The 144179-nt window shown below is 37.2% G+C and overlaps 8 protein-coding genes, 1 long non-coding RNA gene, 1 other non-coding gene and 1 pseudogene across 10 annotated transcripts in view; 5 read left to right on the forward strand and 6 right to left on the reverse strand.

The window, feature by feature from the left end:
• The first annotated feature begins 7632 nt into the window (after window positions 1–7632).
• Window positions 7633–9885, forward strand: LOC110795613 (cytochrome P450 78A5). Its single transcript, XM_022000632.2, has 2 exons — window positions 7633–8685; window positions 9024–9885. The coding sequence occupies exons 1-2, from the start codon at window positions 7696–7698 to the stop codon at window positions 9630–9632; spliced, it is 1599 nt and encodes a 532-aa protein (XP_021856324.1). The 5' UTR covers window positions 7633–7695; the 3' UTR covers window positions 9633–9885.
• Window positions 9886–16012: 6127 nt separating this feature from the next.
• Window positions 16013–22742, reverse strand: LOC110795611 (psbP-like protein 1, chloroplastic). Its single transcript, XM_022000631.2, has 8 exons — window positions 22569–22742; window positions 22324–22429; window positions 21443–21523; window positions 21156–21238; window positions 20943–21065; window positions 20764–20835; window positions 16993–17089; window positions 16013–16338 (listed from the first exon to the last, which is right to left on the reverse strand). The coding sequence occupies exons 1-8, from the start codon at window positions 22620–22622 to the stop codon at window positions 16223–16225; spliced, it is 732 nt and encodes a 243-aa protein (XP_021856323.1). The 5' UTR covers window positions 22623–22742; the 3' UTR covers window positions 16013–16222.
• A 3353-nt stretch (window positions 22743–26095) lies between these two features.
• On the reverse strand, window positions 26096–34262 carry LOC110795610 (cleavage stimulation factor subunit 50). The gene is made up of 14 exons (XM_022000630.2): window positions 33851–34262; window positions 33414–33497; window positions 32928–33055; window positions 32773–32845; window positions 32618–32701; window positions 32440–32526; window positions 31900–31970; window positions 31653–31704; window positions 31490–31547; window positions 30465–30565; window positions 30206–30357; window positions 29719–29827; window positions 26477–26533; window positions 26096–26391 (listed from the first exon to the last, which is right to left on the reverse strand). The coding sequence occupies exons 1-14, from the start codon at window positions 33953–33955 to the stop codon at window positions 26239–26241; spliced, it is 1314 nt and encodes a 437-aa protein (XP_021856322.1). The 5' UTR covers window positions 33956–34262; the 3' UTR covers window positions 26096–26238.
• A 3511-nt stretch (window positions 34263–37773) lies between these two features.
• Window positions 37774–41214, forward strand: LOC110795609 (protein COBRA). Its single transcript, XM_022000629.2, has 6 exons — window positions 37774–38104; window positions 38602–38681; window positions 39220–39676; window positions 39906–40065; window positions 40151–40431; window positions 40551–41214. Exons 1-6 carry the CDS (start codon window positions 38008–38010, stop codon window positions 40841–40843), a joined length of 1368 nt encoding a protein of 455 aa, XP_021856321.1. The 5' UTR covers window positions 37774–38007; the 3' UTR covers window positions 40844–41214.
• On the reverse strand, window positions 41177–43748 carry LOC110795608 (COBRA-like protein 4). The gene is made up of 6 exons (XM_022000628.2): window positions 43497–43748; window positions 43317–43396; window positions 42764–43220; window positions 42157–42304; window positions 41773–42050; window positions 41177–41681 (listed from the first exon to the last, which is right to left on the reverse strand). Exons 1-6 carry the CDS (start codon window positions 43624–43626, stop codon window positions 41401–41403), a joined length of 1374 nt encoding a protein of 457 aa, XP_021856320.1. The 5' UTR covers window positions 43627–43748; the 3' UTR covers window positions 41177–41400.
• A 24412-nt stretch (window positions 43749–68160) lies between these two features.
• Window positions 68161–69589, forward strand: LOC110776915 (protein DETOXIFICATION 16-like; annotated as a pseudogene).
• A 523-nt stretch (window positions 69590–70112) lies between these two features.
• LOC110776913 (probable serine/threonine-protein kinase WNK5) lies at window positions 70113–71708 on the reverse strand. The gene has a single exon (XM_021981487.1). It carries the CDS (start codon window positions 71706–71708, stop codon window positions 70113–70115), a length of 1596 nt encoding a protein of 531 aa, XP_021837179.1.
• Window positions 71709–98580: 26872 nt separating this feature from the next.
• LOC130461976 (uncharacterized) lies at window positions 98581–99945 on the forward strand. Its single transcript, XR_008922048.1, has 4 exons — window positions 98581–98878; window positions 98952–99054; window positions 99132–99262; window positions 99747–99945. It is a non-coding gene; the product is annotated as an uncharacterized lncRNA (long non-coding RNA).
• Window positions 99946–109348: 9403 nt separating this feature from the next.
• On the forward strand, window positions 109349–112432 carry LOC110777787 (probable UDP-arabinopyranose mutase 2). Its single transcript, XM_021982373.2, has 4 exons — window positions 109349–110024; window positions 111178–111428; window positions 111517–111685; window positions 111834–112432. The coding sequence occupies exons 1-4, from the start codon at window positions 109701–109703 to the stop codon at window positions 112161–112163; spliced, it is 1074 nt and encodes a 357-aa protein (XP_021838065.1). The 5' UTR covers window positions 109349–109700; the 3' UTR covers window positions 112164–112432.
• Window positions 112433–140168: 27736 nt separating this feature from the next.
• On the reverse strand, window positions 140169–140240 carry TRNAD-GUC (transfer RNA aspartic acid (anticodon GUC)). The gene has a single exon. It is a non-coding gene; the product is annotated as a tRNA-Asp (tRNA).
• Window positions 140241–140812: 572 nt separating this feature from the next.
• The window catches only part of LOC110777789 (squamosa promoter-binding-like protein 13A), a 4544-nt gene continuing 1177 nt past the window's right edge, over window positions 140813–144179 (reverse strand). Inside the window, exons 1-4 of the mRNA XM_021982376.2 lie at window positions 144007–144179; window positions 143752–143885; window positions 141552–142340; window positions 140813–141077 (exon numbers count right to left, since the gene is read on the reverse strand). The exon at window positions 144007–144179 is cut by the window's right edge and continues 1177 nt beyond it. Of these exons, the coding sequence (XP_021838068.1) occupies window positions 141568–142340; window positions 143752–143885; window positions 144007–144179 (1080 nt within the window). The 3' untranslated portion in view covers window positions 140813–141077; window positions 141552–141567. The remainder of the gene's footprint in view (window positions 141078–141551; window positions 142341–143751; window positions 143886–144006) is intronic.

Raw genomic sequence — 144179 nt, forward strand, 5'->3', positions numbered from 1 at the left:
AGTGCTTGGGCTCCATGTGCTTGGGGCTTAATCACCAACACTTGCGGATATTTTCACCCATACACTTGAGATTTTTTTCTACTAGTGATAAGTACTTTTATTACGAAAATTACTCTATTTGATCGATTTGTTATTTGTTATTTTTGTAATGTTTGTAGATTTTAATGAAAATGGAATATAATAATTTATCTACATATTTATGTGAGATTTTTTTTTGTTTGTTTCGATATATCGCAATATTATGTTTTTATATTTTTTTTATCATACGTATCTGAAGATATTTATGTTTAAATGTTGCATTCGAATCTCTGCCAAAGTGAAATCAAATAAATAAAAAACAAATAGTATAAAAAGGTAAACTCTTAAATGAACCCGGCCCACGCAAAATTATTGTGGACCGAGGCTAGAAAGGGAAGCTTCCTCACTTTTCTTTCCATTTCACACGTGTGAAACCTCCTAACTCCAATCTGTTTTAGTTCTTTCTTCAAAACTGATGGTCTTCCTAATTTTCACAAAGGCTCTTTGTTTTCTCTCTCCTCACATTTTCTTCTGCAATTTCTCTCTCCCCGATTACAATTTTAAACTTAACTTCTCTCATCTCTTTGCAATGTTGTGGAAAGATAAAGTAGGTACTACGCGTTGTATTTTAAGTGTTTTCAAGGCTAAATGTAGAACAAGAGAATCTTATGGAATTTGTTGTGCCGTGGTAACCAAACCATTGCTTTGAAAACGAGATTCGTTGCAACCGGGGTGCACAATTGTATTCATCGATTCGTTCCCTAAGTCTTACACAACTCTCAACACACAATGATACTCTTGGGTGTGAGATAGAGTTGCTAGAACTTATGCCCAAAAAGAGAGGAAGAAAGTAGGAGAAGAGAGATGTGTGTACATGTACCAACAAATAAGAAAAGTGAGGAGTATTTATAGGATTAGTGGAGGAGATAAAAACAACCAAAGAAATCAAAAGACCCAAAGGAATCCAATGATCTTAATCACCCAATTAAACCCATGATAATGAAGGGATTTTAAACATTAAATCACATTTACAAGGTTGTTTAAGAGAAGGAATCCAAATAGGAACTCAAAAGCCGGACAAACACAAGCCTTTTGGCCTTCACCCGGTCGGGCGCTAGTGCACATCCCAAACACTTCTCAAATTAATTTCCATTTGCACTCGCGCTCGGTGGCACCAGGCAGACTCTTTTTCCAACTTTAATTCCAACAATCCCCCACTAAAGATGAGAAAAGATATCAAATGAAAGAAGAAATATTTTTGGGCATAAGAGGAGATTAATACATAACATCTGGTGTTACATTAAGTAAATTGAAACCAAATGCTTAGTGAAGTGGAACAATGAATTACAAGTTCAAGGGTGGACAAACCTTGAAACCCTTAAACTTTTGATCAAAGAGTGGACTAACCTTGAAACTATAAGATTTAAGTCAAGCCCCCCACAACACATACCTTACTCCAATAATCTAGTAAACTCCGCAAAGTGAACTCGTTTACAAATCCATGCGTTTACCTTAGTTCTCATGGAAGCTCTAGGAAACCGCCCAAGTTTCCATAGAAGATGGCAAGTCTTCACAACCACGAAGGTGAATCCCTTGTACTTCTCAATATCACAAACCATCTAATGGGATTCATTAAGAGTTTAAACAAACTCAACCTCCACATAAGTTACAACGGTAGATTTCTCAAATGCTTAGCTAGAGCACCTACCACGTAAGTATAAATCCATTAAGAATTCCAACGAATTCAACCTACACCAAGCATAACACAAACTTATATAAGGGTGGAAAATTAGTAATGCTAATCATATTCACTTCATGGGCTTAAGCCCCACCCCCCTCGACGATTCAAGGACTTGGTTCCTTGCCAACCCCTTAGTCAAAGGATCCGCCAAATTTCTTTCGGACCTTACACAGTTCAATGAAATAACTCCATTTTTGGGTAGTTGCCACACCGAACTATGTCTAAGGCGTATGTGCCTCTTCTTACCATTATAAGTGCTATTGTTATCCACACCAATCGAATCTTGAGAGTCACAATGCAAGGACACCAGAGAAGTTCTCTCCCCCCCCCCCCCCACAATGGGATATCGACAAGGAGACTCCTTAACAATCCGCTTCTTGACCTGCTAACTCAAGAGCAATGAATTCAGATTCCTTGGTGGATCGAGCTAGACATAGTTGTTTTGCGGAATTCCATGAAATAGCACCTCCGCCCAACATAAATACATAGCCACTAGTAGGAACAACTTCATCATTCGCAGACACCCAATTAGCATCACAATAACCTACCAAAACATTAGGAAAACGATTAAAATGCAAACATACCTCCATGATACCCCTTAGGTACCTAAGAAAACGATGAAGTGTATTCCAATGTTCACTACTAGGATTATGAGTTTATCGACTTAATCTACTTACCGCATAAGCAATGCGGGACGTGTGCAATTCATAAAAAATATCACACTTTCTATTACCTTGGCATATTGCTCTTGAGACACGCTTGGACCCTTATTATTTATAAGCTTTACACTTGCATCATAAGGAGTCTTACATGGCTCCAAATCATAGCAATCGAACTTCTTCAAGATTTTCTCCATATAATGAGATTGACTCATTGAGAACCCATCCTTGGATTTGGTCAACCGGAAACCAAGGATCACATCGGTTTCACCTAAGTCCTTCATTTCAAACTTAGTAGACAAAAAATCTTTAGTGTAATTTACAACCTCAAGGTTAGTACCCATAATAAGCATGTCATCAACATAGAGACAAATAATAACACAAGATGAATAAAACACTTTAGAATACACATGTGTCTGAAGAATTAGTCACAAAGCCATCATGCATAAGGTACTATCAAACTTTTCATACCATTGTTTAGGAGCTTGTTTCAAACCACGATCATAACCCCCCAGCCCTGAATCATACTCTCATTGGCCTCATTCCGAAGATTGATAATCCAAAAAACCCCAACCACTTCAGGCCAACACCATTTATAAAGTCATTGCTAAGCTGTTGGATTACCGCGTAAGGCTTATCCTTCAGACTCATATCAACCACTTCCAAAATGTTTTCAACCCAGAAAGCTCCACTCACGACAATCTTCTAATAGTCCAGGAAGTCATGAATGGGTTTAAAAACTCAAAATCTAAAATTAGGAGATGTGCTTTAAAACTAGATATGGAAAAAGCCCATGATAAAATTGAATGGGATTTCCTTTGGACAGTCCTCTCAAAACTTGGTTTCCTTCATAAATGGATTGATTGGGTTAAAGTCTGTGTAACAACAGTCTCTTGACACGACATACCACTTCAGGCCCTCCAGAGGTCTTCGTCAAGTTGATCCCTAGTCTCCCTACCTTTTCATTATCTGCAAGGACATCTTTATTTACATGCTCTCTAAAGAGAGTATGACGGGCTCCTCTGGGATAGGTTTCAAGATCACTCCCGGTACTAATAAAATAACGAGGCTTATGTTTGTTGATGATAGCCTCTTTTCTGTAAAGCTACCATCTCTTCCTGTCGCAATTTAAAGAATATCATTGATAAATTCTGCACACTATCTGGGCAATAGTTAATTCCTAACCCTAGGAAAGATTCTTTAGCAGGAATCTTCAGTATGACTAAATCTACTTCCCTATGTAGATACCTGGGTGCGCACTTCTCAGGTTATGCGCCAAACAAACAAGAATGTAGCGAAATCATGCGAAAAAATGAACACCGTATCTCGCTATGGCAAGCGAATTTTCTGTCAAAAGTGGGTCGTACAACTCTGATTCAAAGCAACCTGGAGGCTCTACCAACATACTCCCTCTGTCCCTTAATACTCGCACCGTTTTGACTTTTCGCACTATTCACATAATTCACTTTGACCCTATTTTATTTCTATTATATGAAAATAAATGTAAGTATATAATATATTGTTGGCTTCATCTTAATATATATTTTCAAAATATTAATTTTTTACAAGTTTTTATAATATGTAGTTAAAGATATTGGTGGTCAAAGTTGTGCATTGGCAAGCGTGTCAAGTAGAAACGGTGCGAGTATTAAGGGACAGAGGGAGTATATTTGTTCCTCTGCCTAAGAAAACTGCAAAGAATCTTGACGCCGTATACCGCATGTTCTTCTGGAATTATGACCCGGAACATGGTGTCACTCCATTAATTGCTTGGAACAAAGTCTGCCGGCCAAAATCAAAGGGGGGTCTTGGTTTACGCAAAACGGAACCAATGAACATAACCTTTATAGCCAAACTAAGATGGAAAGTGTTGACTAATAACAACAACATATGGGCAAAATTAATGAGAAATAAATATCTTAAGAATACAGACTTCTTTGCCTGTAAAAATATAAAGCAAAAGACTCCATCATATGGAGACACATTTTGAATCAAAGAGATATCCTTCGGAATGGAATTCGCTGGAAATTTAATGGAAAAAACATAAATTTCTGGAATGACAACAAGGCGATGCGTCAGTTCTCAAGAATAGACAAGATATTAACAATATCTATACTAGAGATGATGCTAAAGTGGAAGAGTTTATCCTTTCAAACAAAAGTTGGGATATCGACAAATTAAGAAGTATTCTCCCCGAATACCTAGTTCTTAAAATCAAAGGTATCCCTATTCCGACTCAGGATATACCCATACCCCGATTTGGGGTTGCACAAACGATGGAGAATTATCTGTAAAATCTGCCAACTGGCTAGCCCATAACCTATCTAATGATAATTTTAAATGGGAATATAGATGGATTTGGAAGCTTGATGCTCCTCCGAAACTTAAAATCCCCCTTTGGCAAATCTGCCATGAAAGCCTCCCCTGTAGGGAAACCCTTTTCCGTAGGAAAATTTTTCCCTCTTCTATATGCCCTAGATGTAACTCCAACGCCAAATCTGTGAATCATATTTTCCTTCATTGCAGCTACTCTTCTCAAGTTTGGGAAAACAGACTAACCATTAAGTGGCTAGATTGCACAATCAGATTACCGGACTTGTTTACTGCTCAAAACAAACTATACAGTTACTCCAAGACACTTTTAAAGTTCATCTTTCTTCTCTGGGCTATCTGGAAAGAAAGGAACAATGTAATTTTCACCCAAGCTGAGTTCTCTCATTTGAGGTGTTTTGTCAAAGCTAATCATCTTCAACAAGAATGGGATTATGGACTCCTTCTGGATTCTATTCAATCCCCCTCCCCCTTACTTCTCATCATCCTCCTCTCTTGGTCTCCCAGCCATCTCCCCACCCATCATGGTGAGATGGTTTCCTCCTCCACCAGGAGCCTTCAAATTCAATTTCGATGGGTCGCACATAGGAAATTCGGCAGCAGCATGAATCATCATTCGAGATAACCTTGGAAAAGTAAGAAGGGCATCAACTTTCAATATGGGTACTACGCAAGTCTTCGTGGCTGAGGCGATTGCGCTTCATAAAGGAATTCAGGAAGCAATCAAGCTTAACATCACCAACATTCATATTGAAGGAGATAATCTCCTGGTCATCAACACTGTCAAGAATATCTTGAAAACGCCTTGGAAACTTCAGAATATCATCAATGACATCAAAATTCTCATGCGCAACTTCTCCATAGTAAACATTAATACGTCTACATAGAATAGATCAGAGCGGCATATTGGGTTGCTAACACTGGTCATCTGGTTCAGGATTGTATGTACATTCAAGATAATCGTAGTCAGAATTTTAGTAAGATTGTAGCTGATGATTATTAAAAAGTAACCCTCGACCGGAGGGGCTCCTAATTCTCATTTTTCCTTACCTTGTAATAAAATAAAAATAAAAATAAACTACCACATTAAACAATTAAGTTCATAACAAAATTTTTGCGTGCCCCCCGATCTACGGTATTTTACTATACATCCAACCTAGCACGTAAAAGTGAAAAATAGAACTCACACTACACAAGGTAAAAAGTGACGCAAACCAAAGATAAAAGTGAACCCGACCAAAGATATAAGTGAGCTTATTCGAGGACTAAAGTTACCTTACTTAAGGATAAATGCGACTCTTACAATAAACAATGAAGTGACCATGAACAAGAGTGATATGATTGTTACAAGTTATAACTATGACCAATACAACACTAACAATGAGACTACTTCAATACACAAGTGTAATATAGGTAGTAGGCTATGTGTGGCTTGAACCTACACATGTACAAAATTGTACATTGCTCTACCATTTGAGCTAATATCCTTGAAAAGGTAACTTATAACTACAATAAAGAAAACTAATAACATCAATAAGGGTAACTAATAGAATAGAACAAAATAGGTGCGGATAATATTCCTCTTTTAGACCGCCACACAATATATTATCGTAGATGTTCATAAACCCCCCATCCCCCACCCCTCCAAAATTTAATGGTCCCCACTTATTTACTTGATGTCTCTTAAAATTTGTCCGCTTTCCTTATAAAGTCGTCCCTTAATACTCGTCTCATTTATATAAATGACGTACTTTTACTAATATTATATCATTTTTCTCACTTGACCATGACCCACATGTGTTCTTACTTCCTTAAAAAACATTAAAAAAAAAAAATCAATACACCCCCACCCACCCTTATTTGACATTTTCCCACTAACTATATTAAAAAAATACCCTATTATCAACTACAGTAACACCTAATAAATTAATAAGTCAATTAAATTGTCTAAAATTTTGTCCCGGTCAAATTAAGGAGAGTATTAAGGGACGGAGGGAGTAAAATATTTACCCCAACCCCACTTACATTATTTTATTTCATTAAACTATCATTTCTTAATACCCGTGTCCGGCCAAGTGTATCTTCTATTCAGTATTTAAATACAGGGGAGTATTCTGATATATTGCCTTAACAAATTTTTTTTTTATTTTCATTAAATAAAAGAGTTTTTTTTTTTTTTCAAATTTGTTTCCTTAACAAAAAAAAAAAAAAAAAAACTTTTGTGTGCCCCCAATCTACGGTATTTTACTGTACAATAAGTGGCCTTATTCGAAGACTAAAGTTACCTTACTAAAGGGGATAAATGTGACCCTAACCATTAAAAAAAATGCGACCCTAACAATAAACAATGAAGTGTCTTAGAGTGATATGCTTGTTACAAGTTATAACTATGACCAATACAACACCAACAATAAAAATATACACCGATACACAAGTGTAATATAGGTAGTAGGCTACGTGGAGTTTGACCCCACACCATGTACACTATTATACATTGCTCTATCATTTGAGCTAATAGCTTTGAAAATAAGGTAACTTATAACTACAATAAAGAAAACTTATAACATCAATAAGGGTTACTCGAAGAACAGAACAAGTACGGATAACCTTCCTCTTTTAGACTGTCGCTCAATATATTATCGTAGAGCGGTCTTTCTAAAAAGTTTGTGAAAAAAAAAAGTTTCTCATTTTCATAGTCTCTACAGGTCGATTTCTTTCTTCAACAAAAGATTTTCACATTAAAAAGTGTGTACATTTCATCATTTTTTATTTGTTACCATATCAGTTTTGTATTACACAGTAATAAAACTTAAAGTCATAATTAATTACTTAATCACGCCCCAAATAGTGCACCACAACCCCCTATAAATAACTGCTCGCTCATGCTTCTTCTCCCTCACCAACACTCATCTTCTTGCCACCTAACCACTCTCTACCTCTGCAAAAATGTCTGTAGAAAACTTAGCTTCCGCTTTCTCTCTCCTCCCAACGGCATCTTCCATCCTGTCTGTACCCATTTTCGTGTCCTTGGCTGTTTTCGTCTCCCTTTTCACCATCTTCCTCTACCCAGGTGGTTTAGCATGGGCTCTCTCCCCCTCAAAATCCACCAAGGGCGGCCGGTCTGCCTCAGCAATTCCTGGCCCGACTGGGCTTCCCTTTGTAGGTCTCGGTTACGCTTTTGCCTCTGAAACCACCCACAGGATCTTATCCAAGGTGGCCACTAGTCTTCAGGCGACACCACTCATGGCGTTCTCCGTGGGAATGACTCGCTTCATCATAGCAAGCGAGCCAGAGACAGCAAAGGAAATTCTAAACAGTTCAGAATTCGCCGACCGCCCCGTGAAAGAGTCAGCTTACGAGCTTCTCTTCCATAGGGCAATGGGGTTTGCACCCTTCGGCGATTACTGGAGGAATTTGAGAAGAATCTCCGCCACCCACCTCTTCAGCCCACGAAGAATCGCGTGTTTCGGTGGGTTCAGGGAGGAAATTGGGAGGAAGATGATGGACGAAGTAAACTCAGAAATGAGTAAAAACGGACAAGTTGAGATTAAAAACGTGTTGCATTTTGGATCATTAAACAATGTGATGATGAGTGTTTTCGGTAAAAGTTACGATTTCTTTGGCGGGAAAAAGAACGACGAAGCTGAGAATCTTGAAGGTTTGGTGAAAGAAGGTTATGAATTGCTTGGGATATTCAACTGGGGTGACCATTTTGCCCCTCTAAGATGGTTGGATTTACAAGGTGTTAGGAGGAGGTGCAAGTCCCTAGTTGAGAAGGTCAATGTCTACGTTGGTAATATCATCGAAGAGCACAGAACTTTAAGGAGAGAAAAAGTTGTTGGAGATGAAGACTCTCATGACTTTGTTGATGTTCTTCTCGATTTGGAAGATGGTGAAAACAAACTTTCTGATTCCGACATGATTGCTCTTCTTTGGGTATCATTCTATCTTTGTTTTCTTCATTTTCATGCTAAATTTGTTGGCTCATATCATAACTGCTGTTTTTGGTTTCATTCTGCAAATGGTAAACAATTAAACATGTCTCAATTCTCATTTTGTTGGCTCTTTTGCTTTGTGGAATTGTGGGGTCCTTCTATATCAAGTTACAACTTTATCTATTACCAAAACCAAATAACTTGAAAATGTTGTTAAATGGGTTAAAATTAGGGCATCTAATTAGTGGGTTCTTTAACTAGTATTTTTTTCAATCAATTTGATGCAATAAAAAATATTCACTTTGTTGTGTGCTTAATTTTAATTTTTACTGTTTGTAGGAGATGATCTTCAGAGGAACTGATACAGTAGCAATCCTGTTAGAATGGACACTAGCAAGAATGGTAGTGCACCCAGACATCCAAGCCAAAGCACAAGCTGAAATCGACTCAGTCGTCGGAGCCAACAAGCAAGTCACCGACTCAGACCTCTCAAAACTTCCATACCTGACTGCCATAATCAAAGAAACCCTCAGAGTCCACCCACCCGGCCCACTCCTCTCATGGGCTCGTCTCTCAATCCACGACACCCACGTCGGGCCCCACTTCGTCCCAGCCGGAACCACAGCAATGGTGAACATGTGGGCCATAACCCATGACGAGAAGATCTGGTCTAACCCCAACGAGTTCAACCCCGAGAGGTTCATAGAGGAGGATGTACCCATCATGGGTTCAGACCTCAGACTCGCTCCCTTCGGTGCAGGAAGGCGTGTATGTCCCGGTAAAGCTATGGGGATGGCGACAGTCCAGCTTTGGTTAGCTCAAATGTTACAGAATTTCAAGTGGGTTCCTTCAACTGAGCAAGGTGTGGACTTGACTGAGTGTCTTAAGCTGTCTATGGAGATGAAGAAGTCTCTGGTTTGCAAAGCTGTTCCTAGGATTACTGCTTAATTAATCAAACTTAGTACCAGATTAGTGGGTTGTTATGTCCAGGTTCGAGTCTAATAGTAGTCTTTATAATGAGTCCTTTATAGTAGTTTATAAGTGGTAATTAAGTGATGGTTTCTCCATGATTTTGCAACCTTATATGGGGAAATAGGCATATTAGTTGTCTTAAGAAAGCTGGGACTGTAAGATTGTACTATGTGATCGTCGAAAAAACACTAAAGTAAAAGTAATGAAAATGTTCCTTTGTTAGTAGTAATCTGTATCTCTCTCTTTTTTTTAGGCAAAATGGTCAAAAAGTACCTTCTTTTTGCCTCATTTTGTGAGCTAGTAGTACCTTATATTTTCAATTTTGTCAAATAGTACATTGAATTAAGTGTTGTTGTTCTGCGGTTCTTATAAGAAGTTAACATAGGCGCGTGAGTTTTGGCTAGGTTTGTTACACACACAAATTTTTTTGGAGGGAAGGTTGAATCAATGGCAAGAAATTTTGATTTTGGCCTGAATTTTGCAACAATGTACTGTTTTTAAAACAAATTTTTAATTCAAGGTACTATTTGATAAAACTGAAAATATAAGTTACTAGCTAACAAAGTGAGGCAAAAAAAAGATACTTTTTGACAATTTTGCCTTTTTTTTTATAATTCAAAACGAGTCACTTCCCCATTAAATTATACGGTTGCCAAAGTATACATCATCGATTTCAAAGGATTTAGAGTTGAGCATAATAGTTTCCACTTCATGTGGCACAAAAATACAGCCATTCATTACATCATTACTGCCCAAAAATTACTTTCCACAGCCATACTCCGTATCTTGTTTGGCGTTTAATGTTTTCAGATTTTCAAATCTGCCTCATTTATCGAGGTAATTTTAGATTTTTCCATTCAATTATGAAAGATCATATTTTAATTAGTTTTTAGAATATGGATTGTTTAATATTCGAGATCATACTACTATTAAAGATAGTAAAGTTAATTTGGTGGTTAATTGTCGTGATTACCGGTAGTAAATGTTTATAAGATGCAAACGTCAATGTCATATAATCATATTGCATTATAATCATGCAGAATCACATTCTTTAGGCAATATCTGTCACAAATCTCAAGCATTTGAGTTTTTATCAAGGTAGTAAAGTACTGTCACAAAACATAATCTTTCGCTATAAGTTTTCTTTAAGTAGATAGAAAACATAAATTCGACATTATTTAGTACTGAATATACATGTGTTAGACGACTCTTGTGTTAGGTCTATTCTCAAAAGTATCTTATTCCCAGATATAGAGCAACAAAAAGGTTCATTTTGCATAACCTTTGCTACAAAGTACTTCCTCCATCTCTATTGATTTTTCCTGGTTTGATTATTTTTTTACTCAAAAAAGTAATAATAATAAATCAAAAAACAAAAAGAGACGAAGAGTGTATTTTATAATGGTGAAGGAAAAATATTTTTTTCTTTGGGATGTTTTCGAAATCATGGGAACAAATAGGAGTTTTTGGAATTTTGAAGAAACTACATAGGGACACTTTTAGGTATAACAAAGATCAATTTTGTTATACTTGGAGTTTCTAGTTTAAGCACCTAAATGATCGGATCTTTCTATACATTTAAGCATTATGACACATTCTCTTCACGTTACAAAAATAAGTTTCATGCATGCGTAATAAGTTTAATTTCTTACAATCAGGTACAATAAGTTTCAAGCAAGACTGATTAGGGCTACTAAATTCCATTCAGGCCCAATAAATTCAGTTTAAATAAGTTCAGATAGATTTCAACCGAATAGAACGCAACCAAATCATCTTCGCCATTGGATACCATTCATATAGTGTCACATATTGCATGCTTTGGTGATGCATCTTTATTCCTCATATATTCTGAAAGCACAAGGAGTAAAATAAAAAAATAAAAAAAGATTCCTTAAGTGAGGAAGTGAGCATGATGATGATGATGATGATGATGTATTAAAGATGCAAAAAACCTGCAAATGATTGAAGAATACAGAAAGAAAGAGAGCAATAACACACTCAGATAAAACATATGGTTCACCTCCTTTTAAGGGATCCAAATTCTTTTCAGAGAATATTTGGTTTTTATTATTTCTAGTTTGTGCACTGTTTCTTCTGCAAAAAAGCTACTCTCCTTTTTCCTCCTCCCTTCCAGTAATCAAAAGATGCATTTCAGATTTTCTTTTGTTTTCTTCTTCCTTCACTTCCTCTCTACTTTATTTCTCCATATAATTCACCTTATCTTTCCTGAATCTTCATCTCACAAGAGTACAGTACTTTTGTTTTTCCATTATTAGAGTATAATTCCTTATCTACCCTTTTCTAAGTCCACCAAAACATACTCGTGTTCATGTTCCGTAAACACCCCTTAACGTACATATTACAGACTTACAGGATACAAACTACTTTAAAATGTTACCTCTAAAAGATGTATGTAGTAATGTAGTATGTATCAGTCCGTACTCCACAAGGATCCTAAGAATAGTAGGATGGCATATCCGTACCAGGTTTATGTACATTTAATTCTATGATACATAAACTTTTGCACAACAACTAACATATTACATATATATATGCTTAATATTTTGTAAGGTTCATGTTCATCCATACACGTCGTCTTTCCCTTTCTACATGGTATCGATTCGGGACGTTCTTAATCAGCTTATTATAATCATGGATTTGGATATCGTACATTGATCGAAACATCAAAACTCCATTAACAATAATCTAATGGTTTAGGCAAGCATCTGTTTGTAGGTATCCCAATTAAATAATATTCCCTTGACCACTAATGATATGTTATGAAGGGCCCTAATATAATCTTTAGATGGTCTCCTACAAGTTGTACATTGATAAAAATAATAATAATTCATCAGCTAATGAAAAACTTGCAAACATTATTATTCCAGTTTTAAAGAATTTTCTTTTGGATACAACATGCTCTAGCTTAGGTAGGCTTAGTGATTTTTAATACCGAAAAAACACTTAACAATGTGTTCAAAATATGATTCTAAAGCACCTGGCATGGTGCTTCATCTGAAAGGTCTTAATCTGATGTTAACTGTCTAGATATGCATATCAATTACTGATATTCTTAGTTTTCGAACCAAGGAAATACAATGATTCATATATACACCGTATTTCATTGTCAGAATGTCAGTTCTTGCACTTCCTATTTCAGTATTGATTTTAGCTAGCAGATGAGTATCTGATTTCAGTAACCCTGTGTTCTGTTGCTTATTCTGCTGTATTACACCGCGAAAAATCAAAGTTTTAACTAATTTTACACTCAAATATAGTAATTGATGAACGCGAAAGACCTTTGGGCCTTGTTCTCTTTACTTGATCTGGTTTTATTTGTCTAGTGCCTGAGCTGGTCTGATCTATTCTGGTCTGAACGTTTTTATGTGAGTGATTTTTGCTTTTTCTGGCCTGGTCTGATTTTTCTGGTCTGATCTAATAAGCAATAAGAATAAGGTCAAGAGAAACAAATTCCTAAGAAAGGTAACAAAAGCGAGAAAATTAGTGAAACTGTATAATACTCTACTAGTATAGTTTTAATGATTCCTTTGACCTTAATATGCTAATAAGCAATATGGGTGGTGTAATAATAAGGGAGCCCCTAAACAGCAGGAATAGAAGTTAGAACCCCTGATTTCTTATCTTAATTATTGCTGCAGTAATACAGAACAGATCCTGGCTTGGTTGTCCCAGAAGCAAACAGTATTAGAATAATTAAAAACAATGGTGAATAATTAAGTGCCTAATTAACTATTTAATTAAGTTTTGACAGGTAGATTATCACTTAATACAGGAGTTGTGGGGACCGCCTTTACATACAAACCCTAATGCTTTGCAATTAGGAGGTAATTATATTGGTTTAGATCCCATGTTAGTAAGATCAGAAAATGATTAAAAACAGTCTGTTGCCTTTAAATATTGACACTAGCTCCGTGTTTGAGTGCCCTTGAAAGAACCATATGACCGTATCATCACTTAACTTTTAGTCCATGATTTAGCTACCCATGTAGACTTCCTACTCCCTTGTTGGACTCTTCTCCTACATTTACATTTCCTCCCTGTACCTAATTTTGTAGGCTACGTGTGCCGTTACGAAGTCATCAAGGTTTCATCATGATCCTCCTCCTCGTCCTCATCACTATGTTATCATTATCATCGTATTTGTATGTTGTTTAATTCGAAGAAAAACTTTTAGCGAAATCCCGAGAAGAAAACTTTGATCAACTGACTATTAGCTACCGAACAGTCAGTAGAATGACGATGATTTACCATTATTGTAAGGTGAATAACAGTTAGTCATATAGCCTTTTATGTAAACAGAATCAATCTAGGCGCACCCGTCTAGATTGATTCACACATATAGTATTTAGTACCTAACATGTTAAAGCAAACAATACTCATTCATATATCAGGAGTCCCAAAGAAAGTAGACTGACTTTTCGGCGCAAGGGGTTTTATGCCTTTGCCTTTCAGGGGAAACCTTATATTCTTGCTACCAAAATGATTGTTCCATTCTTGGTTCTCATGATCTAGATGGAATTCACATGCTCAATTATGCATCCATCTCTTCATTTTAATACCAAAGTAGTGCTGCAAATGATGGGGTTAATGATCACTATAATAATAACAGAATGATCGAGATGATGCAGATTTTGGCAATGCAATTATCTGGACAAACCCCATTTGCATTTGTTTTGTTTTTTTTGGATTTTTAATGGCTTAAGGACCACTTAGAAACAACTAATTACTCGACACGTTTTGTAATCTCCATATATTATCATCTAAACTGCTAGATTATGGAAGGATTAGATTTTGGCTGGCTGGCAAAAGCAGATTTTATCGTTGGCAATATTATATGATCTACTTTTTCCAAGATTTACCTAGTTTTGTTATGATTAATACATGAGATCTTGGCCGTTGCAGCTTCAACAGCGCGATTTTGTCAGAGAAATCAGATCATCTGATACTTGTTCTCCTATTTTTGTTTATTAGCAGAATTTTGTGCTAGGAATAAGTGTTTTTTGACTTAAAGATAAAAAGCTCTACGATTGTTGTTTATCAGCAGATTGGCTAGGAATAAGTGTTTTTTGACTTTAAGATAAAAAGCTCTACTATTGTTGTTTATCAGCAGATTGGCTAGGAATAAGTGTTTTTTGGCAGGAAAAGTATCACTGTATCAGTAATCCTTGCTGGTTCAAGGACCATTCATACATATGCTTAAAAAGGATCAGTGTAAAGTTTAGCATGATTCACAGTTCAGTTAAAACTACACGTGTTTCGTGTTTCGTGTTTCTGCAGATAGTGTTCGTACTGTTCTTTGTTATGCAATTTAAGGCCACCTCACTTTAAAAGTACCAATCCATAATAACAATGAAGTTCAGCATATCCCTAACGATCCGTTTGGTAGGCCAATGTTGAATGTCATTTTCTAAGATAAGTTTCATGTCAATTCGACGAACACGTGTTTTTCTTCCTTACTTTTCATTACCATCCATCACTGTTTGCAAACGTGATATTACGTGGTAATGAAAATTTATGAAGAAAAAGAGATAATCGGGGATGAAGAGACATTACCATGGACACGTATATGTATGAGGTATGCATGACCCCATTACAATTACCACTTGTATTACTGCTCTGGTGGGGAACAAAAGAAGTGACTTCCACTTCAAATTTGTCATCTTCAACATAATTTGGTATTTGAACACATTGCAATCCACAGTAAAATACTTGATCTTTTAAACTGTTTAGTTGAAGTCATAGCATTGTTTCACAGTTACAATGCTGATGAACTTCTATTGATTAAGCAAAGCTTTTCTCTCAGCACAAATTTAATACAGAGATTATTGACGTAACCCGTCTCAGACTCTCAGTCAAATTTTGTGAGGATAATATCATGCTAAGGTTCAAAGTAATGCAACCCGATCACTTAATACCGCCTCTAGGATTGCATTATCATGGACATTGGTATGAAAAAAGTTATTGTAAAACTATATGAATCAACTGATGCAGTTATTATTACCGCCGATCAAAGAATCAGATTTGACACATTTTTTAAGTCCTAAGAATCCTACCCCTAAAATGGAAATTGCTATCCTCAAGAAAACAAGCTTACTAAGAGTTTCCATCTTATCGACACAAACTGAAGAGGTAACCGCCTACTTTCAGTCATTAATCCTCCAGTCAGAAATCAGATTAAGAAAACTGCATTTTACTATGCTCAGGAATCAGGGTGCTCAAATTTGAAGGTTAAAATCATGAAATTTCAGTAGACACTAAACTAGACAGAGTTAAATTCTCAGAAACCAGTGAAGTGTTTAGTATAAATGTTCTGTTATGTAAATATGTAATAGCAATGAAGCTAATGCATCAAGAGATTATCATTGAGGAATAATAATTTCATTACTCAGTAGACTTTTACATGAAGTCATTATGAAAAAATGGGTCTAATATACATAAAGAGAGTATTCTCCAACATTCAAGTTTTTGGAGCAATAAACTTTGATTAAGGCTAAAAATTTGTGCAACTCACGCAAGAAATAGTGTAGGGTGTCAATATGAGACGTCTAGTTTACCATAGTAGCATTGAAGACTCTGAAAGAATCAACAACAGTGTTTAATCTGTCTTTCATTTTGTCCCATCTCCTTTCATTTGCGCCTGTTGTCAAAGTGTAGAAGTTACCTGCAACAAGGAGCCACCACAAAACAGTTACATTGACAATCCTTTAGGGAGATAGAAAACGGAGGACATCTTAAACACTAGCCAAAGTTGCAGAATACAGATACGGGGTATGTTCTTTTTCTTGAACCATTTATCATCATTTGGTTACGAAATAAGGTGTCATGTTAATACTATGTGATACACCAATCCAGACACAAGTAAACTACAGTACACCTGAGCGGAACTTAGCAATAATTTAGAGATGTTAAAATTATCACTGAATTGTTCAAGTGAATATAGCACGACTGGTTTCTTAAGAAAATGCAAGTCCTTTTGAGAATTCAATTATGACGGCCAGAACTTTGCTCATGACTTTCATGGCATAACTTTTGTTGCTGAGCTTTAAAAGACACATTATTTTAAGGCGACACAATGAAAACACAATTTACATCTGATTGGTTTATACTCCTTAATACCATTCATGGATAAAATTATATTCTAAACAATTAAGTAAACTTAATTTTTACTTTTCTACTTTGGCTTTGCCAAAAAGAAAACCTGTCCTTGTTCCTAGATATTAGGAGATATGATTTGGAAAATGATGTTTAGTTGGTTGTTAGAGGGAATAATTGGTTCTGAAACAGCATATAGTTATAATGGAAGATGATTTCATACCGTTGTTAATACAGATTACACTTAGAGCATGTCGGGTATAGTTCGGCGCCTTGGCGACGAACTCAAATGTGTAATATGTTCTGCCTTCAATATCTTGCTGCAAGCAGATTAAATTCATAAGCATCTATGCAATGACAACAAGCATACGTCGTTAGATAATAATGCCATTTTGAAATACAACAAAGTAAACAGATACGTGTGAAGAGCAGGAGTTAGAATGGGATTTATGGTAAAGGAGTATGTGCATATGGCCCAATAACACAGACTCTTATTGTGGATGCCAACTAGCTTAGTTAGAATAGTCTCGAGGGTGGTACCAAAGACGCCAAGACTCGTGATAGAATCGCGTATACATCATTTCACTGCCCTTAGTGACTCCCTATAGACCCGCACTCCTCCCAGAAATGGCCACCGAAGATATCACTTCCGATATCTTTTTCAATTCACCAGCAACTTGAATTTATGTGTATACTTTTGCAAATAGAACTTACAGAAAAATGCCATCCTTTACCAACAGTTTTTTTTCCTTTTTCCATCACCCTTTTTGCGGCAATTCAAGTATATTTATTACCAAAAGTATAAAGAGATTTTCACGATTGATAGCAAAAGCTATAACTCAGCAGCACAATCTCACTCACCCTGAAACACTGAAAACTCATGTGTGAATGCAATAAAGCATCACTTCATCAGCATGTCAATACTGCTACCTTCTAGGACCTCTATTCTATAAGGGAACTCATAAGGTCTTTAACTTTTTGGTGTCCTCCTGTGAAATTAAAATCAAAATATTCACATAAAATGTCACACATGCATCGCGTGGATTAACACTAGTACACATACATATTACAGATTGAGAGATTTGGTCACTGCTCACTAGTACTCCATGAAGTTGTTCCACATGAAATCTACTAATCACAGTAATCGTATAACCTTTTCCCAAAGACATACTACTCCAACATAACAAAAGAACAGTAGTAAGCACACTAAAAAAGATGAATATGTCCTCTTATGTGGGTCCCCCAGCACACACAAGGGCACAACGTTGTGCACTTGTGCTGCTTGTGCACTATGCCACTATGCATGACCAAGGGGAATATTGGTTAAGTATTTATTATGATGTAATCAAGGGTATGAAGAACCAATGAATTCATATACCCTTCTAGATATCTATCATAAACTAATGGACCTTTAGCCTTTAGGTGCAAGTTGCACTTTTATTTTGACCAAAGATATTCACAAAATTCTACATTGTAGTTACGGAGTGAGAACAGAAGGTCCATCTTTTTAAAAAGGAAAAAAAGGGGAAAAGTTACCAATCCGGTTCACTAAACAGCAGCCCCAAACCTCAGCTTCATGCGCGCTGAGTGTCATTTCTAGAGATAAAATTAGGAATTTGTCTATATGGTAAATACTTCTCCTATGTTTAAGTAGTATTTTGGAGAAGATCCAAATAAAGAACAAAAATATGAAAAAGGACTTTTGAAAGTTGCTAGCAATGTAGGTCACAAGTGAATACCATTAATCTATCCCAACTTGAAAATAAATAAATCCTGGACTTGAGAATAATTTGGTCAAGAGTCAAGACTACTGTAATAGTGAAGTTGGGATGAATAAATCCCGGACTACATGATGGATTGATGGGGCCACCAGTAAAGGAACAACAATAAGAATAAATTATGAATACATGACAGTTAAAACATAAAAGTGTAGTGCTCATACTCTCAGTAGACCTTGTCATCTCATTACAATATTAATGTGATCTTTATTAAGTGGACAAGGTTGCCAACCTAGTAGTCAAGGCTATCTTTGTATAGGAAATTTTTAAACCCTCAATATTGCAATCTTTTGACATGCGATTAAGAACCATTACCAACAATTGAATCACCGGAGGAACCTTCTATAGACCATTGCCATATCAGAAGAGCTCTGTCTAACTAAGTACGCTGCCTCTAATTAGGCTTCATCACCTTGGTTGAGTGATCTAATTATCTATTTCTTCATTTTCATACTCTAATACAATGGTACTTCTTTTGATCGTGAGTACATAGCTCATCTTAACCCATTAGTCCTGTATTCCGAGAGGGGACAATCACCTTGGCAATTTGGATCCTTTTAACACAATCATTCCCCCACTCCATAAATGAATACAGAAATTTATCAAGACAAAGAAACTTGTACTAGCATTTTCCAGTGATCCCAAGAAGTAGTTTGACATTGCTGTGTAATGAGTATATCCTCTCTAAAATGTGTTTTCTTTATTTCACTTTTTTCTATAACGATTTTCTCTAATCGTGGGCCTCACAAGTGAAATGTCAAGATGTCATGTAACCGAATATTTAGAAGATACTTTTCCTTTTAGCTTTCAAGTTTTCTGGGGTTCTTAAAAGTGGTGTTTGGTAATAGAGCATTAACAAGTGTTTTCCATTCAATGACTAACAAAACTATTGAATTTCCTTTGAGTTGGTTTGAGAATGTAGACTAAGGGCAGAACCACAATAAAATTCCCCTGTCCTTGGAGACTGAGGATTTGAACAACCCCACCCCACAATTTATTTAGGGGTTCCCTAAGGTGGTAATCCAGACAGAAAGATTTTTGGTCCTGGAGCAGAGAGGGCTTCAAGGAGAATCATATTTTCCCTAGGTAGGAAATAATGATTTTGATTGAGTCTTTTCTGTATAGTATTCTTCCTATATATTTCCTCTTTGAAAGTCTTTACATATTGCATGAGAAGCTTACGAAGGACATGAGAAATTTCCTTTACCATTATCATTATCATTACCCCATTGCCTCAAAGAGGCTCCCGCAAGAAGCGGGGTAAGGGGGGTCGGGTGTACGCAACCTTACCCCTGCGATTGCAGAGAGGTTGTCTCCAATTGACCCAAAAGCGATAACGGGACGACAACGGGAAGACCAACTTCTACTTCATGGAAAGGAAGCGAAGAGGTTTTAAGAGCCATTTTGATTTAGTCCATTACATCCCACGGCTAAAAGAACAAATGAATCTTTGGCTCCATCGGGAATGAATCTTTCCTTTACCCTAAAGTTGAAAAGAAGAAGCGACATTGTGTGATGAGTTGAGGTTTGAGCCTTGGGGAAACTGGTTTTACAGAGCAGAGGAGCAAATGCCCTAATTTGGTAACCAATTATGTTTCATTATTCACTCACTGTAGTATAACCCCGTTTTAGTCCTTTCAGTTATTCTATTAGCACTTCAACCTTCAAGTTCTCAGCCTTTAAGGGACTTCTATTAGCAGTTTTCTATTTGATGATAGGTTAGGGCATAATCAAACCATCTGAAGGTTGTGACACAAAATCATCCAGTGCCATGTGCATATCATATCATGAAATCTAAAAGTCGCAAAGGAAAAGGAATTGGATCTGAATATGTTCCTTCAGCATTGCACTTCTACGGTTCTACCTATGAGAGAACCAGATTAATTCTGGACAATAATTGTTACTAAACAAGACAATAAAAAGAAGAAAGGAAGACAGGGTAAGTAGCACTAATACCCCTTAAAAATGGCCTTCCTTTGAAAGGATATAGAATCTTGGCCATTGCATTTCTCCCCTCACTCCCCCCCCCCCCCCCCCCCCCCCCCCCGAAAAAAACTTCAATTGTTATTACACTGACAAATAATCAGTAGCCACTACGAATACACCATCTCAAAGAACAAAAGCTCCAAACTTGAGCCATTTACATCCAGAAATATTTGTAATCACCAAATCATAGCAATTAGTTGAAATAGAACGTGAAAGGAAGAATTACTGACCTCTTTTGCTTGAATTAGCTTTGTTTTCTGGTTAGCAGGAGCCAGAAACTTCTTAATTAAAGTTTCAGCTACCTGGAACAAGCATGTCACAGAAAATGATCTGAGATGAGTGAAGTGAAGACACAACGCATCAAGAAGTTAAAAAAAAAACGCTCCTCGTAATGAAATTATTGGTGAACCTTATCTGGAGGTCCAAACTCTTTAACATCCTCTTTGCCAGTTGCAACCAGATTCACACTGACACTCTCTAATGGTTCAATGACATCTTTGAAGACCTTATCTTCACCCTCAATGGAAACTTCCTGAAAAGGACGTGGCAAAGGCAATATCAATTAATGCAATCAGAAATCAATATAAACTGACATTCAAAATAATTTATTAGCCAGACGCACCTGCCATCCAAATGGATACAGAAATGTGTAGCCGTCCTTCTTATCGATGACTGGGAGGAAACCCTTTTTAGATTCTGCAGCAACTGAACCATATCAAGGGTTTGCTTTTAGGATATTTGCCACCATTATTATGAGATGTAGCAATTCTAAAGTTTACTCAGCATACAAATATCACATAAATAAACATAGATAAAGTTCTGAAGTTTCGTTTAGCTATTTTGGCAACTTAGTAGCATGCTCCAAATGCAACAATAAAAATACTACAATGTGATTCAATCACCACTTACATGAGATAGGGGTGTCCGCAAACAGCAAAATTCCAGGGATACTAGCTCCAAGGGCAATCAGTTTCCTCCTTGCAATCCCATCTGAAAGAGGAAAAGTGTTGTGTTTGTTAGAGAAATACATGGAATGGACGTGGCACACTTATATCACTATTTCCGGAACTCCATAATCATTCACGGTCGTATTGCTACAAATGCACTATCTCATACTTCATGAGATAAGGAAGTCTTACAGAAACTGTTGTGAATTTTTAAAGACTCGAATATTCTTTCATATAAGAAAGACCTCTATAGGAGTAATTTTTTCAATAACCCTCCACTCTTTCAATTCGATTCGACACTTTCAACGTAGCCTGTAATCGGTATGTCCATCCAGGTGAAGCAGAGACCATCATAACTCATAAGGTGGACACGACAAGAACTAAATTTACCCTCAAATCATCCTTTACAAGACACCATTTCCTAAAATTCTTGATGAAAATGCAGACTAGACTCCATAATTAGATAAATTACAACTCATACATGAATTCCTTCTATGATATTTCACCAGCACTGACCCATTTAATCAATCCCAATCTAAAAAACACAATAATCTTGAGTTCTTGACCATTCAATTCCCAAAAAAACAAAAACATGAAACGGGGTTGAAATTTTAATAATTATTAACCCATATCCCTCCTTTTACTTGGTTTTACTAATATTAAAGTCGCAAATTTTCTGATAATTCTAACAATTGACTAATTGAAAACACGAGTTTGAACAAAGTAAATTCTGAAATACAAATTCAGAACTTTGGGTTGTTTAGAAATTATATTATCAACAACAATTTTATAGTAAAATCCCACAAAAAAAAAACAGTATAATATTTTCAATTCTGAAATTACCTTGGAAAGACAGTGAAGAACATGAAGCTGAAGCACAAGCAGCAGATGAAACGCGCTCAGCCCTCACCAAAACAGAAACCCTTTTCCCAGGTGATGCATTATTTACCTGAACACAACGCAATTTAGGTGTTACAAATTACAAAAAAAACAATTATTTATGCAACAACTAGAATGTAAGTAAATTCCAGTGAAAAAACAAGAATGTATTTAGAGAGATAAAACCAGAAAAGAAGGAGAGAGATGACCTGAGAAGAGCTGGAAGGAAGAAATGCTTGTGAAATAGAGGGCAAAGACGCCATTGTTGTGAAGGATGATGTAGATTGAGAGGAGGGGAATTGCAGCAGTTGTATTAGAGGAATGTCATGGGGTCTGTGTCTGTGTGGTTCATGACAAACTCACCTTATCTTTATTCTTTATTTTGATTGAGAAATGTTAAAGAATTCACTTTATATATGAGCAGAATCTACTATATATACTTGTAAAGAAGCATATTTGCTGAAATATTAGAGCGTCATTACTAATAATTTCGGCCAATAAAAAATAAGATTTCTAATTTATTTTTGAATTAAAAAAATCGATTTTTACCGTAGATAATTAATTAGGTGCCACGTAGATATTTTTATTAATTAATTACTAATATATACAACTTTATCCAAAATCAAACACTCTAAAAATTAAAAGATAAATCTAAAATAAATTTCATCCAAAATAAAATAAATAAAATTCAATTTAAAATCAAACATTAATCCAACATTAGAGCGCCACCTAGAAAATCTAATGGTTTCAGCCAATGAAAAATAAGATTTCAAAATTAATTTTGAATGAAAAAAAGTCGAGTGCCACATAGATAAATAATTAAGTGTCACGTAGATATTTTTATTAATTAATTATAAATATTATGAATATACAATTTCATCCAAAATCAAACACTCTCATAACTAAAAAAAAATAAATCTAAAATAAAATTCAATGCAAAATCAAAAGCTAATCTAATCTAATATATAAAATTGGTATATACATAGGAGTTCTATTTAAACATAACAATTTAATAGAATTCGTGCATAGCACGCGATAAAATCTAGTTTATATTTAAAGGAAAATGAAAAATATGAAAACCCTCTAAAATGATACTCCCTCCGTATTTTTTTAAGAGATACACTTGGCCGGGCACGGGTATTAAGAAGAATAATTGAATGAAATAAAATAATAAAGCAAGTGGGGTTGAATAGATATTTTAATAATTAAACATGTGGGGACCATGTCATTTTGGTGGGTGGAGTATGGGGTGAGTTTATGAAATTATTTGTTTAATAGGATGGTGGGTGATAGGTATATTAGATGTATTATTTAATTAGATGGTGGGGTTGATAAGTTACTAAAAATGGCAAGTGTATCTCTTAAATAAATACGGCCGGAAAAGACAAGTGTATCCCTTAAATAAATACGAAGGGAGTAAACACTTAGATAATTAGCACAATGAGAAATACTTCATATAGAACTATAGAAGGAACTATGGAAGGAGTAAGTTGTATAATAAATGTGGATTATATTTTACCAAAACATGTAACGGGTAAACTAGAACCTTCCATCACATAGAGACTAAACTACGAAATACTGGGTACCAATCCAAGTTATGAGATTGAAAGTTATTTTGAAAAGCTAATTTAAGTACCGTATGAAATAGATAACAAAGTTATGGCTTGTTACTATACAAAGTCAATAATTCTTATAATCCTTGTCTTGTTGAAATACCAAAAAGTGTAGATAACTGTAGAAATTAATTTGACATTAAGTGAGTTGTCATTTGCAGGCTTGTCAATTGAATATCGATCTGTTACGAATCGGGTCCAACCAATTTGGATATAATTAGATAATATTTTGTGCGGAATCATAGTACTCTTGCATATTGAATGTATGAACTTTTTGTTTCAGATAACTCCAATTTTTATCTATGTCGATTGGATTGAGTCAATATTCGATAGCCCTAGTCATTTGTCATACGGGTAACTATTTTTTATTTTTTTTTAAATGCTCCATGTTGCATTTGCATCTCAATGCAATGAGCCGTTGCTTTACACAGTTTTTGATGAGAAGGTTGCATGCTCAACTCATATGCGTTAACTTTTTGGGCCAAAATAAAGGATGCTACTTTGCGGCTGCTTTATTGGGCTTTAATCTAGAGCTGTCAAAACAGGTCATCGGGTCGGGTTTGGGTTGGATCATCTCGGGTTTCGGGTCATGATCAGGTCGGGTCGTGTCGGGTCAATATTTCATTCGGGTTGAGTTCGGGTTCGGTCGGGTCGATTTCAGGTCGGGTCATATCGGGTTTTTTCCTATCCCGGGTTCAGGTCGGGTTCGAGTCGGGTCACATTTCGGTCATGTTTGATTTCGGGTTCGGGTCTTATCGGGTCGGGTTTAAGTCGGTTTGTAGCAGATAATTTCGAGTTCGGGTCTTATCGAGTCGGGTTTAAGTCGGTTTGCAATACAGTTATTTTCGGGTTCGGATCTTAGTTTGGATCGGATAATAATCCGATCAAATAGAATTCAGATCGGGTCACTCTCAGGGACCGGTCAAACTCGGGTCTGATAATTAACCTATACATTTTAAGGATTTTATATTCTAAAAAATTTTGTTTAACTTATTTTAGAGTTAAATTTTTCAATATTTAGCAATAAATAATTAAAATAGATATATCAATGAAGTTAATATTTGGTCGTGTCATTGATAACTCGGGTAAATCGAGTAGCGGGTTCTCACAGGTCGGGTCAATAGCAGGTTTCATCGAGTTACAATCGGTTTCGGGTTGACATCGGGTCGGGTATCAAATCGGGTTCGGGTCATTGTTCGGTCGGGTCAGTTCGGTTATCGGTCATTTTCGGGTCGGGTGTCGGGTTCGGGTTCAGGTGTTACAACATCGGGTTAAAATCGGTTATCGGTTTTTTCGGGTCGGGTACAGGTCGGGTTTCGGGTTACCTGTTTTACCGTAATTTCGGGTCATGGTCGGTTACGGGTTCGGTCGGTTCAGGTCGGGTTTTCGGGTCGGGTCAGTTTTTGACAGCTCTACTTTAATCCCCATGTCCAAATATTCCCACTTTATCAAGGAAAATGTTTGGTTGACCATCAGGGTTGGCAACCCCTAAGATACATATAATATAAAATAATATATAAGCATAATTAATTGGAGAGAGAAAGTGTTGTATGTAAAGTTTCAATGCATTTGTAACCAATCAAAATTCAATATTGAAAGGGTTACCAACCCTTAGGGTCACTCTATCATTGTCCCTTTATCCACGCTAATTAGTACGGAGTACTATGGCTTTGGTAATTGCAAAAACTTTACCCTGTAACGAAAAAGTCCGAGTTACAGTGTGTGCCGTCCCAAGGGGAGGTTTTTTGGGAAAAACATAAAAAGAACACGACAAGATACGACAAATCACCCTAATATTTAGGCCCGGCACTTAGCTAGTAGGCTGGGCCAAGGTTATTTAGGCCCGGCACTTAGCTAGTAGGCTGGGCCAAGGTTGGCTCGCCGAGAGATCCAGCCCCGACCATCCCAGAGCCATCTTTACTGCTATCCCTTTCTCCTTTATTATTTAAAGGCTCTTTTGTACTGTACTTGAATTCCGCTTCATATCTGCTGTGCGCCTGTACACATTAGTCTCAGGTACAATATCATTGCTTTAAGGCTGCCATTCAAATGAAGTGCGAGCTTTGAAAAAATAAAAATAAGAAATATGGTTGTCAAGTTTATGCAAAACAATACAGCTTAAATGGTTAGGAAAAAGGCAATACATTTCTATTTCATACAGATACATTATTTGGGATGATACAACATTAAACGAAGAAAAAAGAAAGGATCACACGATGGAAAAATTTCACGATTTCTGTTGCTCCAGATAGTCAGAGAGCTAAATCTAAACCTCCTTCCAAAATCTTACAGACCGATCTGTCCCACAGGAAATGAATGCCGCCTCAATAGGCGAGTGTTCTAACCATCGGGGTGGCCCGATGTGATTTGATCGAAGTCTAGTTACTTCTGCTGCAGTTAGTGCATCCCATACAATAATCTGCAATGCAGCAGGCTGGTTATATTATGGAAACATGTATGAAATAAAATGCAACAATTAACGGGATTTAAGAAGACAAACAGACCTCATTCCTCGGTTCATCTATTGATAAAATGAACTCCTCAGTGTAACTAAAAACAGCCTGCAATAAATGGGTAATGGTTATATTAACAACTCATGTGTAAAAGATTTCATAATGATAGAAGCAAAAATGGAACTTCATCATGTCGTTTCAGGAAAACCCTTCACATGAAAAGATCATACCAGTTCAGTAGTTTACAACTCCTAAACCACATCTAACGGATAAATCTTTCTACTGCCTTCCGTACTTCTTCCCATGGTTCCAACAAGTGGTATCACAGCTCATGAGATTCTTAAGGGACAAAACTAATTGCTAATCATCCAAAACATTATAAAAATAAAAATAAAACAGCTAGAAGCATGAATTCTGGTTGAGTATGGCTTCAACATCAACTACTTCTGTTCCAGAGTTTCAACCATACAGCAGTTCTGAGATTTTCTGTAGTCCTGGAGAAAACTATGATTTCTGTTGTGTTAAAATGAAGCTTTTTTCCGAAAGTTACTGATCTAAGGAAGATTGTCGAGACAGGCTTTGAGCCGAAAAAGATAGAGTAGAATACGCTGAAGCACAGTTGCAGAAACTAAAGGCAGATGAGATGAAGGTGCAACAGCAATATCTCACATCTCTAGTGCTATTTCAGACAAAATTTCACCAAGATCATTACAACTTCGACAGCACAAGAGGCTTGGATCATTCTAGAGGAGACAAAACAAAAGTAATAAACTTGGGAAGAGAGTTTGAATTTATTCAAAGGAAAGAAGGTAAAAGTATGAAGAACTAATCTTAGACTTAATTGAGCTAGTAAACCAGATGAAAACATATTGTGGAAAGAATTGTTCAGAGGGTGTTGACGACCCTTTTACCAAAAGATCATTTCTTGGCTCCTTGGAAGCATATCAAGTGCAGCTCAGCAAGGTGAATGAAGGTTCCACAGACGGTGCTTTTCAAACAAGGAACTCATCAATAATCATATCATGAAGGTAGTGGAGGTGAATACGTGGATAAAACTAAAGGAAAAGACGGCAGATCAAAAGTGTAAATTTTATCAAATGGGAGGAATTTCCTTTGTGCTGCCTGTGACACGAAGAATCACTAAGAGTAAGATTTTGATGGTCCAAAGGGAAGCACAAATGCATAATTTGCAAGAAGTTTGGCCACATCCAGAAGATTTGTAGCGAGTAGAATGCATAGCAACATCAGCAAGAAAATAGCAACCAGCAAGCAACTCAATCGGATTGCAAGTATGTCCAAGATTTCTTGTTTTATGCTGATCAAGATGCAAATTCTGGTCGAATTTATCAAACAAGTTATCTTAGTACTTGATCTTGAAAAGAATCCACTGAGTTTGGCTGAAATCATAAATCATGGTCTTTCACGTATCATTGAGCATGAGAACAGACTTGTAATGGAAACGGCCACTAAATTACATAGTTACATGCTTGCTCATAAGAACAAATTCCAAGAAATTCTTCTCAGAACTATACTTATTTATTTATTATTTTGGTTAAATCAGAAGTATACTTATTTATTTATTTATTTGGTTAATTCAGAAATCAGAAGTATGCTGCTCAATTTGTTGTTGACAAAAGTTGTTCAAGGAAAATTAGCAGACAAGCATCAGCGAGTTGCTTTCAAGAAGGAATGAATGAAAATTTTGAGATGGAAGATCTGGCTCTCATGAATTATTGGCATGGAAGTTCATCCATAAAAGATGAAACCTTTATTTGACAAACAAAGAAATGAAGAATGCAAATGAATTTCTCAAGAATTTAAGATGCAACATAAATTCTTAATTTGAATAAAAAATATCAAGGATGATGGGCATAAGAAAGTTGATGGAAGACTCTACAGAAGCTCAGTGCGCAGTTTGTTCTACATTCCGCAAGGATGTATTGTAAGCTTGCTTTGGAGGTTCATGAATGAGCCTAACAAAGTTCACATACGGACAGTAAAAAGAATTCTATGATACCTGAGGGGAACTTCATATTATGGTGTGGTTATCACTTATCAAAACATGCACAGATATTAATTTCGTAGCTGATATTGACAGAAAATGTAGTAGATGTAGCAAACACAGAAACGAACTATTTGGCTAAGGAAGATAATTGTTGGTACGGGTTACAAGCAAGATCAAGGCACTGAAGTTTGGATCAAAATTCTTTCCGGCATCGTACTGTTTTGAGGACTTACAGAAATACCTCGAATGGTGAAATTTAATTGGAAGACGTTCAGGATTACTTTATTGCCTGAAGAAAAACCAACAGGCAAGCAAAATTGCCATCACAAACTCACAATACAAGCAAGCTAAAAGCTCATTTGTCACAACAAAATCAAATATATAAAAGTGAAATTTCATGCAATCAGGGATGTTGAACATGAGAAGAAATCAGGTTGATTTATTGCCAACTGATAAGTTATAACCAACTTGCAGAGATTATCACAAAGGCACTTCAAAAGGGAAGATCTGAATTTCTGAGACATAAGCTGGGAATGACGAGTAAAAGTCTCAAGGAGGAGTGTTGATAGATGAGGCCTTTTGCATTCATAAATCTGGATATTCGTGCATTAGATGCATCTAATAGGAAAGCATATGTATATATGTGATTTAAGGTCAAATTTTTTGTTATCTTTTTGAGCAAACAAAGCCAATCCTACTGAATTTCTTAATGCTTGGAAATGATGAAACAATGAGAACATTATTTTCAGATGGAGAGTGTGTTTCTTAATGGAGGGACTAAGGCTATGGTATCTTAACTTGAAATAAGGTGATCCAATATGAATTTTCTAAAGTCTGGTTTTCTGATCTCCTCTCCTAATTTGATTGAACTTCAAACGTATTTGTGCACTAATATATAAGAAAATAATTATCAGGTGGGGTATTGTTAGATTCATCTTAATGTGTAATTCCCAAATACCTAATTTTCATAATTTTAATTAATACAGAATGAAAGATATGTAGCAATAAGCAAATGGAAATAGAAGATATGGTCAAGTCTGGTCTGATTCTAAGAAGAAAAACAGTAACAAGTTTTTGTAATAAGGTGAAGAGAGCACAACCTTAGGGAGAATATGTTAATCCTAGTTGTTCAACTTTAAATTTTTTAGGCTTTACTTTTACTTGACCTTTTCCCCTGACTATTACCAACTCATTTTCATATCATTTATTAAGTAGGTATACAGCAGAGTGATAGTGTAGTGTCAGGATAATGTAGGTGAACCCCATACATGCCAAGACATGGACCTACCTGGCAGCGCAACTGTGTGTGTGTAGCTCCTACATACTGCTTTACCAATCTTCCACTGCCAACCTCCCAGAGTTTTACAGTTGAATCCTTGCCACATGAGAGAATAAACCTGAAATAATGGAAGGTTTGTTCAGAAATACATCGTGCAATATCACAGAATTTGAGACCACATCAATTTGCACCGCTTACGGACAAGATTGGCAAGAAAAAATACAACCAACATGCCAATTTTTTTTATAAAAAAATACGTTTACATGTGATTTTTACTAATTAAAAAGATAATTGAATCATCAAGAAAAACTGGTAAGTTATTGCAGGTTTTGTGAACTAGATCCTGAGCCTTGTCATGATGCCTAATTGCCTATCACACTATGGGAGGTGTTCATGCCTAAAATCGTCCTAAAAAGCGAGGGCAGTTTACTAGGATGAAATTGAATTTAATAACCAAACTCAACAAAGTAAGTTAAAATTTATCCCGAATACATACCTGTTATCCTTGGTGAAAATTGCACTAGTGGCCTCAGTTCCATGTGCGCCTATTAGAGGCCGCACACACTTGGCACTGACACCATCCCATATTCGTACAGCACCGTCTTTTGATGCTGTGACATACATGCCACCAGTGGAAGAATACCTTACCTATATCATCAGATAGGGTTGGCAAAATCAACCAACATTAGTACGATCCCCAAACTTCATATACTTGCATAATAAAATAACTATTCTAATATAAGGGACAAACATACCTGATTGATGGCTGCATTGCCAGCAACGTCTTCAGAAGTAACTGACAGGTAACACTTGAACGTATTGATATCATACAAATGTGGAATTTGATGATCAGTCCCTGCAAAATATTGATTTAAACCAAATAGCGGAATCAGCGTGTCAGGACTCAGGAATGTTTTGGACTTTTAAGAAACCAGACATTGACCTCCCCAGATAGATAAACAATGGCCATGCATAACGTCAGAAACACCATAATTTTTTATATTTTTTATATTTTTTTCCTGTTCTTAGATACCAATGATTGAGAAGAAAGATATCAAGTCAAAAATTGAAGCAAATAGCACACTGAGTGATTGAATCTCTAGAACGTCTGACACTCGGCATGTCAAAGTCATGTCATTAGGAGAACTGATAGGCCCTGCTACTACACAATTGCAAGTAAATCTCTGTGATACTGTAATGCAAAGAAACACACAGAGACAATTCTTGCCATCACCTTATCACTTGTACTTTAGCAACAGTGTACGTCTATTTGCAGATGCATAATACTTAATTAATAATTTGTTTCACTTCCAAGTATTTGGGAGCTCTTATCATGCCAGTAGTTAAGCAAGGGACATCATCAGGCTCCTCATAAAGTACCTCAAAGTACTCCCTACAAATTCATGCATAAGCAATATCAAGGTATCTATACGAAAAAGTAACATTTTGTTTCAAAGAAACTCTCTAATATCATCTACATGCAACTAAAGGAAGTTACGTGTCAAAGTTGATTGTCCTAGTTGAACATGCTTACATATTGAGAAATGAAAAGAGTTTGTAATCCTCCTCCAAACTTTAAGACCAACAATAACAAAGAAACTATCACATAGATGTACACTGCAAGAACTAAAAATGAGTATAACAATCAATTTGAAAGGCACTTAAATTGAAACCTTTTACAATGAGATTTACAGTTGTACACAGTTACAATCATACAAAAATAATATAATCTTACCCCCCTAGGACATATCAGATCAAAAGAAAAGAAAAAGAAGAATACCAGCCAAAAGATAATCTCCAGAAGGATGAAATGACACTGAACGCACATTATGAGTATCCTGCAAATTTTCAAGTTTCAAAATTCTCAACGTTAAACCTATAAAAGAGTAGATTCACCCTATTGTAATCAACAGTTTAAAGTCAGATAACAGCAAGTCCCAGACCTGAATGACTCTGAAGGCTCTTTTTGCTGTTGCTTTAGAAAAATCAAAAAACCTGAAAATCATCAATGAAAGAAGCATGTCAATGATGAAAGACAAAAGCGTAAAATCATTCTCACTAACAAAACTGCAGAACGTTGACAAATTTCATGAAATCAGAGAAAACAAACAAATTTCTTCAAGCCACTCAACAGGAACGGAAGGAAGCAATTAAATTTGAACAAAGCTACCAAATTTACCAGGCCCTTACTTTATTGTATGGTCTTTGGCGCCAGAAATCAATATAGTATTCTGTGGATGGAACTCCAGATCATTTACTGGCTGCGATTGAAAATTGGAAAAAGTAAGAACAACGCATTTAATAAATCTTCCTTTGCCCTTAGTAAAAAAGACACCCCAAAGTAAACCTATAACTTGGCCGTATCATCCTCCAAATTCATACAAGTATAACCTGAAGATTAGCCAGTAGATAAAGAGGTATTTACAGATCTAAGAAGACATATATCCCCAGAAGGCTGAAACTTATTACTGTTATTAGTGTTTAAATCCAACTGCAAATTAGTGTTAATCTTTTCTCATCTCAATTTGGTTATCAAGATCAAATCAGGCCGTGATTATCATCCACGAATTCAGTACTTTTAGCCAGTGAAGCTGTAGACTAGACAAATTAATACATATCACCACGTGCAACAACCTACAGTGTGCCGTCACTATTCTTCAAATAGCATCCTTTAAGGATTTTGTGGGATTTATTCTCCTTAACATTTTCTTAATAGTCAAAAGGAATTACTTGTATATGATCATAGAATGTCCGAATGACTGGTCTAACGGGTCCATCTTTGGCCTCTGGTAGCATCATTTGCTTAATTTTTGCAACCTGCGATTGAAAGTTCAATTGTGATCTCAGAACAATAGATAAATGATGGACGCATGATAAGGTACAGATCTATCCTGAATTGAGCAAACACCTCAAAAAGTTTAATAGATGTGTCTGCACTTCCTGTTGCTACATATCTCCCATCAGGGCTAAATCTCGCACACCTTGCAACATTCTGAAATAAACCCAGGTACTCTAAGTTAGAATCCTCTTGCAGTTATTGAAAACATTACAAACTTGCATTACCTTATGCTCCGACACATGCCTCGTGTCATGCTCTGAGAAAGTTTTAGATCCGCCTTTAACATCCGGCGAGGCACTGGTTTTGCAGACAAACACGTTAGCAACTATTTCAGGTTGTCTAGGTTTTAATTTAACGCTGTATAAATAATGCAACTTGCCTGAAATCTATGGCAGCAATTCGAGGAACTGGGATTGACCCATAAGCTGCAGGTACAACAGAACCACAATCAAACAATGCGGATGCAGAAACCCCTCTTACAGGCTCCCCATTCTCTACTGCAAGACCCTGTTTAAATCTTAGTCCAAAAACTAGACAAAATCCATTTTTAAGAATCATGACATGAATAGTATTATGCAAAAATAAGTATTGCTGCTAATACATTCTTCCCTCCAATTCTAGAAAACAATACAAACTTTTATATAAGACGGTCTTACACAAAAGACCACCTTGATCTCATAAAAGTTAAGCAATGAAATCAATTAGTTAAACACTTGAACTAATTAGTTAAGCACCGAAACCAATTAGTTAAACAATGAAAATAATTAGTTAAGCACTAGAACTAATTAGTTAACCAATAGAACCAATTAGTTAAATGGTCTTTCTGGGAAGGCGGTCTTACACAAAAGTTGCCGAGGAAACAAACCTTGGACACTAAATCAAGAAGCCGATTGGGAGGCGCTTCGACATTCAAAGGGGTCATTGTAGCAGAAGCAACTACACTGGCAGCCTATGTTGGGAAAACAACATCATTAATACAAGTATAGGTAACATGACTCAACATACACAAGAAATTTGATCATAAACCAACATTATACTCTTCAAAACACTATTAAATAGAATTAAATAACCTACCCAATCCAATGATGAAATTAACATAAAAAAAACCATCTCTAATCCTACAATGCAAAAATAGCTTCCCAAAATAATAAATACCCATGTTATAAGATGATAAAATACATAAAAATTGGTATCAAAATACTTAAAATTTACAGAAATTCAGCCCCCTATTCAATAAATTCTTGCATTAATCATCAAATAAGTAGTGCACATTAGGGGTTTTAGGAGAATTAGAAGTAATACCTGATTGAGATTATTGTCGCGAAGATGAGCAACAATCAAAGCATTAACATCGCGATAGAGCTTGCCTTCTTGAAGAATTTGCTCGAAATTTCCGTCCATTCCCATAAAAAAGCAATGAATAAATCCCAATTAATTGAAAAAAAATCAACTTTTTGTTATTGTATTGAAATGTATTGTAAAGGAGTAAGTAATCTTGTAAGTGGGAAAATTGAATTTGTATGATAGAATTGTTGGTACAAGTACAATTGAGTATCGAAGTACAAATGATTTGAGTGAAATTGGAGAAAAAAAAATATCAAAGAAGAACGTTGGCGGAGTGGCGGTACTGCCGCCTTTATTTTGTGAGGAAGTGAGTGGCCTTGACCGGAGCTTAATTGATCGGCATGCTCCTAACTCTCGAAGTCTCGATAAAAACATAACTACATTGGAAATGTAGGTGTTCTTTGGGCCCAACCGGGTTTCGGGTTGTGTTATGTGTCTTTGTGGTCGTTTTAAGTAGGATTGTCAAATCGGATATCGTCGGTTACAGGTTTGATTGATTCGGGTATAATCGGATAATATTTTGTACGAGTCATTGTGCTCATGTGTGTTAAATTGTGAATTTTATTTATTGGATGGTTTTGATTTGTTTTTTGACATGTTTTGGGTTGCCAGCTGTCCTAAGGATTTTTTATAAAAAATTTGGCCTAAAATGTAAAAAGAATTCGCTACTTTGATTTGGGGTTCGGTTGGCTAATTTAATAATGACTTGCTTTCATTTTAAATGCAAGCAATTTCAGTTGGTACTAACTATTGTTCCCTTGGTAGTAGGTACTCTGACTTTAATTTTTAGTCAAACAACTAGTGTGTGGCCCGGGCGTTGCCCGGGGTTTTGACTTTTATTTGGATTTATTTGTTGTAAATATGTGTCCATGTAGATGATGGGTCGTCGTAGAATTATGGGGTTACACACAAGATTATTAGCTGCCGATTAACAACCTTCTCAAGCTGAAACTCCACGCTCTATTAGCCCGAGTGCATGTAATATGTTCTATAATTATTCAACCACTTACTCGTTATTACGTTCTATTACCCTGAGTATTTTTTTTTATTTTTTTTGAGGCTTTATCTAGAAAAGTAATAACTTTACATTTATAAATTGAATAATCATTCCCTTTTTTTGCATTCACTTCTATTCAATTTGTTATTTATTGTAAAAGGATCATAAATGTTTATATAGAATATATAACACAAGTTGTAGTTGGTTTAGATGGTTGGATGTTGAACTTTTAACAAAGAGGTCTGGTGTTCGATCCTTGCTTACATGTATTTTGCTTGTCAAGGACATGTCATGATGTTGATTAGTGATGACGTGACGTAATAAGGAGAGGTATACGTGACACGTATACGTTCTTAAGAATACCTTTTAATATATTAGTATAGATACTCCGTGAAATGTAAATAGTGCAAAAGACAAAACTTGTCAACTAAAAAGAAACAAAGAAGTACTCCGTACTACGAATATATTTAGTTAATCGATAACATCTATACATTAATGCTCACTATATTATAAAAAAAAGTAGAGATAATGAGATAATTAGCTTAACCTATAATGGATGGAGAAATATTTCGCAAAGGCTACACATACCCCTGGGGTATGTGGGTCTTTTCATACCCTATTCTTTGATTGGTTTATTATTGATCTCACTCCCAAATAAAATACATCTTCCTCCAAAATGAAATTTCCTTAAGCTGAACTGGACCAATAAAAGACTAGGGTATGTGTATCATCTCCTGAAATATTTGAGACAACTCACAAAAAAAAGTGGCAAGGAATTTGAGAAAAGCCAAGTAATATTTACTCCGTATCAATGTTTTTATTAGGAGCTTTGATTTTTTTTTTTTTTTTAAAGAGCGAGGAACATTAAATATCACGGAATATTTGTATTAAAAAGACCATTTATTTTGTAAAAAGTCACAAATAAAATTCCAAGTTCGCCGACCATTCTAGACGTGACTTTCCGACGATTAATATTTGATTCAATTGAGTTTCTTGATTTCAAGTTATAGGCGTCATGTAAGTTCCAAAATATTTGAATAACCTCTTTGATCTTAGGTCCGGCCCAAACCCTTGTTCGTAAGAAGACCCGACCACCCACTTTTTCCTATCATTAACTGCTGTACCCGGGTACAACCAGCTCTGGCTATACCCCCCAAAAACGACGCGCTCATATTGTTTGTTCATTCTTGTTGACTGTTTGTTCTTTTTTATTGTACTGTTTGTTCTTTTTTATTGTACTGTTTGTTCATTCTTATTGTACTGTTTGTTCTTTCTTGTTGTACTGTTTGTTCTTTCATGTTGTTTTTTAAATTCATCATCAAATTTTCATAATTGTTGTATTTTTTGTTCTTTCTTCTGGAATTTTATGCTCTTTTTTATATTGTTTGTTCTTTCTTGTTTATTTGTTTGTTTATAATAATCATATGGTTAATGTTCATAATTAAACTCTCATTAATCTTTTATTCTTTCTTTTTGTATTGTTTGTTCTTCCTTGTTGTTTTTTAAATTCATTCATCAAACTTATTGTTGTATTGTTTGTTATTTCATATTGCTTTAAAATTCATCATAAAATTGTTCATAATTGTTGTACTGTTTGTTCCTTTTTCTGGAATTTTATGTTCTTTTTTATATTGTTTGTTCTTTTTTGTTGAATTATTTGTTTTTTCTTGTTTATTTGTTTGTTCATAATAATTATCTGCTTTATTGTTTGTTCTTTCTTGTTGTATTGTTTGTTCTTTCATGTTGGCTTTAAAATTCATCATAAAATTGTTCATAATTGTTGTATTGTTTGTTCTTTTTTCTGGAATTTTATGTTCTTTTTTTATATTGTTTGTTCTTTTTTGTTGAATTATTTGTTCTTTTTTGTTTATTTGTTTGTTCACAATAAAATATGGTTAATGTTCATAATGAAATTGTTCACTTCATTGGTCTTTTATGTTTTCACAAGCGCCTATATTGTTTATTTCCAAATAAATAAATAAATGTTCATTTCCAAAATAGTAAATGTTCATTCCAAATAAATAAATAAATGTTCATTTCCGAAATAGTAAATGTTCATTTTTGTAGTTTATTTCCAAATAAATAAATAAATGTTCATTTCCAAAATAGTAAATGTTCATTCCAAATAAATAAATAAATGTTCATTTCCGAAATAGTAAATGTTCATTTTTGTACCAGTATTTGGTCTTTCTTGTTGTATTGTTTGTTATTTCATGCTGGCTTTAAAATTCATCATAAAATTATTCATAATTTTTGTATTGGTTGTTCTTTTTTCTGGAATTTTATGTTCTTTTTTATATTGTTTGTTCTTTTTTGTTGAATTATTTGTTCTTTCTTGTTTATTTGTTTGTTCACAATAAATATATGGTTAATGTTCATAATGAAATTGTTCACTTCATTGGTCTTTTATGTTTTTACAAGCGCCTATGTTGTTTATTTCCAAATAAATAAATAAATGTTCATTTCCAAAATAGTAAATGTTCATTCCAAATAAATAAATAAATGTTCATTTCCGAAATAGTAAATGTTCATTTTTGTAGTTTATTTCCAAATAAATAAATAAATGTTCATTTTCAAAATAGTAAATATTCATTCCAAATAAATAAATAAATGTTCATTTTTGTACCAGTATATTAATGTTCATTTTAAACAAGACAAAACGACATCGTTTTGGATGGGGTACAGCCAACTTTAGTTGTACCCGGGTATAGCCAAAAATTTGCGCACTTTTTCTACTCATAGCCCGTAGATGACTAGTTGGGCTCCAATCCCAACCCGAATCCCGACCCAGTCCATGATCACCTCTTTAGAAAAAAGAAAAGGAAAAAAAAAACACTCCATATTGACCATATATAAAAATCAACATGAGTTGAGATTTTATTTGGATCTGAATCATCTGATGAAGCACATTACAGCCAGGACGGCAGTCGGCTAGACTACTACTGTAATACACACGCACCGACAGTCGGTAGTCAATCATTTATAGTTTTAAAGCGCAGCAAAAAAACAGCAGCAGCAGGAGCAACTTCGTTTAGAGAGCTCTACTCCCTCCCCCAATCAACCTCTCTTTCTCTCTCCTCCATTTTCAGATCTTGTGTTTCAGAAAGGAGTATCAACAATGGAGTCTTGCTGCAGCTGCAGATCCATTTCCAAACTCACCAGCTTCACTCTTTTCATTGCTTTCTTACTTTCTTGCTCCTTTTTTACATCATCAGGTAACTACTTACCTACCCACCTCATTTCTTTCCTCCAATATGGGGTTTTTAATCAATCATGCTTTTACCCATCTATCAATATATATTGAAATTGAATTCAATAGTTAATCTGCTTGTAAATTTTAGTGAAATTGGGTGAATTTAGTATCTGGGTATTGTTAATTTTGATGTTTTATTGAGAGTTTGAGCTGATTATTTTGCCATATTAGTGTTTTAGAATGTTAGGTGTTTTTTGCTAAATTAATACATTGACTGATGAAAGATGATTTAATGTGTTCATCTTAATTTGGGTACTGGAAATTGAAAGCTGTTGTAATTCAGTTGGAATTGCTAATTATAGTACCTTTCTTTTATGAGAAGCAAAGAATAATTAAGGAAATTTTGTTGCTTTAATCTGTTAAACTTGGATCCATTTATTATTATTGTTGTTTATTGAATTTTATTGCGCTTGAGATCTAATCAGAATCTTTGTCTTTGATTGCTGATTTCTTTTGTAGAAGCTTATGATGCACTTGATCCAAATGGAAATATTACTATCAAATGGGATGTTATCAACTGGACCCCTGATGGATATCTTGTAAGTATTAGACCAATTTTTTCGAACCATATATTGTTTTTGTACGTTAAAGCATTACTACTCCGTAGATTAGTTGGTTAAAGTCTCCGGGGTGGTACACGGATACCAAACATCTGTGATCGGATTATGTCCACATCAGACATCACTTACTCCGTATTAATTTGCAACTAAGAATGATAGACATATACTTCAGTTATCTGTAAAACCCTTCAAGTTCATATTACTACCTAGAAGTAGGAAAATTTGGTTTGTTAGTAGTCTTTTGGTTATTGCACAGTTATGCATGTTTTTTTTAGTCATACCTGTTAGAATGCCAACTGTTTATATGGGATTAATTTGTTAGTTATCAGCCACATTACGAATATTCTTTCCGGAGGACATGTAAATGAGATAGAAAATTCTTAAGTTACATTCTGTTGAATTATGCACACACTACAGAAAAGACGGAGTTTATGGAATTTTGTTCTGTGAAAAATAAGTTTGTGTCTCTCTCCCTTTATTATCATTAGTTAAGTCCATTTGCTTTGGTTGTTGGCAGGCTGTGGTTACTATGTTCAACTTCCAGCAGTACCGTCACATTCAGACCCCAGGGTGGACACTTGGATGGACATGGGCCAAAAAGGATGTAATATGGAGCATGGTTGGTGCGCAAACCACCGAGCAAGGAGATTGTTCCAAATTTAAAGGGAACATTCCTCATTGTTGTAAGAAGGATCCTACAGTGGTTGATTTGCTTCCTGGAACACCTTTCAATCAGCAAATTGCTAACTGCTGCCGTGGAGGTGTATTAACTGCCTGGGGCCAGGACACTGCCAATGCTGTTGGCGCTTTTCAAATTAGTGTAGGTCAAGCTGGAACATCAAATAAGACAGTTAAGCTGCCAAGGAATTTCACATTGAAGGCACCAGGGCCTGGATATACTTGTGGGCCGGCAAAGGTTGTGAGACCAACCCAGTTTACAACAGCTGATAAGCGCAGAACCACTCAAGCTTTGAGTAAGTGGCCTTCTTATTATTAAGCTTTGGCATCTGGTTTCTTGGTTCCTTGATTTTATCTTCATAATTTAATTTATGCAACAAACTACATTCTTTCTTAAGTAAAGAGTAAGAAACAAAGTTTTGGTGCAATTGACAACTGATGGTTTTAGATTCAAGGTGCCAGTTTTTGAGTTTAATGTATACAATTTGAAATTTGCTAATAAAAACCGCATTTCCTTCTTGGCAGTGACCTGGAATGTAACTTGCACGTATTCTCAGTTCTTGGCTCAGAAAACTCCTACTTGCTGTGTTTCTCTGTCCTCATTTTACAATGACACTATTGTCCCCTGCCCAACTTGCTCTTGTGGATGTCAGAACAACATAACCCAACCAGGAAGCTGTGTAGAGTAAGTAATCTTATCAATGTGTTGTTGGGAAACCTTTTCACATATGATGTTGCTGTTCTGACAGAGATGATAATTGCTATTGCAGCGGAGACAGTCCATATTTAGCTTCAGCTATTTCAGCAGGTGGACCAAAAGCTAGTAACACACCACTGGTTCAGTGTACCAGTCACATGTGTCCAGTTCGAATCCATTGGCACGTCAAGGTCAATTACAAAGATTATTGGCGTGCTAAGGTTACCATTACTAATTTCAACTACCGAATGAACTACTCGAATTGGAATCTGGTTGTGCAGCATCCCAACTTCGATAATCTCACCCAATCTTTTAGTTTCATGTACAAAGGATTGACCCCTTACGATGGATTGAGTAAGTATTCTCTCTTTGAATTCACTAGATGAATTTCCAGCCACAAGTTGATTAATTGATTGCCATGGTTTCTATTCTAATGCTTCTCTAACGGGTATTTTGATGTTGTTTGTTTACAGATGATACTGCTATGCTATGGGGAGTTAAGTTCTATAATGATTTTCTCAATCAAGCTGGGCCTTTTGGGAACGTGCAATCCGAGCTGCTATTCCAGAAGGAAAAATCATCTTTTAGTTTTGAGAAAGGATTTGCTTTTCCACGGCGGGTGTACTTTAACGGCGATAACTGTGTGATGCCTCCTCCAGATGCTTACCCATGGCTGCCAAATGCTAGTTCGAGACCTATTATCTCTCTGCTACAACCTGTCATGACTATATTGGCTGCCTTAGCTTTCTTACTGGCATATGCTTAGAGAAGTAAGTAAATGTTACTTTCCAGATCTCTCTTAAATCGCTTGTGTGATGCACTTTCACCTCTGCTAACCGGTTGTCTCAGTGCTGCTTGAGCCTTGAGGTGAAACCATTATGACTCTGTTCAGGTACGCCATACATTGCTTCTAAAAAAGCGTCCATTGTCTATTGAAGCGTTGAGAATCAAAATCTGATGCCATTTTGTTTAGGGATAGGCTCTTTTGTACACGTACGTATTTATACATTTCATAATATTCTTTTTTTCAATTATGCTTGTTAGAATATTTATTGAGATATGTATTTCAGTCGTTGTAACTTGTAAAAACTCTGGCTATGGAAATGCAAGTGTTATATATAGAGTTGCTTGTTGTAACCCTTGTGTTGCATTCGAGATTTGTTACCGTCCTCATAGCTCATCCTTACAGAAATACAGCAGTATGATAGAATGTGAAAATAAAAAGATATCTCAATGCACAATTAACTCAAAAACTTCACAAGCAACATTCCTATGATGAACTTGTGATTTTGAAAACTAGTATTCATAGGGAAAAAACATTACCTAATTAAGAAGAAGCAGTAATGCAAAAGTAGCAGGTACCAGTAAGTAAGCAACTGAAATCATAGTGGCGGAATTTGGAAGAGAAGGATATGCATCTGGTGGTGGAAGTTTGCATTCATCTCCATTGAAGTAAACTTTCCTGGGAAATGCCCATCCTTGTTTAAAGGTGAATGTGTTTTCGTCTTTCCTTAGAAGCACTTCAGACTGAACATTCCCATCGGGTCCAGCTTCCATTAAAAGATCATTGTAAAACTTCGTACCATAGAACATACCAGTATCATCTGCCAGAAAAGAAACAGGACAAAATATTAAGGTGATAATAATTTTAGATATGTTAGTTGTTTGAAGATTTTCTTATTTAGAGGCACTTACTGACTGATTGATAAGGTACTATAGGTTTATAGTCGAAGCTGAAAACTTGGGTGACATTGTTAAGATTAGGATGCTGAACCACCAACGTCCATTGAGTATAGTTTAAGCGATAATTGAAATTAGTAACAGATATCTTTGCACGCCAGTATTCCTTGTAGTTGATCTTGACATGCCAGTGGACTCGAATAGGACACATATGATGTGTACATTGTAAAAGAGGCGTGTTATCCTTCGTTGGTGTATTTATTCCTTCCAACTGTGATTTCTTTGAGTTGCTCCTACAATATCAGTCGATCCACAGAATGAAATATACATGCATGCTCCTGAGCTTGATAGATTGTGTAGATATATTCTATACAGTAGAGGGTTATATAGGTCATTTACCTGATACAGCTTCCTTTGTTGTGGCAACCGCAAGAACAAGATGCACAAGGAACGATTGTCTCGTTGTAGAAAGATGAGAAGGATACACAACATGCTGGGTGTTTTGAAGCCAGAAACTGCGAATAAGTGCATGTTACATTCCATGTCACTGCAAGTTGAGAGCAATATCTTTCAGTATACTAACATTATAGTAGAGTTACTTTAAAACGGTCTAGTTCAAGTACTGTTTGTTGGTTCAGGTAAATTTAACTGCATAGATTTTAATAAGCAGATCACACTAAGGGCATTTTGGTGTTATATTAGCCAAACTCTTCTGAACCTAAGCAGAATGAAATTCAAAAGGAAGAACTGGCTCTGAATTTTCGGTTTAGGTTCAGACAGTGCTGATGAATTCAGACCACTAGTAAACCTGTCAATCAAGTCAGGTTGGGCTCCGTTCAGTAATTTTTGAGTTTGCGGTTATAGGTTCAAAGCCCAAAGGTGGTGGTGAATTATCTTACAACAATTCCAACATTTCAAGTGTGTGTGTTGGGGAGGGGAGGGGGAGTTAAGGTGGCAGAAAATAAGACAGAATGGAGAATTGAGTCGATTGACATAAAATTCTTACTGAGAGCCTGAGTTTTCCTTCGGAGATCAGGGGTGAGGAAAACTGTGGAAGGAACTATTTTAGCCGGGCCACAAGTATAGCCAGGTCCAGGTCCAAGCAAGCTGAAATTCCGAGGCAGCTTCACAGTCTTGTTTGACGTGCCAGCCAACCCAACGCTGACCTGGAAGGCAGAGACTGCAGCAGTAGGATCCTGTCCCCATGCAGCGACAACTCCACCCTTGCAACAATTCGCAATCTGCTGGTTGTAGGGTACCCCAGGAAGCAAGTCAACTACTGTTGGGGTCTTCTTACAGCAGTGAGGTACATTACCCTTAAACTTGGAGCAGTCCCCTTGTTCAGTGGTCTGTGCTCCCACCATTGACCATATTACTTCTTTCTTCGACCACATCCATGATAATGTCCACCCAGGGGTCATTATATGCCGGTACATTTGGAAGTTGTTCATTGTGACTACTGCCTGTATGTTGGAAGCGCCAAAACATATAGATGTCTATGTTTCGTACCAACTTTGAGAAGTTACTTTCTGAAAAAAGATGAGAATTTCAGTACTTACCACATAACCATCAGGAGTCCAAGACACTATATCCCATTTGATTGTTATGTTCCCATTTGGATCTAATGGATCATATGCCTCTGAAACGTTTGGGGTAATCAGAACAAGCAAGTATAATATACAGATTCAGTTGGTATGAAGGAGAAGAGAAAGTAAGCTTTATTCGGTCAGAGCATTTACCTGCATAACAGGATAGCATGAGAACAGCAAGTGCTGCATAGAGAATCAACTTCAGTTCTCCTCGGCATTGCAGATTTCTTGCTTTCAGGATATGTTTTTGGTTCAAAGGTATGCATATTTGACACTCCATATTCTTTACTTCACCAACAAATATGAGGAATGTTGGTGAAAAATCCGAAGTGAGAAGCTATTATATGCATTGGTTAACCTAGGGGTTGTTAGGTGACAACCGTGACATGGGATTTTTCATATTCCATCTCCTAATTACTCGTCTTCTGTAGTTCTGTCTTATTGGTCAGTTGGTAAAATTGCTTAATTTTGAAGCAAGATTTTTAGTGAGAGAGTGAACTGAAGAATAATTGAGTATTAAGAGACTGCTTAGCATAAAAAGGTCAGCAATATCTCTCAATACAGTAGGATAGCTAGGGTTCACCAAAGTTAGCTGATATTTATTTGGTATAATTGTTAGCTAAGTATACTTAATTATATTCGCAATTTAGAATGTGAACCATGGTGCATATAGAGCATGGTGCACCTTAAGAACACTGGTATATAATTGAAAGAACATTTGGTTACGAGAAATGTACACAGATTAATCAAAAAAGTCTTGGTGTCTGTTGTGTCTGTAATATACTGTAAGTTTTCTGTGAGGAGTATCTGCTCCCTCTTCCAGGGCAACATCTTCGCGTTGCTTCAGTTCACTTTTGATTTTGCCTCATCATGTATCTCCAACAATTTCTTGTCACAATGAAATCCTAGCTGGTTTGATGAAAAACATAAGTAGCCTCATCTCCATTTAACAACCACTTAACTTTAGCCTTCTGTTGGAGAAAAGAGAAAGAAATGTACCTGCATCATGTATCTGATAGCCATGTTTGCCAAGCGCAATTGGGCCCGTAGTATATTATGATAGCCAACCCATTGGCCTGAGCACTTGATTTATATGGGCAATGGTATACTTCGAGCAAACCAGGTACGAGAATATACTCCCTCCGTTCCTTAATACTCGTCCTATTTTGACCGACACAAAATTTTAGGCAATTTTATTGACTTATTAATTTATTAGGCGGTAGTTAATAATTGAGTATTTTTTTTAATATAGTTAGTGGAAAAAGTGTCAAATAAAGGGGTGGGGATGGGGGTGGGGGTGGGGTGGGTTAACCTTTTTAATATTCCGTCCGTTTCTTTTTGTTTGTTACGTATTTCTTTTAGGGTGTTTCATAATGTTTGTTACGTGGGAGAACATTTCCTTTTATAAACTTATTATTATGACATTTTTTGTGCCAGTTTTAATTTTAATTGGTCCAATTTTTTCAACTCATTAAATTTCTTTACGATTATTGGTTCATTTTGATAAATAAAATTTTTTTATTGTTTCTTTTTGATAAATAAAACAATTTTATTGGTTGTTGTAATGATTTGTGTATTGAGGTTTTACTTGAGTTTATTTTTTAAATAAAAAATGAAAGTTGATTTGCACTATGTTCAAAGAGCCATTAAATGTCAGATTTTGGGAAAATGAAATCAAGAATCTAAAGCATTTAAAATAAAAAATAAAAAAATTATTATACGTTAATAAACGTGCAAAAGTCCAAACGTAACAAACAAAAAGAAAAGGAGGGAGTACTTTTTAAGGAAATAAGAATATATGTGGGTCATGGTAAGTGAGAGAAATTATATTGACATTAGTAAAAGTATTTCATTTATAGAAACAGTGCGAGTATTAAGGGACGACTTTATAAGGAAAGTGGGGCGAGTATTAAGCGACGGAGTTACTCCGTATTAGTTATTACGTCGATACAACATTGGTATAAAAATATGTACAGACTATCTAGGCAAGCAACACCCCAAAGCTATTACATTATACTAAAACAGACACCATGAATGACACACGTCATTTCCTTGTGCCATATTTTCCCGCCTAAAGTCACTTACCTAAAAATAAAAATATCTCATTTATTTTCTTTCCTTTTTGTATAAACTCTTTATGTATGGCATAAAAAGATAGGATATATACTTCGTAGTATAACATATTAGAAAATTTTGATAACATTTTAGTCAAATCGCTATATCAATAATAGAAAATAATATTTATTCAAAATAGGTAGAAGTAACTATTAAGCCTATCGAATATTTTGGTCAACCTATCATATTAAAAATATATAATATATAATACGTACTATGATAGTTTTAAAATAAATTTTAAAAATCATACGTAATTGGAAGGAAATTGCATATTAGATTATTAAATGAATATGTTCATAATTTATTAACGGTAAGGGATATACTCCCTCCGTATTTATTTAAGGAATACACTTGCCTTTTCCGTCGTATTTATTTAAGAGATACACTTGCCATTTTTAGTAACTTATCAACCCCACCATCTAATTAAATAATACATCTAATTTACCCCATGACCCACCATCATATTAAACAAATAATTTCATAAACCCACCCCACCTTTCACCCACCAAAATGACATGATCACTACTTGTTTAATTATTAAAATATCTATCCAACCCCACTTGCTTTATTATTTTATTTCATTCAATTCTTCTCCCTAATACCCGTGCCCGATCAAGTGTATCTCTTACATAAATACGAAGGGAGTATATTTCATTTAAATATTTTATTTAAAAGATGGTCACATAATAATTTCTGAATATCCGTGCATGTACGTGATCTAATTTAGTTCCCAATATATGATTTGGTTGAAGGTCGTCCCTTAGCCGGTGTTATAGGGGCCCATTTGTTTTCTTGGTAATTAACGCTGGAGTTTTAGGGTTAATAAATCAGCTTAATTACTCCGTAAACAACATTAAGCTCTCCAATATTTTTTTTCCTGCTTTAAGCTGAAATTTTATCCTAATAAAATCACCATTAATTACACAACTTTCCAAAAAGCATTTTACCCAAAAATTTATGTCTGACCTTTCCAATCTTCTCCCTCATTTCCTTATAGCTTCTCTAATGGTAAGCTAATTTAATAATTAACTTGTTATGTCACATAAAATTTTAAGCTATTTTATTGTCTAGCTGATTGATTTGTACTCCAATGGCTAGCAATTAGCTTGTTATTTAAATTTGTCCCACTTATCCATTTGTCAAGTAATTATTTGGCAATTTTGAGAGCTAGTTGTCAAACAAATTAGCTTATTTAAGCTAATTTGTTTGACCTTTGCTTGACCAAGCTAATTTATTATTTCTACTCTAATGGTCTAGCTATTAGCTTGAAACTTTTATAAATTCCAAACTAGTCTCTAGCTACAACCATTGGAGATGCTCTTAATGCTATGGTAAGGGTTTTTCGAGTCTGGGGTAAATTAGATTTTAGGTTGAAAAATCTTATTCAAAATTAGGATAACGGGTTGGATTTTCAAATCAGATCAATTTGTATCAGGTCTATTTACAACCAATAACACTTAATTACCCTTTTTCATGGTAACATGATTCACTTTGGTTGTAAAAATAATAAAATTGTCAAAATTTTCCCAAAGAAAGAAACAAATGAAGTTCCGATTTTCAAAATAAATAAAATGTTCAAATTTTTCCCAAAGAAAGAAACAAATAAAGTTCCGATTTTCAAAATAAATAAAATGTTCAAAATTTTCACAAAGAAAGAAACAAATAAAATTCCGTCAGGGAAACGATCTTCTCTCCTAGGAAAGTAGGAAACATAAATACTGATAAAACGTACGCAATTAAGACCTTTCCATTTGAATTATGTACGGGGTGTCCTACTGGCACCACCTGGTACCGGCAGAACTCCCCGTATGTAAACTTAACCTGCAGGTAATCTGGTCATCTTAGGTAAATATCCTCTACCGGCATTATTTGCAAGACAACCTACCGGCATTATCATGAAGACAACCAACCAAGGGTCACTATCAACAGGTCGCTATCTAACCACAAGGGACCTACCAGATCGTACCCTTGGATTGGTCTATATAAGGAGCACCTCATTTATTGCTATGAGGGACACAAACACTTAAACACACTTCTTTCTTACTCTCTAATCATCTCTTAATCATCTCTTAATCTCTCAGTAATCTTACTTAAGCATCGGAGGGGGATCCTCGAACCACCCCCGAGGCTAGTTAATCCATTCTGTTGTGCAGATATCAACCGGCAATCTCGACAGGAATCCAGTATCCCACAGTCAGCTGTTCTCATTCCACACCCGGAACAATTGGCGCTAGAAGGAGGGGACCTTATCCCTTGAAACGGTAGAACAGTCAGCATGGATTTCTCACAGAAAGACGGTAAAAAATCAAAGAAAAGTCAAGAAAAGGCAACAACCTCGCAACCGGCGACAATCTCCAAGTTCCAACCCTCACTTCTAAACCCCGCCCATCCGTCACAAGCACAATCAGTTATAAGCCCAGCAACAAAAAATACCTCGATACCGGCACAAAGGGAATTTACAGTGGAGGACGATGATGAGTTAGAAATAGAAAGCCCTGCCAGGGAGCAACCGAAAACTCCGCTGGAGCAGACGCTGCAGGAGCGCCTGTCTCCCCTGTCGGAAGTATTCACGGGAGAGCAATTGAAAACACTGTCAGCGGTGATGGCCGCTTTGTCAGAGCTACCAGCCTCGCAGCAGCTAGGGTCAGTCGGCAGTCTAAGAAAGACCAGGTCGGCAGTTCCCCAGTTACCTGTTAGGGATCTCCTAACCGCCCTGAATCAAGAAAACACCCCAGAAAAAAGAAAGCGCTCGGATCCGGCGGAAACAGAATGGCCTGAAACAGAGCAAGTCCCCACCGCGGAATATGAACGAAGAGCGCCGGTTCTAGAGATATCTAGACGGCAGACAATCCAGCCAAAGGATTCTCCTCTGTGCCGAGAAATCCTAGAAGAAAGGATGGAAAGGATAAAAATCCCGACAGGGAGATACGATGGGACGACGGATCCGGAGGATCACTGCACCACATTCGAACAACACATGATGCTGTACACTGATTCTGATGCCATGTGGTGCAAAATATTCCCATCTACACTCCTAGGAGATGCAGCGAGCTGGTATAAGGGCATAGAGGCACACTGAAGGAAATAATGCCATTGGTCCAAGTATGCATTCTATGTTAAGTCTAATAAATGCGGTTCAGTATTAATTAACAAGTTAATAATTCAGTGAGATCAAGTGAGCTGAATGCCTAGCTAGAGGCCGCTTCAGTTCAAGTGGAATTAATGATATTAATCCACAGCTTACTCTTGACTGAACCCGTAGGGTCACACAAATAGTACGTAAACGGATCAAGTATTTAATGGCATTAAATACTCCATCTATGAATATTCGGAACCGACGGATCTTGGTTTCAGTGGGAGCTAAGATCGTCACAGGCAAGAAATGAATACTCCGGAAACGATGATATTGCCGGAAACGGAAATATGGATCGTATCGGAAATATGAATATTATCCAAGTCGTAGATGTTGCCGGAAACGGAAACATGGTACGTATCGGAAAATATTATTGGAAATGGAAATATTACCAGAATCGGAAATATTGCCGGAAACGGAAATATTGTCAGAATCGGAAATATTACCGGAATCGGAAAATAATTCCGGAAACGGAAATATTAAATATTTGTTCGAAACGGAAATTAATTCCGGAATCGGAAATATTAAATATTGTTCGTATCGGAAATAAATTCCGGAATCGGAAATATTAAATATTGTTCGTATCGGAAATAAATTCCGGAACTGGAAATTTAATCGGAAGCGTATCGTACGAATTAGCATCGGACGAGGCCTGCCGGACGAAGGCCCAACACGAAGTCGGGCCATCGCCCAGCAAGCACGCGCGCCACAAGCCCAGCCAAGGCAGCGCCCAGGCCTACCGCAAGGCAGGCCCAGCGCGCGCCAAGGCCACGGATGCGTGGGCCGCGCTGCGTGGGCTGCTGCTCGCACGCGCATGGGCAGCCCTTGTGGCTGCCGTGTGTGTGTGAGTTTGTGCTCATGCGTGATTCCTAAATCTACAAGAGTTAGTGTATGATTAAATTCCTATTCCTAATTGGATAAATTAATTAAATAGAATTCATGTAGGATTCTAATTTCAATTAATTCGTATCCTACTAGGATTACGATTCCTTTTCCATAACTCTATAAATAAAGGCCTAGGGGTCATTATTTATACACAAGTTTTAAGTATTCAAAACTAAGATTTTTAAGCAGAAAAATCAGCCAATATTCTTGCCTACCTAACCGAAAATATTAGAACCTTAAGGGCGATTCTAGTTGGTCAATCTTAAGGCGGATCCGGACGTGCTGTGGACTATCTACGGAGGGACGACACTTGGAGTCCTAAAGACTTGTTCTTGTTCGGTTCGGGCGCAGCTAGGGAAGGCACGCAACAAAGAGTATGCATCTAAACTATGCTAAATGATTATGTGTAAATAATATGTTTCCTGGCTTTATGGTTTTTCCGCATGATTTATGAACTGTCATATGAATCATAACCTAACAGTGGTATCACGAGCCCCTTATTATTTTCATAATCTAAATTGCATGAACATGGTTAAATATTACAAATTTGCAAGAATTAAAAGGGGTGATTAATTTTCGTAATTGTTAATTAATTGCAAATTGCGTTTATTTAATTATACGTACGCAGTTTTTCGGCAGTTTCTTCGTTACTCATCCGAATTGAGTGATTTTTGTGTCAATTCCGCATGTAAAAGGCATTCTAAAAATTTTGACAAAAAAAGTATTTTTCTGCCGAACCCAGAATTCTTAAATTCGAAGCCTAACTATGACTTTTCGAAGGTTTTAGTTTTTCGAATGCAAAATTTCGTAAATTTAAGATGTTAAATTAAATATTTGCGATTCTTGTTGATAAATCTTGAATTTTTGATTGACCTACTGCATATGTTTAACAAGTTTGAATGCCTAGTCTTGTTAATTATGCAATCTAATTTGTAATTATGATTAATTTGTTGAAAATTAGAATAATTTAGAATTAATTTGATTTTCATAATTAATTGTAATTTAATTAGAAACCTATGATTAAAAACCACCATAAACATTGTAAATTTACGATAAATTTTAAATTTTTATGACCTAGACTTGAATCCATATCAATCGGAAATCAATTGGATAATAAATTTTCGATTTTTCGCCCTAAAATTATGAAATTAATATTATTTATTAATTTGTCATTAATTTTAAATATAAATTTTAAATTTTATGCGATTCGTTCATAAAACTTGCACGCACGAAGCAATGGACGCTTCGTGTTACCCTTAAGGGGTGTTGTATAATGCGGGCATGCGACGACGAGCAAGGGAGCTCGTCGCCCGTGCGGCACGAATGCAATGAGCAAGGGCGTAGTGCACGAGCACAAGGCAGCAGCCCTGCCTTGTGTCGTGTGCCATGAGCAATGAACGAATGGGCATGGGCGAAGAGCGAGCCAAGGCAGTCGCGTGTGGGCAGCAAGCGAGCTGCGCCACAACGCGCGCTGCCTCGCACAAGAGCGCGCAGCCTCGCGCGCAGCGAGCGCAAGCTCGCGTGCCACGAGCGCTGCGCCCAGCATTACTCGCGCGCACAGCGAGCGATGTCGCGCGCCCAGCGAGCGATGTCGCGCCCCAGCGAGCGATGGCTCGCGCGCACAGCGAGCGATGTCGCGCGCCCAGCGAGCGATGTCGCGCGCCCAGCGAGCGATGGCTCGCGCGCCCAGCGAGCGATGTCGCGCGCCCAGCGAGCGATGGCTCGCGCGCCCAGCGAGCGATGTCGCGCGCCCAGCGAGCGATGTCGCGCGCGCGCACTGCGAGCGATAGCTCGCGTGCGATGAGCGCTGGCGCGCGCAGCGAGCACCAATGCGTGCGGAGGCTTGCGATAGGGAAGCAGCAGCTATGCGACGAGCGCATGGGCTGCGCGCACATGGCCAGCAATGGCTGTGTGCGTACGGCCCATGGGCGTGCAACGCGTAGGGTGTTTGCGTTACGATTAGATCGTTTTGAATGTTTAATTTGAAAATTTCAGTTCACGTAATTTTAATTAATTTTAAAATTAATAATTTGAATTATTTTCTTGGATTTTAATTTTGAATATTATAATTATAATAAATGTTATTTATTCTAATTATTTTACTAAAATTAAAATCATGAATTAATTTAAATACGACTGAAATTAAATTAAATTTTTGGATTCAATTATAAATTGATATGAGCTTTAAATTTTAATTAAATTTGTATGTTTCCGGTTGGACTAGAAATACATTTTTATGTTTAAAATTGGTTAAGCATATGAATTTATTGGTTTAAGTGGGAGCGCTTTTTAGTCATAAACTCTTGATTAGGTCTACAAATCCTTAAGGTTAAATCAACTTGATTAGAATTAATAAGGACTGAATAATTGGTAGATTATTGGTGCCCTTGATTAATTGCTGCAAATGTTTACGTGATGCATAATGTGTTTTACTAACCAGCTATGTGGGCCATTCATGATAATGAATGGGTGAATGGTATATATTGTATATGTACTGTTTTGCAGGTTATGAAGTGACTAGTATGGCCCAAATAGGATAGAAAATATGGTCTGCGTACCATTAATTTGAATGTAATTGGTCTAAAGTACCAAAGTTATTTTTCAATTCAAATATGGTCTGCGTACCATCAAATAGTTGTAATTAGTTATAGCTTATCATATTTGAAGAAAATGGTGCCTCCCACGGAGATTTTCAAGACGGACTTTGAAGTCAAAGCTTCAAGGTGAAGTCGGGCCATACTAGATCACAAATATCTTATGCATGTTTTAAGTTATTTATTGCTTTTAAATATGTCTTAAAATGCATGAGATCAAAAGCTTGATTATGTTGCATGATTAAGGATTTTAGTTCACTTAAAATCTAACCAACATAGTAAGAGCCTTAAGTTCCAAACTTAAAAATTGAGTTAAAAGGTGCCATGCCAAAATATACACTTGCTTGGATATCCTTTACATCAATCTAGTAATAGTTTTCGCTCAGCGAGGTGTTACTTATTGGTCCTAAAGGGGCAAGGTACACAAATAATTGTGAGTACATGTTAGTTTTGGTGAAACTCAACGATATAAGTAAGGAGTCCTTTTATGTCGTGGCAAAATCGATAGGTTTACCTAACAAGTTCTTAGACGTACCTATCAACCAAGAGTAGTTTCTAGACTATTAGCAAAAGGCTTTTGCTTACCTAAGATGTTCTAGGATTAAGTCGACAAACTGTGCTTAGTTCTTCAATGATTTTAGGATCTTGGAATCATTTTATTCACACCTGCCGGAACAATAAAATCGAATAAAATGCTAATAACTTGTTTGAATTGCATGGTTGCTTTAATTTCAAGTTATTATTCATGATAAATGTTTAGACTTTGCATGCTTCAATGTATGTTTTAATTATTCTTTATAATTAAATATCTTGCACTGCAATAAATCCTTTTAGAAAGGTAACAGTAAATTTCCTCGATTGGTAGTGAATCCAAGAACGATTCACGGAAATGAGAGAAAGTGAGCAATTTAAAATGTACGTTTCTTATAGCGACTTTTATGGTTTTTTTTTTTCGAATATCAAAATCGAATGGCAAACCAATTGGTGCTTGTGAATTCAAAATACAATGTAGTTTTGAGATCATAAAGCATTGAGTTTAATACGCTCAGCCTTACCAATGGTTAACAACCTAATATCTTTGTCCATTTAATTCTCGAATGAGTCTAGTCACTAGACATTCGAATAGATCGATACTTAGAGAACTTTAGAAGCTTCTGGTAAGATCATCTAGTTGAAACAAAATATTCAACATAAATTAAAGTGGAAAAGAACCTTGTTGGTGACATTGGACATGTCTAACAAAGTATAAAAGTCAACACTAAAGAATTCAATTCTTAAGACTATAAGAAAGGGTACAAGAAATAGGAAAACAAAGGAACATATGAAAGGAATTTACGATTCCGTTTCTACCTATAAGTTTATGTTTAAAGAGAAGTGACCTAGCAATCAAACTTCCTTGGTATCATATACCGCTTGAGGTTCTTACTTCGGTAATAACTCAAATAATGGAAGCTAGGATACACTAATGACCTACAAGTGGGAAATGAAGCATGGCAATGCTACATTAATTGTAGGGTCATCTAAGTTTGTTTTAAGTCCTTTCAAAGGCTGGAACTTAATGGCTATTTTGTTCCATAATCAGCATACCTAAATTTCTGCTTCAAACACAGAAAGACTCACATTCAAAGAAAAACAAAAACAATGTTTGTTTGTTTATTTGAATGAAATGGTCAATTACAGGTTGAGTCAATATGCTTGATTAAAACAAACAACTCTTTAAAGACTTTACTAGGTTCAAATCAACCCCTTGATTTGAGTTCCACAAATCTTTGGCATTGTTGCTTAGACCATATCAACAAGTTAACATTCATAAGCTCTATTTTGATGGACCTTTTGAAAGTTGGTTGATTTCTAGATCAACTTAAGACAAGCTAGTCTTACTTGTTGAAAGTAACAAAGAATATGAACTATTGTTAGAACGCCTAGACAATAGAGTTCAAAGCTAAAGAAAGATTTTATGACTTTATTATGGATTTGAGTGAATATAGGTTTATTTACTCAAATGTGATATAAGTTGAATCTGTTTGGCTAGTTCAAAGATTCAGAAGTATAAAATCCACTTGGCAAGAAATCATAAAGATCTAGGTTAGATCATGTTGATGATTACTTGAGACCAAATATGATCATCAATGATTGTGTGTTGTAATTTCACAATCTAGGTCCATAAGATATGGCATAATCAAAGTCAATTAGTACTTGATTCGATCAATGATGGATCATAAAGACTTTTCCTATAATTTCTAAAACAAAATGCTCAACTACCACCAAACTAAACCAAATTCGTCAAAGCTATTGAAAAGTAATTTCAGAATAACTTTTCATAAAATATCTAGAGAGTTGCAAAACTCAGTGGGAGCTTAGTGTTTGTCATTCGACAAACTAAGGCCCAAGTATAGATATATGTTTCATTGTGATTTATTCAAATGAGACACAAGGGTATTGTTTCTACCACAAATTTTTGAGAACATAATGTTTGTTTGCTCGAAATAATGTCCTTTTGGAGATTCGTTTCCAAAATGACAAGTGGGAGAAAATAGACCTCGAAAGTTTTCGAGGCGAACAACAAACATAAACGGACATTCCGGAGGCTTTTCGAAGTGCTTCAGAAAATCCGAACTTATTCTTTAAGGACTTGGCTTTAAAGAATAGATATCTCTTAGAAGACTTTACAAGTGCTTCAAGGAGAACAGAATATTCAAAGGACTTTCAAGTGGCTATTGATATTCTATTGTTTGATGTTCTATACCCAAGTAGGCATAGAATTCAAGTCACTGAAACTATGAGATTCTTCTATTAGATAGTAAAGAAACATAGAGATCAGGTCAATGAAACTATGAGATTCTTCTATTAAATAGTGAAGAAACCTACAACTTGCAGTCAAACTATTATCATGTAGATTAATGAGTTTGTGACTTGTAAGAAAGCTATGACGAAACCCAAATTCCCTAAAATGGTTAGAGGCCATATATAGACTCAAATGTTTTAAATGGTTAGAGGCCATAAAACATACTCAATGATTTGATGACAAAATTGAAATTTTGTTGATTTGCAAGAATAGGTTCACACCTATTGGTTGCAAGTTTGTTTTAAGGATAAAAACCATCAAACATGATTTATGGGAGCTAAGATTATCATGAATGGATCGTATCGGAAATAGAATTAATTCATGAATGGATCGTATCCGAATGGATCGTATCCGAATTAATTCCGGAATCGGAAATATTAAATATTGTTCGTATCGGAAATAAATTCCGGAATCGGAAATATTAAATATTGTTCGTATCGGAAATAAATTCCGGAACTGGAAATTTAATCGGAAGCGTATCATACGAATTAGCATCGGACGAGGCCTGCCGGACGAAGGCCCAGCACGAAGCCGGGCCATCGCCCAGCAAGCACGCGCGCCACAAGCCCAGCCAAGGCAGCGCCCAGGCCTACCGCAAGGCAGGCCCAGCGCGCGCCAAGGCCACGGATGCGTGGGCCGCGCTGCGTGGGCTGCTGCTCGCACGCGCATGGGCAGCCCTTGTGGCTGCCGTGTGTGTGTGAGTTTGTGCTCATGCGTGATTCCTAAATCTACAAGAGTTAGTGTATGATTAAATTCCTATTCCTAATTGGATAAATTAATTAAATAGAATTCATGTAGGATTCTAATTTCAATTAATTCGTATCCTACTAGGATTACGATTCCTTTTCCATAACTCTATAAATAAAGGCCTAGGGGTCATTATTTATACACAAGTTTTAAGTATTCAAAACTAAGATTTTTAAGCAGAAAAATCAGCCAATATTCTTGCCTACCTAACCGAAAATATTAGAACCTTAAGGGCGATTCTAGTTGGTCAATCTTAAGGCGGATCCGGACGTGCTGTGGACTATCTACGGAGGGACGACACTTGGAGTCCTAAAGACTTGTTCTTGTTCGGTTCGGGCGCAGCTAGGGAAGGCACGCAACAAAGAGTATGCATCTAAACTATGCTAAATGATTATGTGTAAATAATATGTTTCCTGGCTTTATGGTTTTTCCGCATGATTTATGAACTGTCATATGAATCATAACCTAACAGCACACTCCATATACAGTTTCCGACAGCTGCAGGCGTCGTTTTTGTCACGATTTGTGAGCAAACAGAAGAGAAAGAAATCATCGGGAGAGTTGATGTCGTTCGCTCAAAGAGATAGAGAGCCGTTAAGGGATTATCTCACCCGCTTTAACAACGAGTCAATCACTATCCCCAATTTGCAGCAGGAGGTTGCTGTTCTGGCTCTGATGAGGGGAATGCAAGAGTGCGAATTCAAGAAATATCTCAGCCGGAAGTCATACACCAATCTGGGTGACGTCCTGCACAAGGCCAACGAGTACATCAGGGGGATGAAATGATGAAGATCTCCAATGTGGCAGTGGCAACCGGCGGAAATGTCGGGTACAATCCAGGCTATAACCCACAGACGGGAAAAGGAGGAAACAATTTTCATCAGAGCAATAATCAGCAAGGGGCAGGCCAGAGAAACCAGAATAACAGAAATGCTAATCCACAAGGGCAGAGAAGCCGGCAAGACAGAAGGGAGTCCGGAGGACTCTTTGATAACTACACTCCGCTGAACACACCGCGGACGGCAATTTATAACATAAACAACAAGATGGACGGCTGGAGAAGGCCGCCACCAATGCAGAGTAGGGAAAGGAATGTCAAGAAGTTCTGTGACTTCCATAATGAGGACGGCCACCTAACAGAGGACTGCAGAGACCTCAAAGACAACATTTAGGATATGGTCAGAAAGGGGTATTTCTCACAGTATAGGGCGAGGCAAGGAAATGGTAACAACAACTCGGTGGGGGGAAACCCTACCAATTCATACCGGCCACAACAACAAAATCAACAACAATACCCTAGAATCGAGCAGCCATATCAGCCGCCTAGAATTGAGCAAAAACAGCCGGAAACCAGTGCCAGAGCAGAACAGAGGGATGGCGGGAAAAAACCACCCGTGTATGTAATTTCTGGCGGCCCAGTCCACGGAGGGACAATAAGCGGCGCCAGTAGAAGCTTGGAGGAACACAGGCACATGGTAAACTTTCATAACACAAGAGTGTGGCCTAACCCACCCAGCATACCAGTGATGACATTCTCGGAATCGGATTGCAGAGGCATCATTTTCCCGCATGATGACCCACTAGTTCTTACATTTGATATAGCAAATGCCGATGTGAACAGAGTACTTGTAGACGGCGGCAGCTCAGCAAACATCATCTTCTGGGAAGCCTTCAAACAATTGCACATACCAGAGGACGAGCTTCAAAGGGTGAACTACCCAGTAATCGGTTTCTCAGGATCTACAATGTACCCAGAGGGTAGTATAAGGCTGCCGGTGAAAATCGGAGAAGGATCTGAAATGCGAGATCTCATGGTGGATTTCCTAATCATTAAAGTACCAGCGGCCTACAATGTGATCATCGGTCGCCCATTCATACATGACGTGCAGGCGGTAGTCTCCACCTATCACTTGACAATGATATATATGTCGAACCTGGAAAGGCCGGCAAAGATAAGGGGAAGTCAGTTGGCGGCAAGGTCCTGTTACTTGACTACTTTGAGAACACCGGGAAGAATGGTCCCAGAAGTGAACTTGACTACTGAGCCGGCAAGGCAAGAGGTACACTTGACTACTAAGTCGGCAAGACAGGAACAACTGTCAAAAAGGAAGAGCTGCACAAAAAGGGGTCGAACCGACCTGAACATGGAACACTTTGATGAGAGGCCGGTATCAGCACCAAGACCAATGCCAGATGGTCTGACAGAAAATATCGAGCTGGAGGTTGGAAACATGGATAGAACAGTCGTGATCGGTACAGAAATGGGGAGTGACATGAAGGTTAACCTCATAAGCTTGCTGAGAGAGCACGCGGACATCTTCGCATTCTCGGCGGATGAGATGCCTGGTATCGATCCGGAGATAATGGTTCACCGATTAAACGCCGATAGAAATGTTAGGCCTATACGGCAGAAAAAACGTAATTTCTCCACGGAAAAAATGACAGCAATACAAGAAGAGGTGGATAAACTGCTGGCGGCAGGTTTCATTGAGCCATGTGACTACCCTGAATGGTTGGCAAACGTAGTAATGGTAAAAAAGTCAAGTGGGTCATGGAGAATGTGCGTAGATTTCACCAACCTTAACAGAGCATGTCCGAAAGATTTCTACCCACTACCACGGATTGATAGGCTGGTAGACTCCACTAGCGGCCATGCAATGCTTAGTTTCCTAGATGCTTTCTCAGGGTATCATCAGGTCAGCCTGCATAAATCAGACAGGAAGAAGGCGGCCTTTATCACGGATGCAGGAGTTTTCTGTTATAAGGCGATGCCATTCGGGTTGAAGAATGCAGGGGCAACGTATCAAAGGCTGGTCGACAAGGTGTTTGCCGACCAAAAAGGCAGAAACGTGGAGGTCTATGTAGATGACTCTATCGTAAAAAGCCGGAAGGAGGAGGATCATGTTAGCGACCTCCGAGAAACTTTCGAAACTTTGAGAAAATACAGGATGAAATTGAACCCAAAAAAGTGCGTCTTCGGAGTAAGGTCGGGAAAATTCCTGGGTTTCTTGGTCAGCGAGCGTGGCATAGACGCTAACCCCGAAAAAGTAGAAGCAATCATCAGTCTGCCGCAACCCAAAAGCGTAAAAGACATACAGCGGCTGACAGGAAAAATGGCCGCCTTAAACAGATTCGTGAGCAAGTCGGCAGATAAGCAAATGCCCTTCTTCACAACCTTGAGGCAAAACAAGAAGTTCAAATGGGGGCCGGCAGAGGAAGAGGCTTTTGAAGCTCTAAAAAGTCACTTAAAGAACCTGCCAACAATAGCAAGGGCAAAAGAGGGCGGCAAATTACAATTGTACATATCGGCGTCGCCGAAAACAGTTGCAGCAGTACTGGTAGCCGAAACAGAAAACAAAGGGCAGCAGCCGGTATATTTTGTGAGCCATGTGCTAAACGGCCCAGAAACAAGGTACACGTTGGTGGAAAAAATGGCATATGCAGTCCTCATCGCGGCTAGAAAGTTAAGACCATACTTTGATGCGCATACAATCGAAGTGCTAACAAACTTTCCTCTCGAAAAGGCCATCAGCAAGCTAGATACATCAGGCCGGTTGCTAAAATGGGCAATAGAGTTGTCCGAGTTTGACTTGGAATTCCGGCCAAGAACTGCAATCAAATCCCAGGCATTGGCGGACTTCATAGTTGAAGCGTCATACCAAGAAGATGAAGTACAAGCTGAAGTATGGGATGTGTCAGTGGATGGTTCAGCTGCACAGACATGCAGTGGGGCTGGAATAATCATGAAATCGCCAACAAGAGACATTTTTGAGTATGCTATAAAGTTTACGTTCAACGCGTCAAATAACGAGGCAGAATACGAGGCAGCAATTGCCGGCATCCAAATGTGCCTCGCAGCAGATGCCAAAAGAGTAATACTGACAACAGACTCCCAGCTGGTAGCAAGTCAATTCAGCGGAGAATATGAGGCCAAAGAACCTTCAATGGTCAAATACCTGGAGAAGTTGAGGTCGGTGTCGGCTCAGCTAGAGAAATTCAGCATTAATCTGGTACCCCGAGCAGAAAACACACTGGCAGACGCACTATCAAAGTTAGCAAGTTCAAATGTCGCCGACTTGAAAAGAACAGTCATGATGGAAGTCATGAATAAGCGAAGTACGGAGTCGGAGGTAATACGGGTCATGGCCATCACAACTACCTCAGAATGGTACGATAATATCCAAACATACATACAGACTGGAGCCCTACCAGCAGATTCGGCAGAAGCCAAAAAGACAAGAAGGGACTCGGTTTGGTACATCATCCTGTGGGGACGGTTGTACAAAAAGTCATTTAGCCTGCCATTCTTAAGGTGCCCGACAGCATTCGAGTCAGCAAGGCTGATCGAAAAGATGCACGAAGGAACATGTGGGAACCATGCCGGTGGAAAACCCCTTGCCATCATCTGTCAAAGGCAAGGCTATTACTGGCCAACAATGTTAGAAGATTGTCGAGCTTATGTAAAAAAGTGCGAGAAATGTCAAAAGTTTTCAGCTGTGATAAACTTGCCGGCCAATGATTTGATGCCCATTCTGAACCCAATCCCATTCGCACAATGGGGAATGGATATTGTTGGACCATTCCCAATGGCGGCTGGAGGGCGCAAGTTCTTAATAGTAGCAGTGGACTACTTCACCAAGTGGATAGAAGCAGAGCCGGTAGCAAAAATAACGGCAAACCAGGTGAAAAAGTTCATATGGAAAAATATAATAACAAGATTCGGGCTGCCGCAGGCAATAGTTTTTTATCATGGATCACAGTTTGATTGTGCACCCATACAATGCTTCCTGGGATTATACAGAGTAAAGTTAGCTCACTCGTCAGTATGTCACCCACAGAGCAATGGGCAAGCAGAGGCGGCGAATAAGCAAATACTGGCTGCACTGAAAAAGAAGCTAGAAGACTGTAAAGGAAAATGGGCAGACCTTATTCCAGAAATTCTGTGGTGCAACAGAACTGCTATCAAGGAGGCTACCGGCGAGAGTCCATTTAAATTGAGCTTTGGGTCTGAGGCTGTCATACCAGCAGAAATGGCTCTGCCAACCATGCGAATCCAGCATTACGATGAGGAGAGAAACGATCAGCTGCTGCGACATCAGTTGGATTTCATGCCAGAAATCCGCATGAAAGCAGAAGTAAGCTCGGCAGCATACAAAAGCAGAATGAGCAGAGCATACAACAAGAAAGTGAAGCACCGGCCTCTAGGAGTAGGAGACCTGGTACTGCGGAGAACGGCAGCAACAGGAAAAGGAAATGCTCAAGGAAAGCTGACAGCCAATTGGGAAGGACCATACCAGATATGGGAGGAAATAGTTCCTGGATCATACCGGTTAATGCAAATGGATGGTACCGTGCTCAAAAACTCCTGGAACGCCAGTACTCTGAGAAAGTACTATGTTTGAAAAACTGTAATGATTATGTATGAGCAGACTGATTGCAATAGCAGTCTGCATTTTGCTGTTATGTATAATTAGGGCGGTCCTCAAATACGGCCAGTCCATAAATGAAGGAAGAAAAAAGCAAAAAACAAACGCGGCACAAATCAACACGCAAAGGTAATGTATGGATGTGATCAGTAACAGTAAAGAAAATAAATGCCGTTTGGGCACTTTACTGTGAAGCGTAGCAGTCCATAATAAAGTTGTTGTGATTAGTAGCTTTGGAGAAAATAAATGCCGTCAAGGGGCACTCCATTGTGAAGCGTAGCATTCAACGAAGTGTATGGATGTGATCAGTAACAGTAAAGAAAATAAATGCCGTTTGGGCACTTTACTGTGAAGCGTAGCAGTCCATAATAAAGTTGTTGTGATTAGTAGCTTTGGAGAAAATAAATGCCGTCAAGGGGCACTCCATTGTGAAGCGTAGCATTCAACGAAGTGTATAGATGTGATCAGTAACAGTAAAGAAAATAAATGCCGTTTGGGCACTTTACTGTGAAGCGTAGCAGTCCATAATAAAGTTGTTGTGATTAGTAGCTTTGGAGAAAATAAATGCCGTTAAGGGGCACTCCATTGTGAAGCGTAGCATTCAACGAAGTGTATGGATGTGATCAGTAACAGTAAAGAAAATAAATGCCGTTTGGGCACTTTACTGTGAAGCGTAGCAGTCCATAATAAAGTTGTTGTGATTAGTAGCTTTGGAGAAAATAAATGCCGTTAAGGGGCACTCCATTGTGAAGCGTAGCATTCAACGAAGTGTATAGATGTGATCAGTAACAGTAAAGAAAATAAATGCCGTTTGGGCACTTTACTGTGAAGCGTAGCAGTCCATAATAAAGTTGTTGTGATTAGTAGCCTTGGAGAAAATAAATGCCGTTAAGGGGCACTCCATTGTGAAGCGTAGCATTCAACGAAGTGTATGGATGTGATCAGTAACAGTAAAGAAAATAAATGCCGTTTGGGCACTTTACTGTGAAGCGTAGCAGTCCATAATAAAGTTGTTGTGATTAGTAGCTTTGGAGAAAATAAATGCCGTTAAGGGGCACTCCATTGTGAAGCGTAGCATTCAACGAAGTGTATAGATGTGATCAGTAACAGTAAAGAAAATAAATGCCGTTTGGGCACTTTACTGTGAAGCGTAGCAGTCCATAATAAAGTTGTTGTGATTAGTAGCCTTGGAGAAAATAAATGCCGTTAAGGGGCACTCCATTGTGAAGCGTAGCATTCAACGAAGTGTATGGATGTGATCAGTAACAGTAAAGAAAATAAATGCCGTTTGGGCACTTTACTGTGAAGCGTAGCAGTCCATAATAAAGTTGTTGTGATTAGTAGCTTTGGAGAAAATAAATGTCGTTAAGGGGCACTCCATTGTGAAGCGTAGCATTCAACGAAGTGTATGGATGTGATCAGTAACAGTAAAGAAAATAAATTCCGTTTGGGCACTTTACTGTGAAGCGTAGCAGTCCACAATAAAGTTGTTGTGATTAGTAGCTTTGGAGAAAATAAATGCCGTTAAGGGGCACTCCATTGTGAAGCGTAGCATTCAACGAAGTGTATGGATGTGATCAGTAACAGTAAATAAAATAAATGCCGTTTGGGCACTTTACTGTGAAGCGTAGCAGTCCATAATAATGTTGATGTAATTAGTAACTTTGGGAAAAATAAATGCCTTTAAGGGGCACTCCATTGTGAAGCATAACATTCAACAAGTTAAACAAATCATATCAGTAGAAGGAACATTCATTTCGAAATATAACATTCAACAAGCTGGCAAGATAGTAATACCGGCATAATTGGAAGTATCATACGCAAAATGAAGTAAATATGAAATCAAAAAATTACTTGTTATAAATACATGGCCACAAAAGGAAATACACGAAAAACCGACAGCCATCACCCAAAAAACTTGCGAAGTGATTAGCTGATAACAAGGCACAAAGGGATGCCGAATAAAACCAACACCGCCACAATAATACGATGTTATAAATTAAAATTACATCAACATTAAAGTGCCCTAACAGCATTTGCCAAAAATCAAAAGCCAGCCGCCAAAATAAAAATAAAAATCATAACAAGTATGAGGCCGGCTGGGAAAAGAAGAAGATCCGCAAGAGGAGGGAGGTGATGACTGCCGAAACCGTCAAACGGCATGCTCATCATCAGACCAATATGCTGCTTCCGGAACATCCAAAGGAGGCAGGGTCCTCTGATTAGCATTGCAAATCACCGCCTCGGGTAGCTCCTGAGGCTCAAAGCCGGTTGCAACCTTATACAGCTCTTTCTCCTCATAGCCATCTTCAAACTCTTGCCAGCCATCCTCGTCCAGCTTCTTCACATGGCAAACGACCCGATGCGCAGCACACCAACCGCCGTTATGGCGCAAAGTCAGAATGTCGTTAAACCAGTCAGACTGAAGAAGTTTATCAACGGCTTTCTTGGCGGCAGATTTCCTTACTCCCGGCAAGCTCGCATTAATACTTGCCAGCCGTTGATCCAAACCGTCTGCTCTCTCAGCCTCAGCCTGCAGCCTAGGCTCAATATCCTTGAGCCGTTTATTAGCCGCCTCCAAATCAGAAGCCGCAGCATCCAACTTCTTCTTGCTGTCTTCCAGCAAAGACTCAGCATCCTCAGCCCGCTTCCTCAAGTCGGCCATATCAATGTTATTATGAGTCAGCTGCAGCTGGTTCCAGCGATAAACATAGTACAAATCCATGCTGGACTGAACGGCCTGAATATAAAACAAGGAAGGGAATCAAAATAGCTCTCAACCGAAAAAACATATTGCAAATAAAAAATATATGCGTATAATAAATGTATACACAAAAACAAAAAACAAGATAACATACCTTGTAGAGGTCATTAAAGTGTTGAGCAGCAGGGGCATCAATCTGACCTTGTGGCCTGTCAGCAGGCGTTATCAAATCTTTAAAGGCACGGTAGCCTAAGTCACCACCGTCCTTAGCTGAATCAGTAGCCACCGACTCCCCACACAACAGGTCAATGGTGGGATAAAACTGGTCGGTAGGTTCGCCGCCAGGAGTCTCGAACCATGACTTCATTTGCGGTGGAATCTTGAAAGGAGTATCCTCGATCCAACCACCGGTGCGGAGGGGTAGGTGATAATTCAGCCTAGAATCCCCAGACTTATTCTCGCTGCGACTGACAGGAGGCATACTAGAATTACCACCGGTAACAGCAGCAGAAGTAGCTTGGCGGTGGAAGTCCTCAATAAAACCGCCGACAGGACCCTCGTCCAAAATCTCAAGAGAAGCTTGTGGAGACGGCTGCGCCTGAAGGGTGGTATCAGTAGTTTTCTTGGCAGCAGACTCCAAGACCGGCTCATTTGCCTCGACATCGGCGAAAGCATCATCCTCACCGGTGGCCCTTGCCCTCTTAGTCGGATTAGACCGACTGGAATTAAGAGACGACCTTTTTCGGCGGGTTCCACCTCGGCCTGTTGGATTGGATTGCATTGTGGATGAAGGCGGAGCTTGAGAAACAACGACAGAGGAGGATTTGGATTTGCAGGCGGCACTCACACGATTCTTTGCAACAGTGGTAGTAGAGCGACGAGAGGAAGCTCGTGTCGAATACGTTGATATTGTGTCGTATTTAGCTTTAGGTTGAGGAGGCTGCGTGCACACAGGTCTCCAATTCTCGTCAAAACCAAGAAGTTCTCCATCCAAGGTTTTCGTACCTGAAAAAGACGACAAAGGAATTAATACCGGAAAGACACTTGCACAAAATAAAGGAAAAAAATGAGTATTTTCAGCCGGGCAAATCAACTAATGGTGTGTTTACCAAAGCAATGAGTATTGCATAAGCCGACAGCAGACAACGGTTGGCTACCCAAAATATAATAGGCATTAGGAAGCCAATTTCTATTTACAGCCTGCTTTTTGCTGAGGCCGACATCAAGAATGTCGCACTCTAAATAATCAAATGCTTTTCTTTCCCGACGGCCCAAACCACGCTGGTTATACTGCTCCATTCGAGGCCTAGGTTTGGTAAAAGTCCGCCGAAGAAGAAAATTGTCGGGAACTTGAACAAAATAAAAACGATCCTGCCAGTCTTTACAACTCGACAGAGGAGGATGCACAGTCTTCCTTTTTGTTGCACTATAGGCCGACATCCAGCCTGTCTCACCGTCCTTCTTTAGCCACAGCAACCGCTTGAATAAATTTAATGTCAGCGGCCATTGCTTAAACAGACACAGCCAGACGAAAGAAATAACGGTTCTGATAGTAGTAGGTGTAACCTGGGCCAGACAGACATTCCAGGCGCGAAATATCTTCTCAACGAAAGGATGCAAAGGAAAGCGAAGCCCAAAATCAAAATGCTTCGCATAAACAGCAATATGGCCGGGAGGGCAATAAAAAATGGTAGCACCTTCAGCCGGCACTACCAACTTATATTCAGCCGGTAAGCCAAGAAAAACCCCCCCATGTACTACATGATTCTTCTTAATAATCAACTCGCGCCATGTCGTCAAAATCTTTGTTGTGCGAGGAAGAGTCTCTAAAGGGGGAAGCTCTTCTTTCCTGTGAACGTCCGTGGCGTCGTCGGTAAAATAAGGCTGCTCCTTAGCCTCATCCGCAAGAACTTCAGTCACTATAATATCGGCAGGGTCATCATCATCTGAGCCAATACCCTCATCGTTGGCTTCCATACCCTCATCGTTGGTTTCCATACCGTCTCTACCAGACACGCCGGCTTCATCGCCATCACCACTTCTGTGTTCGTCAACACCCTTACCGGTGGAATCCTCAAAAATGGAATCACCATCAGAATATTCCCCAATAGCCATATCAACGTCGTCAGTAGCAGGCTCTTTACCAGGGCGGCGACCGCTAGTGCTAGCCGGTTGTTCTGGTGCCATCCTATCAGCCTGACCAAAAGAAACACCGAAGTTGCCAGTATTAGTTCCATACTGCCCATGGCCACTACCGGCGGAATCCAAAAATTCCCGATAAGAGCGAATGTGATATCGCACTGAAATAGGGGAGACATCTAAAGCGGCCTCGGTAGCCGGAGTAGGGCGTTCATGAGATTGCATTTCCCTTATCATTCGAGACCGCAGTTGATGTAGGGCAAAGCAACGCTCTCTCTCAGCCTGACTCAAACCCTCGTCATACACCTCGCGAATGGCGGTCCGTCTTAAATTAGATTGAAAGTACGGCTCCTCCCCGGCCCAACTACAATTACTCTCTCGAGGAACACTCCAACCAGAAAACCTAGAAGGTTGAGAAGAAGGATTGTCCCCGCCAAAAGTTTTGGTCATTTTCGAGGCGGCGGGTAGTAAAAAGTGAAACACAACAAAGAAAAGCAAAAGCTAAGAAATCAAAGAGGAGCAGAAAAGAGGGGGGGATACCTACGAGTTTTCTGAAGTTTGAAATACAATGAACCACGTCAAAGAGAAACACAGAAAAAACCTACAAAAAACACAGAAACAAAGAAAAATCAACCACAAAGATAAGAGAGGGGAAGGAAAACCCAGAATTCAGCAACGAAAGGAAAAGAGGCTAGTAACCTTAGCAAGTACAAATCACCACAACAGCAAAGACTTGGTAAAACAGCAACGGAGTTCAACGCAAAACCGCAAGGGAAGAGAGAGAAATCGAAAATTCAAAGGAAGTAAAAATGGTTGAAAAAGTAAATTCTCGAAGAAGTTTTGGGGTCTTATAGGTCAAAGAGGGGGGATGTGAAAGGTCATGCCCCTTAAGTCGAGCAGTTGAAGAGACAGTTACGATTGAAATCAACGGCCCAAAATAAGCACAAAAAATGAGGCACAGGATGAAGGCCACGTGGAGGAACGTGGCTAGCAATCTCCCGCCACTTGTAGGGAAAAAATTCGAAAAGTGGCTAGTCATCTGAAGTATTCCCAAGGTGGCTAGTCGTCCAAACCTTTTTCAAGGGGGCTAGTCGTCCAAATCTTTTTTCAAGGGGGCTAGTCATCAAAATCTTTTTACAAGGGGGCTAGTCGTCCAAACCTTTTACAAGGGGGCTAGTCGTCCAAACCTTTTACAGGGGGGCTAGTCGTCAAAATCTTTTTTCAAGGGAGCTAGTCGTCCAAACCTTTTACAAGGGGGCTAGTCATCAAAATCTTTTTTCAAGGGGGCTAGTCATCCAAACCTTTTACAAGGGGGCTAGTCGTCCAAACCTTTTACAAGGGGGCTAGTCGTCCAAACCTTTTACAAGGGGGCTAGTCATCAAAATCTTTTTTCAAGGGGGCTAGTCGTCCAAACCTTTTACAAGGGGGCTAGTCGTCCAAACCTTTTACAAGGGGGCTAGTCGTCAAAATCTTTTTTCCAAAGGACCTAGCAACAAAGTTCTTCATTCAGAGCGAAGGCAGTCGACAAACTGTTCGCGGTCTTTTCTTAGAAACACTCGCAACACAGTCAGCGCCCGCGCTTCACTCTGAGGGGGCTAGTTGTACCACCAGGTATCAAAATAATACTTATTTTTTCCCATTAAACTCAGAGCAAGCGCAACAATTGTCATATATGCGCTTACTCTGAGGGGGCTAGTTGTACGGGGTGTCCTACCGGCACCACCTGGTACCGGCAGAACTCCCCGTATGTAAACTTAACCTGCAGGTAATCTGGTCATCTTAGGTAAATATCCTCTACCGGCATTATTTGCAAGACAACCTACCGGCATTATCATGAAGACAACCAACCAAGGGTCACTATCAACAGGTCGCTATCTAACCACAAGGGACCTACCAGATCGTACCCTTGGATTGGTCTATATAAGGAGCACCTCATTTATTGCTATGAGGGACACAAACACTTAAACACACTTCTTTCTTACTCTCTAATCATCTCTTAATCATCTCTTAATCTCTCAGTAATCTTACTTAAGCATCGGAGGGGGATCCTCGAACCACCCCCGAGGCTAGTTAATCCATTCTGTTGTGCAGATATCAACCGGCAATCTCGACAGGAATCCAGTATCCCACAGTCAGCTGTTCTCATTCCACACCCGGAACAAATTACATTACCAACTTATATAGCCTTGGTGCAAAAACCTTGAGAAAAAACCTTGGAGAATAACAATGGAGGTTGAACATTCAAGAGAAGAACCTATGGAGAATCAAACAGAAGAAGAAGGTCCAATGGGGTATTTCACTAGCAAAGCCGAAGTTATAAACGAAGCAAAGAAGCAAATATCGTTAGCAGCCCCCTTAATATTGGTAACAATTTTCCAATTCTGCATTCAAATAATTTCAATCATGTTTGTAGGACATCTTGATGAATTATCTCTCTCAAGTGCATCATTAGCCAACTCTTTCGCTTCCGTTACCGGTTTCTACGTCTTATTAGGGATGCGGACAGTCATACGGTGCCAAACAGTATGAAAAACTGGGTTTGTATACTCAACGAGCCATGATAATATTACTAGTATTTAGCATTCCTTTGTCTGTTGTTTGGTATTACACTACTGAAATATTTATTGTTTTACACCAAGATCATGACATTGCAAAGGGTGCAGGCACTTTTAATATATGGATGATTCCTAGTCTTTTTGCTTATGGGTTGCTTCAGTGTCTTACTAGGTTTTTACAGACTCAGTGTATTGTTTATCCAATGGTGATAACTTCTGGATTTACCGCGATTTTACATGTTGGTGTTTGTTGGGGGCTTGTTTTTAAGCTTGGACTTGGGATCAAAGGGGCTGCATTGGCAAATGTTATATCATATTGGATTAATTTCATTTTTTTAGCTGTTTATGTGAGGTTTTCAAGTGTTTGGATGAGGACTTGGGTTGGTTTCTCAAAGGAAGCATTTGAGGATACTTGGAAATTTCTGAAACTCGCGGTTCCTTCAGCTGTTATGATTTGTCTTGAGTATTGGTCGTTTGAGATGGTTGTGCTTCTTGCAGGTCTTCTTCCAAAGCCACAGCTTGAGACTTCTGTTTTATCCATTAGCCTTAATACGTGTTGGATGGTTTACATGATATCTATTGGCCTTGGTGGTGCTGTTAGCACAAGGGTATCGAATGAGCTTGGTGCAGGACGTCCAAAAGCAGCCCGTTTAGCTCTCTTTGTCATGGGAGCTATTTCTATTTCAGAGGGTTTACTGGTGGGTGTAATTACTATTTTGGTACGCCATGTTTGGGGAAGGCTGTATAGTAATGAAGAGGAAGTGGTTAGATATGTTGCCAAGATGATGTTTCTGCTTGCAGTATCTGACTTCTTAGATGGGTTTCAATGTGCACTTTCTGGAGCTGCTAGAGGTTGTGGGTGGCAAAAGATGTGTTCTTTTATCAATCTTGGAGCTTATTACCTTGTGGCTGTTCCTTGTGCTGTGCTTTTTGCTTTTGTTTGCCATATGCGCGGCATTGGACTTTGGTTAGGAATTATATGTGGACTATCAGTTGAAGTTATAGTGCTTGTTATAGTAATTTTGTGCACGAATTGGGAAAAAGAGGGTACAAAGGCTTTAGCTAGAGTTCACAATTCTGAGACAGATATCGCGCATTAAGAGTTAGGTCTTCTGCAAAGAAACTACTCAGAAGACTATGATGATGAACTATGAAAGGCAGATATTTGCAGTTTCCTAACCATTTTAGTGCGCTGTTAAGTGACTTGATGGTCTAATTCTTGTTTCCACAAAGAAACGATTATACAGACTAAAAGATCAAGTTTTAAGATGTAGGATACTGTCAGTTATAAGATAAAAATATTAGGGACTCAATCTGACAAACTGCAGCAAAAAAATTGTTTCCTTCTCCACAAAGAAATGACATAAACTTTGCTTTTATTTATTTATTTCTCAAAGCTACTTACAATCATGGATTGGACTTAATGATTTCGACAAAAAACAACAGTAATAGTAAAGAATGATCTCCAATTACTGAATTGCTACTCAAAAACAGGCTGGGATGTTACTCTAACTCACTAATTAAGTATGGTTATTCAGAATTTTCAGAACATGTAGTGTATTCTGACATAAAAGAAGTAGAAAGAAATGTCATATTCTACTGAAGTATCTGATAAGTTTGGACCTAGAACTTCCTGCAAAGGAATGACAGCTTCCCAAAGCAACTAGGTTGTTTCGTCAGTATCTGATAAGTTTGTTCGATCAGCTTAGCAATCAGTGTAACATCTTCAGTTGACAAGGCAAGTGTACCTACTCCCACTTCCCAATGTTCCTCCACAAATTCCTCAACTGTTTGTTCTTCGAATAAGAAATCAGAACAAACTTTATGATGTAGTACACTACCTCCAGAATCAGTGATCTTGAGGGTCATGGATATCGTTTCATTGTCCTTCATCTTCCCTTTCAACTTGAATTTCTTATCCTTACCATCAATTTGCTTGACTACTTCCAATTTCTTTACACCAGCAAACAAATTCAGAAGATCCATTTGTTCTATTAAGTCAGCCAGAAGACCTCCTAATAGTTTTTGCATAATCCAATTAGCCACAGCAGAATCTTCAATTGTCCACCCAAAATATGTATCCATATTCTCCACAACTTTATTAATTGTATCAGTTTCCAGTGAGAAGTCATACCAAAAGCTGCGTTCCTGATATGCAAGATTTATATTTGTAAACGTGAAGGTAAACGGCATCATTTTGCCCTTAAGACTCCCTTTCAATTCAAAAATCTTATCCCCATGTTGAATCTTGATAGAAGGCACTTCCTCACCAGATTCAACACCAGAAGGGTTCTCAGCATTCTGAAGATCCAGTTGTTCTACAACCCCAGAATTGGTATTTGGTGTTGATGTAATTCCAGAAACACTCAATGCAAGAAACGGGTCCTGCAATAGTTGACTTGCAGAAGGTCTAACAGATGCAGGAACAAGACACCTCTCAATGAACCGCTTAACTTCAGGGTCTCTCACTTCGCTTAACGCGATAGGCATTACACCCTCCTTAATCTTTTCAGTAAGCGTATCCAGATTTCTCCATTCACAGTAAATGTCTTCTTCCCGAGTGATCATCTGTAGTACTGTCATCCCGAAAGAATGTATATCAACCAGCTCATTATAATTTCCATCAAGATACTCTGGTGCCAAGAACTGTAGTCTACCAACAGGTTTCGATTCAGTCAAGAAACACCCTCGTTCAAGTTTCTTGGCAAGACCCAAATCTCCGATTTTAACAATACCAGAATCTCCACTAATAAAGATGTTGTCATCCTTAAGATCACCATGAATAATCATCGGACTGCGAGTGTGAAGATGATTCAACCCACTCAAAATCTGTCTGCACCAATTCTTGATGATTTCTGTGTTATGATGAACATGTTTCTTGATGTACTGCCCTAGATCCCCTGAACTGCAAAGTTCAGTAATCATATTAAGGATACTAACCTCTTCATCAACCCAATAATGGTGGCACTTTACAATGTTCTCATGATTTAAAGACATTAAAAGACGAGCTTCTTCACACAAACCTTGAATATATTCGCTCCTTTTCTTTAATTTATTATCTGTTATATTGATCTTAGACCATGCAATCTCCCTGCCAGTAGCCCTATCAAACCCCTTGAAAACTTTTTTCCAACCGCCTAATCCTATGGTGTCAGTGTACCTTACGTATTGCCTTCCCGGATCTATCTCGGCAATCTCTAATTCTTCACTAGAAAACATTATTACTAATTAACAGAAAAACAGAATCAGAAAAGGAGTTTAGTCAAATAAGGATGATGCAGGTAATTGGTTTGTGATGAACTACTAGAAATGTATCAACACTGATGGGTGTTTTCTTGAATGCGATTAAGAAAGAAGGATAATTCTGAAGAGAAAAGTATGTTTGATGGAATAACAGTTGGGTTACTTGTGAGGCAAGGTATTCAAACGGATTAGTTATCCGTTTTGGTTTGGTAGTTTTATAGTAGTGCTCCAAACCCTTGAGTCGGTTATCAAGAAACAGAAATGCCCTTTCTTGATTTTTGTTTCAAAATATATACTTGCACAGTTGCACTCATGCACTGGATGACCGAGGAAGTATTTTCGGATATCAGATATGTGCTTGCAAATACATATCATAGCAAAAGACAAAATAGGAAAACGGACAAAAAAGAAATTAAATGGTACTTTTTGAAATAAAAATGGTACTTTTTTTAACAGAATGATACTTTTTTTTACATAATGGTACTTTTTTTTTACAGAATGGTACTTTTTTTTACAGAATGGTACTTCCTATTTTGTCTTTTAGTTATTTGTCTTTTAGCTGATATGTGTGTTTCCACACATATCTGATATGCGAAAAAACAACCTCCTGGATGACCAGGGGGTGCATGCAGCACCACGTGCATGTGCCCCCACTCTCCTCCCCCAAAAAAAAACCAAAAAAAAATGTTTTTGTTTAAAAAAGAACCTACACTTTATAGTTATAATAATACTCTACATAAAACAACACAAATATATTGGTGCTTTAGTGATGAAGGGGTTGCTTACGATTTCTTTTAACATATGGTCACAGTTTCGAGCCCTAGATATACGCATTTTGGCTTCCATTTGTTATTTGTTTTATTAAAACCTCACTTTTTTTTTATATACAAAATATTTACTTTGTTGTAATCTATAAACGGAGTACTATTTAATAACATGGAATTTTAAAGAAAAGTTAGAGTGGTATGAGTCCTCTATTTTATTTTTCATTTATTAAAAAACATGGATTTTTTCCCCCTTTTACTCCTCTAATGAGTCCCATCGTTTCAATGAACAGCCTAATAAAATAACAAAAAAAATCAATTAACCAGAATACCAACATGAGAAATGCTATAGAGTAGTAAACTAGATTGTATATAATATTAATATATACATAAGGCATATCTTTAACTAATTAATTTGGATCGCCAACTCGATATTATAGTCTTACTAGATTAGATCCCGTGCACGCACGGATTTTGACAAGTTTTTCACAAAACATTTAACTGAATATCACCCAGACTACTGCATAGTTATAACATTTTTAACATACTCGTTTAAATTTATTCATCTAATATGCATATTTAAAATGTTAATATGGTAATTTGATCCAAATAATTGAGTGATATATTTTTCTATTATTAACATAGCGATTTGACTAAAATATTACTAATTTAGAATAATATTATTACGTTGTAGCTATTATTTCCATAATTTATAAACTTAATTTTGTTTCCATACATAAATAGTTAATAAAAAAAGGTAGAGAATAAAAATAAAATAAAATAGATACACTTTTTTGGGAAAGTGATTTTTGGCGGGAAAAAATCGCACCAGGAATTGACACGTGTCATTCCTGGTGTCTCTTTTAGTATATAGTACTAGATGATCGAATCCTTATAAGCATGATAGTTTGGATCAGTAGTGTTGGAGTGTTAAAATGGGCTCACCATTTTAACTCAAAAGCCAATAAAATTCACTCAAGCCCAATATCATTTACAAGGCCTGAAAGGCCCAACAAGGCACTATATATACCCCTCAAAGGGCAAGGTAAAAGGGTCATTCTCTAACCCTAGAGAAGCCACCCTACTCTCTCTCTCCCCTAAACACCTCATTTTATACATTAATTGTACAGACTTGAGCGTTGGAGGCTCCGCCTCGGGGACCCCCCCTTAGCCCGGAGTTCATCTTGCAGGCACCGTACGTGACCGAAACTCAAGATATCAAGGACGCTCCTACCATCGTTTTAACCCCGGAACAAGTAGTAAAGTTGTTAATCTTAATCCACTTGAAGTTGCTCTTGACCGAGGATTTAAGCTTACCTTCAACAAAAACGTACGTACATGTTATAAGAAGCAACCCTTCTCTTCCTCTTACTATGCGGATCGATCAGCGGTTGTCGATAAACCAGACAACGATCCAAGCGGCTTCTGGTTATCTTAGAGCATCTCCAATGGTTGTAGCTAGGGACTAGCTTGAAATTTATAAAATTTTTAAGCTAATAGCTAAACTATTGGAGTGAGAGTAATAAATTAGCTTGGCCAAGCAAATTAGCTTAAACAAGCTAATTTGCTTGACAACTAGCTCTCAAAAATTGCCAAATTATTAATTGACAAGTGGGACAAGTGAGACCAATTTAAATAACAAGCTAGTTGCTAGCCATTGGAGTACAAATTAATCCTTAAATTAATAGCTTGAAATCTTATGTGGCATAACAAGCTAATTATCAAATTAGCCTACCAATAGAGATGCTCTTATTAATCCTAGCTTAGTTTTTTTTTTTTTTTTAGGGAAAAATTAAGCTAGTATATTAATTTAAGGACAAGGTGTCCATCAATACATACGGAGCGATTCCAGTAGGATAATGATTTTCACATACTTGTTCGACTCCAAATGAAACTAGCTTAGCAAGGTGATGAGCGACACAATGCCATCCCTTTTAATATGACTCCAATTAACAGACTTGAAACAACTACACAAATCCAAAATATCTCCCAACACTCCATCAAGATCAGATAGGTAGATTACACCTTTCGAAAGTCTAGTAATCAATGATTGGCAATCGGTCTCCAAAATAACATCATCCTAGCTTAGTTGATGAATAATTAATGAGCATCTCACCTTAGTATCTACGTGACTACGTCCCATGTTCGAGTTTCAATGTTTCTCTCTTGTGGTGGCTGTGGGCCTTTGGGCCCTTGGGCATGTTGTCTTCTGGACTGCAAACACTTGTACCTTAGCCTCTTGCCTACTTGCTCGTTCTCTTCCCATCACATGACCCGTGCCATTTTTTTTTTTGCAATTTTTTTCGTGGAAACCTCTTTTCCTACTACTTTTGTGTTGTACTGGGAGTCACAAGGTGACCGGTATGGTATGCATATTAAAGAACGAGAGTTAAATCTAATAAAAATAATAAAGTAGGGTAGGAGGGAAGGGACTAATAAAAACAATAGAAAAAAAGATGTGAAAAAAGTATTTTAATCAAAGTAAAGAGGGAATTATTGTAGTGGTGGTCTCTAGAAAAAAAATTAGATATATTAAATAATTAGAATGTGGGATAGAAAAGTTACTAAAAATTGAAGTGTGACTCCTAATAAAATACGGAGGGAGTAAAAAATATATGCACTTTATTTTTTTTATCTGTTTTTTCTATATTTTTTATAAATTGTTTATATATGAAAAAATTGGATTATAATACCACGTAATAATAATTTGCTAAAAAATATTTGGCAATATTTTAGTTATGTCGGTTTATCAATAATGGAAAACATATTTACTCAGTATTTTGGTCAAATTAGCATACCAAGTGTCACGGTCCGAGTGTTTTGACACCGGATCGTGCGGCGCGCTCTTGCCTATGGGGCGGCAAGGGCGCAAGCCTTGTGCGGAAAGTGAAGCTCAAGGCACGGGGAACTAGCGGGTGTTTGCTTTAGAATGGGCACTCTTGCCTATTGGCGACAAGAGCGAGGGTCGATCGGGGCGCTTGTGTGCGAACAGCAGGCACAAGCGGGACCGACGACGAGAGTGTTTCTATTTTGCGAGGAACTTTGATGGGTCTTGGAAAGCTTAAAAACATGTGACAACACAATATCTATAAAGGCTAACAACAACGCAAATGATTAAGCAAAGGCAATTCTGATGAGAGGTATTGGTTCATACCCCTCATAGAGGTTTGTTTTGAATTAGATAAAACTTGCAAGTGAACACTGGAATTACAGTAACATAATAATTCTCTCTAAAGCCTAGAAAACTATTAGAAAGATCCTAGAAAGCAATAGAAAAGAGAAATACAAGTAAAGGAAGGTTGGATTCTAACACCAAATATGAATATTTTGATCAAAGTAGCGTACTAATCATATCGAATATTTTAGTCAAATTTCCATATTAAGCATATAAATATGTAATACTCTATCTATTAAATTATACTTCCCGCCAAAAACTTTTTTCCTAAAAAATATGTACTGTATTTTTTATTTTATTTCTAACCTTTTTTATTTACGGTTTATGTATGTAAAAAAATATTTGGTTAAAAATTATGGAAATAGTTAATATATTCAGCATGCCGCATAATAATTTAAAAAATATTTTTTGATGATATTTTAGTCAATTTATTACATTAATAATAAAAAAATATATTTACTTAATCATGAAATCATCATATGAGTATATAAAATATTTCTTAAATCCGCCACCAATATAAATTACTACACCGTCCAATCCTAATACTGTCGTATGAAAAGTCTCCATAGACTCATCACAAAGTGGGGTGGAGGGATACTACAATTCTACCAATCGGGTTGGGGTGGTGGCTACGACTCTAAGACTACGACTCTACGACTAGTATAAAACAAAAGAGTTGGTAGATCAAATATCGACACTTTGAACAAGTTTAATTGTGTTTAATAAAGAAAGTGATCGAAAACAAAACAGTACATCCACAATTCCACATGTTTCAACCATCCACTAGCTTGACGGTCGATCGTCGTGGGTCACATTACATTACCTCCATTGCTCAATGTCTCTATACACAAACATGTTTGCTAGTGTTGCTATGCACACCCACCCTATACGACAACTTTTCTCTCTGACCGTTTACTTTACACCTCATTTATTCAAATTTAACTTTATCTTAATAATTACGGAGTGCTCCGTAAAAAAATAATTTTGTGGCACAACATAATACAACTTATATACTTCTTATATCCACATTAGTAGACGCTAAAATAAATGAAAAACATTTTAAGCTTGCTATTGTGACATAAAAATGGCATTAGGCTTGGGTCGTTTTTGCGTCTTCTTATTAAAAGTTTATGCCATACAGAGCTAGCGAGATGGGATGTATCATGTGGTTTGAGCTTCTCCATTTCTAAGGCACGTGAACTCTATTCAAGACGTGCGACATAACATGACACAACACAATTAACAACCCATGAATAATCATATTTAGCTAGGAATGCTTTTTAATTTCGAAACTCAAGACAATATATTAATTTCAAGATCAAGTGGGTTATGTATTATTTTGTAAATATTTAGTCTGTATATTGTAAGTTGACTATCTATTGTTTTGTATTACCTCCGTTCCTTAATGTTTTTTACGCTTACTATTTGTACGGACTCCAAATCAATATTTAACCACTAATATATCTAATTCCGTAAGCGAAAAAATTATAAAAAATTGATATTCTAAAAATACATAGCGAGACCAAAAAAACAAGATCAGGTAATATTTTGATGTATCTAATAGTGAAAATTTACGGTCAAATTTCCACACTTTGCACACATATTTCAAGGCGTAAAGACCTTTATGAACGAAAGTACTCCCAACAAACTAAAGAGCAACGCCAACGATTATGGGAAGCTCGAAAACGACGAGTCTTCCCAAAACGCGATTACAGCAAGATGAACATTGGAACTTGAGAACCAAGGTTATTGGCCTTGTATAGGAGAAAAGGACGCCAGTTTTGGCGCCACAAAATAACTAACTACTCACATTATTTGTCGGTGATCCGAAACTAATTGGGCGGGTCAGTGTAAGAAATCTCACTTGGGCCATTAGGCCCACGTGGACTGAACTGCTCCCTTTCCTTTTTGGGAACTTTTTTGTGTGCTTTACAGTTAATTATTCTGATTTTTCCCGCTAATATGTACTTTAATCAACGTTGGTATGTTATTAAACTGGTATTATCCTACTCCAAAAGCATGAAGATAAAGGCTACTAAAAATAAAACATGAAGATCGCATCATAACTTCAATAGATCATCTTTTATGTGCTTCAAGAGTGGTGCTGAATTGAAAAGTTAAAAGTGGACCTTTTTTTTAATCTTTTGATTTCTCCCTTTTCTCACCATTGTATATTAGAAAATGATTTTAAGTTAAAATAACTTGTTTATCTTTCAAATTATACTCAATAATAGGTTACTCGTAATTGGATAGAAAGTGGGTGACTTGATAAGTTGTTTGACAATTTACATTGTCTTTACAAATATTTACATAACTTAACAAAGTATATCAATTACAAATTTCATTTGAGCAGACTATCTATAGGGAGGCATGGAGTGCAAGTAAAACTATGGAAACAATTGGTAACTCAAGTGATATGTCAAACACTTAACTGATAGTGCAACATAATTAATGTTGCGATAAAATCATTGTTAAACTTTATATGTAACCTCGTAGATTTGTAATATCATCACTTGTCAATACCCACGTTCATGTAATAAGTTTGTGTTTTATGTACTTGATTTTTCATTTATTTTTCTAAACTTATTAGAATTTATCAAAATTTATTAGTTGTAAATTGTATTTGGATAACCCTTATTTTTCTTACATTTATTTTATCTAAATTAATTTTCTAGCAATAAGGGAAAATAAGATGAACAAAACAAACCTAAGTACTGGGTAACTATGTCAGTAATCCAACGCATACATTAATAATCTCACTATTAATCAATGAGATTTTGGTCTACTAATACGTCTCAGGTTCAATCTCATCTCTCTCAATTGTCTGTTAGTTCAATGGTGATTGGAGCTGAACTTGGTAGGAATGACCCTGTGTTCGATCCCCTGCAATGACAATTGGGAGGGGTCTGAAATCTATTCACTCAAAACTTGCCTCGAATTTAAATTAGTCATAAGGGTGAACCGGTAGTACGTACGCAAAAAAAAAAAAAAAAAAACTCAATATTAATTGTAACTCTATAATCGATTATCTAAACCTAAGCAGCAACAACACCGTAATACGTAGTACATTGGTTGGTAAGTGGTAACCGACTAATCGATATTATTATTGGTGACACCATCAACATCAATAGACGTAGACACGTTAGTACGTTACAAATGAAGATTGCTGAATGCACGTTATGCACCCCATACACATACAGCCATACTATATTTTGCAGTGTTATAAATCCACTGTTACGCAGAGGCGCTCATCAAAACCAAAACCGAAGAAGTAAATTCGGGGTCCCTTGAGTTTCGTGTAACCTGAGAAAATATCTTCAATGTCTTGATCCAAGGGCACGTGCTCACCGCGTGTTTAGGACGTTACATTGTTCAACATTTCCAGAAAACAAGTCAACATCATACGGAATACTCCATATAGAAACATACGTGTCTCATGTCCGCCAATTATGGAATTTCTGGGCCCGCTAAAGGACTCTTCTTACCTGGAAACAAAATAAATAAAAAACATAAATGACTTTTCTTCCATTTTTTCAGTTAATTTTTTTTATGTAATTTATATTCTTTACTCTGGAAATTTGAATTTTTGAAATTCTCTGCCGCGTCGTTATTTGGTAAAATATAAATTGATTTTTTTTTTTTATTTGTGAAATATTAGAAATTCACATGGGCTCTTTTATACGGAGTATTGTAGTGGACCGACACTATCTTTGTCCAATATGCATGTACATCAACTGTTTGAATCTTTCATTTTATGGATTTTTAGATCCAATTCCACCAATCCGGTCATTTCTTTCTTCTATTTTATTTTTTCTCTTTAACTTTTACCGCTTAAATGGTTTAGCAAACAATTGAGGTGCACCCAACAAAATTCTTTACACTTCCTTATAGCTTGTTTAGCTCACCTTATTTTATTACCTTATTACTTATTACTTATTTAATATATTAAATTATTATTATTATAATTGATATATATTTATATCATTGTTATTATTACTATTATTGCTTTAATAAAAAGATATATTATTGTCTATATCTGAACTGATATGTCCATATCATAAGCGATATTATCAGATCATGTCCAGATCATAACTGATTTGTACATATCATGTCCAGATCATAATTGATTTGTACATATCATAATCGATCTGTACAGATCAAAATTGGTCTGAAGAGGTCGTGTGAAGATCATAACTGATATGTACAGATCATGTCTAGATCAGAAAAACGATCTATAAAGATCATGTATAGAGAACTAATGAGTCCAGATCGAATCGATATGTGCATATCAGAACTGGTTCGTACATATCATGTTCAGATCAAAACTAATATGTCAATATCATAATTTATCTGTACATATCATGTCCATATCAGAAAAATTAAGTTTAGATTATACGGAGTATCAAGTAAGAGAAATAAGGTGAACTAAACGGGATCTATATGCACATATGCACACAAAGTAATTACGTACATCAATACTCCGTAAATAATCTTAATGACAACTACAGTCAATTACATACTGTGCAGAATACATATCTAGCAGATGAATGTGGTTTAATTAAGGACAAGTAATACAATTTTAAAATTAATGGTGGTTTGAGTTTCAAGAGTACCATATATTACTATGAGGCTATGTGTTAGAATCCAACCTTCCTTGCATTGTACTTTTCTTAATTTCCCTTGTGATCTTATCTAAACTTTCTAGGACTTTTCTTTGAAGTTTCTAGGCTTTAGATAAGATTATTATGTTACTGTCATTCTAGTATTCACTGGGTTCTTTTAGCTAATTCAAAATAAACTTCTATGAGGGGTATGACTCAATACCTCTCACCAGAAGTTGCCTTTGCTTAATCACTTGCGTTGTTGTGTGCCTTTATTGATATTGTGCTGTCGCTCGTTTTTAAGCTTTCTTGCCTCAACAAAGTCCCTCAAACAGATACACTCGCGTCGTCGGTCCCACTTGTGACTGCTGTGCGCACACAAGTGCCCGATCGGCGCCCACGTCCCTTCTTGTCGCCAAAAGACAAGAGCTCTCATTCTCAGAAACCCTGCTTGCTCGTGCTTCACGAGCCCTGTTGAACTTGTTCCGCACAACGCTTTGAAGGAAATAATGCCCTTGGTCCAAGTATGCATTCTATGTTAAGTCTAATAAATGCGGTTCAGTATTAATTAACAAGTTAATAATTCAGTGAGATCAAGTGAGCTGAATGCCTAGCTAGAGGCCGCTTCAGTTCAAGTGGAATTAATGATATTAATCCACAGCTTACTCTTGACTGAACCCGTAGGGTCACACAAATAGTACGTAAACGGATCAAGTATTTAATGGCATTAGATACTCCATCTATGGATATTCGGAATCGACGGATCTTGGTTTCAGTGGGAGCTGAGATCGTCACAGGCAAGAAATGAATACTCCGGAAACGATGATATTGCCGGAAACGGAAATATGGATCGTATCGGAAATATAAATATTATCCAAGTCGTAGATGTTGCCGGAAACGGAAACATGGTACGTATCGGAAAATATTATCGGAAATGGAAATATTGCCAGAATCGGAAATATTGCCGGAAACGGAAATATTGTCAGAATCGGAAATATTATCGGAATCGGAAAATAATTCCGGAAACGGAAATATTAAATATTTGTTCGAAACGGAAATTGATTCCGGAATCGGAAATATTAAATATTGTTCGTATCGGAAATGAATTCCGGAATCGGGAATTTAATCGGAAGCGTATCGTACGAATTAGCATCGGACGAGGCCCGCTAGACGAAGGCCCAGCACGAAGCCAGGCCGTCGCCCAGCGAGCCAACGCACACCAGCGCACGCCAAGCCTCGACCAGGCCCAGCGCAAGGCCAGGCCCAGCCAAGGCCTTGGGCGCGCGCGCGCGGAGCGCAGCAATGGGCCGAGCGCTGTGCGCCTAGCGTGGCCCGCAAGGCTTGCGCGGGTGTACGGTGCTCGTGCATTGCTTGTGCGGGAATCCTGAAGCAATCAGGATTCGAAATGTGATTAAATCCTAAAACTATTAGATAATGATTATTTAATTAGAGTCCTAGTAGGGTTATAATTAAATAAATTAGTATCCTAATAGGATTCCAAAACCCTTTCCATAACTCTATAAATACGTGCCTAGGGTCACATATTTTAACAGATTATTCAAGTATTCAAAGTGAGTTTTTGAGAGAAAATTCAGACACATTTCTTGACTATAAGTGCCGAAAATCTTTAGTACCTTAAGGGCGATTCTAGTTGGTCAATCTTAAGGCGGATCCGGACGTGCTGTGGACTATCTACGGAGGGACGACACTTGGAGTCCTAAAGACTTGTTCTTGTTCGGTTCGGGCGCAGCTAGGGAAGGCACGCAACAAAGAGTATGCATCTAAACTATGCTATATGATTATGTGTAAATAATATGTATTCCTGGCTAAATGGTTTTTCCGCATGATTTATGAATTGTCATATGTATCATAACCTAACAGTGGTATCACGAGCCTCTTATTATTTTCATAATCTAAATTGCATGAACATGGTTAAGTATTACAAATTTGCAAGAATTAAAAGGGGTGATTAATTTTCGTAATTGTTAATTAATTGCAAATTGCGTTTATTTAATTATACGTACGCAGTTTTTCGGCAGTTTCTTCGTTACTCATCCAAATCGAGTGATTTTTGTGTCAATTCCGCATGTAAAAGGCATTCTAAAATTTTGACAAAAATAATTTTTTTCTGCCGAACCCAGAATTCTCAAATTCGAAGCCTAACTATGACTTTTCGAAGGTTTTAGTTTTTCGAATGCAAAATTTCGTAAATTTAAGATGTTAAATTAAATATTTGCGATTCTTGTTGATAAATCTTGAATTTTTGATTGACCTACTGTATATGTTTAACAAGTTTGAATGCCTAGCCTTGTTAATTATGCAATCTAATTTGTAATTATGATTAATTTGTTGAAAATTAGAATAATTTAGAATTAATTTGATTTTCATAATTAATTATAATTTAATTAGATACCTATGATTAAAAACCACCATAAAAATAGTAAATTTATGATAAATTTTAAATTTTTATGACCTAGGCTTGAATCCATGATAATCGGAAATCAATTGAATAATAAATTTTCGATTTTTCGCCCTAAAATTATGAAATTAATATTATTTATTAATTTGTCATTAAATATAAATTTTTTAAATTTTATGCGATTCGTTCAAATAACTTGCACGCACAAAGCAATGGACACTACGTGTTACCCTTAAGGGGTGTTGTATAGTGCGGGCATGTGACGACGAGCAAGGGAGCTCGTCGCCCATGCGGCACGAATGCAATGAGCAAGGGCATGGTGCACGAGCACAAGGCAGCAGCCCTGCCTTGTGTCGTAGGCTATGAGCAATGGACGAATGGGCATGGGCGAAGGCAAGGCACGACAGTCGCGTGTGGGCAGCAAGCGAGCTGCGCCACAACGCGCACTGCCTCGCACAAGCGCGCGCAGCCTCGCGCGCAGCGAGCGCAAGCTTGCGTGCCACGAGAGCTGCGCCCAGCGTCGATGCCTCGCGTAGCGAGCGCTGGCGAGCGCGCGCAGCGAGCGCTGGCTCGCATGCAGCGAGCGCTGGCGAGCGAACGCAGCGAGCGATGGCTCGCGTGCAACGAGCGCTGCCGCGCGCGCAGCGAGCACAAGCTCGCGTGGAGCCTTGCGAAGGATAGCAGCAGCAGCTATGCAACGCAGCGCATGGGCTGCGCGCACATGGCCAGCGATGGCTGTGTGCGTGTGGCCCATGGGCGTGTGATGCGTGAGGTGTTTGCGTTACGATTAGATCGTTTTGAAATTTTAATTTGAAATTTTCAGTTTACGTAATTTTAATTAATTTTAAAATTAATAATTTAAATTATTTTCTTGGATTTTAATTTTGAATATTGTAATTATAATAAATTTTATTTATTCTTATTATTTTTACTAAAATTAAAATCATGAATTAATTTAAATACGACTGAAATTAAATTAAACTTTTTGGATTCAATTATAAATTTATATGAGCTTTAAAATTTTAATTAAATTTGTATGTTTCCAGTTAGACTAGAAATACATTTTTATGTTTAAAATTAGTAAAGCATATGAATTTATTGGTTTAAGTGGGAGCCCTTTTAGTCATAAACTCTTGATTAGGTCTACAAATCCTTAAGGTTAAAACAACTTGATTAGAATTAATAAGGACTGAATAATTGGTTGATTATTGGTGCCCTTGATTAATTGCTGCAAATGTTTTCGTGATGCATAATGTGTTTTACTAACCAGCTATGTGGGCCATTCATGATAATGAATGGGTGAATGGTATATATTGTATATGTACTGTTTTGCAGGTTATGAAGTGACTAGTATGGCCCAAATAGGATAGAAAATATGGTCTGCGCACCATTAATTTGAATGTAATTGGTCTAAAGTACCAAAGTTATTTTTCAATTCAAATATGGTCTGCGTACCATCAAATAGTTGTAATTAGTTATAGCTTATCCTATTTGAAGAAAATGGTGCCTCCCACGGAGATTTTCAAGACGGACTTTGAAGTCAAAGCTTCAAGATGAAGTCGGGCCATACTAGATCACATCTATCTTATGCATGCTTTAAGTTATTTATTGCTTTAAATATGTCTTAATTATGCATAAGATTGTGGCTTGATTATGTTGCATGATTAAGGATTTTAGTTCACTTAAAATCTAACCAACATAGTAAGAGCCTTAAGTTCCAAACTTAAAAATTGAGTTAAAAGGTGCCATGCCAAAATATACACTTGCTTGGATATCCTTTACATCAATCTAGTAATAGTTTTCGCTCAGCGAGGTGTTACTTATTGGTCCTAAAGGGGCAAGGTACACAAATAAATTGTGAGTACATGTTAGTTTTGGTGAAACTCAACGATATAAGTAAGGAGTCCTTTTATGTCGTGGCAAAATCGATAGGTTTACCTAATAAGTTCTTAGACGTACCTATCAACCAAGAATAGTTTCTAGACTATTAGCAAAAGGCTTTTGCTTACCTAAGATGTTCTAGGATTAAGTCGACAAACTGTGCTTAGTTCTTCAATGATTTTAGGATCTTGGAATCATTTTATTCACACCTGCCGGAACAATAAATTCGAATAAAATGCTAATAACTTGTAGAAATTGCATGATTGCTTTAATTTTCAAGTTATTACTCATGATAAATGTTTAGACTTTGCATGCTTCAATGTATGTTTTAATTATTGTTTATAATTAAATATCTTGCACTGGAGTAAATCCTTTTAGAAAGGTAACAGTAAATTTCCTCGATTGGTAGTGAATCCAAGAACGATTCACGGAAATGAGAGAAAGTGAGCAATTTAAAATGTACGTTTCTTATAGCGACTTTTATGGTTGTTTTCGAACATCAAAGTCGAATGGCAAACCAATTGGTGCTTATGAATTCAAAATACACTGTAGTTTTGAAATCATGAAGCATTGAGTTTAATACGCTCAGCTTTACCAATGGTTAACAACCTAATATCTTTGTCCATTTAATTCTCGAATGAGTCTAGTCCCTAGACATTCGAATAAATCGATGCTTAGAGAACTTTAGAAGCTTCTGGTAAGATCATCTAGTTGAAACTTAATATTCAACATAAATTAAATGGTAAGAACCTTGTTGGGGTGACATTGGACATGTCTAACAAAGTATAAAAGTCAACACTAAAGAATTCAATTCTTAAGACTATAAGAAAGGGTACAAGAAATAGGAAAACGAGGAACAAATGAAAGGAATTTACGATTCCGTTTCTACCTATAAGTTCATGTTTAAAGAGAAGTGACCTAGCAATCAAACTTCCTTGGTATCATATACCGCTTGAGGTTCTTACTTCGGTAATAACTCAAACAATGGAAGCTAGGATACACTAATGACCTACAAGTGGGAAATGAAGCATGGAAATGCTACATTAGTTGTAGGGTCATCTAGTTTGTTTTAAGTCCTTTCAAAGGCTGGAACTTAATGGCTATTTTGTTCCATAATCAGCATACCTAAATTTCTGTTTTTCAAACACAGAAAGACTCACATTCAAGAAAAACAATGTTTGTTTGTTTATTTGAGTGAAATGGTCAATTACGGGTTGAGTCAAATATGCTTGATTAAAACAAACAACTCTTTAACAATAAAAACTTTACTAGGTTCAAATCAACCCCTTGATTTGAGTTCCACTAATCTTTGGCATTGTTGCTTAGACCATGTCAACAAGTTAACATTCACAAGCTCTATTTTAATGTACTTTTGAAAGTTGGTTGATTTCTAGATCAACTTAAGACAAGCTAGTCTTACTTGTTGAAAGTAACAAAGAATATGAACTATTGTTAGAACGCCTAGACAATAGAGTTCAAAGCTAAAGAAAGGTTTTATGACTTTATTATTTCACACAGATTTGAGTGAATATAGGTTTATTTACTCAATGTGATATAAGTTTGAATCTGTTTGGCTAGTTCAAAGATTCAGAAGTATAAATCCCACTTGGTAAGAAATCATAAAGATCTAGGTTAGATCATGTTGATGATTACTTAAATCAAGAATGATCATCAATGATTGTGTAGTAAAATTCACAATCTAGCTCCATAAGATATGGCATATCTAAGTTGGAATGATCGAAGTCGATTAGTACTTGATTCGATCAATGATGGATCATAAAGACTTTTCCTTTAAATTCTAAAACAAAATGCTCAACTACCACCAAACTAAACTAAATTCGTCAAAGCTATAGAAAAGAAATTTCAGAATATCTTTTCGATAATATATATCTAGAGAGTTGCTAAACTCAGTGGGAGCTTAGTGTTTGTTATTCAACAAACTAAGGCCCAAGTATAGATATATGTTTCATTGTGATTTATTCAAATGAGACACAAGGGTATTGTTTCTACCACGAATTTTTGAGAACATAATGTTTGTTTGCTCGAAATGATGTCCTTTTGGAGATTCGTTTCCAAAATGACAAGTGGGAGAAAATAGACCTCGAAAGTCTTCGAGGCGAACAACAAACATAAACGGACATTCCGGAGGCTTTTCGAAGTGCTTCAGAAAATCCGAACTTATTCTTTAAGGACTTTAGAAGTGGCTTTAAAGAATAGACATCTCTTAGTAGACTTTACAAGTGCTTCAAGGAGAACAGAATATTCAAAGGACTTTCAAGTGGCTATTGATATTCTATTGTTTGATGTTCTATACCCTAGTAGGCATAGAATTCAAGTCACTGAAACTATGAGATTCTTCTATTAGATAGTGAAGAAACATGGAGTTCAGGTCACTGAAACTATGCAATTCTTCTATTAGATAGTAAAGAAACCTACAACTTGCAGTCAAACTAAAAGAAGTGACTTGTAAGAAATCTATGACGAAACCCAGATTCCCTAAAATGGTTAGAGGCCATATATAGACTATATGTTTAATTGGTTAAAGGCCATAAAACATACTCAATGTTTTGATGACAAAATTGAAATTTTTTTGATTTGCAAGAATAGTTTCACACCTATTGGTTGCAAGTTTGTTTTAAGGATAAAAACCATCAAACATGGAATTGTGTTCACACACAAAGCTAGATTAGTTGCTAAAGGTTACAAGCAAATTCATGGTGTGGATTGTGTTGAAACCTCATGCAAAATCGTAATGCTTAAGTCTATAATTCAAGCAATGATTGCATATTGGTACATATGGCAATTGGATGACAAAACATCTTCCTCAGTCAAATGTTGGAAGAAACTGTGTACATGGTATGTCATAGGATTTGTGGATCCAAATAAATGCTTGAAAAGAAAAGCTAGTTTATAAAATCTAAGTACAGATTTAAGCAAGCAATTGGGAATTGGAACTGTATTTTAAGTGAAGCTAATAAGCATTTTAGTTTCATAAAATGTACATAATTCTTATAGATATATAAGAAGTTTAGTGGGAGTACTTAAAACTTAATTGGTCCTATGTGTATCACACACATATCTCTCTATTGTAAAATAACATTCAAATGCTAATGACTTAGATTTGAGATTATTCATCAATGATGGACCATGGCGAAACTTAGTACATACTGGGTATTAAGATCTATTTACAAAGATCTTATGATATTGTTTTGGATTAAGTAATGGCATTTACTAAGTCAAACACGAAAGTCTCCATTGGAGATATTCGACCCATGTGAATAAATCTAAGTAAAGAATGTTTGAACTATGTATAAGCATTTACTAAGTTAAACATCAAAGAGTCTAAATGAGATTCTTAACCTATATTATATGTCAAAGAATTTAGCTGGATTCAGTATCTACTAAAATTGAATGAGCTAAAGTTACATGAATAGAATTCAATTGGGAATTATTCTGCAAAAGAATTTATCATGTATGATATAATATGAGGATCGCCAAAAACGTATCGTATGACTTTAGGCATGACGAACATATACCAATCTCTATTGATCTAAGTGAAGATCAACTAGATTGAGATCAAGAATACTTATGGTACTTGAAAAGGTACATAGGAATAGTTCTTGATTCAAGGAAATAAAGATATGCTAAATATTGATGCTACACGCATAAACACTGGCAAAGGATCAAGCAAGACCCTTTGGAGTTAACCATTGATAAGGACGAGCTATAGAGCATCGTGTTTTGAAATGGCAACATGGATTGGAGACCATGAGTTGTTGCATGGGAAATTAAAATATTAATTTCTATGTTCTAAAATACAGCTGGAAAGTCTTCCACATATCTGTGAACTGCTTGGATAAGCAAATCCAAACAAAGCATCACTAGCAACCTAAACAGTTGAAGTAAAAGTACTTATTGCCTAAGAAGCAATAAAACAGGGTTGTTTAAAGTTCTTCACTGAACTTGGGTAGATCACCTATCTGCTGGCTTGATGGTTCTTCATTGAAAAATGCGTAGAACCACTCTTGAAGCAAGAAAAACGTCTGCTAACTTGATGGTTCTTCATTGCAAAATGAGTAAAACCACCATCGAAGTAAGAAAGACTAGATCACATAATAAACAAACTCGAAAAGATCTTATCATCATATCTCGAAGAACATTCGATGAAAAGGATATTAAGATTGGCAAAGCATGATAACTAAACCTATGCAACAAGTGAGAAGCAACACTCACGTTGTAGCACTGGAAATCAAGCATAGCTTTGAATTCCATGAATTGTTTTAGAAGATGGGTTTGGGGCCCATGGTTATAAAACATTGGGGTTGAACATTTATCATATATGAAATGTATTTTCATATTCCATTTAATCTTGGTTTAGTATTAAATGATGAGTCCCTTCAAATTGACGATATATTCAAGATAGACTGTCAGGACCAGTCCTGTGACTAAGAAATGTCTATCAAGTGAACTTGAATGTCAAAGGTTGAAAATGGTCCCTAGTCGGAGTTTTCTATAAAATTGGACGCATAGAAAACGTTAGACGATTAGAATGCAAGATGACTAGTAGTTCTGTTTCTTGAACTATGTGGACATGGCAATGTCATAATCATTTGCATAGATACTTACTTTGGGAAGACTAGTATCGGACAAGACCTATGAAACTTTACTGTAAGAGATGAAAATCTGTCATAAGTAAATTTCATTAAAATTATTAGACACTAAATCCTCAATACCTGAGTGATTTGAGATTACTTGTTTGAGAACTGGTTGCTTTGACGTTGACCAACCGTCGCACCGTAAAAGGAGGCTATAAAGGCAACGCTCAGGTAATCACCTATCAAACGAAGTCTAATCTCAAGATCGCAAGATTGGGATTGTCCTCCCATAAATCGGGATGAGATGCTTAAAAGTTGTACAAGGCCACTCGGAGAGCTAGAAACTGTGAAATGCATGGCCGTGCTCGGATGAATCATAGGCTATGATTATCTGTTTATTTGATCAGTTGAACTCTGAAACCGAGAAACACCTCTGGACATAATAAGGATGACAACTCTTACCTTATGTTCAAGAGCAAGCATCGAGCGACAAAGGAATTAGGAAATGCACACTTGTCCCTAAGGACAAGTGGGAGACTGAAGGAAATAATGCCCTTGGTCCAAGTATGCATTCTATGTTAAGTCTAATAAATGCGGTTCAGTATTAATTAACAAGTTAATAATTCAGTGAGATCAAGTGAGCTGAATGCCTAGCTAGAGGCCGCTCCAGTTCAAGTGGAATTAATGATATTAATCCACAGCTTACTCTTGACTGAACCCGTAGGGTCACACAAATAGTACGTAAACGGATCAAGTATTTAATGGCATTAGATACTCCATCTATGGATATTCGGAATCGACGGATCTTGGTTTCAGTGGGAGCTGAGATCGTCACAGGCAAGAAATGAATACTCCGGAAACGATGATATTGCCGGAAACGGAAATATGGATCGTATCGGAAATATAAATATTATCCAAGTCGTAGATGTTACCGGAAACGGAAACATGGTACGTATCGGAAAATATTATCGGAAATGGAAATATTGCCAGAATCGGAAATATTGCCGGAAACGGAAATATTGTCAGAATCGGAAATATTATCGGAATCGGAAAATAATTCCGGAAACGAAAATATTAAATATTTGTTCGAAACGGAAATTGATTCCGGAATCGGAAATATTAAATATTGTTCGTATCGGAAATGAATTCCGGAATCGGGAATTTAATCGGAAGCGTATCGTACGAATTAGCATCGGACGAGGCCCGCTAGACGAAGGCCCAGCACGAAGCCAGGCCGTCGCCCAGCGAGCCAACGCACACCAGCGCACGCCAAGCCTCGACCAGGCCCAGCGCAAGGCCAGGCCCAGCCAAGGCCTTGGGCGCGCGCGCGCGGAGCGCAGCAATGGGCCGAGCGCTGTGCGCCTAGCGTGGGCCGCAAGGCTTGTGCGGGTGTACGGTGCTCGTGCATTGCTTGTGCGGGAATCCTGAAGCAATCAGGATTCGAAGTGTGATTAAATCCTAAAACTATTAGATAATGATTATTTAATTAGAGTCCTAGTAGGGTTATAATTAAATAAATTAGTATCCTAATAGGATTCCAAAACCCTTTCCATAACTCTATAAATACGTGCCTAGGGTCACATATTTTAACAGATTATTCAAGTATTCAAAGTGAGTTTTTGAGAGAAAATTCAGACACATTTCTTGACTATAAGTGCCGAAAATCTTTAGTACCTTAAGGGCGATTCTAGTTGGTCAATCTTAAGGCGGATCCGGACGTGCTGTGGACTATCTACGGAGGGACGACACTTGGAGTCCTAAAGACTTGTTCTTGTTCGGTTCGGGCGCAGCTAGGGAAGGCACGCAACAAAGAGTATGCATCTAAACTATGCTATATGATTATGTGTAAATAATATGTATTCCTGGCTAAATGGTTTTTCCGCATGATTTATGAATTGTCATATGTATCATAACCTAACACGCTTGCGTCCCTACCGCCCTCTAGGTAGGAGCGCGCCGCACGGCCCGGTGCCCAAAACATTCGGACCGTGACAGTTGGTATCAGAGCCAAGGCTCAAATCTAGACGCGAGAGACCCGAGGGAGCACCTCAAGATGGAAGCAATACTAGAGAGACTAGCCTGGCTGGAGGGCAAGTCTGAATCATGGACCCAGACCGAAGAGATCGTCATCAAGCAGGATAAGCGGATAGACGATCTTGAGGCCGACGTCGAAGAACTGAAAACTGAAAGAGACTCATTGCGCGAGCATCTCAACTATCTACAAGGGATGGTGGATGACTCGCAGGACAAGTGCGCTACTCTGATGCGTGCTAACAGAGACACTGGTGGGGGTGGTACAAGCCGAATCAAGCCACCCAAGCCTCGTACCTTCTGTGGTGCGAGGGACTCCAAAGAGGTCGACAACTTCATCTTCGACATGGAGCAATACTTCAGGATATGTCAACTGAAGGACAATCTGATGGTGGACACTGCAACAATGTATTTGGCGGATGATGCTAAACTCTGGTGGTGGTGTAAGTACGCCGACATCCAAGCCAAGAAGGTGGTGATTGATACATGGGAAGAGTTCAAGGCAGAGCTCATATCCCAATTTTACCCTGAAAACACAGAATTCATTGCTCGGACGAAGCTAACAACCTTGCAACATAAGGGATCCATCCGAGAGTACGTGAAGGAGTACTCCGCGTGCATGCTCGACATTAAAGACATGAGCGAGAAGGATCGGTTATTCAACTTCGTCAAGGGATTGAAGGAGTGGGCTCAGCGTGAGATCTGGCGCTCAAAAGTTGACACCTTATCAGGGGCCATTGCGGCAGCAGAAAGGTTGATGGATTACTCGTCCGATAGAGCACCCGCTCAGAAGAAGGGGAACAACAACTCTACGGCGAGCACTCCTAAGAATTCTGGGAATGGCTCCCAAGCTAGTTCCAACAGTGTGGGGAACAAGTACCGAAGTGGGGGAGAAGAATCACGGAGGAGTGGCGGTCCCTCCTCTTCCAATAAAGGGGGAGCTCAGTCCGGATCTTCGTCGTGGAACAAAACCCTCACTTGCATATTGTGTCGTGGACCACACAAATGGTTTGAATGCAAGCACAAAGGAGAAATTGATAGTTTGCAGAAGAAGTTGTCCGCCATGACCACTTCAGAGTCGACTCCACAGGATGATAGAGAAGAGTCGGAGTATGATGAAGAGGAACCATCAAAGCTGGGCGCCGTCCACATGATGTATGCCATGGGAAAAGAGTCTCAAGGAGAAAAACCCCACAGTACTGAATTGATGTATGTAGAAGTCCAGGTGAATGGGAAGAGAGCCCGAGCTATGGTAGATACAGGTGCCACTCACAACTTCGTTACTGAAAGCGAAGCAAAAAGACTCGGGTTAAAGTTGATGCGTGAAGGGGGGAAAATGAAAACTGTCAACTCGGCAGCGAGACCCATTCACGGCATTGCAAAGAATGTTCCCACCCAGCTGGGAGACTGGAGTGGACATCTCAACTTCACAGTGGCGACTATGGACGACTTCAATCTGGTGTTGGGCATGGACTTCCTCCGTGCCAGCAAAGCCGTCCCGATGCCGCACCTGGGTTCCTTACTAGTGGCAGGGCAGCAACCTTGCCTTCTCAAGACATGTGCCCCTGGCAAAGAGACGAAGAAACAAAAGGGGCCTCTTTTATCAGCTATGCAGTTGAAGAAAGGGCTCAAGAGGAATGAACCTACATTCCTCGCTACTCTGTCGATGAAAGACGATGAAACACAAGGAGATACACCACCAGATCTCATGGACTTACTTAGAGAGTTTGCTGATATCCTTCCAGAGGAACTTCCGAAAGTTCTCCCGCCGAGGAGGGCCATTCATCACGAAATTGAGCTAGTGCACGGAGCCAAGCCTCCGGCACGAGGTCCGTATCGAATGGCTCCTCCAGAGCTTGCTGAACTGCGAAGACAGTTAGATGATTTGCTGAGAGGTGGATTTGTCCGCCCTTCTAAGGCACCCTATGGTGCTCCGGTCCTATTCCAGAAGAAACAAGACGGTAGTCTCCGCTTGTGCATCGATTATAGGGCGCTGAACAAGGTGACTGCGAGAAACCACTATCCAATTCCACTAGTGGCAGACTTGTTCGACCAGTTGGGGGATGCAGTCTACTTCACTAAGTTAGACTTGAGGTCGGGGTACCATCAAGTTCGTATCGCTCAAGGCGACGAACCAAAGACAGCATGTGTTACGAGATATGGAGCGTTCGAATGGCTCGTCATGCCCTTCGGGCTAACCAATGCTCCAGCCACATTCTGCACACTCATGAATCAAGTCTTCCATGAATACCTCGACAAGTTTGTAGTGGTATACTTGGACGACATTGTGATCTACAGCAAGACACTTGAAGAACACATTGAGCATCTGAGGAAGGTGTTCGAGAAACTAAGAGAACATCACTTGTTTGTGAAGCGGGAGAAGTGCGCGTTCGCGCAGGCAGAGATTGGCTTCCTTGGTCACTTTGTAGGAGCTGGCCGTATCAGAATGGATCCGAAGAAAATTCAAGCTATACGTGATTGGCAAGCCCCAAAGAACGTCTCTGAACTACGGTCGTTCTTGGGACTAGCTAATTACTATCGAAGATTCATAAAGGGTTACTCGGAGATAGCTAGTTCTCTCACAGACTTGTCGCGAAAAGACAACTCCTGGCAATGGGCGGAGACCCATCAAGTGGCATTTCGCAAGTTGAAAGAAGCAGTGATGAAGGAACCAGTATTGGCTCTCCCTGACATCAACAAACCCTTTGTGGTAGAAACAGACGCATCCGATTTTGCTCTCGGGGGAGTGCTCTTGCAAGAAGGGCATCCAGTTGCGTTCGAGAGTCGAAAGTTGAATGGGGCTGAGAGAAGGTATGCTGCACAAGAGAAGGAACTTCTTGCCATCGTTCATTGTTTGAGAGGATGGAGACATTACTTGTTGGGCTCGAAGTTCATAGTCCGCACGGACAATACAGCTGCAAGCCACTTCCTCACCCAGCCCAAACTGACAGGTAGACAGGCTCGATGGCAGGAGTTACTTGCAGAGTTCGATGTAGAATTTACATATCGAACTGGAGTGAGCAACGAGGTTGCAGATGCCCTAAGTCGGCGTGCCGACCTAGCTCCTTTGCGAAGACTTGCTCCGTTGTCCGCAAGCAACGTGGCCACATCGGTCAAAGATCAAGTCAAGCAGCATCTTGCGGGGGATCCTATGACGGACACCATAAAGAAGATGATAGAAGAGGGGAAGACCAGACGCTTTTGGATAGAAGATGATCTCATATACACCAAAGGCTACAAGCTGTTCATCCCGAAATCTGGAGGCCTTCACCGAATGCTCTTGAAAGAATGTCACGATACCTTGTGGGCAGGTCACCCCGGTTGGCAGAGAACCCTCAGCTTGCTCTCCTTGGGCTATTACTGGCCCGGAATGAAAGAAGATGTGATGGGCTACACGAAGACTTGTCTCGTGTGCCAACAAGATAAGATTGATAAACAGAAACCTGGAGGCCTACTGGAGCCACTCCCCGTCCCCACTCGGCCATGGGAGAGTGTCTCGATGGACTTCATCAGTGGATTACCGAAAGTGGACCAGTTTTGCTCTGTAATGGTAGTAGTTGATCGGTTTTCCAAGTATCACTACTACAAAAATGGGCAAAGAGACCCTTTAGAAAAGACCCCTTGATCGACAAAACAGGTCTCTTTAATATAAAAGATCTATTATTATAGATAACGGCTCTCTTATGAGACAAATGGCCCACTTTAAATTAGAGGAAAAAAAATAAGAGACCCGTTATCTGACTTAACGGGACTCTAGTGCATAAATGAGATCATTTAATTGCGGCACAAAATTAAAAAAAAACACAACAGACCCTTTAGGTTAGTTAACGGGTCTCTTATGTATCAAGGGACCCACCATTCTTTTATAAAATAATATAAAATTAAATATAAAAATAACAAAAGACCTGTCATTAACATAACAGGTCTCTCTATTTTCATTCATTTCCTAGCGCTGAACTTTCGCATAACCTAATTTCACCCTAGCTATTTTGTCTTTTCCCTTTTCTTCTTCTTCCCTGGACATACAGGCGAGTAGGGCAAGGAAATCATTCGCGAAATCATCACAAACTCACCACCACCGACGAATCTACCACCGAAGAAATACTTTACGGTCGACGACTTCATTACCACCGGCGACCTCAACACAATCTCTAGCGAACTACAAATTTAGGTTTTTGTTCTCATCTCTCTCTTCTTCTCTTTAATTTTTGGTTTCGGATTTCTGAATTTCATGTGGTTTATTCGATTTTTGAATTCAATTTGTAATTTATGCTACAAGTTAGGATTTTTTCCTGAAATTTTCAACTTCAATTTCAACCATGGAGTTGGGTTTTTCCCCCTTGAATTTATGAAATTTCAATTGATGCAATTTTGTGTTTAAATGTTCATGTAATTCCAGTTTCATGGTGAAAGTGTTTCTCCATGGTTTGTTGAATACTGTTTTTGTAGAGTTTCTTGGCATGAGTGAGACACTTGTTTGAAAGCTTGAACAAGGTTGAGACTCTGATAAAAGATGTTATAGAAGAGGTGTGGGTCATTGCAAATATTATTATGTTATCCTTTGTTTGAGATTTGTTGCTGTTATATTTCTTTCTTTGCTGTTGGGTTATATTACTAGGTTTTTTGATAAGTTACCAGTCAAGACTCTAGACCATTATCTGAAAATATTATTGTGCTCGAGGATTTTGTTTAGAGTGCTGCTGTATCTTTTTCTACTAATGATGAAATAAATTATCATCTTTGAGGAATTAAAGGCTTGAGAAATTTACAGAGTAAAACCTGTAATTCTGATTTTTTAATAGGGATAGATGTACAAGTAGGAGACTAGGGGTATACATTTGTGTGTATGACCGAAAAGAATCTTCCACAAGGGAAGAAATTTCCCTGTCTGTAGAGAAGGCCACTTCCCTATGTGTCATAAATAATGCAACATCACTGAACATTTAGAATACTGAAGGTGGTTCCAACAACTGCAACACTAGCAATCTAGCATACAGTAACTAAATGTCTAAACCACATAAATAAGATAAAATTAGACATCTTCTGTAACATAATTGCGTAATTATACATGCTGGATACACATTCTTCATTAACCTTAAAGGTAATGATACTATAAGGGTCTTTGGTTCTTTTTATTTTATTTTAATTTGGGAAAGTAAGCTTTTCGTTCCATCAAAAAACCAAGATATACAACCTAAAAGTCCTTTTCCCTCGGATAAACCTTCTAGGAAGGACTCTCTTACAGTAGAAGGGACTAAGAGACCCAGAAACAGGCCCACCCAGGTCTTAAACAGACCAACTGTATGTCATTACAAACTATAAATTCAGGCTTCGTCATGGTGACTAATTTTCTTACTTTGTGTAATTGTTATCCTACTTTTTACAGATTTTTTTAATTTGGTGTACAATGTTATCAATCTGCATGATTCTGAAGTGCAGTAAAGAATTGTTTCTTACTTTCCAAGAATCAGTATAATATATCACTCCTGCTATGACTTACATAGCCACTCTTTTGCCAAACTGGGAGCACCTTGTTGAAGCACCAAAATAAGAGTCCTGAAATTCACATCATTGTTTCATGCCACCAAATAACAGGCCTGAGGTTTTGTTACCAAACATGGACTAAACTGTAATTTTAGATTTTCTGTAGATAGTCATGTCAAAAAATAAGTTGTACGGTTTTATAAGTTTGTATTGATATTTCCTGTAGATAGCACAAAATGTAAGGAAAAAAGTTTAGCTTCACGGTAATCTTATGGAGGGTGATGGGTTCAGAAAAGGCAAATGAAATAGCTGCTTATTATATTCTATTCAATTTCTTGACCTTTGTTTTTCAATGGGAAAGAGGGGGTGGGGCTAAGAGTATTTCTCCTCAAGTTAGACTGCTAAAAATTTCTAACCATTTCCTACAAAATCTCAGAGATGTCTTCCACCCAGTCACCAACAATTTTCGTGTTGTATTAACTATTAAAGCTTCAATTCTAAGAAGCTTACAACCCAATTAACCAGAATTCTGAGAAGCTTTTAGGTAGTTTGTTAGCTCAAACAAGATACCTGTTGGAATGATTAAAGCTTTCAAATATGGTGGAATATGATAAAAAAAAATGACAATATTGCACCAATGGTTTGTCACTCTTTCAGCATAGCAAAAAGTAGTTCTCCAAGTGTTCAGGTGGGTTGTAGATTGTCAAACATCAGGTTGATGGTCAACCGGCTCAAGAATTGAGTGTCTGGTTAAGCCATTTGATTAGGCTGTGGCGATGAGTGTGTTTTCGGAGTTTCATTTGACATGTGTGTACGTGTTAAAAAATGGTTAGAGGTTGTTTTAGGAGAATGATAAGTACCTAGCAAAGATGAATGGATCAGGAAATTAAATTGGTTGCGATCACCATTTTAGAATTAGCGGTAGTTCCAGTAGCAGAACATGGAAATTTAATTGGATATCAGATACTCAGGAGTTAGGATGACCGTAACATCTGAAACTCAGATTGCTAGATGAATCTGAATTTTCTGACAAGTACTAATTTGAAGTTTCTGATATTCGTAATTTCGTACTGCTTAGTTCAGACAATCCAAGGGAAGTTCTTCGTTATTTTTCCACAACTCAACTTCTGAAAATGAAACATTGTCTTCACCTTCACTCTTTTTGTTCATCACCTGAAATTAGAGAAGTCATCAGGGTAAACAACATAATTAGTTGGACCAAATATATCATGCAGTATGTGATATCCATTCTAATAATTGATGTTTCTTTTACTGCTTACGTGTTTGTTGATGATCTTAAGAAATGATTGAACATGGAATACATACATATATCTTGTGTGGATATCTGGATAAGGTAAAAAAAATGTGATCTCTAAACTTTGTTTAACATAAGCTAGATATGATTAATACAGGTAACTAATACTTGTTGAATTAGTTAAGGTTTTTGCAAAACGAGATCACGAAAAACAAAGTCCAAGAAGAATTTGGATTTTTTGTCCTCATAAGCTAACACTGGTTAAACTTCGTCCCACCATGCACACAAAATAGGTGAATCATTCAATTACCGAGCAAAGTAAGAAGAAATATATACTTGCCCCAATCCGTCAAGAGTAAGTACATCTATACTATTTATTTATCTTAATGCTTTGAATCAGTCTCATTTTTCCCTTTAAAATAATGTTTTCCTTGTTTATGAAGTATAAATAATTGGATGTTGGTTGTCATTTATGAAGAGGGGAAGAGTTTATCTTCGATTCCATGGCCGATAGGTAGTTAGACAATTTGCATAATAAAGGCTCCTTGTCTGTGTAAGTATATCTAAACAGTTATGGCAATATATTTTATAGTCCTTTTTTCATGCTTTTCCTCCTCTCGTTCTATGTGCATGTATACTTGGTTTGAATGAAATGAATGTAGCTGGTTTATTGTACATACCATAGAAAAATGTAGCAAATATGATTGCGAAATGGACGACCAACTCTGTCATATCGACTGATCTATATTTCCTTAGTATGTCATGTGTAAAGTTTTCTGCTTATTTTTTGGGGAATATTGTGTCACATCAGTTTATGTTATATCTATTTTGCATTTCAGGCTTGGCTGGCATTTAGGAAGTACTTCGTAACTAATATGCCATCTGATTTGACTCCGATTTATAAGCCCATATACAAAGTTTGTAATAGTGTTCCTCAGCAGGTAATGGTTTCACAGTGCTAGCGTTAAAATGCCTTTTTCCCCCATATTCTTAATGCTTTGAATTGGTTCGTAGATCCTAAACCTGGCACATAATAAGAATGAGATACATATAAGAGTTTGTTCTCATTGACAAGTTCACAAAACGAGTTTAGCATTTGCATGCTGTAGCATTCCAGGTAATACTCTGGCCTCGTTCCTTGATTAAGACTTAATCCAACTGCATGTTGGGTTGATTACCAAGAAATTCATTTAGGAAGTTAGAGATGGGACGAAGGTTAACTACGAGGATGCATGGACATTAATTTGTGTCATTCCACACATCTGAAAGTGCAGACGCGATAGCGAGAGCTTTTGATCTTGGTATTAGCGTCAAGATGCTATCAGGTTAGCTCTATTTGGAGTATGATGGTGATGGAATTTGTTTGTTAATGATGAATTACTCCATAGTACATATTATATAAGTACAAGTTTTTACCCTTATTTTGATGTGAATATGATATTTTCCTGATATTTTGCCTACTGCACCATTCATCTCTAGAAGTTGTTGTAAAAGAGAATTGATGTCAGATTCTTGAATTAATGGTCTGATGCATACTTCTCTCTATAATGTTGTGCCTTTTCTGGCTACTGTTGTCAAGTATTCTGTGTCCCTTAATTTGCACTGTGTAGATTAGTTATTATCCATGGTTTCTAACCCACTTCTTGTCAAAATATAGAACATGAAACTCTAAATGCTGCTTACTTTTATTGTTAACTCTTGTTACAGAAAGTTCTAGTTTTATCCGTTGAGTATACTATGAAAGTATGTGTTTGCCCTATATGTTTCTCTTCTTTTACTGACAGTTTCATGATATATATTTTGCTTCAGAATCAAGTATGGGACCTGGTAAAGGTGTAATTGGTGGCCCTGCTCTGAAGAAGGCAGTAGGAGCAACAACCAGCTAAATGGTGCGACTCCGATTATTACTTTTAGTGAATCAGCTTAACGTGTACAAGTTTTTATGTATTTTGGATATCACATTTTTTTTTGTGGGGATTTGGATCACAGTTGATGTGAAGTAAGAAATACTTTTATTTCGGTAATAGTATTAATTATTTATAGTATTATTAAGCATGTTCAATGCTGAATTTCCAGGCCAAAATATGGCTCGTTGATATTTTTTTTAATTAAAAAAATTGAAAAGAGACCCATTATCTATAAAAGGGCTCTCTCATGTATAATAAATAAATATTAAAAAAATCCCAAAGAGACCTCCTATCTGACATAGGAGGTCTGAATTTTCTGTATATAAAAATATTAAAAAAATAAACAAAGAAACCCCCTTTCTCTAATAAAGGGTCTCATCTTTCTTAATAAGAGACCTCCTTTAATGAGGGGGTCTCTTTATCAAAGAGACCTCTGAGATAGAGACCTGTCCAAAGGAGGTCTATTAGGCATATTTGGACAGGTCCCTTTGCCTATTTTTGTAGTAGTGTATGCCACATTTGTGCCGATACATAAGACATGTGGTGCTGAAGAAACTGCTGCTCTATTCTTCAAGCACATAGTGAAGTATTGGGGCTTGCCGAAGAACATTGTCAGTGACAGAGATCCTAGATTCACAAGTATCTTTTGGTCAGAATTGTTCCAAATGATGGGGTCGGCGCTGAATATGTCATCAAGTCACCATCCCAGTCGGACGGGCAAACTGAGAGATTCAACGGACTACTGGAGGAATATCTGCGTCACTTTGTGAGTGCCAACCAGGAAGATTGGTTCAGGCTCCTTGATGTGGCACAACTCTGCTTCAATGCTCAGAAAAGCTCTGCGTCGAATACAAGCCCTTTTGAGCTGGTGACGGGCCAACAACCCCTTCTACCACACACGGTAGCAGGAACCGAAGATGGGAGAAGTCGTCAAGCTCGAGAGTTCACAAAAGAATGGGAACAGAATACTGAGATTGCTCGTGCCTATCTAGAACGAGCATCGAAGCGCATGAAGAAATGGGCCGATCAAAACAGAAGGCCAGTCGAGTTTGATGTGGGAGATATGGTAATGGTGAAGGTGTTGCCGGAACAACTAAGGTTCCTTCGAGGCAGAGATCGCAGGCTCATCAGAAAATATGAAGGCCCCATTCGCATCACTAAAGGGATTGGGAAGAGTGCTTACAAGGTTGACCCTCCTACATGGATGAAGATACATCCGGTGTTCCATGTTAGTAGGCTCAAACCCTACCATCCAGATGAAGAAGATTCTAACCGCAACATCAGCACCCGCGCCAACATCAGGCTCCGCCAGCGCGCAACCACCTCAATTGAAGACTGAAGCAGCTTCTCTATTTATTGCTTTCTTTAGTTTCTTTTGTAATCTTGTAAGTCGTCGAGGACGTCGACATCTTTAGTGGGGGAGGATGTTAGAATCCAACATTCCTTGCATTGTACTTTTCTTAATTTCCCTTGTATTGATCTTATCTAAACTTTCTAGGACTTTTCTTTGAAGTTTCTAGGCTTTAGATAAGATTATTATGTTACTATCATTCCAGTGTTCACTGGGTTCTTTTAGCTAATTCAAAATAAACCTCTATGAGGGGTATGACTCAATACCTCTCACCAGAAGTTGCCTTTGCTTAATCACTTGCGTTGTTGTGTGCCTTTATTGATATTGTGCTGTCGCTCGTTTTTAAGCTTTCTTGCCTCAACAAAGTCCCTCAAACAGATACACTCGCGTCATCGGTCCCACTTGTGACTGCTGTGCGCACACAAGTGCCCGATCGGCGCCCACGTCCCTTCTTGTCGCCAAAAGACAAGAGCGCTCATTCTCAGAAACCCTGCTTGCTCGTGCTTCACGAGCCCCGTTGAACGCGTTCCGCACAAGGCTTGCGTCCCTACCGCCTTCTAGGTAGGAGCGCGTTGCACGGCCCGGTGCCCAAAACATTCGGACCGTGACACTATGCATACTAGGCTACTAAGTACTAACCATGTAAAGTGGAGGATGCAAAATGCTAAGGAGTAGTATAGTACTTCCTCCGTTTCGCAATAGATGCATTATCTCTTTTTTACATATCCCAACATGCTTCTTTGAACATTTTGTGTGTAAGTAAAAATTATAAAAAAATTGATATTTGGAATCCTCACATTAATACGAATTTAACAAGATCTCATTTGACTATGTTTTTTTTTACATAATGTGAAAGAATAATTGTCAAAGTTAGTTAATGAATAGTGTCCAAAAGAGAAACGATGCATCTATTGCAGAACGGAGGAAGTATTTCGTACGGAGTATGTAGTATTTTTTTTTTTTGGTAAGAAAAATAATCTTAGGAGGCCCTCCGCACGAGGGGAACTCCTAAGATATCACTATGAAGAATGGAAATTAACTTTGGGCTATTACAAGGATCAATATACATATACTCGGTAACTAAATGTCCTACATTAGCGATCCAGTTTGCAGCTCGGTTTCTTCTATGAAGATGTGCTTGATTTCCCATGTTGCAAATTTGGCCAGAAGAGTGCGAATATCGTTGATGATGTTATGCAGTTTCCAGGGTGTGGCCCACTTATTTTTGATATAGTTAATGACAAGTAGATTATCACCTTCGATTAGAATGTTGGAGATATTAAGTCTGATAGCTTCTTGGATTCCTTTGTGAAGACTCAAGGCTTCAACCATGAAGGATTGAGTATCTCCAAGATGGAAGGTGCAAGCCGGTGAGTTGCCATCTGAGTCTCGAAGGATGATCCCAGCTACTGCTGTTGTTGATTTAGATGAACCTTTGAAATTGAGTTTAATTTTTCTCGGTGGAGGGGGGGGGGGGGGACCAATTAACCAAAATGGGCTGGGGGGTTAGAATTGGGGGGGAGGAGGGGATGGAAGTTTTAAGAGGAGTGCCCGAGATGAGATGTGAGTCTACAAGGTTACGCAATTGCCACTCTGAGTGGTGGGCGAACGCTTTCTTGAAAACAGCATGCGGATTGAAATGAGCATTGCTAAAAACACAATTATTTATTTCTTTCCAAATTTCCCAACAGAGAAAAATAGTTTTTTCCAGGGAGGATGGGAATTTCCTAAGATAGGAAAGTAGGTCGGTTAATTTGTTAGAGGGAAGGTGTGAAGGAAATAATGCCCTTGGTCCAAGTATGCATTCTATGTTAAGTCTAATAAATGCGGTTCAGTATTAATTAACAAGTTAATAATTCAGTGAGATCAAGTGAGCTGAATGCCTGACTAGAGGCCGCTTCAGTTCAAGTGGAATTAATTATATTAATCCACAGCTTACTCTTGACTGAACCCGTAGGGTCACACAAATAGTACGTAAACGGATCAAGTATTTAATGGCATTAAATACTCCATCTATGGATATTCGGAATCGACGGATCTTGGTTTCAGTGGGAGCTGAGATCGTCACAGGCAAGAAATGAATACTCCGGAAACGATGATATTGCCGGAAACGGAAATATGGATCGTATCGGAAATATAAATATTATCCAAGTCGTAGATGTTGCCGGGAACGGAAACATGGTACGTATCGGAAAATATTATCGGAAATGGAAATATTGCCGGAATCGGAAATATTGCCGGAAACGGAAATATTGTCAGAATCGGAAATATTATCGGAATCGGAAAATAATTCCGGAAACGGAAATATTGAATATTTGTTCGAAACGGAAATTGATTCCGGAATCGGAAATATTAAATATTGTTCGTATCGGAAATGAATTCAGGAACCGGGAATTTAATCGGAAGCGTATCGTACGAATAAACATCGGACGAGCTTGCTAGACGCAAGGCCTAGCACGAAGCTAGGCCCAACGCCTAGCAAAGCCCGCGCGCGACCAAAGCAAGCAAAGCCCAAACGCTAGAGCAAGGCCAGCAGGCGCGCGCCCCTCGTGGGCTGCGAGCACTTGCTGGGCCTGGGCTCAGCGCGCGCGCGCGCATGGCGCCCCTCGTGGGCTGCTGCGCCTGCGTGTGTGTTTGTGCTTGCGTACGAAACCTTGATCGGTTAGGATTCGTATAAGATTGATTTCCTAAGTCTACTAGATAAATTAAGTGATTGAATTTTAGATTAATTCAGATTCACTAAATCGTTTCCTAGTAGGATTCTAATATCCGATACCCATGCCCTATAAATAGGTGATCAATGCTCACAATTTATATCGAGGATTCAAGTATTCAAAGTGATTTTTGAGAGCAAAAATTCAGTCATTCAATTGCCTATATGTGCCGAAAATTCTAAGTACCTTAAGGGCGATCCTAGTTGGTCAAGTTTAAGGCGGATCCGGACGTGCTGTGGACTATCTACGAAGGGACGACACTTGGAGTCCTAAAGACTTGTTCTTGTTCGGTTCGGGCGTAGCTAGGGAAGGCACGCAACAAAGAGTATGCATCTAAACTATGCTAAATGATTATGTGTAAATAATATGCTTTCCTGGCTTTATGGTTTTTCCGCATGATTTATGAATTGTCATATGTATCATAACCTAACAAGGTGATAGTCTACCCAAGAATGAGCCGCAGGCAAGTCGCAAAGGGTTTAGAGACGGAACAATGAATGAATAAGTGGTCAATGTCTTCCGCGAAGGAGTCACATAAAGGGCAATTATTAAAAGGTAGTACTTGGCGTTGATATAGCGTATTGCGAACTGGCGTACTGTTATGGCAAGCTTGCCATAGAAAAATCTTTATTTTTGGTGGGATGTCTAGCTTCCAAATCCAATGGAAAAGCCATTTTGGTTGATTATTTGGAAGATTATATGCCAACCATGTTGCTGACTTGACCGAGAAGGCTCTAGATGGTGTCATTCCCTAGATAGGCTGGTCTTCCATGTCTGAGATAGGGATCGGGATTCCTTTGACCTTAACGACGATTTCTGGTGGTAGAGTTGTTACAAGAAGCTGAGTATCCCATTGTTTAGTAGGAAGGATAAACTGTGCTACTGTAAGCGTTTGGTTTACAGAGTTAGGCCGTTATTCAACATGTTAAGCAGACTATTTTGAGCAATCCAATTGTCATGCCAAAAATTTATTAATTTTCCATTGCCTAATTTCCATCGGATGCCTTTGCGAAGTAGTTCTCTTTGATTAAGGATATGATGCCAGATTTGGGAGTCTTGTTGCTTTGGCTTACACATAAAAAAAGAGTTGTGCTTTAGGTATTTCTTCTTAATTATACTGACCCAAAGATTTTGATGATCCGTCAGTATCTTCCACCCCAGCTTTGCAATGAAAGCGTTGTTAAGTGGTCGGGTTTTGCGTAATCCTAAGCCATCCATTGATTTTGGTTGGCAGACTGTTTTCCAAGCAATGAATGGGGTTGCGGAGTGAGTTGAGGTATGTTTCCAGAAGAAATTTCTGTGGACTGAATCAAGGTTGTTACAAATCTTTTGTAGAAGTAGAAAGGACGAGCTGACATAGGTTGGAAGGCTTCCAGGTTGCTTTGAATTAGAGTAAATCTTCCAGCTTTAGAAAGGTAATGGGTATGCCAACTATTAATTCTATTCCCATTTTTTTCCATAATGAATTTGTAGTCGTTTTTAGTTGGCTTAAAAGACAAGAATCTAGCTCCAAGATGTCGTCCTAAAGATATAGAGGAATTCATGTTAAAAACTCCAGACAGGTTCCCTCGTCTGGTATTATTAATCATTTTAGAGAAGACTATAGAGGATTTGTGAAAGTTCACTAGTTGGCCTAAGAGTGAGAAAAACTTATCGATGATTGTTTTCAGGGTAGTGCAGGCAGAATTGATACCTTTACAGAATAATAAGCTGTCATCTGCGAACATGAGGCACGGGATTTTTTTAGTATTTGGTGCTAAGGAGAAACCAAGGGAGTATGAAGTATATGCTCGGCTTCTCAACTAGGTAAACTACAGATTATAAAATATGAAGTACGGAGTACAATTTAAACATTTACTTCATAAATGCTCTCTTTTTGATGTATCCCTTCAAGGATGGTTACTTTGGAAGAAAGACTAGCTTATGAGCCCGTTTTCAGTTTTATTTTTTAATGAAACAATTATTTATGCACATTTGCCGAAGCACGATTTCAAACATTAATATCTTCAATCATGGATAACAAAAAATTATAAAAAGTTGATATTTAAAAATATTTATTGAGACAGATCTAATAAGAACCCACACAACTATGATTTTTAAGTATAAATCATAAAAGAAAGTCAAATGAGCTTGTGTGAATCATGTCCAATTAATATTGAGTGTCAAAGGAGGAGATAGAGTGTTAGATGTTCAGTGAATAAATTGGTGAATTGATGTTGTATGAAGAAGATGAAGTGTAAGAGCCGGTTGGAGTTATAAAATAAAGCAAACAACAAACAAATTGAAAAAAAAACCAAATTGATGGAGGAGAGAAGGAATGACACTTGTCATCTAATTAAATGTGATTTCGATTTTTTAAATACTAGGTATAAATACTAGTGCAATTAATGTTACAATTGTTACATTTATTTTTTGACACGAATGTTACATATCGACAAGGGAGAGCCAGAGAATAAATATTTGTTGTTCTACAATGAGGAGTTCCTACCGACTTGGGCGAGTGGAGTAATCTCCCACTGGAATTTGTATGGGTATCTCGATGGGCACTTGGGCAGCATCCCTCCCATTTGAGATTTGAGATTTTTTCATACTCAAGGCTCGAACCTGAGACCTTGGTTAAGAAGCAGAAAATCCTTAACCAATCATGCCAACCTCAATTGGTAGAGCCGGAGAGTAAATGGTTGTTGAGGATGCAAAATTGATTAATGTCTTGTGTGATCCCTATAGGTCTTTGCCTATCTTTGTCATTTATGCTAAAGTGTCAATTCTGTTTATGAAAATACGTGAGTAATATGGTTAATCCCTCAACATTTGGGTGGAATTAACGATAATTTTTTTGGAATTATGAGTTGTTTGTCAACCCATGAACAAGCAATGGAGATTGAGTATTGTGGAAGCCAAAGCTAAATTTTTGGATTATTGCAACTACCTATTTAATGCAACTAGCTCGGGAGCTCGTCTAAAGAACAGGCAGTTAGCTCGTTTAAAAAACGAGCAATTATATAGTGGTATTTTAATGTCCTAATTTTATTGGGGGATTTGTGATTTTAGTGAGAATATTGGTTAAATAGAGGTGTTATTTGAAGGCCACTTGAAAGAAAAAATATATAAATTAAATGGTAAATTAGTATTCAGTGTTAAAAAGGAAAATTGAGGGGAAGAGGTTGAATGAATATATACTCCGTATAAATTAATGGATAAAAGGAGGAATGACACGTGTCATCTAATTATCTATTATTTCGCTTTTTAAGTACGGTGTATAGATGTATGGATATATAGACTAGGTATAGACTTTAAACTTTATCGTAGAATTTAAACATCTACTCTAGCCTTTATACAGAGTACTTTACAAGTATATTAATTTCATCATTCGTGAAAAAAATGAATTTTAAGATAGGAGAAAACATAAACAAAGAAGATAGCATATGAATGTAAATGTGAAGGTTTAGGCCCTGATCTTTTATACTTAATTGCAGTTCCTTTCAGTTTAGTTCATCTTCATTCAGTTCAGTTCAGTTTAGTTTAATCCAGTTCAACTCCATTCAGTCCAGTTCGATTCAAAAGAACGACATTGTGTTCATCTTGTTCTTTAATGGTCTTATATTTTATTATTCTTTTTGTTATTATAATGTTAAATATTATTATTAATTATATTGTAATATTCATCTTTATTTATTTATTTATTATTATTTTTATTATTACTATTATTACTATTACTATGATTGTATTATTATTATGATTGTATTATTATTATTATTTGTTATTATTATTATTGTTATTGTTGTTGTTGTTACTAGATTAGATCCCGTGCATGCACGGATTTTGATCATTTTTTTTTCCACAAAATATTTAACTGAAATCTCCCAAACTACTGCATAGTTATAATATTTTTAACATAATATGATACTTTGACTAAAATATTGAGTGATATATTTTCCATAATTAATATAGCGATTTGACTAAAATATTACCAATTTAGAATAATTATTATTACATCATATCTATTATTGCCATAATTTATAAACTAAATTTTGTTTCCATACTAAATACTATATAAAAAAGGGTAGAGAATAAAAAATAAAATAAAACAGATAGATTTTTTTGGAAAAGTGGTTTTTGGCGGGAAAAAATCGCATCAGGAATTGACACGTGTCATTCCTGGTGTCTCTTTTAGTATATGGTAATAGATTATTATTATTATTATTAATTTTTTTTATTATAATATATTGTTTATTATAATATTATTATTATTATTTATTTTTATTTATTTATTTAGTTCCATTCAGTTCAGTTCACCTCCATTCAATTAAGTCCAGTTCAGTTCAGCCAAACAAAGTTAAGAGGAACAGGGCCTTACCTTTAGACCTGTCAAACGGGTTGTAAAAAATTATTTTCGGGTTCAGGTTAAATCGGGTCGGTCACTTTCTGGTTCGGGTTTACAAATGCTTGTTCAAGACCCATAACTTTCGGGTTCGGGTCGACCCAACGGGTTGAGAGATTTTAAAACGCGTATAATATTTACATTAATTTAGGTAACTAATATACGAAATACGGGAACAAAATTATAAATTTTCCTACACAAGTTTATATTTAGTCAAATTCAACCATAAAATGACGTATAATTAAAATTAAAATCATATTACACCCAACAATAATAAAAACAACGTGTTTTTACTATGCTTAAAATTTCTCATAATCTTATTTATTACTATAAATAAAATGATTTTCAACCGGCCGGGTCAGAAACGGTTTCGATCGAGTTTTGACGCGTTACTTTTCGGGTTATTCGGGTTCGGATAAAATCGGATTACGGGTCACAAAATCTTGTTCAATACCCAATATTTTCGGATCAATTTTTGAGTCGGGTCGATTTTTGACAGGTCTACTTACCTTTCATCATGAAAACTTAAAAGTCATTCTAAACAAGAATTTAAACATTTGTAACATACGGTGTAACTCCCTATTTATTTGAATCACGATTTTTTTTTTTCAAAAGTAGTTTAGTTGGTGACCTGAGTTTAAACCCGTTCTATATTACGTAGTATTTGTTGTCTTGCTCTTTGTGACTCTCCCTACACTAAAAGAAAAGAATATAGAGTGACTAAATATTTAGAAGGTGTATCCTTTAATTAAATACGGAGGGCGTATTATTTTGAGTGTTTTGTATGGAAAATTTCTTTATACATCTGGTTATATCTTGTACAAGGTACATCCAAAATTATTTCTTACTTCGTATGTGTTTATAAATAAATAAACTCCGTTTCACATAAAAAACACTGAAAAAGAATTTTTTATGGACAATTTTTTATTTTTATTACTCCTACTTTTAGTAAAACTAATTGACGATTTGACGGACTATCACCCAATTTCTAGAGCTGACGAGAGAAGAAAAGTGATAGGCGTGAAAATTAACAAGTTATTTATAGAATTATACGGAGTAGTACATGGCAAATTCAGAGAAACTAAAAGAAAAAAAGAAATTGAGGCCGAAAATGTTGTAATTAGGAAAGTCATAAACTCCGTAATAAAGAAATTGTAACAATTAAAAACACCAAATTAGGCAATGTACGTGTTGAAATCGGAATACACCATTATGCTAGAAATTAAGATCGATTAGATTCCCTAACTCCAGGGAAAAGTCCTCACTAACATGTGACACCTTCAATTCTCAAACCCACCATAAATTGAACCTCAATCCCCCTTCTTCTTCTCCTCACATTCACTTCCACCCCCTACTTTCTCTCTCTTCCCGTTCTCTCAGATCTCTTCTTTCTCTCTCTCCTCTTTCGCCATGGCAGGACCTTCTGTACCTGCTACCTTTCTTCTGAAAGATGAGCTTGATATCGTCATCCCTACCATCAGAAACCTCGATTTCCTTGAGATGTGGAGGCCCTTTTTCCAGCCTTACCATCTCATCATTGTTCAAGACGGAGATCCTTCAAAGACCATTAATGTTCCTGAAGGGTTCGATTATGAGCTTTATAACAGGAACGATATTAACCGTATTCTTGGTCCTAAGGCTTCCTGCATTTCTTTCAAGGATTCTGCTTGTAGATGCTTTGGTTACATGGTTTCTAAGAAGAAGTATATCTACACCATTGATGATGATTGCTTTGTAAGTTTTTAATTTTACTTTTCGATTTAATTTGTGAATTTGTGAATTTGTGATCCGTAATTTGTGATTTTTGTGGGTTTCGATTTGGTCATTTGGTTTAATTTTGAGTTCCAATGTTGAACCAATCGAAGGGTTTTAGCAGGGTTTTTATATGCTGATTTTCCGATCTAGGTTTTGTGAAATTTTGTGGTTCCAATTCAATTGTTTTTTTCAAATTTTGAGCTATGTTGATGAATCAATTGCAGGATTTTTCGATTTACTTGTCTGATCTGGGCTCTGTGAAAATTTGTATTTGGATTTGAATTTCCCCCCTCAGATTTCGGGATTTGATGACGAATTGATTGTAGGGTTTTAGTGGGGTTTTGATTTTCTGATATGGGTATCTGTAAATTTTGAATTTTGATCAGGAAATCGCTGGTGGTGTGTTAATTTTGCTGGGTTGTTGTTGATTTGATATTTAGTTCGTTGAGATTTTGTGGGTCTTTTGTTCAAATTTTGATTTTTTGGGACTTGATCTGATATTAGGTCGGTTGATTCCCTTTTTGTGATCTTTTTAGCATATGATTGCCTTTTTAACTCTTTGATTTCATGTTTTTTGTCACTTGTCTTTGAAAATATTGCTAATCTATGATGGACATTGTTGAATTTTATTATGATACTCAGCAAAAGATCACATGTTTCTTTTAAACAATTGAATGGTCCATTCAATTGTTAAATAGATTTGTCGACCTTTTGAAGGCTCTTATGACATTGACATTAGTATATCTAGATCTTTTTGTTATGATGATGACTTATGTGTTTACATTGTCGGTCACAATCATCTCAAATTCTTCAGCATTTTCAATTATGGCGGTTTTGTATGATTGATCTATTACCCTGTGTCAATTGAAAGTAGTATCCTGTATCCCATAGTTGAGATGTGTATTACTGAATCTGAATTGGCTGAGTAAATTCAATGTCGGTCTTTGGTGATGGATGCAGAACTCACATTAGATGTCTGCCTGTCTGGTCAATGTAGGATCTAAGTTTCTGAGATCTTAGTAGTTATTGTTCTATAGTTTAGTTACAATGTGGAATTATGCTGCTCTTTTTTTGCACTTTTGGATTTGAATTCTGGTTTAGATCTAATGTTGATCATTGTTGAAAAATGTAGGTTGCCAAGGATCCATCTGGGAAAGACATCAACGCACTGCAGCAACACATCACAAACCTTCTTTGCCCATCAACCCCACTTTTCTTCAACACCCTGTACGATCCATACAGGGATGGTGCTGATTTCGTTCGTGGATATCCCTTCAGCATGCGTGAAGGTGCCAAAACTGCCGTCTCTCACGGTCTTTGGTTGAATGTTCCTGATTATGATGCTCCCACCCAGCTTGTGAAGCCTCTTGAGAGGAACACCCGGTATGGAATACTATAGCCCTTGTAAGCTAGAATTCTGTTAATTTTGATTGACATAGTTACTCTTTCTAATCTGCCTTTTACCGTGTAGGTTTGTTGATGCCGTGATGACCATTCCCAAGGGAACCCTCTTCCCTATGTGTGGCATGAATTTGGCTTTTGACCGTGAGCTCATTGGACCTGCTATGTACTTTGGACTCATGGGTGACGGCCAGCCTATTGGCCGTTACGACGACATGTGGGCTGGATGGTGTGTTAAGGTATGCCACTACTTGTTCTTGTTGTCATTGTAAACAATTAGAGGGCTTATTGCTGTCATTTTAAGTACCCAACTTTTGAATTTCAAATCTCATAAATATCCTGTTAGCATATACCGTCAGCTGTAACTGTTATTGGTCGCTTGTGTAGGTTATATGTGATCACCTAGGGCTGGGAGTGAAGACTGGGCTACCTTACATTTACCACAGCAAAGCAAGTAATCCCTTCGTGAACCTGAAGAAGGAATACAAGGGTATCTTCTGGCAAGAAGAGTGCATCCCATTCTTCCAGAACGCGACCCTCCCAAAGGACTGCACTACTGTCCAAAACTGCTACATTGAGCTATCAAAGCAAGTGAAGGAGAAGCTTGGAAAGGTTGACGAGTACTTCGTCAAGCTGGCCGATGCCATGGTTACATGGATTGAGGCTTGGGATGAGTTGAATGGAACTCCAGCTGCTGCTGCCAATGGCAGCGCCTAATAAGAGCACAGCTCAATGCGATTCAAGGCCATTCGTTATCTCTTTCTAATTCAAGCTTTTGAATCATCGAGGTTTGCTTGGAGGCTTAGGGAATATTGGTTTCAGGCAGAGATATAGGATTAATTATTGTCATTATTTATTTTTCAAAACAGGGGAGTTCAGTAGCGAGAACACCCCCTCCCTATCCTATTTATGTATGGAGTAGAGTCGCCATTTGTTATTCGGTTTTTGGGATTTTATATGTTAGAAGTACTGTTATTCGTTCCTGATTTCTCATTTAGAAACCTCATTTCTTGCTCAATTTGCTTCGTATTCTTAGTTACCTTATTCGACTAGATAAAACACTCACAAAAAAAACATTAAGATCAAGATTAGACTAGTCAGAAACTATAAAATTTTGATCAGATGTAGTAAAGAGAACAAGGCTTGTGGAGATCGAATTTCGTGTACACCATTTCTTGGCTTGTCTGTGTAGTTCTTTCTACGCAAAAAAAAATAATACAGATTAACCTACATAACTTGTTTGCTGTCGGTATTAGCTGTCGGTATCGTCTACATTACAGATTAACCTACATAACTTGTTTGCTGACAAATGTTTGAAACTTTTGCATTTGAAATCTTTGCGCTTCCGTATAACGGTCTATTACTCCAGAGATGCCTTGATGGGCCATGGTCCATGGACCATGGTATTATTATTCTCATGTAGGATTTGGTCCAAGAGTAATCATTATGAATTTAACATTGCAAATTAGCCTATGTGCACGATGTTGATTGCCATTATTCTCCTAATGCAAAAGATATATTACGGAGTACTTGCTTTAACAATTAATCGTACGATCATCCTAATACAAGTTTTCTACTTATAATTGTGAAGTCCCTGTAGGAAATGATACTGTAAAATCCGAAAATGAGAATAAAATGTGGGCCGAATATTTGATCTTAGAAGCAAAATTCGCCCCGACTATGGTGCAATCGTAATAGGCGTTGCCCCCCAAGATTTTACACAACAACTCGTTTTAACGTGCACTCGAATAAAAGGAATTAGGAACTCATAATATGCTCAGAATAAGATAGAGGGTAGAATAATTTTTCGGTGTATCAAAACTGAACTGCCCAACTGATTTTATAGGGAGTCCAAAACTGTAACCGAAATTCAGAGTTTTAATTAGTGAATTAAATCAGAATTAATTACGGAATAAAATCAGATATTCAAAATCAAAACCGAAAATCTGAATTAAAACGGAAATCATGGAACCGTTACGTTTTTAATTTAAGAATGTGGAGTTGAGCTACGTAACTGAACGGTCTCATAATAACTGGACCGTCAGTTACGACTTGGCCCAAAAAGAAGGCCCCACCACACCGCGCACGTGCCACGAACCGGCCGGACGGCGGCAACGCGCGTATGGGGATTCCCTTCCTAGCCCAAACCACTAGGGGAAGCACTTCAAGAAGTAAACAACACTTCCCTATATTTAAACAAGGAGAAAAGTTACGTTTTTAATTTAAGAATGTGGAGTTGAGCTACGTAACTGAACGGTCTCATAATAACTGGACCGTCAGTTCTTGGCCCAAAAAAAAGGCCCCACCACACCGCGCACGTGCCACGAACCGGCCGGACGGCGGCAATGCGCGTATGGGGATTCCCTTCCTAGCCCAAACCACTAGGGGAAGCACTTCAAAAAGTAAACAACACTTCCCTATATTTAAACAAGGAGAAAAGTTCATTTTCTTTCTATGTGGGACAAAACCCTTTTCTTTAAATACTCCACTTGAAAATGCTACTTTTCATTTCCACTAATGTGGGACTTTTTCACAATATGATAAAACTCTTTCTTTGCATTGTTTCCAACAGTCCCTAAACTTCACTTTGTTAATATTGGATGTAAAATGTGCACATGAGTTAATAAAGTGGGGTTTGATGAGAGAGATAGAGGAGGGCGTCAAAATCGCAGCCAGGTATGTATTATGAAATACATGCCATGGGCTTGTTTGTAATTTCCCAGTCATTTTGAAATTGTTGAATAGTCAACCCCGTTTGCCAACTTGGATCCTATGAATACCATTTTAAAATATTTAGCACCATTTTTGTGATATTAATACCACTTTATAAAATTTAGTACAAAACGAGTACCATTTAAAAAAGTTTAGTACCATTTTTGTAATACCAATACACCATTTTTGTAATACCAATACCAACTCAGCAATGCCAAATCACCACCCCGTTTTACAAATTTACAATTCCGTTATACATTTCCCCCCAAAAATATTTAACATTTACATTTATCTTTTTATTTGGGGTTGACATGCTTTTGCAAATACATGCCAGGCATGTATTTGTACTTCCTCGAGATAGAGAAAGCAAGTAGGAAAAGTTAATAAATAAAGTATGAGCAAATAAATAGGTACATCCGGAATAAAATATGGGACAATCTTTAGGGACAGAGGGGTTAGTGTTGTAGTGGTTTTCAAAATTCTTATGTGCACTTACGTACCCTTAAACTCCTTAGTTTACACTCATTTGAAACTCCCAATGAGCAAAAATTGGATAAATGAGCATAACAGACACTCGAGTACGTCTAACTCCGCTCTTTGTTGCATTTCATATTGCACAACGTTCTACTAGGTTTAAGACGTATTATGTAATTATCAATTGAATCGGAGTTATTTACTTCGTATATTTCAAACGTTACATACACATTTGTCATTTACCAATTTTCTACTAAAGAACCAAATTCTACTGGAGGCTCTTTGGAGGTGAGAATTTCCTTTATATCCCCCTCATTTTCAATGAGTCTACTTGTAATGCTGACTGAAAAAACCTATGTGAGGTATTAGTTCAGTAGGATTCTTCATCTTACCTTCTATATATATAAAAAAAAAAATTCTGCTAAAGGAGTATTAGCCATGCTGATCTTGTAGGAGGGCAGATCCTCTTTCAGCCTATTTACACTAATATAAACCTGGTCCATGCTAACTTAGCGTGGACCAGGGCAACGGAGTAATTTTTATGGGTAACATATGTAACTGTCACGTGACAGTTATTTTGTAATTTTAAATAGTAACTATATGCGTATTACAGTAACTATGTGTTTTAAAGAGTTACTATGTGTTTTGAAGAGTTTTAATGCGATTTGTGTCTAGCCCACTTTATATACGTTTTAAACTTTTTTATTTTTCAAAATTTCAGATCTACATTCTGTTCATTCTATTTCATTTTCTCTCTCTTCATTTTCTCTCTATGCTTTCAAAATTTAGCCCAAATTTCTAGGTTTTGTTCGATTTTTTTTGTAATTATCTTATAATTCTTATGATTGGATCTATTTGATGAGGAAAAATTGGAGGAAGTAGTAGATCAAGAAGGAGGTTCGTCGTTGCCGAAATCGAATCGAAGAATTTGCGCTCGCCTACAAATCTTCGCAAGAATTTTTAGAGATCATATCTCGGTTTGTTGTTTTTTAAAGAATTTTAAGTCTATTTTTATTTAAAATTGAAAATATTTGTTGTTTTGAAGAAATTAATGTTTGTGTTTTACCGAAGTATCGTTTTCACTTCGCGAATTCGATCAGTGAATTCACGATTTTAAATAGTAACTATATGAGTAATACAATAACTATATGGTATAAAGAGGTACTATGTAATTTTAATGGTTACTATATGTACAATAGTTACTATATTATTTTAATGGTTACTATAAGTGTACAACAATTACTATATGTGTACAATAGTTATTATTTTGTTGAGTGATTCGAAATGTTTGTTGTTTTGTTGAAATTAGGGTTAGTGTTTCACATAGTTAGTATATAAATGATATAGTCACCTTTAATTTATGTTGCGAATTAGTGTTTTTAATAGTCACTGGAATGTTCATAGTGTTTATGTTAATAGTAGTTTTTAGAGTAACTATACTTTTTTTAAAAGTTACTATAACTTTAAAACAGTAACTATGTGTTTAAAATAGTCACTATATTTTTTAGAAAGTTATTATAAGTTTAAAACAGTAACTATGTGTTTAAGATAGTTATTATGTTATGAACAGTTTATAGTGACTTTTTGATAAATAATAGTTACTATACGATTACATTATGTACTATGTTATTTAGAGTATGTATTTGTCCGCTTCTTAGATAGTGACTATATGATTATAATGGTTACTATATGTGTTCAATAGTTACTATATTTTAATAATAGTCACTATATGTTTTATATAGTTACTATATGGTTTATATAGTTACTATATGGTTTATATAGTTACTATATATTTGATATTTGTATAAGAAAATAATACGAAGTATCAATCACATGTTATTCCAGGTCCTAAAGTTGCATTATCTAGTGACTCCAAAAATACTTTACAATATCATTTGTATAAGAAGAAACAATGCCTTAAATTTAGAAAAATGAGACAAAGGATGTGAACTTTAAGAATTGATGCAGCAAGCACAAGAGGTAGAAATAGTGTTTGTTGTTTGGGTGAAATTAGGGTTAGTGTTTCATATAGTTAGTATATAAATGATATAGTTACCTTTAATTTATGTTGCGAAATAATGTTTTTAATAGTCATTGGAATATTCATTGTGTTTATGTTAGTAGTAGTTTTTAGAGTAATTATATTTTTTTTAAAGTTACTATAACTTTAAAACAGTAACTATGTGTTTAAAATAGTTACTATATTTTTTAGAAAGTTATTACAAATTTAAAACAATAACTATGTGTTTAAGATAGTTACTATGTTAAGAACAGTTTATAGTGACTTTTTGATAAATAATAGTTACTATACGATTACATTATGTAATATGTTATTTCGAGTATAAGATAGTGACTATATGATTATAATGGTTACTATATTTGTACAATAGTTACTATATTATAATAATAGTCACTATGTGTTAAGCTAGTTGTTGTGTGATTATAATGGTTACTATATGTGTACAATAGTTACTATATTATTATATTAGTTACTATATGTTTGAAATAGGTACTATGTTTATTTTATCATGATGTGTTACCATATGTTTATTTTCTTCAATAGTTACTATATTATTTATATAGTTACTATATGTTTGAAATAGATATTATGTTTATTTTATCATGACTTGTTACCATATGTTTATTTTCTTTAATAGTTATTGTACGTTTTATATAGTTACTATATTTTTGAAATAGGTACTATGTTAGTTTATTATGTTATGTGCATGTTTTTATGTTATTCTATATTTTTAATGATATAGTTACTGTATTATGGATAGAGTTACTATATTATTATCACATCAACTATGTCTGCAACTCTGTGACTAAATGACCATCAATAATATTTATAGGTATTATATCTTGTATTATAGTAACTATATGTTTGGTATAGTTTTTTTATGTATATTATAATGTTCTTTTCATGTTCTTTGTTGTCTTCTATGTTATTAGTAATAAGAGTTACTATGTTATGATCACAACAACTATATGATCATAACAATAACTATATCTACAACCTTACTTGTATATGACTATCATTAATATTAAGAGTTACTATATCATGTATATAGTAACTATATATTTTTAATAGTTATTATCTTATCATTATGTTCTTTTTATGATCTTTCTTTGTACTCCATGTTATTATTAATAATAGTGACTATATTATTTTGACAGTAACTATATGACTATAACAATAACAATAACTATATATGCAATTCTGCAAGTATTTTACCATCGTTAATTGTAAGAGTTACTATATGATGCATAATAGAAACTACACGTTTTACATAGTTACTATGTTATTTTTTCATATTTAAATGTTAAATTATTAACTTAGTTTAAATATTATTGATTCAGAAATACAAAGATGATGCACCCAGAATTGAAATCGTGCGAAGAATAAATTCTGCAAGGAAAACAAAAGCAGGAGGAGAAGAAGAAAATCCTGACAACAATGGAAACCAAGAACGTGGTAGAGGAAGGACATGATGTGTTGGTGGAAAAAAGAGACGTGGTCCACGTGGACGTGTCGATTAGTATTTTTTAATTCAAAAAACATTTGAGTTTAACATGGTTTATTTAATAGATGCAAAGAATTAGAATGTCGTAGCTAAAACAACTAACCAAGTAGTTAATGTTTTCTTTATTATTGTTCAAGAGTTATAATTACTGTTACTTTTGATATAGTTACTCTTTTATTTTCAGTAATTATGTGATATATAATAGAAAAAATTATTATATGACCTCTAAACCATCTATATCATATTGTTTATTTTTATAATATAGTAATTGTTTTACAGCTAAAGTTATTTTTCTATATAATATAGTTAATCTTTGGATAGAATAATTGTTCTCATCGAAATTACTATATTATTATTATTATTATTATTATTATTATTATTATTATTATTTATTTCATAGTTACTATTCTGAAAATATAGTTACTTTACAGAACCTATAGTTTCTATAATTTACTCTTTTTGTCTGCAAGAATGAATATATAGTAGTAATTGTTTTACAGTTAAAATTACTTTTCTATATAATATAGTTACTCTTTGGATAGAATAGTTATTCTTATCATTATTATGTTCATAGTTATTATTCTGGAGATATAGTTACTTTACAGAACCTACAGTTTCTATAATTTACTCACAGTTAAAATTACCTAATTACCCTGGTCCATGGTAATCTTATGGTGGACCGGGTCCATGCAAGTGGAATTGCTTTCAGCCATCCTCTGTCCCATATCCGTGTCCCATCTAGTGTCCTAACTTAACAAAATTTAATTAGCTCCAATAAATACAAATAATTTATTCATGTTTTGACTCATGCAAATCCTCTACCACCTTAAAAATGTCATTCATAGTGTGATGAATTTTATTTTATTTTTAAAAATGAGGTTTATTTATTGAATGGGAATTTAAGAATGATTTTTTTTCATAAATCTCAATCAAAAAGTTTGTCTTCAATGATAAATCTTCTACTTTCATTGGAATTCCCCCCACATTAACCTGCAAATCACCATGTTAAGATAGAAAATAATTAAGTTAGAAATATACTATACTTCCTCCGTTTTTTAATACTCGCAACGGTCGTTAGTTTCACGCATGCCAATGCACAACTTTGATCATTTATATTTTAAATTCTCTTTATGCAAAAATTATAAAAAGTTGATATTTTGAAAATACACATTAAGACGAATCTAACAAGATCTCACATGACTATGTTTTATCTTATATAAAAAAACACTAAGGATGTTAGAGTTGGTATCAAGACTCAAGAGCCAATGTTAATTAACCTATGTTTTTTTTTTCCGCAAAATTATTTTAAAAGAAAGTGAGATTGAAATCCCGTAGTCATATATCATGGCTAAGGATGATGAGGAACCACCAAAATCAAAGGAGGTAGATCTTGAAAGGAGTATTATCTTGGGTATAGTGATGCTCCGGGAAACCTTATTCTCCAATTAAATTGCGAGGATCGAAGAACTATGAAGAATGGTCGAAGTCAGTTCGTAGGGTGTTAATCTCAAAAAGAAAATTCGGGTTTGTTGATGGAAAAATTACAGAACCCACAGACAACCCCGATAGACTTGCGGACTGGATTGCGGTACATTCGATGCTTGTCCCATGCGTTACACATGCGTTGGAAGAATCTCTATGATCAACTGTTGGAGATTTTGATGATGCAGGGGAGCTGTGGATGCATCTCAAGAAACGATTTTGTGTTGTTAGCGGGACTCGCAGCTGTAAATTGAAGACAAAACTTGGAGGTTGCAGACAAGCTCTGAATGAAAGTGTGGCTGACTACTATGGAAGATTATCCTTACCGTGGAAAGGCCTGGTATTATATTCTCATGTCCCTAAGTTTTCTTGTGGTTCTTGTAAATGCAATATTCCTGGTTAAGTTGCTGACATACGGGATGAAGATTACCTACATCACTTCCGGTTATAGGCCTGGATGAACCATACGAGCTATTCATGCTCAGTTGGCACAAACCCCACTGCCTAGTATTGATGAAGCATACTTGAGTGTGACCAAATACATAGAACCTGCGTATTACACCAGATGGACGGCGCTGGGACGACAAAATAATGTGATGGCCGGCATTCAAAGTTGAGACGCGGGCGAAACCGAGGTACGATGATAATGTTGATTTTTTTGCAAGCATTGTAATCGGGTTGGTCATTACAAGGAAGTGTGCTATCAATTAATTGGGTTTCCGGAGTGGTGGGATCCTAACCAACGAGGTGGGCGTGGATCTGGACGAGCAGGAAGTAGAGGTGGCCTTGTAAGTCGTGGGAATCGAAGCACAAGTAGTAAGTACAGGGGGCAGTAGTAGTAATACATCGGCAGCATTGAGTAGTATGGTGCATGCAAATAAAGTTTCTAGGCTACCTTCACAAGGACAACAAGGTACTACTAATATGGATGACATAATGGATGGTCTTGCGGGGGTTACTAGTAGTCAAGCCCAACAAATTCTTGACATCTTGACTTCCAAATCAAATTAAAAGATAACACAAATAATTTAAGTTGGATCGTAGATACGGGAGCATCGAATCATTGTACATATGATCTCTCGTTATTAAAAACTGTTAAGACGATACCATATTGTTCCGTAGGACTCCCGGACGGACAATCCGCAAATGGTAATCAAGTTGGTTCGGTGGAGTTAGAAGGAGGATTGATACTTCACAATGTGTTATTTGTGCCTAGATTAAATTGCAATTTTCTTTCTGTTATGCAGTTAAATGATGAATTAAATTGCTTTGCTCAATTTACTAACAAAATATGTGTTATACAAGACTAGTCGACGAGGAAGATGATTGGCCTGAGTGAACGAGCAGATGTACTTTTCTTTTTTCGTGGTATTCCGCCCGTAAAGGTGCGTGCAATTGGGACTGATTGTGTAGTGGATTTGTGGCATCAAAAAATGGGGCACCCATCAAAAAAAGTTCTCAAGCTTCTTCCTCCTATACGTAGCGCTGTTAGAACAAGTAATAAAGCATGTGATGTTTGTCCTCATGCAAACCATACTAGAAATAGTTTTCCTATTAGCAATAATAAAGCTGGTAGAATTTTTGAGTTAGTACATTTAGATTTGTGGTGGCCCTACAAGACACATTCGTCTTGTGGAGCTCAGTATTTTTTAACTATTGTAAGATTTTTCTCGAGGAGCTTTGATTTATTTGCTTCGTATAAAACTGAGGTTGAGGTCCTTGAGGATATGTTTATGAATTTATTGCTATGAGTAAGAGTCAATTCAATCAAGAAATCAAAGTAATGCAAGTGATAATGGGATGGAGTTTAATTGTCTATAAGGTTATTTTTTAAAGAATGAATTTTTTTTGAATCATTCTGCGTTGGCACTCCTCGGAAAAAGGGTAGGGTGGAACGTAAACACCAACATTTTTTAAATGTATCTCGTGCATTGCGTTTTCGGGCCAAATTACCAAATAAATTTTAGGGGGAATGTGTGTTGGCGACTTGTTATTTAATTAATAGAACACCTACTCCTTTGCTTGAAAATAAAACTCCATATGAGATGTTGCTTGGTAAAGTTCCATCATATGATTTAATTCGGGTTATTGGATGTCCGTGTTATGCTGACAATCAACGGAGTAAAGGAGATAAATTTGACTCTCAAGTAGACAATGCATTTTAGTTGGCTATCCATTTGGAAAAAAAGGTTGACAATTGTTTGTTTTGGAGACTCATGAATTTTTGTGTCTCGTGACGTTAAATTCCATGATAAAGAGTTTCCGTATAGTGAAGTTGGAGGAGATATTGCTGACACAAATAGAGCAGCAAATCAGTTTGATGTCTTTGGGAGTGATGATGAACAAGTACTATTTGGGGGTAGAATAGGGGCAGGGCAACGACATTCTCTACCTTTGGCTGATGCAGAGATGTGTGAGGCGCTGCACAGAGGTAAAGATGCACTGCACAGAGATGAGGAGGCCCAACCGAGGCGTGCTGATCAGGCGCTGCATAATGAGGAAGGCGCTGCAGTCTCGCGCACAGGGGACAGTGAAGAGGTACAAGAAGGAGGTACTGATGAGGTGCGCACAAGGGGCGCTGATGAGGCACAACACAGGCGCTGCATGAGTAATGCGACAAAAAACATGCTTAAGAGATTCCTGTTGCACGACAGACTCAACGTACCACTGTTGGGGGTGAGCAGCAACTAGAATCTGTGACCATAAGAAGTCATAGTAGGTTGCAGCAGGGATATGCATTTGACAGGTACGAGTGTCACGTTGCCCAATAACGAGGAGGAGTTAGGAAGAGGAAAACGACAAAAGCTTCCATCATTCAAATTAAAAGATTGTATATTGCACACGATACGGAAAAATAAAAGTCAATTAGCAAGTTTATCCTTGACATCGTCCTCCTCAGGTACTCCTTATCCTATAACGTATTTTGTCAATTATGAACGTTTTCTGCAAAACATAGAAACTATATTGCAACAATCACAGAAGGAAAATCACCAAAATCATTTAGAAAAGCAATGAAACACGAAGCACGGGGAGAAGCTATGAGAGCAGAAATAAGAGCCCTTGAAGGGCATGAGACATGGGAACTACAAACATTACCTCCTGGAAAGAAAGCGCTCGTGAGCAAGTGGGTGTATATGGAAAAAAGAGACACAGATTGATATTTGATCCGCAATAAGGACAGATTAGTCTTCTTAGGCAATCATCAGGTAGAAGGTATATATTATAAAGAAACTTTTGCTCCAGTTGCTAAAATGTCGACAGTACGGACTTTCTTAGCAGTTGCAGCAGTAAAAATTTGAGAGATGCACCAGATAATGGATGTACACAATGCTTTTCTACATGGTGACTTAGAGGAAGAGATCTATATGAAAAGTCCACCTGGTTTTCATAAAGATAAATACTGATAAGGTATGCATGATGAAAACATTCTTATATGGATTAAAACAGGCTCCTCGGTGTTGGTTTGAAAAATTGTCAACAGCCCTGAAAAAGTATGGTTTCAAGCAATCATACTCAGATTATTCATTATTCACTCTCTCAAAGGGGGAGTTGCAGTTAAGCGTGCTCGTATATGTAGACGATATGATAATTTCAGGTCATAATATATTTGCATAAACAATTTTAAGGCATATTTGAGTCAATGATTTGAAATGAAGGATCTGGGGCATCTGAAATATTTTCTAGGGTTGGAAGTTACACGTAGAAAAAGCGAATTTTATGTCTGTCAAAGGAAGTAAGCACTAGATATCATTTCAGCAACGGGAAAGCATACAAAATTTCCAATGGAGCATAATAAAAAACTAGCACTACCAGAGGAAAAGGATCTTGCGGATGGAGAAAAATATAGACGCCTGGTTGGTCGTCTCATATATATATTTGGCCGTGACTAGGCCAGACCTGGCTTATTCAGTTCATATTTTATCTCATTTTATGCTGGCACCGAAAGAGGAGCATTGGAAAGCAGCGTTGAGGGTAGTACAATACTTGAAAAAGTGTCCGGGCCAAGGCATCCTTCTGCGGTCGGATAGTGCATTGCAACTACAAGGATGGTGTGATTCGGATTGGGCAAGTTTTCCACTGACTCGACGATCTTTGACTGGATGGTTTGTGTTGCTAGGTCTCTCACTGGTCTCTTGTAAGACAAAAAAGCAACATACAATTTCACGTTCTTCGGCAGAAGCAGAATATCGATCAATGGCAGCAGACATGTGAGTTAAAGTGGTTAAGACAACTACTTAGTGATTTAGGAGTGGAACACAAGCAAGGTGTGAGTGTGATAGTCAGTTCGCACTTCGTATTGCACAAAATTCAGTGTCTCATGAGAGGAAAAAACATATTGAAATAGATTGTCATTTTATTCGAGATGCAATCAAGGAAGGAATTATTACTCCTTCGTACGTGTCAACACATGTGCAATTAGCAGATATATTCACAAAGGCATTGGGAAAGTATAATTCGAGTTTTTTCTTGGGTAAGATGAGCATTCGAGATCTTCATGCTCCACCTTGAGGGGATGTTAAGATAGAAATATAATAATTAAGTTAGAATTATGGAAGACTTTTTAATAACTACAATAAAAGTTTAGCCAATGTAATTATTTTCAATCCTAATACTTAAGTTTTTTTGAGATTAATCTTGTCCATCAATTGTTTGACTTAATATTTTTCAAAAAGATAATTTGTCTTTTTTTTAAAATCACAATTACAAAATAAAAAAAATAAAAAAAGTGAATAAGTGCATTTATACGCTGAAGAAACTGCTTTATACCTCCAGAATATTGCATGTCCATAGATGCATTTCCAAATATCTCCATAACTCCATCAATAATCTGCACTTTTAATTTTTCTACCACTATTTTCTTTTCTCTTCCTCATTCTACCCTGTTTTTGAAATCGTCAATTTTTTTTACGCTATTCGTGAAATCAGAATAATGTTTTGATCCAAAATTAAAAATTAATTAGGATTTTGAATCACGTAAATAAGAATGGAAGAAAGGAAAAGATGGAGAAGAATTCGATTATTTACGCAAACAAAAAAGAACGAAGGAATTGATTTTTTTTTTTTGTTTTTATTTTTATTCCTTAAATTACTTTATTGTTAAAATATTTAAATATAAAGTAATTTTTTTTAATATGAAGTCAATCTAATTAATGGTCCTGATTTAATACTTTGTATTAGAAATTCTACGGTTCTAATAAAAAAAATAAGGAAAATGTTTGGTTAACCCTAAGGGTTGGCAACCCCTAAAATAAATATAACATAAAATAATATATAACCATAATTACTTGGAGAGAGAAAGTGTTGTATGTAAAATTTCAATGCATTTGTAACCAATTAAAATTCAATATTAAAAGTGTTAGCAACCCTTAGGGTCACTCTATCATTGTCCAAAAAATAACAGTGGCTACAAATTTAATGTAAAATCATCCTAGAATTATACCATGAAAAATTAGGAACTAGTATAAGGAGACAAGAGATTCCACCCAAGGTAGCACGTTGTCGTAAAAGTTGAGTCCGAATTCTGCAGGTACGTCCTTGAATATAATCTTGGTAGCTTGTTTTGTTTGTGTATCACAGCAAATCACGAAATCGCAGTATAGTAAAGCAGGATAATTGAATACTAGGGTCATATTACGTCCATCTATTAAGCACCCAACGTTCAATTTCGGCCACATATCCGTCAAGTAGCAGTAGTCCACCTGCATCCAAAGGGAGCGAAACAGACGACTCCATGATTTCTCAACACCATACTCCTTCATTATCCATATATCTATGCACCGCGTCATTATACACAATTCTCCTCGATCTTACACTCATCAATTTTACTGAAAATTGATTCATTGTTGTTGTTGTTGTTGTTGTAGGAAGGGACAACTCGTAAAATTTATGAGTGAAGAGGTCGAAACACTTTATCTGTTTACACCCGGGAATCATCCAGTGTAAGGAGTTGTTAACCAAAACACTAGACGTGTTACATAAATCGAGGTTGTTTTTTCGGATATCAGATATGTGTGGTAACACAGATATCAGCTAAAAGACAAATAGCTAAAAGACAAAAAAGGAAGTACCATTTATGTTAAAAAAGTACCATTCTGTAAAAAAAAGGACCATTCAGTTAAAAAAAGAACCATTTTTGTTTAAAAAAGTACCATTTAATTTCTTTTTTGTCATTTTTCTTATTTTGTCTTTTGCTATGATATGCATTTGCCCACACATATCTGATATCCGAAAATACTTCCTCACATAAATCTCTATCCATCACTTCCCAAGGCGGGTTCGGAATTATCTCCCAAGCATTTGTTTTCAAACTATACACTGTATATTTTTGGTCTATTTTCTCGATAAACCCACGATACTTGAACAATATTGTTAACTTTAAAACCTTATAATCATCGGAAACACAATCATAACCAAACATAATCGAATTACCCACTTTATCAGTATCCTCCCCCTTGCCGTTGAAAATTACCACCGGTGGTAATTTTTTATAGACTCGAGTGGCAGGATTATGAAGTAAAATACTATCATCCCTTCGATTTGGATTTGGATTTGGTTCTGTAGGAACAATGACTAGTAATGAACGAATAAACTTATCTTTAACCAAGTCGTGGCGTGTATGAACACTGCCCTAAAGTTGAATTTGCCCCGTTACGTACACACGGCCTCTTGACAATCAACCTCCAGGGTTACACGACATCTATCTCGTTGGTGTAGTACAAAAAGATAGATTGAAAACGAAATTGAACGTTGCCCAAAATGAATCAGAGAGTATGTGTTTGAGAGGAAAATTTTCGGAGAGCAATTTTTCTGTGTTTTCTTTGTGAAGGAGGAAGCCAAAATAAATAACGGAAGGCTGAAGAATTATTTCGGGAAGGAAATAAATTCGGTAATCAATTAGAATCAATCAACGACTCAATTTCCGGAATAAAATCTGTAACCGTTATGGAAAATATTCGGTTACCAAAATACAACAACTAGCCGTTACACGGGATTGATTGGTGGCAAAAAGGGCCCCACCCACACCCGCGAACACGCCACGCGCTCTCGCCCTCGTGCGGTGGCCTAGAGCCTCCTCTCAAGTCTTCTAACAAACCTATTAGTGGAGTGAGGATATATAAAGTGGGTAAAACTCTTATTTTTTGTCAATGTGGGACAAGCACAATTTTCATTCTTTTGAAGCATCACTACCTATACTTCCAACAATCCCCCACATGATTCAAAATAACAGGAAAAACTAGGAAGGAACGTTTTGGGCAACGGAGACTTTAGTTTTGAAAGTGTCAATGTCTTTTGGACTTGAATTAACACCCAACGCATACAAAAATATCTTACAGTCGTTTTAGGTAGATTTCTCATTGAACCTATCACGAAGTTAGTAAACTACTTTTGCGCGTTTCAACTTTTCTCAAATCAAGACTCGTTTTCGCAATTTGTAATTTTTTAGTGCCCCACAAAATACCCGGATTTTCATGAATGCTCTAGTGGTCCTAAGCCTTAAGGACTCTCATAGGGGATTGGGCGTAACCCCCACATTCACATAGGTAAGTTCATCAAGTTTGTACTGTCACAAACCACCTTTTCAAGGCTATGAACTTATTAAGAGCCTTAACTCAACCTTACGCATATGACAGTTAGAAAAATACTACATCACTTTTATTATTAGGAAGGGTAGTAGTAACAAACATGAGTTCTTTTGTGATTTCGTTTGACCCATTGAACTTAGATTTCCTAAGATGGGTGTCCACCACAATTTACTCCACAATAGGCTTTAAACCCATTCCTTGTGCTGACTCAAGCACCATTTTTCTACAAAGGCCTTTGGTGAGAGGATCTGCAATATTCCTCTCGGACTTTACATACTCGAGTGATATTACATTTTTTCTGATCAGATCTCTAACTATAGCATGCCTTAAGCGAATATGCCTTCTCTTTCCATTATAGGCTTGATTTTTCGCTACCCCAATTGCAGCTTGTGAGTCACAATGCATTGAAACTGATGGAGCTGGTTTCCTGACAGGCTAAATCGCACTCCTATCAAAGATAAACCTAACGTTCACCAACTAAAAATATAGCAAGGGAAGCAGGGATCGTATCCACAGGGAAACAGTGTTCTTTCTACTATTAAAAGACTAATCTAGACTATTGGTAACAAGAATTGGATTGGTTTGTATATTAAACTAAAGCAAATAATCAAATCGGAAGATAACAATATTAAAGGAATCTAGGGCAGCGGTTCACCACAAATGCAGAGCAGGATTGGACAACGGACAATAACAATCAATGAACAATCATAATTAGGAAAACATGCATCTCTCGAATCTTATGAATTCCTTAGGATAGAACAACTAGCGGGCTCTCGCTACGTACTAGAAATAATTCCTATCTAATAGCCACAGACCAAAAAACATCATATTTATACCTCTCGGCGCATAATCTAAGGTTAATCAAACTCAAATCAAAATAGTCCGGCCGAACAGAATTGACGAGCAATAATAATAAGCTATAGAAATTATAATCAATCAATCAATTAATCAAGTCCACATATAATCCCAATCATGCATTCATGGATCCCCTAAACCCTAGAAATTAAACTACACACTCATGATAATAAATAACAAAGCAATTAACATAATAGAAAACATGATCAAGCAATAAGATAAATTAAAGCAAGAAACAATACCGACTTGAAGAACAATGGAATAATAAAGCTTGAATCTTTGATTAAAATTAAAACTAAGTGTTTGGAGAAAATAGAGAGAACTAAAATAGACTAAGTAATTAGAAAACTAGAATAAAAGATGTCACTAAAAATATAAGGGGCTAGTATTTATAGTTTGCCCAAAATAGAGCCCAAAATCGGAAATAAAATCTCGCGAAATACGCTGGAGGTTGGCGTGGCCCGATCGGGCGACGCTTCGCCCGATCGGGAGATGTGCTCGATAGTCGGCCCGATCGGGCGAAATTCCGCCCGATCGGGCGGTTGCAAAATGCCCAGAACAGCGCCCAGAATGACCGCCCGATCCGGATCGGGCGAAGCCCGCCCGATCGGGCGAGTGTTGAAACTGCACGATCCTCTATCTTAAAAACACCATTTCTCCTTCGCTATAAGTCGGAATTAGGCGAATGACCACTCGTTGGAAAGCTCTTGAAGTCTAGAATCCAACCCAATTTGAATCGCTTCATTTGGAGTTGTATAACTCGAGTTATGATCAAAAGAGTGGACGATATTCAGTTTTCTACTTCTTTCACTATTCGCTTTGCATGAAAATTCTTCCAACTCAATGTTTGCGCTCTCGAAAGTATATAATCTCTTGTATTGATTCAAATGAGTAGGAAATGCACAAAAATATGCTAATTCCTACAATGATGAACCTGAAACTACAAACACACTACAAGGAGCACATTAGTACTAAAATCGCTCCGAAGAGCTTATTTGAGATCAAAAAGTACTAAGGGACAGGGGTAAAAGCTCTATATAAAACGCATATATCAAACTCCCCCAAGCTAGATCCTTGCTTGTCCCTAAGCAAGGAAATCATCGATGAATACAAGATCAACTTCACCCCTAACATATTTCAAAACGAAAGACATAATTCAAGGCAAAATCTAACGAGCATGCATCAATGTCAACCAATCAAATCCACCAACCACAAATCCTCCCTAACAATCGTCACGCAAAGCGAACCACAAATGCACAATGGAATTCAAGACTAGTGCTCACACACTCGTCACTCATTTATGTGGCGGATAAAAGATGTACCCGTTCGCTCTACTCCCAACATATAAGTGTACAATGCCCTCCCAAAACTCACAACACTCGTGTGTCTAGAAAAACATACACTCAATCTAATAGTCGACTCGGAATATGTCATGTCATAACTTGCATTGATAAACAACTACTTTCACATTAATATGACTCTATGCACAAAGGTCGGAAGGTCTTCAAAGCTTGTAATGATAGGCTTAGGTAGGGGTGCGGTAAATTTGGGTAAAATGTGAGCTTAAAGCCTTGGCTTTGGGGAGCATAAATCCTAGCAAAACCATGATCAACCACAAATGATGACCACAACTCTCCCACTCAACACATGATGAAACAACAAACAAACCACACTATACTTTCTTGCCTTTCTTTCACAATTAAAATCAATCACTCATAAAGATAAGAAATTACAATACTTGAGTGTAACAATGCTTTGAATTTTTCTGAGAGTAATAGATTTTTCTCTTTCTTTTCCTTTTCAATCTCTCTTTTTTTCTTTCTTTTTAGAAACCTTCACATTTGTTTTGTTCTTTCATCTCTTTTCATTTTCAACTCATTTTCAACAACAAACATGAGAAGACGAACTCCTTTTTCAATACCTACTTTGTGCTCATTTTGAGCACATTACAACTCCCTCACCTCACTACTATTAGCTCCCCCAAGCTAGGCTTGGGACTAGTAACCACTGGGGTTTTTCATGGGCTTGTAATATGGCTAGTCACCGAATAAAAGGGCACAAGCAACAACATGGGTAGAAAAGGAGGGGACAAATGTATCTAATTTCATCTGAAGGCTACCTGAATAGAAAAATGCCTTCGTCCTCCACAATGTGCATGTATATGAGTCATAAAACACTACTAATAGTTGCAAATCAATACTCAAAATCAATGACACACCAGGAAGCTATCACACATCCTAACCAAATCAACTAGTCAAGCACCAAGTCCACAAATAGTTAGTCGGGGTTGACTCATGTTAAGGCATCAAAGCAATCGAATATCAAATCATGGCTAACACATCTACATTGCCCATCATCAAATACCAAGAATCAAAACAATTTTCAATCAAAGGGGCACAGGGAAGCATGATATTGTATTCATCGGAACGTATTTTTGTATTTTTTTTTCCAAAGCAATAAACTACTCTAGAAAACATTAAACACACCAAAATAAACACACAAAAATAAGTAAATGCAAAAATAAAAGGAAAAACATACCTAATATGTACAAGTGAGTGAAACACCCCCCAAGCTAAATCAGACCATGTCCTCATTGGCTCAAGGGGTATCATGAGGAAAGTGAGCAAACCGTGGCTTATTTGTCGCTGATTCGCAAATCGCCCGATCGGGCAGCAGATCGCCCGATCTGGCAGCAGATCGCCCGATCGGGCAGCAGATCGCCCGATCGGGCAGCAGATCGCCCGATCGGGCGAATTTCGAACCTTTTCGTTGAATCTGTGCGCGCCCGATCGGGCTCACCTCGCCCGATCCGGATCGGGCGAAATGCAATGCCTTGTTTTATTGACTTTTCTCAGCCCAGAATCCTTCCTTGACCTTTCTACGACGTCATCATCAACCGCCCGATCGGGCGGAATTTCGCCCGATCGGGCATTTCACTCGCCTTTTGTGTGGATCGGGCAACCGTCGCTCGTTCGGGCGATTTTCCAACATTTTCCTTGAATCGACACGCGCCCGATCGGGCGCTCCTCGCCCGATCCGGATCGGGCATAACGCAGACTACTCCGTTTCAGCTTGAATTCAACTTATTCGAACTTGGAGCCTTAGACCTGCACAACATTAAACGTCCAAACCGTAAAATACCCTCTTCTCACCTCTCTAACACCAAAAACTACAATGAAACACACACTTGCTCAAAAATTATACTAAAACACACAAACAAAAGCGAAAAATACACTACGAAAAGCAATAAATGGATAGTGAAATACTCATCCCCTATTAGATTGATGCAATGTCCCCATTACACAATCTTAGTTTATGTACAGACAACGAAAGGAAGGGGATGAGAGCCACGACAACTCATCGAATGGGGGCACCAAAGATGGTGCCATCTGGTGTCGAATCAATTGCCTTGGATGAGCTATGTGGCGCGGGAAGTGACAGAACACGACCCCGATCATGAATACGGTGCCCACCGTTCACCGAGCTTTCGGCCTTTCGGGTCTCAGCATCATCAAATCGTGCCTCCCGCAAAGAGATTGGTTAGTAAATAACCAACGAACGAGCGCAGAAGCTTGTCATGCGCACTCGCACAACTTTCGTGCAACAAGACATGCACGATAATCAACAACAACATTTGCATAAAGTCCGAATGAAATCTATGCCAGTAAGGAGTAGGATGCCTAAAGGAAGAAGAACAAAAAGAAAAAACAACAATAAAAGAAGAATAAGAAAAGGAAGGGAAAGAGAAAGTAGGCATACTCTCCTTATGGAAGTTGTTTTTACGGACTATTGATTCTTCAACCTCAATGATCAATGAAATAGCTCTCTCTGTGTTTTGGAATTCATGGTGGATATGCTCTTCACCATATAGAGCTCTCTGCAAAGCATCCACCTCTTCTTTGTAAGTATTGTAAGTACCTGCGAAAGATTCACAAAGAGGAACATACTCTATTGGGTCATTAGGCTTTTGATTTTCATGGGGAGGAGGAAGATCCTCAAGTAAAGGTTTTATGGGGAAAGAGAAGGGGAGTGAGACGGTGTAAACGGGGCTAAGAATAACCCTTCTTGGACTTGGAATATGAGGGGTAGGGGTTGACACAACAACAAGGGTTTTATCAACTTCAACTTCCTCATGGACTTGCTCTATGACATATGGCTTTTCAGTTTCAACAAATCCTTCATCCATTGATCCAACAGTCAAATCATCATCCTCCCACTCATCCTCAGCCTCTGTTATAAGCTCCTCCCACTCTTGGTTGCCTATGGGTTCACTCAGTTGACCCCCATCCCCAACACAACTCGAATCATTATTTTCAATAATTTCTTGAACTTTTCTAAATCTCTCAAGAGTAGCCTTACTAGCTTTAATAATCTCATTAGTAGCCTCTTGAGATCTAATACACTGAATCTCAATCTCAGAGTTTAATCTTCTTAATTCCTCTAAGAAGCTATCTCTGCTTTCTGATTCGGGTTGAACAGGATTGAGCAAGGGTTCACAATAATACACGGGAGAAGCAACAGTGGAATCATGAGGCAAAACATTGATATCCATGCAAGGGTTAGATAAGTCGTTAGAATATACATGATTATCATAAACATTAGAATGCACCTCATTATAACAAGCATTCAAGGGAGAGGGGGTAGAAACATGTAGATTATGCTCATAATTTGGATTAGCACATGTAACATGAATCGCCATTTCACGCTCATACAAATCCCTTGCAAACCACATATAGTAATCCCACATATCATCCAAAGACAAGGCTCGAAAATCACCATTAAATCTACTTTCTATCACATTCCTTGTATACTCATTTAAACCACCATAAGAAAAACCACAAGAATCCCAAAGATTAAAATTGTGGTAACCAATAAAATCATTTAGCCTATCGAAATACACCCAAAAAGGCTCATTTAAGAATTGAGGGAAAGAATAATAATCCATTTTTTTAAGGGGAAAAAAAATTAAAAAAATTAAAAAAAATAATAATAAAAAAATAAACTAAAGAAAATAAAATATATACATGGTCTTAAAGAACAGGAAGTTCTATGAGACTAAAGAAAATAATCTAGATCATAAAATTAGTAGCAGAAAATTAAACCGTTTCCCCGGCAACGGCGCCAAAATTTGACAGGCTAAATCGCACTCCTATCAAAGATAAACCTAACGTTCACCAACTAAAAATATAGCAAGGGAAGCAGGGATCGTATCCACAGGGAAACAGTGTTCTTTCTACTATTAAAAGACTAATCTAGACTATTGGTAACAAGAATTGGATTGGTTTGTATATTAAACTAAAGCAAATAATCAAATCGGAAGATAACAATATTAAAGGAATCTAGGGCAGCGGTTCACCACAAATGCAGAGCAGGATTGGACAACGGACAATAACAATCAATGAACAATCATAATTAGGAAAACATGCATCTCTCGAATCTTATGAATTCCTTAGGATAGAACAACTAGCGGGCTCTCGCTACGTACTAGAAATAATTCCTATCTAATAGCCACAGACCAAAAAACATCATATTTATACCTCTCGGCGCATAATCTAAGGTTAATCAAACTCAAATCAAAATAGTCCGGCCGAACAGAATTGACGAGCAATAATAATAAGCTATAGAAATTATAATCAATCAATCAATTAATCAAGTCCACATATAATCCCAATCATGCATTCATGGATCCCCTAAACCCTAGAAATTAAACTACACACTCATGATAATAAATAACAAAGCAATTAACATAATAGAAAACATGATCAAGCAATAAGATAAATTAAAGCAAGAAACAATACCGACTTGAAGAACAATGGAATAATAAAGCTTGAATCTTTGATTAAAATTAAAACTAAGTGTTTGGAGAAAATAGAGAGAACTAAAATAGACTAAGTAATTAGAAAACTAGAATAAAAGATGTCACTAAAAATATAAGGGGCTAGTATTTATAGTTTGCCCAAAATAGAGCCCAAAATCGGAAATAAAATCTCGCGAAATACGCTGGAGGTTGGCGTGGCCCGATCGGGCGACGCTTCGCCCGATCGGGAGATGTGCTCGATAGTCGGCCCGATCGGGCGAAATTCCGCCCGATCGGGCGGTTGCAAAATGCCCAGAACAGCGCCCAGAATGACCGCCCGATCCGGATCGGGCGAAGCCCGCCCGATCGGGCGAGTGTTGAAACTGCACGATCCTCTATCTTAAAAACACCATTTCTCCTTCGCTATAAGTCGGAATTAGGCGAATGACCACTCGTTGGAAAGCTCTTGAAGTCTAGAATCCAACCCAATTTGAATCGCTTCATTTGGAGTTGTATAACTCGAGTTATGATCAAAAGAGTGGACGATATTCAGTTTTCTACTTCTTTCACTATTCGCTTTGCATGAAAATTCTTCCAACTCAATGTTTGCGCTCTCGAAAGTATATAATCTCTTGTATTGATTCAAATGAGTAGGAAATGCACAAAAATATGCTAATTCCTACAATGATGAACCTGAAACTACAAACACACTACAAGGAGCACATTAGTACTAAAATCGCTCCGAAGAGCTTATTTGAGATCAAAAAGTACTAAGGGACAGGGGTAAAAGCTCTATATAAAACGCATATATCATTTCCCCCACAATGGAATATCAGCAAGCAAACTCCTTATCCATTCAGCTTCCTGTCCTGCCAATTCTAAAGCAATAAACTCAGATTCCATAGTAGATTTGGCAATGCAAGTTTGTTTAGATGATTTCCATGATATAGCTCCTCCAGCAAGAGTAAAAACATAGCCACTAGTAGATTGAATTTCATCACTATCCGACACCCAATTGGCATCACAATATCCCTCAAGAACACAAGGTGCTCTATGATAATGTAAACCCCAATTGATAGTGCCTTTCAAATACTTCAATAATCTAATCAATGCATTCCAGTGATCTTGATTAGGATTATGAGTATATCTACTCAATCTACTAACCGCATATGCTATATCAGGTCTAGTGTAGTTCATCAAAAACATCAAACTTCCAATAATCTTGGCATATTGTTCCTGTGATACAGAATTACCTTTGTTCTTTTTCAAATGAATACTAGAATCATATGGGGTTTGCACTGGAGTGCAGTCAAATTGACCAAATTTCTTTAAAATCTTTTCAATATAATGAGATTGTTTTAAAGACATCCCATATGAAGTTCTAGTAATCTTTATGCCAAGAATCACATCTGCCTCTCCTAAATCCTTCATCTCAAAACAAGAATTTAGGAAAGCCTTGGTTTCGTTCACTATGTCTATATTGGTACCAAAAATTAACATGTCATCCACGTATAGACATATGAAAACGCAACCAAGTTTTGAAAGTTTGGAATACACACAAGCATCAGAATCATTTACCTGAAAGCCATTAGAAATAATAGTTTGATGAAATTTGTCATACCATTGTTTAGGTGCTTGTTTTAATCCATACAATGATCTAATGAGCCTGCATACCTTATCTTCCTGTCCAGGAACAACACATCCCTCTGGTTGCTTCATATAAATTTATTCATTCAAATCATCATTCAAAAAAGCAGTTTTTACATCCATTTGATGCACAACAAGATCATGAATGGATGCAAGTGCAATTAAGACTCTAATGGTGGCAACTTTAGTGACAGGAGAATATGTATCAAAATAGTCTACACCATGCTTTTGACGATGACCTCCTACCACAAGCCTAGCTTTATACTTAATCAAGGATCCTTTTGGAGTATGTTTCTTAGTAAAAATCCACTTACTACATAAGGGCTTGCAACCTCTAGGAAGATCAGACAAAATCCAAGTGTTATTACTCATGATAGACTCAATTTCACTATTTATGGCCTCTAACCAAAAACTTGAATCAATTGACCTCATAGCTTCTCCATAGGATCTAGGGTTTTCTTCTAAGAGAAATGCATCAACTTCTTGCTCGTCTAATAACTCTTTCTCAATTAGGAAGGCAGTAATAAAATCGGGTCCAAAGCTAGACTCAGTTCTAGTTCTTTTACTCCTTCTAGGTTCTAGAGTCTCACTAGATGATGCAATGTCATGATGCACAATGGAAGGTGGAGATGCAACAGGTAAGCATGCTTGAACATTAACTTTCATAGGAAAAATATGCTCAAAAAATTCTACATCCCTTGACTCACGAATTGGTCCAAAACCAGATGCATCCTTAAGAATGAATCTATATGCAGCACTGTTGGACGCATAACCTATAAAAATACCATCCACGGTTTTAGGTCCAATCTTACTCCTTTGGAAATCAGGAAGTCCTATTTTTCCCAAACACCCCCATACTTTAAGGTAACCCAAATTAGGCTTAAACCCTTTCCACAGTTCATATGGGGTTTTATCTAATTTCTTATGGGGAAAACAGTTAAGCACATAGCAAGCAGAAAGAATTGCCTCACCCCACATGTTAGTAGGAATACCAGAACTTATAAGCATAGCATTCATCATATCCTTAAGTGTCCTATTTTTGCGTTCAGCTATTCCATTCTGTTCTGGGGTATAAGGAGCTGTAACCTCATGAATAATCCCATTAGCTTCACAAAATTTCTTTAAAGGAGTTCCATCATATTCACCACCTCTATCTGATCTAACTCTCTTTATTTTCAGGTCTAATTGGTTTTCAACCTCAGCCTTATAAATATGGAATTTCTCTTCTGCCTCATCTTTAGTACTCAATAAATAGACCTTACAATAACGAGAAAAATCATCTACAAAGGTAATATAATAACGTTTTCCTCCTCTACTCATGGAATTCTTAAAGTCGCCTAAGTCACTATGAATTAGTTCTAGTAGGGTAGAAGATCACATACATTCTTATTAAAGGCTTTTTTCGGGTGCTTAGCTTCTACACAAACTTCACATTTGTCAAAAGAGGTATTACAAAAATCTGAAATAAGACTAAGTTGTTTGAGTCTCTTGACAGATGCAACATTCACATGACCTAGTCTAGAATGCCATAAAGAAACTGACTCAGCAATATAAACAGAAGCAGAATTATTATTATTATCAGTCACAACATCAAGCACAAATAAACCCCCATTACAAAATCCCTTACCCACAAATTCACCATTTCTGGTAAGTACAAGTTTATCAGATTCAAAAGTTAACTTGATACTTGCTTTGTTAAGTAAAGCACCAGAAATGAGGTTCCTGCGGATATCGGGTACATGCAAAACATTTTGCAAAGCAATAGTTTTTCCAGAAGTAAGCTTTAGTAAAACTTTTCCTTTGCCAAGTACACTCACAGTGCTTGAGTTGCCCATGAAGACACATTCTCCTTCAGAAACTTTTTTATAGTCTTGAAACATTTCCTTGCTCGAACAAATGTGGCGAGTTGCTCCAGTATCAACAACCCATTCAGTCACGTTGCTCACCAGATTCACCTCGGACAGAACAGCAGCAATGATGTTTTCAGTGAGATTAGCTTGAGGCTTGTTCTCCTTTGGCTTGTTCCCAGGTCCATGTCCTTGCCTGCATTCCCTAGCTGAATGACCATACTTACCGCAAGTATAGCAATTTCCTTTAAACCGCCTTTTCTCCTTGTTGTTGTTGTTCCGCCTTGTACCATGGAACTGATTTGGACCCTTGCCTTTCGGTCCCTTATTATAACTTGCATTTCTTTTAGTTTCAACAAGATTAGCAGTAGAGGAAGAATGGTCAGTAGTTTTTCCCTTGCTTTGGATACGGTTCTGCTCTTCAATCTTAATGTGGGAAACGAGTTCTTGAAGGGTAAAGTCTTTTTGTTTGTGTTTCATGGAATGGACATAGGTTTGCCAAGAAGGGGGTAATTTCTCAAGGAGACAATTGGCTTGGAAAAGCTCACAGATTTTCATACCCTCAGCAACAATATCAGCACATAAATGTTCATACTCATGAACTTGATCAAGGACAGGCTTATCATCAGTCATACGGAAATTTAACCAACAACTACAAGCATATTTCTTAGTCCCAAAAGCATCAGTTCCATACTTAGTTTTCAGAGCATCCCAAATTTCCATAGCATTCTTAGACTTATTATAAATCATATAAAGAGAAGCAGTCATGTAGTGCAACAACATCCCACGACAGGTTTTGTTATCTTTCTCAAAATCCCTAGTGGAATTAGCAGGGGCAGCAATAACAGTAAGACAATAATCTACCCCAATTTGACCCAAGAAAAACTCCATCTTATCAGACCACATCTTATAATTCTTCCCATCGAAAGGATCTAACTTAGACATATCAGGGATGAAAGGGTTGGGAAGCATGGCAGAAGTAAAAGGGATAGCAGTAGGGATATGACCAGCCATTGTAAAAATAAAACACGGAAGAAAAAATTCAACTTTAGATTGTAGGAACAATGACTAGTAATGAACGAATAAACTTATCTTTAACCAAGTCGTGGCGTGTATGAACACTGCCCTAAAGTTGAATTTGCCCCGTTACGTACACACGGCCTCTTGACAATCAACCTCCAGGGTTACACGACATCTATCTCGTTGGTGTAGTACAAAAAGATAGATTGAAAACGAAATTGAACGTTGCCCAAAATGAATCAGAGAGTATGTGTTTGAGAGGAAAATTTTCGGAGAGCAATTTTTCTGTGTTTTCTTTGTGAAGGAGGAAGCCAAAATAAATAACGGAAGGCTGAAGAATTATTTCGGGAAGGAAATAAATTTGGTAATCAATTAGAATCAATGAACGACTCAATTTCCGGAATAAAATCTGTAACCGTTATGGAAAATATTCGGTTACCAAAATACAACAACTAGCCGTTACACGGGATTGATTGGTGGCAAAAGGCACCCCAGGCCCAGCCCGCACGCGCGTGTGCGGTGGCCTAGAGCCTCCTCTCAAGTCTTCTAACAAACCTATTAGTGGAGTGAGGATATATAAAGTGGGTAAAACTCTTATTTTTTGTCAATGTGGGACAAGCACAATTTTCATTCTTTTGAAGCATCACTACCTATACTTCCAACAGGTTCAAAACAGAGTAATCCATTACATGAACCTACAATTTTACCAGGGTTAGGAAACTCTTTTGTAGGGTAAAAAAGCTGATTGACATGGACGTAGTCAGATTGATGGTAAGCGAAAGAGTAAATTTTATGGTTTGTTCCAGAAGGGGAGAAGATGAGAGTGGTATCTGATCGACTAAGATGGAGTTTAATCAAGTGGTCGTCATTGTTGATTAGTTCATACCATGATTTCGAAACACACTTGAAACGTATAAGAGATTTGACGGGTAGTCTTGTCAGTATCTCGATTATTAGCTCTAAAGGAAGATACTTATGTGAACTACTTTTTTTCACGATCTTCATAATGTCCATCGCTGCTTATTGGTGACGACTAGGAATAATTTTCTACGGAGTAATTTTTTTAAATGGGGGTTACCTTCTTTATATACGGAGCAGGGGAAGAGGTAACTAAATAAAACCTACAACAACTAGGAATTTAAATTTGGATTGTAATAGGCTATATGCTTAAAATTTGATTTTAATACTTATATGAATCCTTTTTCAAACAAACCAAACAACAAAAACCCATGGAATTTAAATTTAAAGTTACAGTGTCATTGTGCTGTTATAAGCTTTTCTAAACCAATATATAGGGAGTCTTAGCTTAGTGGATAACACATGAAGACAGAAGACTTGTGGCTGGTATGATATGTTTTAGGTTCTATTCCACGCCTCTCCATCTTTAAAAAAAGAAAAAAAGGGAAACAACAAACTCAATCCACATTATATAATTTACCCTTTGCAGCACTCATTACGCACTACAAAAATATACGAGTAATAAAATATCTAAAAGTTAGCTCTTTTACGACGTGCTTAATTTCCTTAAATCAGATTTAAAGACAAAATATTTCAATACTAAGTGTTGTATACGATGAGTGTACTCTAAGTTTGTCGAAATACACATAACACACTTTGAAATACTCCGTATAACTTTTCATATTGGCCGTTTTCTGAAAATAAAAGGTTTTGTTGAAAGTATATACCGACAGAAACGAAAGGAGAAATAACACACTTTAGTCTCCCGTGAACAATTTAGAAAAAGAACACTCTTTATTGAGAAGACATTTTTTCAAAAAGAACGCCGTTGCCGGGGATCGAACCCGGGTCACCCGCGTGACAGGCGGGAATACTTACCACTATACTACAACGACCTTGTTGTTATAAATGAATACTTTTCAGTTGGTAAAGTAGTTTTCTAAACAGGTTGCCCACCTAAAAGTCTGAAAAAACAGAAATTCAAGATAATTAACAACCCTTTTACATTTTCTCCCCCTCAGTCTCTCACATAGTTTGTGTCCTCTTGACTATAATAGCCTGTTTTTTACAATAAAATATAAAATTATTTCCTTTATCTATTAGTCTACTACTGTATGAGTGATTTTTATTGGTTAAATTTTTGTAAAGAGAGAATTTAATCAAATAAAAATAAACTACTTTTATCGAGGTGACTTTTAATCAACATACATAATTTTATATCCATTTTACAATATTTGTTGTATACCCGTCTTATTTAAAAGTTTGTGTTGCCCTTTGGAATCAACCCCGTTGTTTTCCTTAATGATACCACTCGATTTGTATATTAAATTAAATAAATAAATAAATAGATTATTATTTTTGAGTGTTTGTATACCAAATTCGGATTTTGGACCCTGAAAAACAAAATTGATAACTTTTAAATGAAAGGAAAAAAAAACAATTCATGATTTCAGTACTAGGGAGTAATAAAATCAAAGAAAGATGCATGTCCTGCATTATACAATGGGCTTGAGCTATTTGATACAGACTGTGAAATTGGTTGTAAAATGCAAATTATAATAGGAACGACCTTAATTACTCCTCTTTTCCCCTGAATTTGGGTTTTGCATCAAAACCAGTCTATTGTTGCTTTTTCATTTGGTTGATTCAGCCACATTATAATGTGAGCCTCCCAATAAGCAGGCTAATTAACATTATTATGTGAGTTGTCTTGCTTCAAAACCGCTTTGACCCTGGTTAACAGAGAAAATTCAAATATGTGTTCATCAGTGAAGGCAAAATAAGAGTCAAAATTTTGCAAGAAGAAAATCACATTCAGGATATGGGAAGATGCAACTTTCATGAAGATTGTGTAACAAAAGTAAATGCTTCTGCAACTAAATTTTGTTTTCATGAATCATGATCATAGGAGCAAGTGCAAAAAACAGAATCAAAGAATGGGTAAAAATATAATGTTCACGTAATCTTGATATCATATGATATTGAAAGCCAGTGATTCTTGTTGCAGAAATCGAAAGGCAGAATTTTATCTGAACTTGGCTATGTTTGTAACTTGGAAAATCAAAGTCAATCTCACAGAAAACACAGCTGTTTGACTAAAGAATGATGCCACAACAGAAGAACTGAAATATGATGGCGGTCATGGAGAGTCGCTGATCTCTGTTTGCTTTCTAATTAGAGTGATGAAGTTCATGATGAGCTCATACCTCATGTTTTGGTCTCTCATGTCATTCTAAGAGAGCAAAAACCTTCGGTTTCCTGCTTCAGAGGTTCAGATAGCTTCTGGTTTTCCACTCGTTGCAGTTGAGATGACAACTGAAACAAATCAATAGTAGTCCCATCTTCACACAACAAATGATCCTTCAAGTTCATATAATTGGAATTGTGGTGTATCTCGTTTCCAAAGTGTGCAGCTTCACCATTAGTAAGCGCTAACATGGAACTTGGTTGATATCTTCCCATAGAATTAATGCTAATCATACTGTTTTGATCTCCATATGTCAAAGCCTGCGTGCCATCTCCGAATATTTTTTCAGAGACTTCGCTCACACTATAGTGTGAACTACTGCTTGGTATAATTAAAGGGTGATCTCCAGGCATTGTTGATGATTGACCTGAAGAATTTCTTGATTGAGATGACAGAAGAGAGAGAGCACAACCGGTTTCTGATATTCCTGGTAATCCTTGAATGGTTGATGCTGCATCCAAAAGTTCCAAGTCTTCACTCCTTGGTGAGTTTCTTTGATACAAGGAACGTGAGACTAATTCGTGTGTATATTGACTGACATTCTCGCCAGCAGCGATTTGTGATTCACTGTTATTTGTGTTGTCAATGAAAGGGAACTGCTTCTGAGCATATCCTGTTCCATCCTCGACCTTTATATGCTTAACCCAATCATTTGTTCCATATGTGTCTGATTGGGAAGTGCCTCTTGGAAGTATATCTTGGCAAATAAAGGATGTTGATGTTGGTGTAAACCCCTGAAAATTGCTTCCTGCCGAGCATAAAAAAGATTACACTGTTATCGAATAGCATCTTGAGAATAAATTAACAGAAAAATAAAAGGTCAAAATAATAACCTAAGTTCAAAAGGCATCATCTGGGTTTTGGAAGTGATGCTATCATGAAGTTGAAAGGCAATAAAAGGCGTGACATTGTTTCCATGAAATACACCAAATATCACGTTTAAGCAGAAATAAGTGGGAAAATATTATACTCTATAGCCATATAATGATTGTTAGGAGTGCGAAATATGCATCTTGTAGACTCAAACAGGTCCAAGTGCTTCTCAAGAAAACTACAGGACTAAGGTGCATACTTATCAGTTATTTTTCTTGTTATAGTCAAAGGATTGAGTAAACAAAACATGTACTCAAGCATTGGCAGCCAATAATGTATCCAAAAAAGTAGTGAAGAATCCCAGGAAAGATACATGTTAGTGAAAGCAACACGAAGTCTAGGAACATGGCATGTCATCAATCGCTTAACCAGCTTTTAGGAGGTAACTCCCCATATATGGGTGATAATGTCGCATTATGGTGACCAGGTAATGAAGACACTAGGTTAGCAAGCAAAGGAGTCAAGTTAATATAATCTTCTTTTCTTTTGGACTGAACAAACTACAAGAGATAAAATGCAGAAGAAAGAGAAAACGGATTACAAAAAATTACAATAGCCTTTCAGCACCAAAATTTGTTTTTCTCAACCTCCTGAAATAGTTCAACACTTCAACCACTTTCTCTTTCCTTTTGTTTCTTCTTGTGGAAGGTGAATCTCGTGAAGTATTGAGTGGCTTGTCCCTGATAGATTGTATGGATACTTGTCGAAATCAATGCAGGATAATCATATTTTAGGACAGTTTATTTTAGGGTATTCTCCTGATAAATGAATTGAACTATTGAATATTTTTCTAAACCACCAACAACTCTGCTTAAGAAAATCATGTAGGATTAAAAATTTAAAATGTAGACTTTTTCAATTCGAAAACAAATACCAGGTACGTACTCCAAATCGTAGCCTTATCACCTTATGGATCAGAGAGGGTCTAGAGAAAATCGGAGGGTATTGAAAGGTAACCATGATCCATTTATTAGTTTGATAAGCAATACGTAAATAAAGTTTAAGATGTACAGCAAACATACATTTGCAGGAAGATATTTTGCTAACAATTATGACCGAATTCTAATCAAAATCTAGAGTTATAGACGTGGACTAAATCATCATCACGAGTTAGAAAGCCCCCCAATAATTGCCAAAAAGGACTCCCATGATGATGCATTATGGGCAGATTGATTGAAAGTGACATTTTTTATCCACAACCTAAAATTATCACATTTCTACAGCCTACACTTGCCTATGTAGGAGCAACAAATTAGAAAAGATTCATGAGGGTAAATGGAAGTTACCAGTGTATGACTGATATGATCTCCCACTTCTACCACTAAAGCCTACTTGAGGTTTCCTCCTCCTTTCATTGTGACCTGCAAGTCGCTTACGGCAGCTTCTCTTACCATCATCAAATTCACCCAGCAAATGGAACCTGTATCACCATAAACCAGCCATTAGAACAACTAATAGCTACCAATACTTACTGCAAGCCAGGAAAATTGTCTCATATCTAGATGCAAAAAAGTGTATGAAGGATGAAGAAGAATACCAACCTGCTACATTGCTGACAAAACCTCTGCTCAATACCATTAACAATAACTTTAGAAGTTTTCGAATGAACATCACAAACTTTGTGCTTCCTGTGGTAAGCTTTCGCGGAACTGAGGTCTTTATGGCAGCCATAAACTTGACAATATGCAGCCTGAGAGCTCAAGCTTGTTACTCG

This window comes from Spinacia oleracea, chromosome 5 (assembly GCF_020520425.1).
Source record: "Spinacia oleracea cultivar Varoflay chromosome 5, BTI_SOV_V1, whole genome shotgun sequence".
NCBI lineage: Eukaryota > Viridiplantae > Streptophyta > Magnoliopsida > Caryophyllales > Amaranthaceae > Spinacia > Spinacia oleracea.

What these genes read in the sequence shown, in the direction of transcription:
- LOC110795613 (XM_022000632.2), top strand. Translation starts at nt 7,696, where the DNA reads ATGTCTGTAGAAAACTTAGCTTCCGCTTTCTCTCTCCTCCCAACGGCA. An exon ending in ACATGATTGCTCTTCTTTGG is followed by an intron (nt 8,686 to 9,023) that starts GTATCATTCTAT and finishes TACTGTTTGTAG; the next exon opens with GAGATGATCTTCAGAGGAAC.
- LOC110795611 (XM_022000631.2), bottom strand. Translation starts at nt 22,622, where the DNA reads ATGGCGTCTTTGCCCTCTATTTCACAAGCATTTCTTCCTTCCAGCTCT. An exon ending in TTCCTTCCAGCTCTTCTCAG is followed by an intron (nt 22,430 to 22,568) that starts GTCATCTCTCTC and finishes CGTTGTGTTCAG; the next exon opens with GTAAATAATGCATCACCTGG. An exon ending in TTCTTCACTGTCTTTCCAAG is followed by an intron (nt 21,524 to 22,323) that starts GTAATTTCAGAA and finishes TTCCTCTTTCAG; the next exon opens with ATGGGATTGCAAGGAGGAAA.
- LOC110795610 (XM_022000630.2), bottom strand. Translation starts at nt 33,955, where the DNA reads ATGGGAATGGACGGAAATTTCGAGCAAATTCTTCAAGAAGGCAAGCTC. An exon ending in TTCTTGATTTAGTGTCCAAG is followed by an intron (nt 33,056 to 33,413) that starts GTTTGTTTCCTC and finishes AGATTTAAACAG; the next exon opens with GGTCTTGCAGTAGAGAATGG. An exon ending in TAGATGAACCGAGGAATGAG is followed by an intron (nt 26,392 to 26,476) that starts GTCTGTTTGTCT and finishes GCTGCATTGCAG; the next exon opens with ATTATTGTATGGGATGCACT.
- LOC110795609 (XM_022000629.2), top strand. Translation starts at nt 38,008, where the DNA reads ATGGAGTCTTGCTGCAGCTGCAGATCCATTTCCAAACTCACCAGCTTC. An exon ending in CAGAACCACTCAAGCTTTGA is followed by an intron (nt 39,677 to 39,905) that starts GTAAGTGGCCTT and finishes CCTTCTTGGCAG; the next exon opens with TGACCTGGAATGTAACTTGC. An exon ending in GACCCCTTACGATGGATTGA is followed by an intron (nt 40,432 to 40,550) that starts GTAAGTATTCTC and finishes GTTTGTTTACAG; the next exon opens with ATGATACTGCTATGCTATGG.
- LOC110795608 (XM_022000628.2), bottom strand. Translation starts at nt 43,626, where the DNA reads ATGGAGTGTCAAATATGCATACCTTTGAACCAAAAACATATCCTGAAA. An exon ending in AACAAAGGAAGCTGTATCAG is followed by an intron (nt 42,051 to 42,156) that starts GTAAATGACCTA and finishes CTGATATTGTAG; the next exon opens with GAGCAACTCAAAGAAATCAC. An exon ending in AGTACCTTATCAATCAGTCA is followed by an intron (nt 41,682 to 41,772) that starts GTAAGTGCCTCT and finishes CTTTTCTGGCAG; the next exon opens with ATGATACTGGTATGTTCTAT.
- LOC110776913 (XM_021981487.1), bottom strand. Translation starts at nt 71,708, where the DNA reads ATGTTTTCTAGTGAAGAATTAGAGATTGCCGAGATAGATCCGGGAAGG.
- LOC110777787 (XM_021982373.2), top strand. Translation starts at nt 109,701, where the DNA reads ATGGCAGGACCTTCTGTACCTGCTACCTTTCTTCTGAAAGATGAGCTT. An exon ending in CCTCTTGAGAGGAACACCCG is followed by an intron (nt 111,429 to 111,516) that starts GTATGGAATACT and finishes TTTACCGTGTAG; the next exon opens with GTTTGTTGATGCCGTGATGA. An exon ending in GGGCTGGATGGTGTGTTAAG is followed by an intron (nt 111,686 to 111,833) that starts GTATGCCACTAC and finishes TCGCTTGTGTAG; the next exon opens with GTTATATGTGATCACCTAGG.